Raw genomic sequence first — 142,272 nt, 5'->3', positions numbered from 1 at the left:
GACAGCTTTTTACCTGACCATGGAACGGACTACAAGGTTTCGGATATGAATGTTTTTTGATGGTCGTCCATATGAGATACCATATTGATCCCATCCACTCTTAATAGCAATAGCATCATCCCCCACACTTATATATGAGTCCTCAATTAACATATCTTCACATGAATCTGTTCTGACCATCACAAAAGGAAGAACTAGCATTCAATAACAACAAAATAGAAATATGATATTGAAGCATAAAATATTATGGAAGGCTTTCACAAAACTTTTGCTTTCAAAAGATAGTCAGCACTTTGTGATGCTGTATATGCAGAGATTGACAACAATATTTACTGAAGCTTAACCCATTTTAGCATTGAAGAATGATTTCTAGACTTCTACAGCTATTTTACCACTTGTAAGTAATAAGCTGCATAAGCTTCAATAAGTATTATATGACATGAGGAGTTGCATACACAATTTGGAAGAAATTGCAATTCTGAACATAGCACATATTTATCTTTTAGACACAAACTTAGATTATCATAAGCCACTACTAAACAAGAAAAGTGAGCAGTGAACTTCACTACAAAGTGAGCTAATTAGGCATAAGAGGTCATGGTAGCTAATCAACAAGATAAAATTAACGGAACAAGTGAACAACATAAAGCACTTACCAGGATCTATACCATCAGTATTTGGAGCTCCATAGATTGGGGCCAGGATTGTCATATTTCTGACTGTTATATTCTTGCAGTCATACAGATGGAGAGTCCAAAATGGAGAATCACGCAAAGTTATGTTAGAAATTAGAATGCCACTTGACCACATAATTTGCACAAGCGGGCCTCTAGTGTAATTTAAAAGTTTTCGTCGATATTTTATCCACCATGATTGACCCTGCCCATTAATAGTACCATTATGCCCTGTCATCAGAAGTAAAATACACATAATCAGAAGTTCAAAAACCAACAATCACAATCATCTGATCAATGTAGTGCATGCTCATCTGATATTTACCAACAATGTTCATCTTATAGAAGCCAGACATAGTTAAATGTCCACGTGTATATGCATGCATACTAATACTATTAAGCGTGTCTCAGAAATGACTTTTATTTAAGCAGGTTCTGATATGCAAATTTAACCTAAACGCCCAGTGGCACTATGAGAAATCCCATTGCGAGTTCCTAGGAGTTCATCCTGATTATCCAAATGACTTAAAAAGTATTGCACACCAAAGTAGACATCTACAAGATAAGTGCTTGTGCGGCACATTGAACTTTTATTCCCTTTTGCAAACTGGTTTGAAAATCTGATTTCTTGATCAAATATAATTTACTGATTTACTTCATTGCAGATCAGAGATCAGTAATAAAGAAGATAAACAGATACAACTGCTTGCTTACCATAAACCTCCTATTGCAAGGATATGTATCAATAAACACAACTGGAATGATTGATGACTTTAAAGGTGAGTACATTCTTGAGGCCAAATTCTAATGCTTATTTGGTAGGAAGGAGTGGACTGGTACTTAAACTATTAGGTAGACTTACATGTATAATTCTGTAGCACAGTCCAAAGAGCAATTTAAAATAACAAAAATTCATTTTTCCATCCACTAATACCCTTCACATATCACAAATCTTAATGTATAGTGTTAGAATACAATATGATCTTGGTAAGCTCTCCTCCCAACACCTTGAGGTTTCAGGAGAACTTGTAACTTAACATATAGAATTAACATCTATCCATTCGCACACCCTTCCTCTAACATCCTTCTTATATTTGTTCCAGCCCCGCCTCTACCCTATCCTTCTAATTAACTGTGTGTGTGTGTGTGTGTGTGTGGGGGGGGGGGGGGGGGTGTTTATGTTTGAAAAAAAAACATGTCAATATTCTTGGTTATCTTTTGTGCCAACTGCCAAGACACTTGCTGCAACTCGTAGTACAAACACTAAAGCATTTGCGAAGAGTGATGGTTACAATGCTAACCTGTAATTACAACATCTCTAAGATTTTGACCATGTATTAGACTGCCATATCGGGGACCAGGATGCTCACGCCCATATCCATACGAGGGTAGTGGAGGCATTAGAGGCCAGTATTTCTCATCCTATTGAAGATAGAGATAAGAAAGCCACATTAAGAACTATTATAGCAGTTCATTCATACTTGTATCAGAACACATACATATTCCAACACAAAAAAATGCATGTAGTGACAAATAAAGCATAAACATATATCTCTTCATAAAATTAATTATCATCTAATCAGAGCAAAGGATACATATAAAATATTCTATCATCACGTAATGATGACTTTAAATTTCTCTGACTGGCTGTAGGTAAAAACATCACCAAAGCAACTTGGTTAGGCTTAATTCTCTCACCTGTTATTATGTTTTAGCACAACAAGACAGCTAGACTTAGAATAGGTGAAATGACAATTTGTTAGATAAGCTTACTAAATTTGATATTGATCGGTCAAAACGAAGAACTTACCACAAAAACAGTCATCTTATAGATATTAGATGATGCGATTGATATGAAGATGGAGGGAAAAGTAGGAGAGAAACTAAAAAATTAAATCATGGTTTCCCTTTAAGATTGAACACGCCTTGAATTTATAGTTGAGCTGATGTCGAAGAACTAATCAGCGGTGTCATAGATAAGTTGCATAATATATTCACAGATGCAAAATGTAGTCATGATTGCAAGTAAAACTGAACACACATAATATTCTCAATTAAACTATTAACTAGCTCCAAACTTTCGTTCATTAGTATCTGTAAAATGACAATAAAAGCTAAGTTAATTGACGGAGGCAGTAAGCCTGACATGGAAGGAGGGACAAAGAATAATAGCTTTACCTAGATGAACCGATACCTGCATTAAAGTACACAGTAAGTTTAGTTAGGTGATTGACACAGCTATAAAATTAATTTATGCTGTTGAATATTAACCCCCTATTATTTACGCTAATATTATATGCTTCCAAAACCTGACCTATTGATAACATTATAAATATCAACTTCCTTTTTAATGCAGCTTGCTTTAAAATCCTAATTCAAGTTAGAAAATCTCTAGTCACAGGAGAATAATTCTAAACCAGTTACAATCAAAAAATTCCTGAAATGCAACATGACTCTACTAAACAGATGCCAAGCTTTTCCCGAACTTTCACAGCAGAAAAAACATTAAGTTGCGTGCATCATAATGCACTATGAGAACTCTGCATTAGAACCCTATCCCATAGATGCTAAGCTTCAAAGCAGTACGATTGCATATCCAACACAAGTACACTAGTTAAAAATAGAAGTACAAATTCGGCGATCCTGTAAGAAACAAAAGGGTGACTCACATCAATGCCAAGTATAACAGCATTTTCAGCGAGAAACAAAGTCATATGACTCGTAAGATTAAACGGTGCCGTAAGCCATTTCCCGGCAGGCACATTAAGCTGACCCCCACCCTTCTCCGCAAGCTTCGATATCGCAAACACACCCCTCTCAAAAGCCTCTGTATTCAAACTAACTCCATCACCAACCCCACCAAAATCCACCAAATTAAACACAAATGGCCGGAATTCCGGATTATCCGGCCACTTTTCCGGTGACCGGGAAACTAAAAACCGATCAACAACATTCTGTCGCCAGAAAAACACGGAGGAGAATGCGAGAATCCATAGGATAGTGAAGAGAGTTGCGTGAGGTGAAAAAAAGGTGGTGACCCGTTTGAGAATACCGGGTCGGGTCGGGTTTTCCATTTCTGCCATTGTTCAAGAAATAGAGTATAGAATGAGAGAGTATGGTTGAATTGGAATTGATATGAGTGCATGACTATAATGATAAAGATGATGAAAATGATATTGGGGAATGTGAAATTAGGGTTTGGTGAAAGAGGAGAGGGTGGAGTGGCCATGTCAGTCAGTTCAGGCGGGATTTTGGAGTACAGTGGAAGGGAAGAAAGAGAATGAAAAAGACCTCGGGGGCGTTTAATAAGGAAATGAAAATGGATTTTACGATCTCTCAAAAAATATTTTTGGAAGAGAATTTATATCAAAAATTGCAGTTCATTAAAAGGAGAGAAAATAGAAAGATATTGTTACTCCTATCAAATGAAAATCAGACTTAATAATACGGATTATTTTTTGATTGATTGGATTGATTGAAAATTAATAAGATGATTAATAAAATAATAAAAAATTTAATCTTTTGACAAGTTATGAATATGGATCGATTAATCATCGATTTTTAAAATGAAGATATCAATTTAAAATCAAAATTTTGTTGAAATTTTTATGGTCGAATTGACGAACCTCAATAAATAATTAGTATTTATTTTCTATAAATTTTTGAAAAATTGAAATATAAATTTTACATTGGAATAAATGTGCTAATAATATATCAAAAATATTAGACTGGGCTTGGATAATATATACTCAAAGTCCAAAAATTAAAAATAAATTCATAAATAAGTCTGCACACTCTGATTCTATGAATGAATCCATACCATACATCAGTCCACAACTTATAATCAAAATCAATCCAACGTCATGGGTTACATTTAGGATAATTCGATCTTTTTCCTGCAGCCAGGGACTGCAAAATGACAACATGGCTAGAACAAAAGTGCTTAAGCAGGTTAAGCTCATCATTGGGTACTGGCAGATCTGCTTTCATAATACTTACTTAGTATTAAAGTGCAGGTTTTAAAAGCTAGCAGTTAAGTTTGTATCTGTTTCAGGACTGCTTTAAAAGTTAGCCAAGTGATATCCAGAGTAGTTCAATTTCCTGTTCTATAAACATTAAACTCATTATGTGGAAAGGGAGGATACTAGTAGAAGTTCTCTGATAATTAATTTAATGGCTGAAAAATTAACACTCTAGCTCGTTATCTGCTTGTAAAGCTGAGATAGAGTCTGGAGCCTTGAGTGTGCTGATATGCATGAGCTAAATATAACTCAAAGCTAACAAAAACAAAACAAGTTTTCAAAATATATAAGATTACTCGAAATGTAAAGTTTCTCATACCTATACCTGTTCAACACTGTTCAAATATATTTATTTTTTTGACATGGTTCTCCCCATTCTATACCTGAATATAGGAAAGAACTAATCATAAATGTCTCAGCCAGTGTTGTGAAAAGCGCAAATCGGTTCTAAGCGGCAGGAGGACCTTCTAGCGCTTAAGCGGTAAAGCGGACGCTTAAGCGGAATTTTAAGCGGGTCAATAAGCGGATTAATTAAATATAATTAAATATTTAGTTATAATATTAATATATTTAAAAATAATATTATGTTGTGTTAAGAATATGCATTTTTAATATTTTTGATAAAATATTTTTTTTTAAATTTTATAATATAATTATAGTTATATTATTAAAAAAATTAATATTTCAAACAAAAAATTTAAAAAAAATTAGCAAGTCAACATCATTTTGACCGCTTAATTACCGCTTAATCCGCTTAACGACCGCTTAATCCGCTTAATTGTCCGCTTAATTTTCAAAAACGCTTAATTTTCCGCTTAATACAAAATCGAAGCGCTTTAGGGCCGATTCCGCTTAGGCGGCCGCTTAATCGGCCGCTTAATGCGCTTTTTACAACACTGGTCTCAGCAGACGCATTAACAGAACAAAGTTTATAATGTACATCCACATACCAGACGTGTAATACAAGAATCTTCCGATTCAATATCATTATCTGTAGTTGTGTATCCTTCAAATGCCTCACCTGAAATCATTAAAATTTTAGATTCAAGAGCAGAAAAGTTAATAGACTGCTAAACAAAATTTATTTAATTGCAGAAAAAAATAACAACATGCAGCTACTTTGCATTTCAGCAGCAATGCAGCATACAACCAACTCCAAGCACACATTAAGACTTCTATTATTTTAGGACGAAGCCTATTGCCATGTGGACTTACCAACATACCGCTAGAGCTAAATGTAGATTCAGATGCCACTGTCGACGCTGGAATAGCTAAGAATTTAAGAGCCATGCGTTTCAAATTCGGATATTTAAGCTCATTTACTCTTTTGCACGACATCCTCACTAAGTAAATGATACAACTCCGACTTTGCAGTGTCACTCTTTTCCTCTTTTCTGCACTCCTAAATAAATCATATTCCAGAGTAGATTTTTGGATCGGGTATTTGTCGGGTCGAATTATTTTGCTATGTCTAGCTGAACCGTGATTAAAAAATAACTAGGTTAGTAATTATGTTATTTTTTTTCAAAAAATAAATGACTTAATCTTGAAAATTAAGATAAGTCCAGGAATATAACAGGATCCTGGTATTATCAATTTTGTAGTTTGGTTTTTTATCTGCGAGTCACAGCTAATTAACTGGATTTTTATTACAGATGGACAAATAAAGAAATTTACTTTTTGAAAGGCAAATAAGTAAATTTGTATTGATATAATTTGCTCAGCAAATCTTGTGTCATATTAAATATAGAATAGAATGGATCGATCTATCATAAAGTACGTACATTTTTTAAGAAATTCTGCAAAGCATACATCTTGACTGCAAGAAAATCGAGCTGAGATGTTGTGAATAAGATTATTACAGTATTGTACTGTGTTGTTGTGCATTTGCTCAGTGAAAGAAATACAAAAAGGTGGAGGAAATGAGGTCCAAGTGAGTATATCCTAAAGCGTGTGACATTTAAATACCATTGGCTCATCAGATACATCCAATAACTTTACCTCTCAAGTCCCACCACAAAATACATGCTATCAAGTCTATTAGTTTGAGTGTAGTTTCTGTGGATATCAACCTCATAATCTGCAACAAAATGGCCTTAGCAATTCTTTCCAGTACTGCATTTTCGAGTCTTCGAGTCAGGTTAAAAATTCTTTCTAATGTTGTACATGTGAATTAGTTGTGAACTTGAGTAAGGTGATGCCTAATGTATACACCCTGTTAATTCTTGTTAAGGTCTTTATGTTTGTTGAATAAACAGGGAAGTACCGAGACAGAGTATTACAGGAAATGTTGGAAGATTTTCAGTGGAAGCAAGAGGAGGAGGAAGTCGTCTGAATGCCGCGAAAGGAGTTTCAAGTGTTTGTGAGCCACTTCCTCCGGATAGGCCTGTTTGGTTCCCTGGCACCACCCCTCCCGAGTGGCTTGATGGCAGGTAAATAAGATCTTTTGCAACTACGTTGTTTATTTCAATAATAAACATCTCTTGTAATTTAAATACAGTCCAATAGTATTTTCTCCTTGGCCTCGTTCTTCGTTGTAAATTGATTGGTATGCAGAACATAGATTTATGCCAGCCTACAATTTTCTAGACATTCTTGTCACTTGCTAGTTGCTACATTTTGAAATATATCACAAGCTGTGATCAGTCTATATCAAAATTGTTAAGGTAAAGAGGTGTATCCCCCAGTTCACAAAACAGAAAAAATAAAGCTGTACCATTAGACATTGAGTTTTGTTACATTCGTGGAACTCTGATATTGATATATCAGTAGCTTGAAATTATTGTATCATTCTGACAGCATTGTTCAATAATTTTGCTTTTGTAGTCTACCTGGAGATTTTGGCTTCGACCCTCTGGGATTAGGTAAGCAATTTCCTGCAGTTAGTTAATGCAATGAATTCAGTTATGGACTTGTGTGTGTAATTCATAAGCATCTTCAAAAATTTGCTTTTGCCTTTTGGAGCCTCGAAGAATTCTACATATACCAAATCGAAAATGTCTGTAGTTAGAACTTTAAAGCTGAAATTTTTGTCAAGGGTATTACAAATTTTCTGGTTTATGAAACAACCCAATTCTTCAGCCCTTTCTATTGCTTGCTGGCACAGCTTTAGCGACTTCAGATTATGCAATGTCTTTGCATTACTGAGAAAGTATAATATTCTCTTCAAGGTTCGGATCCTGACCTGCTAAAATGGTTCGCACAAGCTGAGCTAATTCATGGCAGATGGGCAATGCTAGCAGTTGCTGGCATTCTCATACCAGAATGGCTTCAAAGCCTAGGCTTCATCGACAAGTTCTCTTGGTATGAAGCTGGTTCTGTTAAGTACTTTGCAGACCCAACTACTTTATTTGTGGTTCAACTAGCACTGATGGGATGGGTGGAAGGACGAAGATGGGCAGATATAATTAATCCAGGGTGTGTTGATATTGAGCCCAAATTACCACACAAGAAAAATCCAAAGGCTGATGTTGGTTACCCTGGTGGCTTATTTTTCGATCCTTGGATGTGGGGAAGAGGCTCTCCAGTGCCTGTGATGGTTTTGAGGACAAAAGAGATAAAAAATGGGAGACTGGCTATGCTTGCTTTTCTTGGGTTTTGTTTTCAAGCCATTTACACAGGACAAAGTCCCCTTGAAAATTTGGCAGCACATATTGCAGACCCTGGCCATGTCAATGTCTTTTCGGTAAGCTAGTTCCAATTCCTTGTACCTTTATAATTAGAATTAGGTTTTCTGCGCTTAGTATATACTCTAATATATAAACAGATTGTAGAAGAACTTCAGCAGGTGCATGATGATATCAGTTCTTATTCTCTAGGATAGATAAGAGTTTAGACTGACACAAATACATTTTTCTTCTGCAGGCTTTTACATCACAGTACTGATTTATTGGTGATGGCAAAAGACTGAAGTATCTGCTCAGATTTATACTAGTATCAAGAAATTGTACATACATGATATAACATTGAATTTTTTAGAGATTTCATCTCCTCAAATTTTCATAGCAACAGAAACCATGAATCCGAATCAGTGAGGTCTGTGTACACCATTTGGAAACCGTGTTGTGACTATGTAGTTCTGCAAAAAAGACACACAGTAGAGACGGTAAGGTATTCTATTTTCCTGAACCTGCATTTTTCAGCAGTCCTGCGAAATGTAACTAGAACCATTCTTCTTATGAATCGAGTAACCACTGTAACTAAATTAGAAAAGCATATAAAATCAATAGAAATTGTTTTTATTGGCTGTCAAGGGGAAATGAAAATTTGCTAAACATAGTAAAGCTAATGGATTTTTCATAATAGAAGATGCTTTCCGAGAAGATCTCTGGTGAAGTTGACATAGTCAATCTAAAATTCTTCTCTTTCACTATTATCCTCAAAAAAATCTGGAGCTATTCTTAGATTCGTCTGAATTGGATTTTGCCAGGTAGCCCCATCACCAATCCTTCCCTCAACCAAATTCCATTACAATGTTACACCACCTAAGAATAAACAAAATAGAGGAAGACAACTCTCAGAGAGAGGAAATTCTGAGAGGTCCATTATAACTCTTTAGGGAAGAACAGCGGCTCAGGTGTTTTAGTAACACATGGCCGCTGTTCGTTATACCCATCTTTGCCTCTTTCTCATGCTTTTATCATTGGCTCCTTCCTCTCATTCAATATCGGAAGCAGACGCGCTTTTACAATTTAAGGAATCAATCACCAATGCAAGGGCTCTTGATTCTTGGAGACCGGGTACAACTCCTTGCCCTCTTCAAGGAACCAGTTGGGTTGGCCTCAATTGTGCAAAGGAACAAGTCAGAGCTATTTCTCTTTATAACATGGGGCTTGCTGGAAAAATTGATACTAGGCCACTGGAACAGCTACAAGGGCTTAAATTTATTAGCATGGCCAACAATTCATTTACTGGTCCAATTCCTGAATTTAATCGTCTTGCTGGTCTAAAGGGTGTCTACCTTACAGGTAACAAATTTTCGGGGGAGATTCCTTCTGATTACTTTGCGAATATGAAATCTTTGAAGAAACTTTGGTTGTCAAATAATGAATTTTCCGGGAAAATTCCTGAGTCTATTACACAGCTTCCTATTCTCAAGGAACTCCGCCTTGAAAACAACCAATTCTCGGGGCCAATCCCTCAATTAAAACAACAAGCATTATCTGATGTTGACATGTCTAACAACAAGCTTGAAGGTGAAATTCCCGAGCCTTTGCTGAAATTCAATGCAACTGCTTTCAAGAACAATACTGGTGTATGCAGTAAAAAACTAGGAATTAAATGCAGCGCTGCTCCTCCTCCTGCAAACTCCGGTGACGCAGCTGCCCCTAGTAATGTAATGAATCCAGCAGGTACACCAGGCAGTCAATCTTCACCACCCGACGAAGGCAGCATAGTACAAGCAAAATGGGTTGTTCTTGCAATTGTGATCATCCTCTTGTCACTAACCATCCTCTTTAAGTCCAGGCGAAATAGCGAGAAATTTGCACGGCCAGCCAAGGAGAATCCTGATGACCTTGTGCAAGTACATATTCCAAGCACCAACAGGGAAAACCTGAGCTCAACATCAAGAAACAGTTCAATGAGCCATTCAAGGCGAGGAGGCCAGGGAGGCAAACCAGTGAATGATCTTGTGGTGGTGAATGATGAAAAAGGAGTGTTTGGATTGTCTGACTTGATGAAGGCTGGGGCTGAGGTGCTGGGAAATGGAGGGCTGGGATCAGCCTACAAGGCAATGATGGAAAATGGATTGTGTGTGGTCGTGAAGAGGCTGAGAGAAATGAATCAAATTAAAAGAAACGCGTTTGATACAGAAATGAGGAGGCTTGGTGCACTAAAACACAACAACATATTGACACCATTGGCATATCATTTCAGGAAAGACGAGAAGCTATTTGTATCTGAATTTGTTTCTAGAGGCAGCTTGTTGTATCTTCTGCACGGTACAATCTACTAATCCATTCATTATCCTAATATCAAGACCAATTTATTAGTATTATGTGCAGTGTATGATATTCATAAAAGGACACTGATTTGTTTCAGGTGACCGCGGGGCTGCACATTCAGAACTAAATTGGCCAACACGACTAAAGATCATCCAAGGAATCGCGAGAGGAATGGGCTACCTTCATTCTGAATTTCCATCTGCTGAACTTCCTCACGGGAATCTCAAGTCCAGCAATGTTCTTCTCGACTCAAACTACGAACCCCTGCTATCTGACTACGCGATGTATCCCTTACTCAACAAGACCCCAACTGCTCAAAGCATGTTTGCTCTCAGGGCTCCCGAATCAGTTTCACTCCAACAAGTCTCTCCAAAATGTGACGTCTACAGTGTCGGAATCCTCATTCTAGAAGTCCTCACTGGGAAATTCCCCTCCCAGTATCTTAGCCACCAAAAGGGCGGAACCGATGTGGTTGAATGGGTCCGAACAGCAGCGTCTGAATCACGAATATCCGAATTGATAGACCCTGAAATAGCCGGAGCCTCGGCTGCTTCACTTGAACAAATGGAGAAATTGTTGCACATTGGAGCTGCTTGTACCGAAAGTGATCAAAATAAAAGGCCAGACATGAAAGAAGCAATCAGGAGAATAGAAGAGATACAAGTGTAAAAAGTTATTGGCTGCAAGCTGAAGATTCATAGAAGGGTAGGGGACAAAACACATGTATTTCAACAATCTTTGGAATTTCGACTTCCATTAATCAAATTTTTGAGAAGCCAGAGCTTTCGAGAGAATTCCGTATAGCTTATAATCCATATTCTTTGTTTGTATAGACATTGATAAATACATCAATCTCTACCCACATTGAATGAGAATGGCATTCCATCATGAAGAAAATGATCACTACATTCTTCAAACTTGCTTCACCAAACAAAATGGATGATTTTTTTAATTATTTTAATTAACTGACTAAAAGTAACTTAAATAAACGAGTCTTGCAATGTCATCGAAATTATATATATCAGTTTATATTAATGGTCGTATTCGATTGACATTTTAAAAAGTAAATATGTGAACTATGAAGTTAAGGGATTAAATTATTTCGAAGAGAAGTAGAAATCTCGAAACAAATCAACTTTTTATAAGTGTTTCTGGATTTTTTACGTAAACAAGTCAAGGAAGGTAGAAGCGGATTTTTTTTTGAAAGAAGCCATAAGCTTGGTTCGCCAAACAGGCTTCCTGTAATGTCCAAAATGTACAAACCAGGTATAAGAAAAAAAAAAAAGAGAGAAATAATAGGACTTCCACAAAATAATTATATATACAAAATTCGTGTGCGAAAAAGAGACAGCGAGGAGCGGATACTGAATATACATACAATTATATATGTATCGATCGGCAGCGAAGCGATTGCTCCGACTAGCGGCGGGACACCATACCCCCGGTAGCGAGATTATCGGAAGAAGTCGAGCCCTAGGTCCGGCAATATTTAAATGGCCTTCTCCCGGCCTGTGCACTAGCGCTGAGCCACCTCGGGCGACTGAAAACCCTAACATTCCAATCGCTAAAAGTAATGGTAGCAGATCGCAACAGCCTAGGGCGCAGTACCAGGACGAACAAGCTCGCGTTCTCAACGCCTCTCTTCGTCACGTGGTCCGTAATTTCTCTTCCTTACTCTTTTCATTTTGCTTATATCTTCAATTTCAATTCTATTTATATATTTATTTAGTTAATCAGATGCATTTTGTATCGGAATTTGTATGATAATGTCACTGATAGTCATAGAGTTTGATTTGCAAATAACAGCTTTGCTATTACTATTTACTACTCCAAGTCGCTTACTATGGTTTTGCTTGCTTTTTGTGTTTGTTTTATTATTACAGCCCAGGTTGGGATGGACAGAAGCTGCAATGGTTGCAGGTGCAAGGGATGTTGGCGTGTCTCCTTCTATTGTTGGAGCTTTTCCTCGGAAAGAAGCTGCACTTGTTGAGGTCCGTACTAAAATACAATGACCCCTGTAGATTGTTGATTGTGGTTGCTGCTAAATTTGTGTGATATATTATTTTCTTTTTTATGGCTACTTCATATATTCATTCTATATAAAGGTACATAAGGTATCAAATCTCGATGGAGTGATGATAAACCTACCCTTAGATGCCTGCCAACTAAATCCCAAATAACAAACTGAAGCTACTTAATGCAAAACATAGTTGACTCCATCTATACAAGAAACCAAATCTGATAAATATGTAGTCACTGCATAGAGCAAGATGGTAAATCGTAGGGTACCATGTTCTACCATATAACTAATAAACAAAACAATAATATTAATGATTGTTAAACTTGGAGGATGTTAATGATTAATTATAAGTGATGTTTAAGATTACTTATAAATTATATATTATATATAAATTTTAGTAATCAAAGGTATTATTTATGATTAAATTAAAATAGTTTTGAATGGTATTGGGGACCCCATAGAATGTAACTCGAAACCACCCTTAGATGACGTGGTCTACCCACTATAAGATATCACCCACCCTTAATGTGTTATCACTCACCCCGAGCATCAGCCCTACCCTACTCAATCCACCCGGGCCCATTAAAAACTCACTAGGGCTCCAACGGGTCCCAGGTAGGCCGAAGAGCCTAGACCCACCTCAAGGTCCATCCTCGAATCCCAAAACCCTTCTCCTTCTCCTTTATTACATTGGTTTGTATTTGATTTTTATTTTAATGGTTTGTAATGGAGTAAGATTTATATATACACACACTTTGTAAAATCAATCTAATAAGGTCACCACCTAATGTATAAGAACGAGAATTATATCATTGAAATCTAGTTATTGTAAATTTGTCTATCCGTAAACAATTAATTTTGTAGCCAATGAAAAGAATTACTTATATAATTTATTTTAGAATTTTGTCACCATGTACAGAGAACAATACAAATACAAATTTCATAATGTAATATTGACTTAATTGCATCGTGATGGTCTAACCTATAATTTTTTTGCACAAAAATGAATCATTTAAAAAACTTGACATATTATGACCTAAACTATTACTCCTTCTGTCCCGTTCGTTTTTATACAATTTCTATTTTGGGATGTCCCTCTCATTTCTATACATTCCAAAAATAGTACTCCTTCCGTCCCACTCATTTTTATATGTTTTTCCACTGTTCGAAAAGCACTTTAATGTTTATGTAAAGTATAGTTCTATAACTTAATTTTAAAATTTTCTTTTTCTGAATAAAAAATTAAATATTAAATTATTATTTAGAAAAAAGAAGTTTTTAAAATTAAGTTATAGAACTATACTTTACAGCATTAAAGTGTGTCGCGCGTCCCCGTCCCCTAATATATATAATTTAGGGGAACTGAGGGAGTAACCTTTAATAATATAAAACACTATTTCACTCACTACTTTTTCCTACCATCTCTATTCTATGATAATATAAAGCACTGTTCCACCCACAATTTTCTTCCACTATCTCAAATCTATTATTAAATATAAACTGGTCTCACCGCTTTACTCACTTTTCATCCAACTTTATTCATTTTTTACACCGATTCTTGGTCTTCTTGTCCAAACCCAATGTATATAATTTAATGGGACGGAGGGAGTAATTTTTTAGCACGTGATTGCATTTCGATAAATTTGACTAACAGATTTTAACTGGTTGGTGGTAAATTTGTCTAATTTATTTACAATCATTATTATTTCAAAAATATAAAAAGTTTCTTTCAAAAAAATAAAAAATTAAAACTTACATCACACCATTACTCATATAGTCATATGCAGAGTAACACACACTGACCCATGTATATACTGTTTGACACCAGAGGCTACACTAGTTCCTTGGCATCTGGCTGCCACCCATTTCTCTACCAAAACTTCCACCCATACATACACATGCTGCCTGTTACACACACAATAACACTCACACACCAACACACACACACACATGTTATATACACACACGTTGCCACACTGGAGCACACCGTTATACCGCAGATGATGCCTACTGATTGACGAGATAGGAAAGGAATCATGCATATGTAGCTCCACATGCTGCTTGTGCTCCGACAGTAAACAAAATCATTAAAGTGACGAATGTAGAAAACCTCTCCTTAGGTTTGTAGGATCCAGAGAGTCCACAGCCTCCCCCAGTCCACCCCATGCCGAACCTCCGAGCTGTAAAATCTGAAACATACCCACCAAAAGGGCGAGCCACAAAACCAGCCATGCCCCATTTAGGTTATCTGTGGGACTCGAACCCAAACTCCATTTACGATTCATTTTTTCTATCTCATCGGCTTTTCTTATTTCCTATTTCATCATATCGATTTATGTCATGTAGCAGCAATGATGCCAGCAGTTTGGAGCTAGATCAAATCTGTCACAATTTTTCAAATCTATATGGTTACTTCTTGTTCGGGCTTTTCACAACTTAATATACTGGCTAAAGAGAATGGAAGTAACTACTACCTGTCAAAGAAGTATTAAGCAATGACATTGTCAGTGGACAGTTCCACACCTTTATAGTATCCATACATCAAGACAAATATCCATGTCCAGTAGTTGGTGACAGCGTACCAGAACACCTGAACCTACAACACAAGTTTTTTTGGCATGTACAAGCTTATGTTAGCAATGTCTAATAGAGTCTAAAAAAAACATCACTCTTTTACTTGTGAGTGAACAAAGAGACAACAATAGAAATTACCGGGTCTTAAGATTTCTATGATTCTCCAAGCTTGAATTTGCCGTGTTTATGTCCATAGAACCCGCCTAATCCGTTGTGTGCATAGCCGCCATGACTGACCGTGTTCTTACAATGAACACCATATGATGTAGTATTCCTACTACACCAGATTCCATGTCCTGGAGAAAAAGGTTTGATTTCCGTCAAAATTGATTTCAATAGTTACGAATTAATATGCCACGATAACTGATGATAATTAATCTAAAACTATATTAATTCCAGCAGAGATCTTAGGATTTGAAATAACATATATAGACAATATGTCAATTGAACCAAAAAGATTACAAATTTGCCCCCAAACAGTTGGACAACGTTTGATCAAGTTAACTGAATGCAATCAAATGTCAAAAAAAAAAAAAAAAAAGGTTTATAAATTGTTAAACTTTATATAGGAAAGCCATATTTTTGTAAAAACAAAATAGTTGAGGCCAACAAAGTGCAATTAAGTATAAAAATGTATGCTAAATTATGATTCAATACAAATTTGTACAAATTTTAAAATAGCCTAAGTGATTGGCTCAGGACATTGATATATAACCTTTTCTTTATTATTGCGCGAGAGAACGATTTCTGCTAGCTTAAGGAGATGCATGATTTAAGGGAGATGTTGCAAAATAAGTTGGATAAAAGGAAAAAAAGTTGAGTATTGGGAATATCTTTTTGTCAATTGTGACGAATGATGATCACTTGTGTGTTTGTTCTTGTTTACTTCATGATGAAAAACGGAAATTTTTCTTGTTTAAGTCTATTAGTTTATATGCAATGAACTATATAATGATTAGCTGTATGTTGGTTTGGTCTATCCTTTCTGTTTATTGTGGTGCAGCATTTTATGGACGAGTGTTTGCAAAAGCTTATGGACATAATAGACTTGAATGAAGAGTTAAACAACTTGATACCTAGTGACCGCATCGCAAAGCTTGTCAGAAATCGCTTGGAGTTGCAGGCTCCATATATATCAAAATGGCCTCAAGCCCTCAGCATCCAGGTAGATATTTGTCTGTATTCCTCCTTCCTCTTAGTTATTTAAAGTTTGGTCTAATTTTTTTGTATATTATCGTAGGCACAACCAGTTAATGTCCCTAATAGTTTTAAGCAACGGGCAATGCTGGTTGATGAGATCTGGCATGCTGCTGGTGATGAAGCCAATGATATTGACTGGTATGTGAAACGTACCATTCTTGGTGGGATATACTCAACAACTGAGATATACATGCTGACTGATAGCTCTCCAGGTTTGTTTACACTGTTCGTTAGCAATGTTTTTGCTTTATGAGCTCTTCATCTCACATGTTTTTTATTTCGTACAGTAACAATAGATTTACTATAAAAACTCCATGATTGTTTCTTTTCCCAACAACTTCTCAATATTAAATGTTTCCTGTTGCCTTCTAAAATTTTAGTTAATGCAACAAATGCTGCAACGAGATTGTCACTTTGTATTGATTTTAATTGACATTTAGTTCTGTGATTAAACCCATGACTGGATGTTGTGCAAGTTAGAATCTAGGGATAAAATTGTGTTAAGAAGCCAATCTTGAAAACTTTTGACAGATTTCCGTGATACATGGGCCTTCTTGAATGGAAGAGTTAGAGATGCTTTTGATTTCAAAAAGTCTGTCCAGGAGGTAATATATATTTTCAAAATGAGTAGAGATTAGTGCTATACCAATTTAGATAGGGTATCAGATATTTTGATGATTTTGCAGGCACAGTATTTGGCTGAAGCAATTGGTGCAGGTATGGGAAATTCTGTACAAGGTTTTATGAACTCAGTCTTCAAGAAATGAAATGCAGGGATGACTTGACTGATGTCTCCACCAGTAGCCTTCCTCTTCCTCTTTTTTCGGAAAATAATTCTACCATGGCCTTAATTTTTAAATACTTATTAAGTACTGAACATTGTTGTGCAATGAGTTGAGAATTACAGTAGATGTTTCTTGTTACTCTATTTGTTAGCAGCATAATTGATGGCCCCACAAGTTTGGTCAGTGATGTGTGTAAATATTTTATGGTGATAAGCTGTTATATTAATAAACCTTGCAGATATTTACCACTGTTTGATATTCTCTTATAACTCAATATTTCCCTATTCGTTAAATAACACCCTCATTTATTGGGTGCTGGCCATTATAGCTGTGATGTAAAGGAGTTGAGCCTTTGTTGAGTTTTGACATTTTTTCTAAAACAAATGTCAGCAGTAAAGGTTAAATGTCTGAAAAAAATTCGGAGACAATCATAGGTAGTACGACATCTATATGAAGCTGCTTTTCTGTAGAATAGGTTTGTGGAAACCTGTTTTTGATGTGTAAAATAATTAAGAGTAACTCCAACCCAACACCATTACCAAAGTACCAAAATGGTGTCAATTTTGGTGTAAAAGTTACTCTAATGCAACACCAAAATAGTGTTAAAATTACACCAAATGAATTGGTTGACACCAAATTTGGTGTCAAGTGTTCATTTGGTGTAATTTTTACACCAAATTTGGAGTTTTTAAAAATGCCTACTATACCCTCACACTTATGAGACAAAACAAATTTATTCCTTTTATGTCTCATTAAACTTATTTTATCTTATGTTTTTTATTTTTCAATCATAATCATTATAAATTTTCTTTCTTTACCATTTAATTCACATTTTTTATTTATTCCAAAACTTCAATAAATTTATATTCTTGTATAAAAAATTAAATAATTAAGTTGTTCTCTTGAATTGGTTGATGAATATATAATTATTTGAGATCCTTGTTTAGTTAACTTGTTAAAATTCTGTGTTAAGCATTGATATTGATAAATATTGATATAAATAACTTAAAAAGTGAAGAATATTCTATTTTATGTGTAAAAAAATTCTTTTTGATGTAGGATATGGTGTTGATGTGTTGGAGTGAAATCTATATATCTATATAAAGGAAAATCCAGGGCGGCTGACGTGGCGTACTCAGCATTCCTCTAACTCATTTTCCTGCTTTTTAAGCCCCTCTATTGTATTACCAAACAATTGCTCGCACACTGATTAAAAGCTTCAGTTAAAACGTTATGAGGATTCCAAGAGGTCGTCATTAAGTTCAATAATTAACCTCAGTTATGATCTCCTGATAACTAGGACTCATATTGCAGTTGATGGCACGTTTTAGTTGGCCCGATCAATGAAAACGTAACATTCATTGTGCCATTATAAATACCTAGGCCTCTGCATGGTTGTTGCCATGACAAGATCGAAAGATTACATTCATAGAAATTTAAATTCTTCAAAGATGACGGCCTGGGTTTATACCGGATATGGTCCATTCGGAAGTGTGTAGAAACTCGAAACAGATTACAGTGTTCCAGAGATCAGTGATGATCAAGTTCTTCTCAAAGTTGAGGCTGCTGCTCTTAACCCTGTTCATTATAAGCGCATGCTTGGATATTTCAAAGACATCGACTCTGCTATACCCTGTTTGTGAAATGGCAGGGACTACTGTGGATTCCAAAATCTGTCACTCCAACGAGTTCGACTTCTCTCTTTGCAGTCATGCTGGCATCCAAGTAAATGATTCATGTTGATTGTTAAGTGGTTTATGGACAAGATGAAGGGGATTCAAGGACAATTTTCTGATCTAATTATTCTTTTGTGCGACAGGGAAATAGACGTCCAGCACATTACCGTGTTCTTTGGGCTGAGAACAAGTTCTCTGCAGATTCTATTTCAGTTTGCTCGTGAATAGCATGTTAAATTAAAGTTAATATATATAAAGTTGCTGCACTTTACTGGCTTCATTTTTGTGGCTTGCAGTTATGCCAGATGCACAACATCTGCTTCAATAGGTGAGTAGTAATATTTCCTGGTTCTATTTTCAAAAATTATATATCATTGTTGTCATTCTACTCGACTCCAGCCCACTAGAAACAGAAATCGAAGTAAAAGCCACAATTAAGTAACCCCTCTTTCTTCTCCTCAACTTGCAGTACAATTCTAGGGCTCGGTAAGAAATATTTGTCACTATATAATTAAATCATGCATGGTTGCAGCATGCATGTTCCAGGATATGATGTTGCTGGAGTTGTAGAGATTTGGTTGCCAAGAAGCTGCTTAATAAAATATACTAAGGTGACGAGTCAACTCCTGGAGTACTGCAGTTACTAATGGAGAAGGAATATACTGTTGATGACAGGAAGAATTATGGGTCTCTACAGTATCTACATCATGTTTGGTTACTCGATTTTTCTTAAAAAAATGAATGGATTAGGCACTCTGTCCTTTGTGAGCTTCTGTGCAAATAGCTATGTTGTGTCTTGTGTGCAACATACAGATAAATTTGATATTAGGGAAATATTAGGAAATTAGTTTATATAGTAGGTATATAGATATTATACAAGTGGTAAAGGATAGATTTATTAAATAAATTTTGAATTTAAAAATTTAGAAAAATGTAAAAGGGTCAAAAAATTTTGTTATTGATAAAAAATGTGTTGGTCCAAAACGATTTAGCCAAAAAAAAAATATTATTAGTGAAAAATTATGTTGGTCAAAATGATTTGATAACTCAAAAAATAATAAACCTATGGAATGTTAAAAAAAAAAAAAAGGGAAAGAAGGGGATACATTGAGAATGCAAGTGATGTGATAAAGAATATATGTTTTTAAATATAACTTGGTTCTTTTTATTACAAAATGTTTTCAATAACCGCGCGAAGCGCGGGTTTTACACCTAGTTTTAAAATAATGTAACTTTCACACCAAAATGGTGTTAAAATTACACCATTTTGGTGTTATGGGTTGGAGATGGTCTGAGCACCAATACAAGCACCTCGAATAATAGAGGGAAAATCAACTTAGAATCTCAAGGTGTGTCCACTCTCTAAGGATGTATCTTAATGGCAGTTGCAGTCTTGCAATACTCTATGTTCCGATGTACCTGTAAGAGTGTAAGGTATCTGACGATGTCCAGGTCTTTACTAGAAACAAGTAGAAGACAGGAGTTTCACCTCTTTTTATTTTTTTGTTGAACAGCATTCTTACCTATTTCAGATCAATTACAAAAAATATTCTAGGCCATGACGGTGACGGCAATACCACCATCAGTGGTTGTCACCGATTTCAATTTTCAAGAGCGAGTTAAATTACACTTCTAATTGGTTAGAATTCTTCCGAGGGTTAATTATCAAGTTGATCACTGAAGTAAACTTAATGTATCAAGTTGGTCACTGAACTGAAAATGGTATCAAGATGATCACTGAAGTCACCGTAAATATCAAATAAGTACCTCGAAATATGAGTTCAAGCATTAAGAATATGATTTATATAGTTTTACACATTATTTTTAAATATTACCACAACCAACTAAAAGGTTATTACTTCTAGTATTTATGATAATATATTTAGATTTTATCAAGTTTATTTATTATTTATTTTTATTATATAATTATTTTTTTTGTTTTAATTAAAAATAAATAATAGATAAACTTGATAAAATCTAAATATATTAGCATAAATACTAGAAATCATAACCTTTTAGTTGGTTGTGGTAACATTCAATAATAATGTGTAAAACTCTATAAATAATATTTCTATTGCTTGACTCATATTTCGGGGTACTTGTTTGATATTTATAGTGACTTTAGTGACCATTTTGATACCGTTTTCAGTTCAGTGACTAACTTGATACATTAAACCCACTTCAGTGACCAACTAGATAATTAACCAATTGTTCTGATAGTTGGGTTATTATTTTCGGGGAGTTCAAATATTATCTCAATGGTTAAGTTATTATTTTTTGAATATAAATCAATTATCAATCTATATAAAAGATTGAGGGTAAGCTACTTAGTCACATATTAAATCACTAAGATTGCGTTTATTAGGATGGAATGGAAGGAGGGGAGAATGAAATGAAAATATATAGAGAAACTTCATAGAGAAAGAAGAAAATATGAGACAATAATGATTCATGAAGAAGATGATAGGGAAACATGATGAACAAATGGAATGAACATTTCTTCCGAAACATGTGGAATAGGCAAAAAGATCACTGAACTCATGGTCAACTTGTAATTGGGTCACTGAACTCAAAAAGCTTGCAAATGGATCACAATACTAGATTTAACTTGCAGTCAACTCACTGAACCAATTAAGGCTTGCAATTAGGTCATTTAACGGAATCCGTTAAAATGAATAAAAAATAAAAAAAACTTTGAAAAAAATGTAAAAATTCGATTTTTTTTAAAAATTCTGAAAACTTTGAAATTGAAAAAAAGAAGTAAAAACTTCGAAAAAAATCTAAAAAATTTAAGAAATCGAAAAAATCTGGAAATTCAAAAAATATACCTAAATTTTTGAAATTAAAAAAATTTCAGATTTTTTTCTAAATTTTCAGAATTTTTTCGTAGTTTTAAATTTTTAAAATTTTCAGATTTTTTCGAAGTGTTTACATTTTTTTTCTTCATATTTTTAGAAAAATTACATATTTTTAAAAGTTTTTTTCAAAATTTTCAGATTTTTTTAAGTTTTCAGATTTATTTAAGAAAATCGAATTTTTATTTTTTTCCCGAAGTTTTTAAATTTTTTTAACGGATTCCGTTAAAGTCAACTAACACTTAACAGCACAGTGACCTAAATGCAAATTTTTATTAGTTCAGTGAATTGACTACAAGTTAAATCTACTGCTGTGATCCATTTGCAAACTTTTTGAGTTCAGTGACCCAAATGCAAGTTGGTCATGAGTTCAGTGATCTTTTTGCCTATTAGCCCGTTAGATATGTATTCAAATAGTTGGAATGAACATTTCTTCCGAAACATGTGGGTTAAATATGTAGTTCAAATAGTTAAAATGAAATGATTGAATTAATAAATATTTTATACGATTTCTCTAATCACTCTTAATTTATACTACAAATTCCATTTCATTCTCCATTCATTTTATTCCATCCAAGTAAACACGGTCTAAGGTTGTGTTCACTTGATGGAACGGAACAAAGGAACAATGTAATGAATTTATACTCTAATATGGAGTTGGTTAGAGAATATCTATAATTTTCATTATTTCAATCATTCCATTGGTACTATATTAACCAGAATTCTAACCCGTATATTTTGAAAGGAACTTTTATTCCATTTCCACATTAAGTTTCTTATAATTTTTATCTAAAGAAATTTAAACACGTTCATATTTAATACTATTATTCTATGCTTTCATCTTTTTTCCATAAAACTTCTATATGTTTTTTCATTACATTCTTTTTTCATTCTCATCGTATCCAAGTGAACATGGTCCAAGAGGGTCGTTGGATTATTGATATGGCCCTGGGTAAATGGAAATGAAAATTGTATCTAATCAAGCCTATTCCTATAACAATGTAAATAATTTATGTGGATAGGTACGGGATAAATGTGATAAATAATTTTATATACTCGTGGTTTTTTCTCAACTAGGTAGCATCTACTACTCCATCCATTTCAATTTACATGTCCACTTTTGAGGAAAAAAATTATTTCAATTTAGACATCCCTTCAACTTTCAATGTAAAATTATATTTACAAAGTCAATATTACTTCACATATCTCTTTTGTATATTTCATAGATTGACCTCATTTCACATATTATATCATTTAATATATTTAATTTATAAGAATTCATTATTCTTAAGCTATTTGAATTTTTGAAAGTAGACATCTAACTTGAAAGTTGAAACAGAGGGTGTATCTCTCTAAATAACAAATCAACCAACCATTTTTTTAATACAGAACAAATAAATATTATTGACTTTTATGAGTAAGATAAGATTCTTGGATTTTTTATTTAAAAAAAAAAATTCTTGGATTTAGCGCAAAGTTTTTTTTAACATTCTTGTAAAACAAGTCACAATTTAATTTTTCTTAACATTCTTGTAAAACAAGTCACAATTTTTTTATAAACATTCTTGTAAAACAAGTCACAAAATATGTAAGGTAAAAAACTATATATGTAGGGTACTCCCAAATCAGAACAAACTAGGGTTGAAGAATCAGAAAAAACAGAGAGATGGGAATAATTACGAGAAGCTTTACCTTCATGATGGGGACAGCGTGTGGAGTGTATATAGCTCAGAATTACGATGTTCCTGATATCAAGAAACTCTTTGTTACCAATTTTGAGAAGCTCAAGCGTACTGAAGAGATTCATCGCAAACCAAACAAGGAAAAAGATGATCTTTGACTCTACATCCATGTAGAGAGATGTGGGGGAGAGAGAGAGCATATAATTGTAAAGTTATTTGGGCAATGTTATGATTCAATTGTTATGAATTCATCTCTTCAGCCTTCTGCTTCTTTTGTTTAATCTCTTGTTTCACGATGCCTGTTGAGGGCTCGAATTGAAATCTCTTATCTCTCTCTCTCTCTCTCTCTCTCTCTCTCTCTCTCTCTTTTTTTATATTGAAGTTTCCAGAATCTGTCTTTGGTGAAAAGGTAATTCAAAGGAAAAATGAGCAGTGTGGATTCTTCTATCTTCAAAATATCGATTTTAAATAATTTTTTAATGTACCTCGTCCTGCCTGAACATTCTGTGGAAATGGATGATAACACAGTTCTAAACAAATTTTACCAAAGAACAAACTGTACTATCAATTCGCTGATAAAAATGACTACTTATTTGTCGTTTACCAAGAGAATGAAAAAAAAATCTAGGTCAATTATACATTGGCGAAAACACTCAACTCATTTTTCAATAGGCATCCCGAATGACTAGTAAAGCCCGAGCCTCTAATGTGAATTAATGAGGTAGCTCACAAGAAACCCTAGCAAACCGATCAGCACCACCAATAGAATGTATGATCCCCCAATATTACTTTTGCCCGTTTCTTTCTGCAGCAGTTCCTGTCAAACAAAAATTTGATTATGTTTATGATCCACGCATTGGAGTTTTTTTTAATGAAACACTAAATTATTCATCAACTCCTGCATAGCATGTTTCCCCCAAAAATTGGGGTATGCTTATCATGAACCACAGTATCTACAAGAGGCAGAAAATGGCTAATTGATGCCTATTATATCTCATTTTAAGTCACAACAAGTATGTATGTAAACAACCAGAATTATCATAGCAGTTCTTAATTATCATCGCAGTTCTTAATCAGAAGTAAAAAAATAATTTCAAGGTGCAAGATGGACAAAGTTTAGACCAGGTAGCTAATTCAACATTCGGAAGTTGGATGGAGAAAGAAAACTGTTTTATGTTCATCATGTTCGCTCGCAAGTCATTTAATACTAACAAAGTTTTGATATATAAATCCTCCCATTACTCATGAATGGAATGTTCCTTGCATTATATATGACTACAGAGCAAAACTTATTTAAATAACCCTACATGCAATTAACTTTTTTCAGTGACATGACATCAAGCAGCATAATAAGATTATTAAGTGCCCACCATGTACAAAAGTACTGCCATCCTGACCCGTGCAAATTCGTGTATGGATATGAGATCCCCTGTCCGACCTGTTTCACCTATAATCTTCCCAATCGATTTTAGCCCACGTGAATACTCTACTTGAGTTACTAGGCTATTAGTGAAGCTCTAGTACACATTATCACTGGCAGTTTGCAAATTTAATAGGAAAGAGCATCATGCATGACATTTAAAAGAATATTATAATATAACATGATAGTTCATTACTACTGAAAGTAGAACAGCAACATACAAAGTCATCATAAGATAAGGGAAGCATACCAACTCCTGATTAAGCTCCTGATTTTGTTCAATAGCAGAAGCTTTTTCATCAGTCAGCCTGGAAACCATGGACCATACCTGTACATAAGATTTTTATTGTTTAGCTACCATAGTTGACAAGGCAGATTGGGTTATCAAACTCAGAATACCATTCTCCAAAAAAATTTAGACTAATACGAATTTATCTTCTAAAACGGATAAACTCTAAGTGAGTCTACAGAAACCCCATATGTATAAAGCAAGTCTAATTCCAGCAGTAGTCCTCAAAGGAAGAAGTAAAAGAAGTCAAAAGTTGTGGCAAATGCATACTCATGATATCTGATTGTAAGTTACTTTTATCTTGTTAGAAACGTAATATAGTCTGTGCCAAGATTTAGAACTTTGCCTTCAAGACCCAACCCAAGGATATTCATTTACTTGGTAGTACTAGGCTACTAGCTCATTCTTAGTTCCTAATTGAACTTCTAAACACTGTATCATTGTAGGGTACCAACAATGCACAAGAATGATAAGTGACTCACGTATGTAGTACTTAACTTCTCAGAAATCACACCGAAGTAAATATAGACTACATTAGTCAACATATCAGGAAATTTTAAGGGACGCTAATTTCGTAAGTCGGACAATGTATAGAGATCTTATGCTCACAAGTGCATGCTTGCATATGTGTACAAGAGGGAGATTGCTCACCTCTGCAGATGCAGGCTTCTCTTTCAGTTCTTCTAGAGAGCCTGTCAACTGATATTTTAAAGTAAATGAGCATATCTTTGAAAGAAAAAAACTTCCAAAACAACTCAGTATAAGCAAAATAGTTGCATCAATCACTTACCCCATCAAACAAAGTAGCATTTTGATTTCCACCCTCGACATGATTTGCCATGGGTGAAGAATCTTCTTCTGATCCTTCAGGAACAGGTGATGGTGGATTAGCAAGAATATACACAACTCTCAATCTAAACTCCTCAACAACCTTCCCATCTGCCTTACTAAACTGCAAATTAAGTTGGCATCACAATTATGACCTAGATAGCAATAGAACTGCCAAAATCTTAATAAAACAGAGGTGCAGATAAACAACCAGTTCTGGGCTTGTATCTTTATTAGTGGCACCATTAGGCGCAATAACACTTTGGAGGAGAAACTTGTCCTTGCACTGCATACTTGGTGGTGCCTTTTCCGAGGCTTGCATTGTGACTACATGTAAATAGAACTGCAATTACCAATTTCTTTTTTCCAAGCCAAACTTACAAAGAAAAAAGGAAACAAGACAACTGATATATCTCAATTATCTCAGTTGTAACTTGTACCTATAAAGCAGGAAGATGACCCTGGCGAAATGATACCACTAACGGGACGGACACAATACTTCTTAGGGTTTGTTGTCTTAACCTGATCAGTTGTAATTCACTTTATCAAACACCAACCTATATAAGATTGATGGCCCAAAATAGCAAACCACAACACCTTAGTTCACACTACAAAATGCCTCTTTAAACAGTGACACACACATCTACGAGAAGGTGACCATTTCTTTTAATTACAAAAATTACTTCAAAACCCACAATCATATCATACATCAGATTATCAAGGCAAAGTTTACACTTGTTCAATGTTGGATGCATTAAATTATATAATTACGCAAAACCATGCATTTTCTCGAATAACCTACATAGAATGACTTACAAAACACACAATACACTTGTTAAAAACAAGTAAACCTTAAAAGCAACATAATCATTAGTCTTGTTGGTCAATTGCACAGTACAAGAACTCTGCTTCGTCAATTCAACTGTTTCAACACATAAACAAACAAACCCATTAATCAATTATTCAAGAAATTCAATCTTTTCCCTTAATTTTCTTGAAAATGATACAAATATTGCATATACATATAAACAAATAAATGTGTATTTAAGCACTAAATTAGGCTTACATGGGAATTTGAGCTCAGAAGGATGAACGCTGAGCAACTCGCCTGTGCTCATGGCTTCAAATCAAGCTAAACAAGTTTCCAAAATGGGGGAAGATCACAATGCACAAATTTATAGACTTCTGCAGGGCTCATTTGAAATCAGATTCTTTACTACTCACGCTTACGCCATTTCGAGGCTGTAGTTATAATTTCATAACAATTTTTTTAATTTTTATTTGAATAAAAATTTCATGTTTAAATTTTTATTTAAAATAAATAAATCAAAAATGTTGTAATACTATATTTTATCAGTGCTTGTTTGGTTGCATATCAGAATTAACTTGTTATGGGAACTGGGAAGTAGTAGTTTCCTAGTAATTAAAATTTGTGGGAAGTGAAAAAAATTGTTTGGTGTTACATAAAAATTTAAAATCACATGAATTCCAATGATAAGGGTGGAATGGGTTAGTAACTTCTTACAAATTATGAGTATTCATGAAGTTGCTCTTCCTACTTTTATCAACCAAACAACTTCATCTATAATTACTTCCCAGAAGTTAAATTCCGGTATATTAGAGAGGAAACCAAATGAGCACCAAAAATCTTAAAATGTATGCAAATAGTGAACGAAAATATTTACTTGGACGGAGAGAGTATCTCATATTGATCCATCCCCAGAATTCTTTTTCCAGTGTTCTACACACATTTTCTCTTTTTTTTTTGAAAAAACCCTGATCTTTATGAATACACAATCAAGCGATTCATTCAAATTGATATATTTACATATGTCGCCTTCACCAAAAAACTAGTTTGAGCTATCAATCGTAATTTCATATAAATCTTTAATACTTAAAAGCCAGCAACATTCCTCACATCAAAATACACCATACAACATACCAAGCTCTCACAAAGAGAACTTTCCTTTAGTCGAGATCATGAAGTCAAGTCCTTCTTCGCGCACAGCCAGACCAACAAAGCCTAAATAAATTAAGAACAAAACTCGCTCAAAAAAGATTTTATCCAAATACAATATTGAAAGATAGAAAAACGTATATGGGAAAGAGTATTATTGAAAAATAATTTATTTGAGGTTTTCTACCGATTTTCGGTTTGGGGCTTTCCAGTATTGATTTGGGGCTTTCCACCGGTTTTTGATTTGATGCTTTCCACCAGTGAAAATCGATAGAAGCCCCTCACAGCAGTTAGGAAAAAAGAGGTTGAGGGTGATTACAATTGAAGTTGCTATAAACAAGAACCAATTTTTGGATACATAATTTAAATTTTTCAGCAACAGACTATCATGTTTTTTTATGAGAACTCACACCATCGAATCCCTAAAAAGATAAAACTTCTTTTTCTTATGTACATTACTCCCCTCGACTACATGGATTGATAAGTAGAACAATAAGTAACAGTTGCATGCAAAATGTTTTTCAGTTCAAATTTGATCATGATGATAATCATATACAGAGAAGTCTGGATACAGCAAGGACTCGTTGGCATAGTGAAGCATGTAATAGCAAGTATCACAGAAATAGCAAGAATTCTCTTCAGCCCATTTGTCGTCCACTGTCACCAATTTGGCTCTAAATATCTGGCATACAGAACACTTTCGGATCCGTGGTTTAATTTGAAATGTTACAACTGGATAAGCAAATCGATCTTGTATGTCTTCGGGATGGATCAGCCTCATATCTCTGATAACAATAGTGTGCTTGCAGTCACCCTAGACAAAAAGACAAACCAGGAAAAACATGACGTCTTCTTAGTTTATTATTGAGGAAAAAAGGGCAATTGACAAGGAAAAAGAGAACACTAATCTTATAAAAACTTTATTGATTAGATGAAGAATTTTACAACGAAGAATGGAAGAATGCACTTAAATTTCATAAAATTGGCGGAGGGCAAGAAGTTAGATGAGATCAAACAAGGTCTAACAAAATGCAAGCAAATTCAGATCACAGAACACTTTCTTAATTACAAAATCTTCCCAAATTTAATCATAGCAAAAGATTTATCTTTTATACTAATATCTTGTACTTGCTAAACTTCGCAGACTTTAATACTTCATAGGGTTTATTTAAACGATGCAACAAAACATTTTGCACTTACACATGCAAAGACAATACTGCAGATATCCGCTAGATAGCAATGACATGCAAGAAAAAGTACCTCATAACCTAAAAGGCATCAAACAAAAGTATCAAAGAACCATACCTGATGACAATATAGATATCCAGCCCCGAGTCGGAAGTTTAATTCACAAAATTGCGTCTCTTGCATCCGGACAGCTTTAAACCCAGGCAAAATTTCTTTCTTTTTATTATTTACAAGGGCCTTCTGCCTTGGCTGTAATCTTCCAGATAAAATATATTCCCATTTTTCAAGTGCTTCCTTCTTTGAGTCTTTAAGCCAGTCCAGAATAGGTTTGCTATAGTCTATTGCAGAGGTATCTCTCAGATCGTTGCAAAAGACATTCTGCACAATGGAGAGGGGCGAAGGAACCATGTGATCCAATTGTTATATATGTACAGGTCAACAATTTCAGCATTTAAACAATTTTTAATCACAGCAATGCTGCAGAAGGCCAATTTCGTTAGGCCAGTGTGATATAATTAACTGTCACCTGATTGACCTATTAATAATTTCCTAGGCAACAGTTCTTAACTATTACTCAAACAGCATGACGGCATGAGACGCGGTAGAACTTCATTACAAATTTTAAAAAGAATACTAGAGACAATGTGGCTAAATTTCGCGACGTGATGAAAACATTTTGTGTTTGTTTTTTGAGATGCAAAACCCAATTCATGTCCTTATATCTGTGATCTTTTAAACTTTCACGTAGAGATGATATTTTAACAAGGAAAAGTGTTATAATAACATAGACAAAAAAAATAATTTCAAAACACAGTCAAGAGAGCCTGAGCAAAATTAACATTACTTTTCTGGTTATAGATAGCCCAGTTTATTTAATGATATCTAATAGAATATGGTATGGCAAAATAGTTGAATGGGGCCTTTAATATTTAAAGAAGAAATAAAATAGTTTATTGGACACTTGCTATTCTGAAAATGTGTACAAACTATAGAGCATAGCACAAAAACATGTACGCTCACTTGCGGAAATTATATAAATAATTGTGGAAAGATCACTCCAATATAAACTTAGGATCAAATTATAGACTCTGACAGTTTATAGACTGCAGGAATTTATACAGTTTCCGTGTGCACTCATTCGCTATATAAAAGTCTTTGTAGGATGATAAAATGCTAATTACTCTGTCTTTAGGATGATAGAATTTTAATTTACTCGTGTCATTTTCAAGTCGGTTGATTTTATTATGTACTCCTCTAAAATAGATGCAAGACAAATTCACCCAACATAACACACCCATATATATATATATATATATATATATATATATATATATATATATATATATATATATATATATATATGTGTGTATATGTATATGTATATGTATATATATATAGAGAGAGAGAGAAGATTAAAAGACTAACTTCAATAAGGAAATATCCAGAAGTGTCATGCTGCCCTGCTCTTTCCATGAGCTGATCTGTCAAGCAATATATCTTATCCCTCAACTCGGTCAAAAGCTGCCGCCCCAGAACTAAAAACTCTTGAGTCTACAGAGGATTTCACAAAATTGTTGATACTAATATGGGTGAAGAAAGGAGAAATTAATTCTGAGATGGATGAGAGCACTTTCTATTTCCTAATTACAAAAAAATAATTTCATGAATACTTTTTTACATGTAAGAAGCATTCATTACACTCCATATACCATTACCAAACAGAAATAGTACGATGGGTAAAATATGGTATATAGACTAGATGGAGAACAGAAATTAGCATGCAGCATCCAAACAAGTTTAATGTCACGCAGAAGACTCTGACAAATCATTCCCTGAAGCACCGGTGGGGAGGCATAGTTGCTTTTTAAGGACACAGTTTGCAAAACTGGGATCGGATTCTACAGCATACGTCACAAAAAGGTTCTTCCTTTCTTTGTACAGTACATAATTTGGATGATATATAATGTGTGTGTGTGTATTTGATGGTTATGATTTACTTATAAGTTGTTTTACATATTAATTTAATGTAATTTAGGATTATATACATACCAGCATCTATATAATTGTACAAACATTTTGGTGTATATATGTTATTCTGTTTTTATTGATCACTCTGTTTAGAGCCTGTTTGGCTGAGCTTATGAATTAACGTGACTTGTGACTTAACGTGACTTATGTGATAAAATGAGAGCTTAAAATGTCTCTTTGGGTAATTTTGACTTATTAATGACTTAAGAATTTATAAAAATATAATAACAAAAATAAAAGTGATTTATGTTTTATGGGTAATTTTTATCAAAAAACTGTTAAAAAAATTAAGTCACCAAAAAAAGTACCTCAAACTAACTTCTGGCTTTAAGTTAGTTTCTGGCTTGGTTCTAAGTTTTGGTTTTAAGTAAATTCCTGGCTTATTTCTAACTTTAAGCCGACTTCTGGCTTATACACAAAAACATTTTTCAGCTTAAAGTCGAAAATGGCAACAGCTCATATATAGGGGATGCTGGTGAGGAATAGAGAAGGCTGTCTAGCACTTGCGTATATTAAAAAACAAGCCACACTACAACAACTATTACCAGATGTCATCCTTTAATTGAAATATATTCAAGTTCCTATTTAGTAGAATATATACTTCTAAATAACTTCAACACTTTCTTATGAAGGTTTGTATTATGGTCTTCAACATATTAATTTGGAAATTAGGATATTGTCAGGAACTGCTTGTTCCCGAATGTATGTTTGTGAGTTTTTATGTATATTTTGGTCTTTTCAGAGATGATAAGTAAGAAAATACAGATGACAGTTAGATAGAGTGATACAGAACACTGAAGGCAGAAATAGAGAGATTGATAAGAGAATTCAGAGAAATAGTAGTAGAAATGTAGAGAGAGATCAAATCAATAGAGATAAGAGCAATAGAACAGGAGATACAGAGATAGATATGGATAACTTGGGGAGTAAATAGTAGTTTCTATAGAAAGAAACTTGGAGAGGAGGGAGAGAGGAAATGGTGGAACCAAGTCCCATTTCATATCATTCAGATCATAAAACTGAAATTTACATTTCTTAGCCCTATTTATAGACACTATCTCTTAACTGACTTTGAAACGACTCAGAAACCCTTACTATAGTACTACTACGACACAATCCTGACAGATACTGTACATGGTTTCAAATTCATGCATATATCAAATACTGTTAAAATCAAGATGCAAGATATGTCGCAGCTACAAGCCTGCTTAAAGGTCCAAAATATTAAAGAGTATTAAAAATTCACAAATGAATTCATTAAGAGGTCAAGAATTATTATTTACCTTTTGCCAAGTCCTTTTGTTATGGTAAACCTCCACACAGAGAATAACTTCTTTTCCTGGCTGGAGTACTTGCCCTTCTTGAATACTTGATATCCTTGCCTGTTAAGCATCCAAAAAATATAATGTGGTTAGCAATTTAAAAGATACGGTGAAAAAACATATACGAAGTAATATGACAATTTAATTCAAAATTTTAGGAATCCAAGACAAAACATGAGTTTAATTTCTGATGTTAGAGTTTTAGAGCACGTTTGGCTGAGCTTATGACTTAGGACTTAACGTGACTTTTGACTTAATGTGACTTATTTGATAAGCTAGGAGCTTAAAAATGTCTGTTTGGATAATTTTGACTTATTAATGATTTATGGGTTATTAAAAATATAATAATAAAAATAAAAATATTTTATGAGTAATTTATGACTTATGGTTAAGTTTTATTAAAAAAAATCAAATAAATTAAGTCATGAAAAAAAGTACCTCAAACTAACTTATGGCTTTAAGTCAGCTTCTGGCTTAATCCCGACTTTAAGCTGACTTCTGTCTTATTACACAAACAGACATTTTTCAGCTTAAAGTTAGAAACAGCTTTAAGCCCCAGCTTAAAGTTTAAACAAACAGGCTCTTAGTGTGATAACTCAAATTAGTTCATTCATGATTGCATCTTTTGAGTGTTTGGGATGTTCAAAATTAAACTACTAAATCAGATACTGACCCTTTTACTGAACTTGTTTCAGATGTGCACGGCAGCAGAAAACATAATTGTAGAATTCAGGGACTTGCCTAATGATAACAAATATGAAGACAACAAACAAGCTCATGCACTTAATGCAACAACACCAAAGCTTTTATCTAGTGTGCAATGTATGTGGCACTGCACTGTAAACAATGCAAGTCCAAATGCATCGACCAGATTTATATATCAGTATAAATACCTTTGCTGTGGAATTGTTACTTTTAAGAGATGTCTTTCTGTCAGGTTTCTCTGAAGAAGTCGTTGCATTGTCGTTAATCCTACCACTGCAAAGATGAAATTAAAGAAACAAAATTGAAAATTATTTTGGGCAACTCATATAATAATTAACATACTCAAAGATGTACAAGAGTTCCACCAACTATTAGTTAATAAATCAGTGTATACATACTTGAAAGAATGCAGCTTTACAGCTGCTTTGTCTTCAAGTTGTTTCTCCTTGATTCTTACAAGTTCTTTCACCTTTGCGATATAGCTTTCCTAATATACAATAGAAAGAACAACACCAAATTAAGAAACTAGCTAGTATAATAGTAAATTTATCAACATCAATGACCCATTAGGTAGCACAAACTTCCCCAATTCTCATCTATTAAATATGCCAGAAGAAGAAAAGCACAAGTACTGGAGGATATTTATCCTGAATTAACAACTTTTTCCTTGCTTGTAAGCTTGTGAATTACAACGGAAAAAAAGATAGAATGTCAACGTTCAAAATGGAAACTTAAAATTCTGTGCCAAAGAGACTCTCAGTCCAAATGGCCATGTTTTACTAAATATGATTAAGGGTGGGAATACCAACACAAGTAACTAACAGAACGCAGGGCATTTTAAGTGATCATAAATGATTGTAAGGAGTAACATACCTCAACAGTTAATTTTTTTTGTCTCTTTTTCCTCTTCTTATCTATGGTCTGATCGTCATCCCTCTTTCTCTTTTTCTTCTTATCATTGTTTTGTCTCTTTTTCCTTCCCTGTCTCTTGTTTGAGTTGTCGCACAATCTCTCATTAGAGTCACTTAAGCCAGTTTCATCTAAACATGCACCATCAGTTCCACTTTTCGAGCTTTCTGCAATAGCATTGTCTCGTGACCCTGATATTTTGCCAATATCGGTTCTGCTGACAAATAATACGGGAGATTGCAAGTATATCAGCTACTTTACATGAAACAATATTTACTTCTCTGAGAAAAAAATATCAGCCAAGAGCCAACCCATTGATAATAGAAGATATGAGATATCATTACAAATAACCATTGTCACTAGGCACTGAAATATTGGAAACCCTAACAGCAAATGTAAGTTATCTTTCGTCAATGCAACACGCTTGATAAGCTAAATATTCATCCAAAAGAACACGCTAAAAAAGAGATGAATGTTTAATTGAAAGCTAAAGAAAACTTCTACAGTTGAAACACAGATGAAAAATGACTAGTGTGTACAACTAGGCTTGTACAGATGATTACAAAGACATGCCATCGTAGCTTTAGTTTGTACAGAACATCAAAAATTAAATCAAATGCAGAGATATATACTAACCTTTCGCCCAAACTCTTCTCTGACACTTCTGAAACTGTTTCAGTTACTTCATCCTGCATGCATTTTAAGTAAAATGTCATTACATATAACACCTATGTTTCATTAATTATACGTGAAAAGTAAATAAGCAAGATGTTTCTATCAGAAAAGTAGCCATACTTTGAATGCGATGTCAAATGCCTTATCTACTAACTCTTCTTCTGTAACTATCTTAAGCTCATCCACCCTGTGGAAGACGTGAATATGATAACTCAATACATATTTGTGGAAGACATGAATATGAAAACTTAATACACATTAGAAAAACAGAATAGAGGCCTATTGCCTACTAGAAAAAAAAAGCACTGGATTACATATCCTGTAAATGACTATTAGCGCAGCACACAAGCAATAAGTATGTAGTTAAATTCAATCCTTTTATTACAGGTACAATGCAACTTAACTCATATATCTTTTGCAAGAGACAAAACCTGAGAAGATTGCATCTTACTTGGGGGAAAAGATAATTACGGCTAAATAAAGAGATAAAAATCTTGAAACCCATCTATCAATGATCAAAAGATCAAAGAATGATATTCACAGTTACGGCTAAATAAAGAGAGAAAAATCTAGAAACCCATCTATCAATGATCAAAAGATCAAAGAATGATATTCACAGTTAGTGGTATAAGAAAGAAATTAAGTGAGCTAAAGATTAGTATGTTTGCATATACAGATAATCGTGAAAGCCCCACTAATATTAAGAAGTACATACAGAAAAACCTGCAAACCAATGAAGTACTGTCATCAAGAAGGGAATAAATGATAGTGCGCCAGGGTATAGGCGTATAGTATAGCTTTGAACAGCGGGGAGGGGGTTGATTTAAGATATTGTTCCCCAGATTTGAAATTTTTCTAATTGTATAAAATCGGGAACTGAAGTCCGAAAGAGGAGAACGTATTCTAATAATATGCTAAACTCAAAATTCTAATGAAAGCTAGTCAAATCACCATGTAAGTAAAACCATTTGGCTCATCTCATGTGGATCTTTTGACCAGCTTAATCTCCTCATTCTAACTAAATTCATCATCATGATGGAAGGAACTAACAGCAGAAACAAAAAATAAGAGATAACAAAAAAAAATTGACTAGGAATTCCTTACGATAAATCATCTTCTTCACCAGTATCATTGAAATCTTGACCTAACTCTTCCCGAAGATCCTATTTCAGCAAAAACAAAACAGACAAAGACATAAATAAAAAATTAATCAAAAAATGCATTGGTGAAAAACTAAGGAAGCTCATAATCAAAAAGACTGGCATATCGATAATTAAATATTTTACAAACAAAAAATGTGTATTAATAAAAAAAACTACTGGTCCTCATGTTTGACGCCTGTATGTACCCCTAATGCCCAAAACTAATGTGGTGAAGTCCTAAAACCCTAACGATCAGTTCAGTCTGAAAGAATGCAAATACACAGTGAAGGAGTTATTGTCCAATTGTGTAGGTAATTATTGTAAATTTCATAGCCAATTATTTGCTTCGACATATACCAATATATAATGTGTCTCAATGTAAGCAGCCAATAGGTCATTCTTAAAAGCGCAAGTTAAGCGCGCTTTTGTCAAGATGAGTCATTTTTAAAGGACTTGCGTAAAAACAAAATCTACGGACCTTATACCAACTGACACTAATAATACAAACCAAATATACTTACACGAATGAGAGATATCGAACTGGGGAAAGAGATTAAACTCATCTTTTTATATGATTCTTGCATATAGATACATACATATATAAGATACACATATCTTGAGAACACTTATTTATTTATACATACAATTATTGTATATACACAGATGACTTGAGGATGATGAAGAAGACTTTCTTTAGGATGCTAATCATATTAGTGAAGATGATGATTTTGTGAATATTGATGACGAAGAAGAAGAAGAATGGATTAATTTTGGTGTTCTTTATTACTCTAACTTTAATTTGTTCTACCTTATATCTAAATGATGATAAACTTTGTTGCTTTATCGATTAAATGTCTTTGTATCTATAAATTAATAATATTCTTCTTCAATATGTATATTTATTTGTCTTCGATGAATCTGTGCATTCATTGCGCTTATGCTCAGGGGAGGCTTTGCGCTTTTGTGCGCATATCGCGTTTAATAACACTGAGCAGCCAATAGGTTACCATTAATTCATTCAATAAACATATGGGTTCATAATTTGGAAGTAAGATTAGTTAAATAGAACAATGTTGTTGTTCACTTGGCTAATCCACAAATGATGTCCTCTGAAGGGAGGAATATTTAGCCAATACCTAAAGGACACCTAGCGAGGGAGTTAACTACATATAAGAGGAATGGCAGAAATCTATTGTGTTTAATCTTTTCTCCGTGCTTTTCTTTTCCTGGATATCTATTTCAATTCAAATTAATTTTACTCGCATCTTTTAATTTCTATTTGGCATACTGTTGGTCCATCAATCTCTCTTTTAATTATATGGTTACTCTCAGCACAGAAATTGAGCATCAAAATCTCATTCCCCTATTCCCTCCCTCATCTTAAAAAATTCGAAGCCATTTAAATTTCTCCCTGTATTCCGCATATCAAAACATACCTAATACAGGATTTTCATAACACTACAAGATCCCATGTAATGACCAATACTCTGAACAATAAAGAATTGCATAACATACACACATCTATACAATACATGCTGATTGATAATAGATAGAAAAGTGAAAAATAGTACCTGGAGTTGAGAGAGAAGGTGATTTCTGAAGGATGGAGGGTTAGTGAGAGAGCCGACGAGATCAGAGAGATAGAGGGGCCCACCGCGTGGAATTGAATGGTACAACTCACTGCTACCATCACCGCCCACCTCCGCCATGATTGCCAGACCCTAATTTCTTGGTATCTGTGTATGTATGATGGTATTTTTTCAAATATTGTTCTTTCTGCAGTTCAGAATTGATTAAACGAATTTTTTATGGTGTGCCCATGGGCATACAATAGTCACCAACTCTCATAAAAATACTAACTTTTAATTGGTGGATGAATAATAAATGTTAATGGACCCCTGCATTCACACCAATTCCAGCAATCAAAATAAACCATTTTCATGAGAGTTGGTGCATTAGAAAGACCGTTGATTAAAATATCGTGAGAATCCTTCAGAATTGATTTCTACTGTTGGATAGTCCAAGAATTGGGTTTATTCTCTCTTATCCCTGACTTGGAAACTGTTTGGGATTGCTGTTGCAGACAGCAACAACAGCTTTTTGCTGAAGAGCTGGTGAAAAACTGTTTGGTAAATCTAAAAGCAGCTTTTCCGAACAGCAGCTTTTAGCTGAAAAGCTGCTTTTAGAAAAAGCAGGTCATCTCATGCTTTTGGAAAAAGCTGCTTTTCAGCTTTTGCTGAAAGTTGTTACAGATTTCATTATCAAACCTCACCAAAAACCTTATTTTTTTAATATCATAACTCAAAATAAGCAAATATCAGAAAATTCCAAACAGTTATCTGACATCTGTAACAGCACTTTTAACAGCACTCCCAAACAGAACCTTAAAGTTGTATATGTGGTTGCAATTTTGACCAAAAATAGTTGATTTTCAGAGTGCAAAAGTTACAATTGAGATTCCATATATAACAATAACATATTTTTGAAAAATAATAATTAAACACGGGTTTTCTCTGAAAGAACTCCTAAAATATACTCATGTCTCAAAAATGAATAAAATATACTCCTCTAGTCCTCCCATGTCTAGATTTAATATTTATTAAATTATGTTTATAAATAAAAAGTTTAAGATTTATATATTTGTTTAGAAAGAAATCAAACAATAACAATCAAAAATATTCTTATACATTTTAAATTATGCACAAAAAGTTAAAAGTCGCAGGCTGAAGAATCGCAGGGGGTGCACACAATGTGTAATTTCACATGATTTTAAACACAAAAGAGATCGGGTTTAGAGTTTTACCAATTGTAAAAGCCCCAACTGAAGAGAGATAGTTTGGAGCCCTAATTGAAGCCGCAATATATGAACGCCGACCACCTCTCTTCTTCTTTCCGGCGGCTCCTTCTGCCGGTAAGTCCAACTCTCCTGCTTCTCTACTGCTTTCTTTCCTTCTTTACTGCTTTTGTAGCTTTCACTGATTTCTTTGATGGTTTGATTTCACTGCTTGTTTGATGGTGCATCTGCTTTGCGTGGTGCATCTTTATACAGGGAGAGGGTGGTTTATGTATTGTATTGGGCCTGGGCCTTTTTCATAAATAAATAAGCCGCTTCTCTTTTAATTTTATTACTTTTTGTTTGCTGAGACTTCAGTATGATGAATTTATCAATTTGATGTCTATTTGAGTTTTTTTTTTTTTTTTAATAAAACAGAGCTTGCATTCCTTAAATCATATCAGCATTTAATACAGACTTAATAAAAGCAGGAGGGGTATCAAAATATTCTCCTCCGTCTAACATAGAATAAGCAGCATTTGCTAATTCATGCGCCACATTATTCGCAAACCTATACACAAATCTAACTAGCACCAGATTTATGTGTTTCAACAACCGAATACAATCTTTAACAATTGTACCAAAATAAGCTTCTCCCGGACCTCCCTCACACGCATCAACAAAGATAGGGGTGATCAGAAAACCGCCCAAACCGCATAAACCGCCCGCACCGCACCACAAAACGCGGTTTTTAATTTTCGTGATGCGGTTGCGGTTTGAATTTTTTACAAACCACGCGGTGCGGTGCGGGTTGCGGTTTGACATATTAGTTGTGCGGTTCAAACCGCACCGCACCGCGATATTATAATATATATATATATATATATATATATATATATATATATTAGTGATTGTCAAATAAAATTATATTATATACATATATATATTTTTTATAATTATGTATGTATATTTATTAAATCTCTTCAAATAATAGTTAACTATTATTTTATCAATCTCGCATTACTATTATACCAAATTTGATGAAATGATTATATTATTATAATATGTCTCTTTGTAGTTAGTACTCATATTTATTATCATATTTACACTTTTGTTTGTGTTTTTTAGTAGTTGTTGTAGTTTTGAAATGATAAATATCATATAAATTCATTACAAGAAAAGATTTTAATTATTATATATTTAAATTTTGTTTCGAACTTCAACTAAACATATTTATTCTTAAGCATACAAACCGCACAAACCGCACCGCACCACACCGCATTTTTGTGGTGCGGTTTGCCGGTTTACGTGGTTTTTATGCTGGCGTGGTGCGGTTGCGGTTTGAGTTTTATTTATTAAATCTCTTCAAATAATAGTTAACTATTATTTTATCAATCTCGCATTACTATTATACCAAATTTGATGAAATGATTATATTATTATAATATGTCTCTTTGTAGTTAGTACTCATATTTATTATCATATTTACACTTTTGTTTGTGTTTTTTAGTAGTTGTTGTAGTTTTGAAATGATAAATATCATATAAATTCATTACAAGAAAAGATTTTAATTATTATATATTTAAATTTTGTTTCGAACTTCAACTAAACATATTTATTCTTAAGCATACAAACCGCACAAACCGCACCGCACCACACCGCATTTTTGTGGTGCGGTTTGCCGGTTTACGTGGTTTTTATGCTGGCGTGGTGCGGTTGCGGTTTGAGTTTTATTTATTAAATCTCTTCAAATAATAGTTAACTATTATTTTATCAATCTCGCATTACTATTATACCAAATTTGATGAAATGATTATATTATTATAATATGTCTCTTTGTAGTTAGTACTCATATTTATTATCATATTTACACTTTTGTTTGTGTTTTTTAGTAGTTGTTGTAGTTTTGAAATGATAAATATCATATAAATTCATTACAAGAAAAGATTTTAATTATTATATATTTAAATTTTGTTTCGAACTTCAACTAAACATATTTATTCTTAAGCATACAAACCGCACAAACCGCACCGCACCACACCGCATTTTTGTGGTGCGGTTTGCCGGTTTACGTGGTTTTTATGCTGGCGTGGTGCGGTTGCGGTTTGAGTTTTATTTATTAAATCTCTTCAAATAATAGTTAACTATTATTTTATCAATCTCGCATTACTATTATACCAAATTTGATGAAATGATTATATTATTATAATATGTCTCTTTGTAGTTAGTACTCATATTTATTATCATATTTACACTTTTGTTTGTGTTTTTTAGTAGTTGTTGTAGTTTTGAAATGATAAATATCATATAAATTCATTACAAGAAAAGATTTTAATTATTATATATTTAAATTTTGTTTCGAACTTCAACTAAACATATTTATTCTTAAGCATACAAACCGCACAAACCGCACCACACCACACCGCATTTTTGTGGTGCGGTTTGCCGGTTTACGTGGTTTTTATGCTGGCGTGGTGCGGTTGCGGTTTGGTTCGCGATTTTAGCGAAAAACCGCACCGCCCACACCGCGATCACCCCTAAACAAAGATTTAAGAGTCAGTCTCAATAATACAATAATTCGGCCTTCGAGACAACACCCACAAGAGGGCTTCCTTTATTTTAACTGGAATGCTAATGATTAAATATTTGATAATTTTATTATTTTTATCAATTATTTTATATATATAATATATATAATATTTTATTTTATGTCCTTACAAAAAAATATTTTATTTAATGTCGTATATCTAGTGCCCGAATTTTCGTTTTTTAAAATTTATCTCGTATTCCCGTACCGATACCAAGCTTTCAGGTATACATCTTGACATCACCTGTTTAGGGTTGATTTAGCTCAGGTCTTTGGTTTGAAATGTGATTAATTGTATGCGCTGGTGTTGCTTGGAGTCTGCTTTATCCATCTGACCCTTCCCAGTGTTGGTCTTATGTGTTCTGGCCCGTCTGGGGCTGTTTGTCTTGTGCTATGTCGACCTTTTTAGTCCCAGCTGGTTAGCTAAAATCTTTTAAGGTTTTACAGGGTTTTATTGGACAGTCTCAGTTGTTTTTTCTGGTAGTGGTATATCAGAAACTTTCATCTTGCACAAGTCCTCAACCTAGTCTCAATGAATCTGCCCTTGCACAAGTCTATTGCAACATGCAGTACTTCTTAAATTTGAAACCACAATGTAGCCTCTAAGTAATGGAATATATCGCATTAATATCAAACCCAGTTGCTATTTTTTTTTTTTAAATGATTACATTACATGTACAACATCAACACACTAAGTACACAACATATAATTAGCGACCCATAATGTTGTCCTGTAAATCTAACCTTCTGAGCCACAGCATGCGTCACAGCAGTAAGAACAGCCTAGACAAGACAGTGCACCGCAAAGCTGTGTGAACACAATTGCGCATTGGTCATTTACCCGAGAACACATCTGAATGCAACACAAGCAGCAGCACTGGCCACAGCACTTGCCGCAACAGTTTGAGGCAGCCTTTGCAAACTTTTCTCCAGGTTCTTGGAATTTGGCTACATAAGATCCTGGAGGGATGTGTTCTATTGTTGCTGGCAAGTTTCCGAAACCAGGTTTAAAGTTATGAAGTACTGCTATCTTTTGACAATCAGGCTCAGTTGGAACCTGCTTTTGCTGTCATTTATTATAAAAACTAATCAGAATAAAGCATAAACAAACACACATACCCCTGGTCAGAGGGGAACCATGTCTCCTCACATTGCATTACTAAAATGTAAACCAATTTCCTTGTCAGGAAAAACAACCCTTATGCTGTACAATCGTACGAATATATATGAAGCTTTATGCATCTTTAAGTTTTGAGAATCAAACACTTATAACGACTAAGTGTTTGCTGATCTTACTGAAGATTCCAACATAAGACAAAATGTGCATGCTAGAATGCTGAACGTATGCTTATAACAATGTGCATATTATAAACTACATACCTCTTTCTTTTCAGATGAGTGTGATGTGCCTTTTCTTCCCTTGCCTTTCTCTACCGAGTCTGCCTTGCGTTTCGTACCCTTGTCTTTCTCAAGTAAGATCATACAGGTGTACTCAGAAATCACCGAGCTCTGCATGCTAACCTTGGCTATCTATCAGCAGAAAATAATAAAACATGTAATAAGAAAAAAAGCAACTTCCTACATAGAAATAAGACTATTTAGCTGAATAATAGTGCACATTAATCATGTAAATTTCTCTTGCAAATCATCTACTTACAAAGTTAGATGCCATAAACTGCTTTACATCAATTAATTGCCAAGTAAAGAGCTAATAAACATGATACTATTCTAAGACTTTAAGACGGTTATATATGTTGTAAACCAATACCTCTTCCTCTAGGGCTTTATCTTCTGAAAACCATGCTTGAGCTGTGCACAATTCAATTTGTTGTATCGCAAGTATCTGTCATATGTAGGGAGAGAGAGAGAGATCAGGTTTTAATGAGGTGAAGATCTTGCATTAAAGAAAACTTGTCTGAATTACTAAACTGAACAAGTGGTATAGATGCTGTTACTGCACACAGAATTTACATGTTGCAAAGTTGTACATGGAATTCACCTTGTCAAGAGGAATCTCCTTCACTTCTTGAACTTGTAAGTCTACTGAGAATTTGCTCATATCTGCAAGGAGGCCTTTAACTTGAACTGTACCCGGGAAATCTCCACTGTATCTTCCGGTAATTATCAATGGACGTTCTGATAGAAGGTCAGGTATACATGAAGGATACATCTACAATTATGATTAAAATTTGAGTCCAAATAAGATCATCCAGAATCAGTCTAAAACGAATGCAACTAGATGGTACTAAGATGCACAAAAAGAACACATTTGGTGCTCGGTTCACTACATGAACTCAAGTTACTTGACCTTTGGAGAAGGAAGACAAAAAAGAATGTGTGAAATACCCCTGAAATATACTGTACTTACAAGCAGGAGACAATATATGGACTGGATTATGTTATAAAGATCAAAATCAATCCCTTCTAATGTTATTTTCCAATTTGTAAGAATGCGGAACTATGAGCCTGTTTGTGTGTGGCCTTAAAGTAGAGCTTAAAGTTGTTTCTGACTAAAAGCTGGAAAATGTTTGTTTGTGTAAGAAGATATAAACTGACTTAAAAGTAGAAATAATCCAGAAACTAAAGCTATAAGTTAGTTTCAAGTATTCTTTTCAGTTTTCTGTGACTTAATTTTTTATACTTTTCTTTTATAAAAGTTACGCATAAGTTATAAGTTACTCATAAATCACTTTAATTTTTATTATTAGATTATAATAATCCATAAATCATTAATAAGTCAATATTACACAAACAAGCATTTCATGTTAAGTCATCATAAATCACAATTTTAAACTCAGTCAAACGGGCTTTACATAAATGCATCCCTAAAATGACCGTTTCACTTAACCGACGAGGATTCAGTAATGAACAAAATGCAACCATATAATAAGAATGACAACCCTATTAAGAATTGAACATGGATGAACCAACAAGTTGGTAAAATAGAATTTCAGTGGAGGAAACATACCTCAAGATCATCAAGATTTTCTAAACCATCGATGGTGATATTTTCAATAATGGTGGAGAAAGCCCTGTTAAAAAAACCTTTCATACGAACTTCAATCGAATCTGAAAAAACACCAAAAAAAACTGTCATTCTTAAATAACCTAGGTACTAGTACTTTGATCAAGTATCAACAGACTACAAGTTAAACAATTTAGAGAAAGAAACAAATAAAATTTCAAATCTCAGAAGGAACCTTCATCATAAGCAGCGTCATAATTTCCCCTGCCCATTGTTGCAAGCATTCGCAGAAAATAGTGGTTACAGAAGGAGCCTGAAATGGTTTGTGTTGTGAAATTTAAAAAATTACAAGTCAGCTGAAGGTTTTAGTTGAGCTTAATACAGGGACAACGGGAATGTGCTACTTAAATATATGTTTGTAATGTGCATTAGCAATAAATATGTACCTATTCCAAAAGTGTGAAGACGAGGGCTTGTTAATTTCTCATCTGTTAAATGATTCATTATAACATCACAGATGTGCCTCTCATCTTCGACAGTTCCATCAGTAATGAGGAAGATGAAGGGAGTGCAATTGTGGGTATCTGAGATCATCTTTAAAGCCTAGAGGCGCAGAAAAAACTTCGATTAGACTAAAACTTTGAAATGATGTCTGTATACATAAGCGGGAGTAGGAAACAAAAAGGTAAACAGTAAGCATATAATTCTATTATCAACTGAAAACAGAACAAAACCTGATTCATGGGAAGCAACATATTTGTACCACCCTGAGCAACTAAATTCTCACTAAGCCATGCAGTTACTTTCTCAAGATTTTTCTCAGTGGCCAATTCTAGAGATGATGAGAACAGGTGAATCTCATCATTAAACGCTATGACATTAAACGAGTCTCCTTTATCAAGCTTTAAGAGTGCTGCAACAAGAGCATTTTTTGTATCCTCAAGAGGCTTCCCTCGCATGCTTTCGCTTATGTCAACCAGAAATAGCACTTCCTTTCTAAAAACCTATCAAGTACAGAAGAATTAATATAGTTTAATTTGCTAGTCGCAGCACATACTGTGAACTGATAACTCACAGAAGATTCTGACTGGCAGAATTTATATATAAGATAAGAACATGATGCCGTCAAAATCATCAACATAACCAATCTACCATCAAGAGAACATCTTTGAAAATATAAAAGAAGTGAAGAACCCAACCTTTCTATTCTGTTCGTTTCCTGGGAAAAGAGAGAGGCAAAACATCTCCCTCTGGTCTGTGTCATTCATTGATGGTGATTGCAAGATTACACCACCAGAAGGACTAACTGATACCTGAAAAGAGATGCATGCATCAAAGGGTTAATCAAATGAAAAGCTACACTGTGTGAGATTGGACATGTAGGAGGACTATAAACATACACCATAAGTGATGACGAAATCACACGTTGACCATGAGAGGACATCTGCATCGTATAAAAAGCCCTGTTGTCCCCCTTGCCGTTTCAGTTCCTGAAACCATAATTCAAAACACTAATCTTCCGTCTACTCAGCAATTTTAATTTAAAAAAAAACTGCATACAAAAGAACCTTCAATGGATGGCTAATTGTCTTGCACGAAACTTGAGTACCAGGACCAGCGTTCACAGTGAGTTGTATTTTCTCTTTTTTGGGCATTTTTTTCCCAGCAGGCGTGACAAACTCTGGAAAACTATATGGTATAGTTAACGTATATTGGCCATCTTGATACAACAGTTTCTGAGACCATCTGACTTTTATAGATATATTGGAACCCCCGTCTATCTGTGACAAACATACAACAATGGAGAAAAAGGTACATGTTTACAACAAAGGCGACAAAGAAAGAACGACATTTGAAACATACCTCTGGTATTGTAAAAGTAAAAATATGGGGCTTGAGAAAGCCTCCATCTTCAATCTTGGGCACTTCCTCGACGTCCTTGTCATTCAAAGTAAGCAGCTTAGTAGAATACGATTTTCTTGGCGCCTCAACTTCAACACCTAGAATTGAACCCTGTTAGCCAAATAATAATAATGTATTACAACACGAGAAACAAAAGGCAAGAAGATTAATCACAAGGAAAATACTCAATGCACAAAATTGAGTACAAAATCATTCACAAAACGAGGAATGGGCCCCTGTATATAAATTAATAGCTCTAATTAAAACATTCCACCTCAATTGTCACACCTGCTGACCCATGGGAATAGCCACACGACAATGACAAGTCCGCGTCCCCATAACACAATGAACTCTCCAGGACCCCGAGACGGTAACAAAGGCCGTATCGAGAAGACATTGTGCTTCGATAGCAATTGCGTTCATCTGCAGCGGAATGAGCGCGGGAGGATCGCACCTGCCATGCACGTGCGGCTGATAACTCGGAATATCGGGATTATCAACAACGCCAGGATCAGGAATGACGGCGTAAACCATAGGAGCCGACGGCAGCAACGAATGCGAAGCCGATTTGTCCATGGCTGCCATAGGCTTGGGCGGCGCCACAGACCGGTCTTTGCCGAAATAAACGCGCTTGGAGAGCCTGACTCCATCTTCCACCGCTTTTACAAACTCCTCCGCCATGTGGAATGAATGTCAGGGTTTGTAAAATTGGAAGAGAGGGAGAGAGGGAGAGAGGAGGGGGAGAGAGAAATGGTTGTTGTTTGTTTGGTGGAGAAGGGCGTCATTGTGGCGTTGGGATTTGTCGTTACTATACATAGAGATTTTGTTCTTGTCGTTTTGGGATGGTTTGCTGGACGGACCATCTCTTTACGAGGTAAATTTAAATTTTCAGCTCTTGCGTTTGTCGTTGGACACGTATTCTGCCGGCTAGGCTAGCTTTTCCCAGCCTGGCTTCCTGCAACAAGTACAACTTTATACCGGGAATCGGAATCAGATCGAACTGCGCGTCGAAATTAATACTCCCTCCATCACATCCGACTGCAGGTATCTCAAGACTTCTAAGAATGATAGTTTCGTGACGTTTATTTAAATTATTTTTTTCTAAATAAAAATTTAGATATCAAATTTTTATTCAGAAAAAAATTAAAAAACATCATGGACCTATACTTTAAAAAAAACATTAAAAAGCGTGTCGAAAAGTAACGTATACAGTTGAATGAGACGGAGGGAGTAAAGTTTGTTTAAATTTGGACACAAAAAATGATATTTATTTAAATGGTTAGACAAATATTTTGATCATATGATAATACATATTGTTATTTTAATAGTATGTTTTTAACAAAAGTATTTAATTAAAAATTATAGAGAACTTTGTAATGATATCCATATTTTCAAATTTATTTTGAAAATACGATAAAAATTATAGCTGAAGTTGCAACATAACTGATTTTCGGTTACTAGCATTGTAAATGAGGTTACACCGTATTTTTGAAAATAAATAATTTGAATATTTAAAGAAAATTCAAAAAATTAATTTATCACAATTTTTTTTTAAATTGATCACGAAATCTACTAGTTTGCTGGTAATAGGTTTTAGTATATGTAGCGAGGTTGACGGGCTTGACGCTGCATATGATGAAGTTCTTGAACAGGGATATCGATCTTTGGTTATTTCGTAGCAATCTCCTGTTTTGTTTTGGGTGTTGCTAAATGCAGTAATATTTTACTTCGTGCAATAATCAGTAATTACTTTCTTATCCTTCTATTGTTTTAATTGTCATTAAATGTAAATCACCTAACTTTAAGTGCTGCGTGAATTTAATACACTCTCTTTAACTGGGTCTGTGCCCAATGTTAAAAGCTCCAATGCCCATGAATGAGAAAAAGTAAACTGGATCATTATTTTTCACGTTTATATTATTTATTTTATATTTTATAAAGTCTGGAAAAGCACACAAAAATCTCTGGACCACTGCACCTTTGGCTTTAAACCTTGTATATGCATTTCTTTGTTCTGTGCGTTGATTATAAATTTTATAAAAATTAATATTAAATAAAATGTTGAAATTAAAGTTTTAATTTATTATCTAATGCCTAATAATTTAATATCATATGGATACATAAAAGTATTTCATAATATTAGTTTGTATTATAAATTCTTGTTAAATAATTAAAATATTATATTATTCAAAATTTAATAACTCTGAAATTATATTCTTACAAAAATTTAGCCATCAAGATAATCGATTTTAAATTTGAAAAATGAACCACAATTATTCAGAATATTATTCATCCGGAATTCTCATTCATTCAAATATGATTCCAGTTTGACAAATAATTCATTAAATTTAAATCTCATACACATTTTAAAATTTTTAATTTTTGTGTTAGTTAAATTTTATATTCATATACTATTTCAATGCAACATAACGTAAAATTTCTTATACTCACACATAACAATTTCAATACAAAACTTCTTGGCATACTATTAAAACAAATATTTTATATATTATAATAATCAAATATATTTATAATTTAAATTCTGTTCATCAAAATATTTGTTTTTTTAATTAGAATATGAGATTTTCCTAATCAAAAATATGAAAATCGCTAAAAACAATACTAAACTTTTGTTCATGCAATAGTCTAAATTTTGATTTCAACCAACAATTTTTACAATTAACTCTATAATATTATTAAAACATATAAATAAATGTAAAAAAATTATTTTTTACTTTGAAATTATTAATTCAAAATTAAAAATAATAACAATAAAGATAGTTGTAGGTTTCATATTTTTTAATATACTTTTTTAACCGGCAAACTAGGTGAACCAAGCTAAACCGCACATAAGCGGCTCTGATTCACAGTAGGCATAATCACACATTCTCCTCTTTCTTGAGTCGAACATGTGATAAAAAGATACAAGTCTCATGAACCAATCCTAACAGGCTATATTTTTCAATATTACCTTCCAAGCAAATTAGAAACTTCTTTAAAAAAATTCGAAATTAAAAATAATAATTTCTTCCTATCCGTTATAATCATTTTACGACTAATTCGATGCTTATTTATTAATTTTTAATTATCTTATATTGAATTTAAATATTGCTATAGATTTGTTAAATATTTATTATAATCATTTTCATTATACTGAACGTAAATTCTTGACTTATCATTTATTGTCAAAAATAAAAATTATTAAAAGTAATTAAATAATTTTTTAAAGAATATATAAAATTAAAATCTTGAAAGTAAAAACAATACTGTGAAAGAATAAAAGTTGTGTAACTTAAAATTATGTTCATATAGAAAATTATTTCTACTATATCGCTTATTTTTATAATTTATAAGATATTCACATTATCTATAAAATACTCCTAAATTTAATAAACAAAATTTGATACTTTTAGTGTGAATAAAATGTAAATGAATGTTCAATTATGATTGCATAAAAGATTAGGTGACTTGCATGGGTTGACTCGCTGCACAAAAAATTAAGCATACGCAGAAAACAAAAAGAACGGATGAAGGACATAGTAGTAATTTCTGATTACTGCGTAAAGTAAAAATTTACTGCATTTAGCAATCATGTTTGTTTTCTTTGTTCTGTTTTGTTTTCGTAGTATGACATTAGTTTGTTTTAAACAGATGCGTCAAAGAACATATGACAACCGTCTATAAAAAAGAGTAATTTCCAATACCATGCTATAAATACATCAATGAAAATTCACAATTTTGATGTCACGTAGAAGTTGATATTTGATATAAGCTTATCCTTGGCCTATATATAATCAGACCGTCATTATTATATGGTTGGTTATGAGTGTTGGTCATTGAGAAAGGCTCAGGAACGTAGGCTAGAGACAGCGGAAATGCGTATGTTGCGTTGGATCTGTGGTAACACCATGACAGATCATATACCGAATGATACATTTCGACGTCTTTTAAGTGTTGAGTTTATCTCTAAGAAGATAAGGCACTACTAGAAAAAGTGGAATAGACATCGCACTTCAGACATCAGTTAGAATTGCCACTGATGTTAAAAATGCTTTTAACATCATTTTCACTTAAACTGATGTGTTAAAGTGCTTTAGACATCAGTTATTTATGCAACTGATGTGTAAGGTGCGTGTTTAAAAAAAAAATCCACCATTCTCACCCCCATTTTCCCCCTTATCAAAAATCTCCCTCCCTTATAAAATTTCAACTTCCCTCTCTTAAACAAATTTCATCTCCCTCCAATATTCATAACATAAAACTTACTGCATGTATGTTATATTTCCAGTGGGCTGCTAGGAGTCGCAAGACTTACTCTAAGTCGGACCTCGACATCGTTCGGCTCGAGACACTGGATTATATCCAATCAATTATGTAGTTTGTATTCTCATAATTAGATCATGTTATCGGATATTATAGGATCTGCACTTTAAATTTATGTTTGGATATATGGTGTATTGGTTGAATGGGTTATATTGGTTTATTAATGCAAATCAGATTTGGAGGTTGATTTTGATAGTTTTGCATTTGATTTTGGTAGTGTTGCAATTGGTTTTGGTAGTTTTGCAATTTATTTTGGTAGTTTTGCTTTTGATTTTGGTATGCTGCAATTGGTTTGGTATTTGGTAGTTTTGCAGATTTGGTTTTGTAAACAGGTTGGTTAGACATCATTTATACAGCAAAATGATGTCAAATTATATTAATGCATAACATCGGTTAGAAAAGATAACTGATGTTAATATACCATTATAACATCAGGCACTATAATTAGAACTAATGTTATTGATTGTTAAAACATCAGTTCATTTAAAGTTGAATCGATGTTAAAAGATATAGACATCAGTTAGTAGCTGATGTAACCAATAAACTCGAACGATGTCTTTGTGGGTGATGTTAAAGGCATAGAGCTTTTACATCGGTTAATAACCGATGTTAATGACAACAATAGACATCGTCTACCTTAACAGAAACCGTTGTTAATGATAACAAAGAAATCGGTTCCCCAATGTTTAGACATCGAATCTAGAAATAAACCGATGTAAAAAGAGCAATAGACATCGGTGTTTTTGAGCAATCGATGTAAAAGGTTACAACAACATCGTTTTTTGGGGAAAAACTAATAAATTGGCATGTCTAGAGTATGTTAGATTAGATTAGAATATCATATTATGATCATATTCAGAAGATAAAAGTGTGTTAAAATTGGAAAATTGATTTATTATATCGGTTTTTTAAGTGGAAATGATGTAATAAGTGGTCTTTTACATCAGTTACTAACTGATGTTAAAGACAGGGACCTTTAACATTGCCCACAGTAACATCAGTTGAACTTATACGGGACATCAGTTTTTAACTGATGTATATTAGCATAATTCTAGTAGTGAGGAGTGGACGTTTACGTTGGTATGGACATGTTCGGCGTAAATGTAACTCAGCACCGGTTCGGAGGGTAGAACACATATCGGTTCGGGGCAAGAGAAAGAGGGGTCGGTGTTATTTTACACCAACTATGAGAAAGATTGTAGAAGGGGGGGTTGAATACAATCTTTTACAAATTTAAAAGATTCAAGAATAATACACTAAGAACACAGTAAACAGAAAAACACCAAGTATTAAAAATACGGGTGGATTGAATGATCCACCCGTGAGATTTTATATAGAAGAATCTGTGGATTGTTTACAATTCGCACAGCTGCTGGTTCATCACTCAAACAAGTTCTAACTCTCAGATTTTTCTCTCAAGTAATTTGAACAAGTTCAACTGATGCTACTAACTTGGTTATATACTCCAAGTTTTACAAAGCATTTAGCTAGATTACAAAATGCACTCTAATCTAAAAACAATGCTGCACAACTTTGTCTTATGCATGCTTTCTGAGATGTCTTCATCTTTGACCATCACCTTGATTTGATCCAGATTGCACTGCATGAGATAAGTATGTTTCTGCTTCTTCTTTATTTTCCTAATTAGGCTTCCATGTCTATTTTAGTGTAATTCGATCCATGTGATTTGTCAGACTTAAGCTCTAGTCACTTTCAACTGCTCTTTGCTTCATCAGTTGAAAGTTCTGGTTGCTTTCAACTGCTTTTGACTTTATCAGTTGAATGCCTGGCTCATCAGTTGAATGAATTACAAACTCCATCAGTTGAATGCTGTTCCAGTCTCATCAGTTGAATTCCTCAGCATCATCCGTCGAACACTTTGTCTTCAGTTGGATGCTTGATTTTCATCAGTTGAACATCATCCAGTCTTCATCAGTTGAACAGTTACATCTCATCAGTTGAATATCCTTCACTTAGATAAAATTACATGGCATTGGATATTTACAATTAGCCATCCTATTCTACCCATCCGTTGATACTTCCCAAAGACAAGAAATGTAACAATTACAACTGAAATTTGATAAAGATTCTAAGTAAGACATGTTACAAAATGTTTATGTTATCATCAAAAATTATTGATTCCTAACAATCTCCCCCAATTTATGACTGGAGAAGATGCAGACATAAATTCTACACTTGATGATAACAAAACATTAATAAAATAAAATGCAGAATTTAAATACAAGAGTTATAAAAGATTACAGATGATTATGCTCCTCTAGACTGAGCAGTTACTTGTTTCTAGAAGATCTTCTTCTTCTGGACTTAAGTTTTTCTTCAAGAATATTAATCTGCTTCTGAAAGATCCTGTAGAACCATTCTTCATCACTATCTTGTCTGTTGAGCTTGGATTGGAGAGTCTTCAGAGTATTCATGCTAGCAACCTTGAGTTGATCTTTAGGTCTGAAAAATCTCCTAACACCTTGATTGTCCCTAAATTCCATGACTGGAGTAGGTTCATGATGAATTTTCTTTCCAGTGTAGGGAATTTTCAGCCTTCTTTGTAGACTAGCATCTGAGTTCCATCCCTTCCTGATCTCAAGGATTCTCTTTAGTACCATTTGCTTTGCAGGTGGTGTAAATCCTCCAGTCCTCTTCATAGATCCATATATTTTTGTTAGAGAACTGAATCCCTCAGAGTTCAGAACTCTGTGAAGAGGCCAGATGACATCACCCTTGTTTTTGTAAGAGAATACCAATCTTTCAGGTAACTTTGAAGTTGCTTCTATTCCTCTTACTTCTTGAAGATCATCCAGCTCCAGCCCCAACTCAGAAATTTCTTCAATGTTAGCAATGATCAGATAGTCATCAGGATTTTCAGGTTCTTTTGGAGGTTTAGGAGGGTTAGCCATCCTCTTAGCCACAGACTTGACTTTCTTCTTTGGCTTGGAAGATTCTTGAACAAGAAAAGCTGGAATTGGGATGTCTTCCAAGTCAATTGGCTCCTCCTTTGGCATTATTGGCTCATCATGGAAGTTGACATCTGGATGTACTACTGTGGTATCCTTGATTGGAGAAGAAGGCTTTGAGATAGGCTTTTCTGGCACTTCTTCTCTTCTCTTGGCTGCCTCAGGCATCTTAGTCTTAGATTTGACTCTCCTTTTCTTTGGAGAAGATTCAAGAGGCAATCCTTTCTCATTTAAAAGCTCAGCTGCCAACTCCTCTTCCAGCTCAATAGCATACCTTTCATCCACCTCTATTTGGTTCAAAGAGAGTTGGAATTCAAACTCCTCTTTTTCACATTCTCTGGCCACCTCTTCAGCTTTTGCAAATGAGTAGTGAAGATGGCCAGTTCCAATAAACAGCTTCTGGCCTTCTCTGTAGATGATGGCAAAATGAGCCTTTAAGGCCACATCTGCACAATCTTTATAACTTTTGATTTCTTGGCCCAAAAGTTTGTATTCATTTTTGTCAGGCCTGGCTAGTGGAAAGTAGATTGAGCTTGAGTCTTTTCCAGGCCTGGAGTAACCACAATTGTTTGGAAACAGAATTGGCTTGAACTCATTCAGAAATGATGGCTCACCCTTTTCTGTCTTGGAGGGAATAACAATCTCAGGTGTAATTACCCTGAGAATTGTGGTTGTGGTTGGAAAAGAGATTTGAGCTGTGGTGGCAGTAGAAGATGTAGATGATTTCTTGCCCAATTGAGCCACTCTCTTTGCAATGGAGTCCAATTCTTTCATCCTTGCAATCTTCTGCTTTTCCCTTTCAGTGTGGAAAGGGGGAGGAATTTGACTGATCAATTCTGCAGGAGTTGGTAATTCTTTCTCCCCCTTTTTGTTAGCAGCAAGTGTAGGGGATGGACTGGGAAGTGAAACACCAGAGGCAAGAAGAAGATGTTGAAGCAGTCCAGTCTGAATTCTTTGATGCTGCAACATCTCATCCATTCTAGAGTTTAAGGTGTAGACATTTCCTTCCAGAGCTTCCACTTGCTTCTCCAATTGTAGTTGTTTTTGCTCAGATGCACAAAGAGCTGATTTGACCTGAGCTGGAAGCTTTTCATCAATTTGCTTGGTCAGATCAGTCTTAACAGAGGCAATAAGAGAATTGAGATGCTCTATCTCATGCTGAAAATGAAGAGATTGAAACTTGTGAAGCTTGAGGTGTTCTAGAGCTTGACTGGCAATGGTGGCAGAGATGGCTGGAGAGGAGGATGAGCTTCCAGGTTGGGATTGAAGAATGGTGGAGGCTTGCCTTTCCAGCTCCATGCTAACAACAATTGCATTGGCAGACTGCATGGAGAGCCATGAAGGTAGAGAAGTTGTAGGTTGTTCAACAAGGGATTCCTCAAGAGCATCATTGAGGTCTTCATCACTATCATCATAATGAAAATCATCTCCAGCATTGGCAGGCAGAGCTGTTAATGCCTCCTTTGCTCTAAGCATTGAAGATGTAGTGTGAATCAGATTGAGGTGCCTCTCAGCTGCTTGATTGTCCAATCTGGCAAAGTCTTGAATGGAGGACATCCCATGAGTAAAAGTCTCAGGGTCTAGTGAAACACCATCCAATATGGATCTGTATTCAGCTTGAAACTCTTGTTCACTAAACCCTTCATTGACACCTGCATTTCTCTCAATTTCTCTCTGTTCTTGCATCAAGGGCTCCCCTTGGCTCACCACACCACTCACCTCTCCCTCACTTACCCTTACTAAAGGGTCACTCTTATCCTCTCCTTTTTCCTGGCTAGAAGAAAATGCCAGACTCTCCACACCCTCTCCTTTTGCCAGCTCACTAGGCTGCCTCTCCACTCCATAGCTCACTCCACTCAATCCTAGAAGTGTTTGTGCTACCATGTGATCAACTGCTGTAGAAAGAGGTAAATTAATTGAAGTAGCAGCAGTTGTCAACTGATGAGAGACATCAGTTGAGACATGAGTAGAATAGGCATTCAACTGATGAGAGCTGTTAAGCAGATCAGTTGAAGGAAAAACACTTGTCAACTGATGAGGGAGATCAGTTGAAGAAAATGAAGAAATAGGTTTAGAGGCTGTGACAGTTGAGTCTGTGGTGATTGATTTTAAAGGAAAATCCACAGAACACATTGTCACAGAAGAAGGAAATGGAAGAGAAAGATCCAACAAATCATCAAAATGATGATGATCAATCTCAGATGGGGGCTTCTCCATGAAATCCAAAGATGGAGAATTTACAAGTGTGGTGTGAATTAATTCCACATCCACAGAAGAGGTTGGGGATTGTGTTTGAGGAGTAGAAATGGTAAGATCACAAATATGGGTGATTTGTTGAGATGAAGAAGGGGGCTGTGACTCCACATTTATTGGAGTCACATCAATCTGACTTTGAGAAGTTAAAGGCATAAAATCCAGAATGGATGCCTGTGTGTGTGCAGAGTGCTTCAGTTTGTCACTTCTTAGCTTCTTTCTCCCATAGGCTTTTATTGGTGAAGAAGTGGTGTCCCTCCCCCTTTTTAACTGTGTCCCTGGTTGAGGACTATTTTCAATAGCAACATCCTTTTGGGAGGATGCTGCTAGGGATGAGTTTAATTCCATATTAACATCTACAGTCTTTTGGGAGACTGCAGAGTGGCCAGGCTGGTCAGCACACACCTTTCCTTCCTTATTCTTAGGGCTTCTTTTATGTTCACCCTTTCCCTCCCCCTCACAACCTCCAATCACACTCCCCTCAGGTTTGTGTTTCTTGGATTTTACAACAGATGTCTTTTGGGAGGCATCTGAGGTTGGTTTAGAAGACTTGTTTTTAGAAGGTTTTGCCACTTGTGTGGACTGTTGATGGGCCTCTTCAACAGCCCTGATGGCAGAGAGCAAAGAAGGTGAGGGTTGAGAAAGAGTAGTAGGAAAGCCATGTACCTCTTTGTGCTTTCCAGCCTCCATTGTTGGCAGGAACACCACCTCCAAGGAGGGGTATAAATTCATCCTAAAGAGGTCTTTAAAGACTCTCTTTTCCTGCACAAAACTGGGAAGCTTGGCTTCCTTGTTAGTAATAACTAACTTTTTGTTGAGATGATTAGCTAGCATCATAAGAAATCTGACATAATAAATATTCCTAGGTCTACCAGTTTTATCACCTAGTTTCTCCCCAATTTCTTGGATCATCAAACCACCAAAGTTGAAATATTCATTAGTCAGGTACATGTAAAGCATTTGTAGAATCTGGGAAGTGAGAGCATTGAAATTACTAATTTTACCAGAAAATGCCTTAATAAAAGCATCACATAAATAACTCCATTCTCTCCTAAGACCCCTTCTTTCTATTTTACCTAAGGCATCAGTTGGCAAAACATAATTCATGGCATAAAGTAAATTAACCAACTGATTATCACTGGGCAAAGATAAAACAGTATCTTCAGGAATCTTAAAACATGCTTTCATAACATCAGCATTGACAGAATGAATTTCATTATTAACAGAGAAGGTTAGAGTTTCATGCTCACTATTAAACTCTGCAGAGGTCCACATTTCCTCCACTATTTCATGGAAGATGGTAGGAGCTTCAGTCATAGCATAAGAGAGCTGGCTTGACTTGATGAACTCCATCATCCTGTGATACTCCTTCTCCTCCACAGCCTTGGTATCCACAAATGACGCGAAGTTGTTCTTCTCATAAATAAACCCACTTGGTGCAGTATACTTCTTCATTGGTGCCATTGTAGTTACAGAGAAAGCTTGAGGAAAAATTAGAGTTTGCTTTTGCACAGAGAGAGAAGAGAACTTGAAGAATTCGAAAGAGTGAGATGAAAGGAAGTGAAAATAAATTAAAACACTTAAATACTTTCTCAGAAAATTGCTGTGATTGGCTGAGAAATTACCGTTGAGAAGAAATTACTCTTATTGAACTCTACAAAAATTACACACACGATCGTGTGTATAAAGTAGGTGAGAGACAAAAGAAATTTCAACGGCTCAGATCTGATAATACTTTCAACGGATGAAATAAGCGCCTCTTTAAACTTCCTATTCAACTGATGAAGATCAGTTGAAGGCGTCTTCAACTGGTGTCATCAGTTGAATGAAAAACAACGCAAGAGGATATTGTTTCAAGCATCAGTTGAAACAATTTCACTAGTTCATCAGTTGAAATATTATAGACTTCATCCAGAATTATAATTAATTCAATTTTGATAAATCAAAATTAATCAAATTCTGGCTGCCAAATTACAGAAAAATTCACTCTAAATTAGGAGAAATTTAACATACCTAATTTACTTACCAACCTTGTGAATGTGGATTCATCAAGAGGCTTTGTAAAAATATCTGCAATCTGTTCTTCACTTGGAACAAAATGCATTTCAACAGTACCAGCCATCACATGTTCCCTTATGAAGTGGTATTTGATGTCAATGTGCTTGGTTCTTGAGTGTTGTACTGGATTTTCAGTTATAGCAATAGCACTGGTGTTGTCACAAAATATTGGGATTTTTGAGAGATTTAATCCATAATCAAGTAATTGATTTCTCATCCACAATAATTGTGCACAACAGCTTCCAGCTGCAATGTACTCAGCCTCAGCTGTAGAGGTTGATACAGAATTTTGCTTTTTGCTAAACCAAGAAATCAATCTGTCACCAAGAAATTGACAGGTGCCTGTTGTACTTTTTCTATCAATTTTGCATCCTGCAAAATCAGCATCTGAATATCCAATTAGATCAAATCCAGAGTCTTTAGGGTACCAAATACCAAGATTTGGTGTTCCCTTAAGATATCTGAATATTCTTTTTATAGCAATAAGATGTGATTCTTTAGGATCAGATTGAAATCTAGCACAGAGGCATGTAGAAAACATAATATCTGGTCTACTAGCTGTCAAATATAAAAGAGAACCAACCATGCCTCTATAATTAGAGATGTCCACAGATTTCTCATTAGGACTTAATTCTAATTTAGTGGCTGTTGGCATGGGAGTCTTAGCTTCTTTGCAATCCAATAAATCAAACTTTTTAAGTAGATCATAAATGTACTTAGTTTGATTTATGAATATACCTTCCTTTACTTGTTTAACTTGTAAACCAAGAAAGTAGGTGAGCTCTCCCATCATGCTCATCTCATACTGACTTTTCATAAGATTAGCAAACTTTTTGCAAAGTTTCTCATCTGTAGAACCAAAAATTATATCATCTACATAAATTTGAACCAGAATAAAGGCACCATTTACATTTCTGTAAAATAGTGTTTTATCCACAGTTCCTCTGGAAAAATGATTATCTAACAAGAATTGAGACAGAGTGTCATACCATGCCCTAGGTGCTTGCTTTAGTCCATAGAGAGCTTTTAATAAAAAGTAAACATACTCTGGAAATTCTGGATCTTCAAAACCAGGAGGCTGACTGACATATACCTCCTCTTCCAGTTCACCATTTAGAAAAGCACTCTTGACATCCATTTGATAAACTTTAAAGTTTGCATGAGCAGCATAGGCCAGGAAGATTCTTATTGCTTCCAGTCTTGCAACTGGTGCAAAGGTCTCATCAAAATCAATTCCTTCAGATTGAGAGTATCCTTTAGCAACAAGCCTTGCCTTGTTTCTGGTGACAACTCCATTCTCATCCACCTTGTTTCTGAATACCCACCTTGTTCCTACAATTGTTCTGTTTTTAGGTTTGGGTACCAGCTTCCATACATTGTTTCTCTCAAATTGATTTAATTCTTCTTGCATAGCAAGAACCCAATCAGCATCTTTGAGAGCATCTTCTATGACTTTAGGTTCATCCTGTGAAAGGAATGCACTATACAAACACTCATCTTGAGTTGCTCTTCTTGTTTGTACAGATGCATTTGCATCTCCAATAATTAGCTCAAAAGGATGATCCCTTGTCCACTTTCTTTGTGGTGGAAGTGATTGTCTTGATGATGTGGCTTCATTATTGAAGTTCAGGTTTCCATGTTGGAAAGCTCCCCCTAAATTTGACATCTCATTATTTCTAGACTGATTGAAACTTTGAGACATTCTTTCAACTGATGATCCCTGAGATGTTTCAACTGATCCTTCCAATGTAGTTTCAACTGATGCTTCAGTTGAATTTCCAATTGCAGTTGTTTCTTGCACCTGAGAGTCATCAGTTGGAATATTAATTCCAGGATTAATTCCAACATTTTGAATAATGTCATCATCATCATCACTGTCATACAGATCACCTTCACCTTCATTTTCAAATCTGAGATTATCATGAAATCCTTCATCTGAGAATCCTTGAATCTTCTTATCATCAAAAACCACATGGATTGATTCCATAACAATGTTGGTTCTCAGATTATATACTCTAAATGATTTTCCATCAGAGTATCCAACAAAAATAGCTTCATCTGCCTTGGCCTCAAATTTTCCAAGATTTTCACCTTGATTTCTTAGAACATAACACTTGCATCCAAATACATGAAGAAAGCTAATTGTTGGCTTCTTTCCTTTGAAGAGTTGAAAGGGAGTTAGATTATGAGGTTTGGTAATTAGTGAAATGTTTTGAGTGAAGCAAGCAGTGTTCACAGCTTCAGCCCAAAAATAGGTTGGAAGTTGAGCTTCATTAATCATGGTTCTTGCAGCCTCAATGAGAGTTCTATTCTTCCTTTCAACAACACCATTTTGTTGTGGAGTTCTTGGTGCAGAGAACTCATGAATAATTCCCTCTTCTTCACAAAATTCTTTCATCACAGAGTTCTTGAATTCTGTTCCATTGTCACTTCTTATCCTTCCAACTTTGACATCTGGATTGTTGTTTAATGCCTTGATATGATTGATGATGATTTTCCCAGCTTCATCCTTAGAATGTAGGAAGAAAGTCCAAGTAAATTTTGAAAAATCATCAACAATCACTAAGCAATATTTCTTCTTTGAAATGGACATTATGTTGACTGGTCCAAATAAATCCATATGCAAGAGCTGAAGGGGCTTCACAATTGATGAAAGAGTCTTGCTTTTGCAAGAGCTTCTCTTTTGCTTTCCTAGCTGACAGGCTCCACAAAGTCCATCTTTTGAGAATTCCAGCTTTGGTAGACCTCTTACCAAGTCCTTCTTTACTAACTCATTCAAGGTTTTGAAATTTAGATGAGACAATCTCTTATGCCATAGCCAACTGTCATCTGAGCTTGCTTTGCTGAGAAGGCAAGTGATAGATTCAGACTTGACAGAATTGAAGTCAGCTACATACACATTTCCTTTTCTTTGTCCAATCAGAACCACATTGTTGTCATCTCCTTTGGTGACAACACAGGCTGCAGGAGTGAAATTGACTTTGTAACCTTTGTCACAGAGCTGACTGATGCTAAGCAAGTTGTGCTTAAGACCAGACACCAATGCAACTTCATCAATGATGACATTCTCTTTTGCAATCAAGCCATATCCCATAGTATATCCTTTGCTGTCATCTCCAAAGGCAATGCTAGGGCCAGCTTTCTCCACAAACTTTGTGAGCAGGGAGGAATCACCAGTCATGTGCCTGGAGCATCCACTATCCAAGTACCACAAATTCTTCTTGTGGTTTCCCTGCACACATTTTACAAACAGATCAAGTTGATTTTGGTACCCAAATTGCTTTGGGTCCAGATTTGTTAGTCTTAGCAGCCTTTTCCACTTTCTCAACCTTTTCCTTGGATTGGATTGGTTCAATCTTTGGTTTTGGTTGAGAAATTGGAACATCAACTCTGTTTTCAAACACAGGCCTTTGAGACATGCATAAATTGTTCATTCCATGCAAGTTTGAATGAAATTGAGGCATGTTAAAGGCATTGAAATAAGGATTGAACATATATGACATGTTAGGATGAGAATAAGGATTGTGAGGCAATAAACCAGGCATCATATTCATAGCAGATAAATTCATGTGAGGAACAGATGTCATAGGAATAGGCAAAGACAAATTAGGAGCAATCACAGTTTTACAATTAGCAGATAAATGATTTACACTACCACACTTACTGCAGGTTTTCCTAAGAGCACTAGCATTGGGAGTGTAATTGGTGTGCTTGTTAACTCCTATTTTGCCATTTCTATTTCCTTTCTTCTTTTTAGTCTCCTCAGATTTATGCTCACTAGTATCCAACTTCTTCTTGTTCTTGTTACTGGAATTAAGAGTGTTATTAACACTATCACTGGTCTCAGAAGAACTATTCTCACCTTTAACAAAATTCTTTTTAACAGGACCATATTTCTTGTTAAGCTTCTTGAGAACACTCTTGTCAACTGATGAGTTTTTGTTCAACTGATGACTCTCATCAGTTGAGACTTTGCCTTTCAACTGATGATCATCATCAGTATTCTCATCACCTGAACTGTTCTCAGATATCTCAAGCACTTTCTTATTCCTCTTCCATTCATTCTCTACAAAGGTCTCTCTACCTTGCATGTTGATGATATTGGTGGAAACATCCCTACCAGATTTCCATTTGGCAATAATCTCTTGTTCCTTATCAAGCTGCTTTCTTATGATCTCTTCTCTTTTCAGAACAACCAAGAGATCATCCTTGGCTGTCTGACACTCAATTTTCAGCTTCTCAAACTCAATAAATTGAGCTTCTAAAACACTGTTTCTATCACTAAGAAAGGTGTTAGTTTCCTTAATTCTACTATTCTCCTTAGTGAGGGATTTTAAAGAAACATGCAAATGATACAATTCTGTAGACATTTCATTAATGGTAGCATTGCATTCATCTTTAGTTAACTCAACTAGGTTTGTAGTGAATACCTGACTACTGCTTCCAGTGTTTTCCTCTTGATCTGTGGAGTTGGCCATTAGAGCTAGATTGACAAACTCCTCCTCTTCATCAGAATCATCTCCAGCTGCCCAATCATCCTTTGTGATGAATGCTCTTTCCTTTTGTTTGAGAAGTTCATAATATTTCTTTTTGTAGTCAATGTTTTCACTTGACTTTTTCTCAACTTTAGGCTTTCTGCACTCATTTGCAAAGTGACCTGCATTCCCACAGTTGAAGCACTTGAATTTTGATCTGTCTACCATGCTTCTATCAGACTTGGGATTGCCTTTAAAAGATTTTGCAGAATTAAAATTCTTTTTGAATTTCAGTTTGGAGAATCTTCTTGACAGGAAGGCTAGATGTTCATCAATTCCATCACTTTCTTCACCAGAATCAGCTACTTCTTTCTCCTTTCTTCTTCCTTTGCTTGACTCTGAGCTCTCCTCTTTGACCAACTTCTCAGTTTCTTCAACTTGAGACTTTCCCTTGTCCTTGACAGTATCCTCCAGAGATGCAACTAGAGCCACAGATGAATGCCCTTTCTTTTGGCTTTTCTCAATTTCTTCATCTTGCTCCATTTCAAGCTCATAAGTTTTTAAGGTTCCATACAGTCTCTCTAGAGTGTAGTCTTTAAACTCTTGTGTATTTCTGAGAGAGACTGTCATGGGCTTCCATTCTTTAGGAAGAGCTCTTAAGAATTTCAAGTTTGAATCCTTAACTTGATATACTCTTCCAAAGAGCTTTAGACCATTTAACAGCTTTTGAAATCTGTTAAATGTATCACTCAAACTTTCACCAGCCTTGAAATGGAATGACTCATATTGTTGAATCAGAAGCTGCATCTTGTTCTCTCTCACTTGCTCATTCCCTTCACAGATGGTCCTGATGGTGTCCCAAACTTCTTTGGCACTTGTGCAGCTAATAACACTATCAATCATTTCTTGATCCAAACCATTGAACAGAAGATTCATGGTTTTCTTGTCCTTGTGCACTTCTTCAGTATCTTCTTGAGAATATTCATGGATAGGTTTTGGAATCATCTTACCTACCATGTCTTCACCATCAGCTCCCATACTTGTGCAGACCTTCATGGGGACATGAGGTCCTTTTTCAATACAGTTCACATAGCTTTCATCAATGGACAACAGATGCAGATGCATTCTCACTTTCCAGTGAAAATAGTTGTCTTTGTCAAGAACAGGAATCTTCACTCCAGCATCCTTCTTTCCCATCTTTCTCTAGCAGTGTTGATCTTTTTCCCTGTTTGTTGGGAACCTGGCTCTGATACCAATTGTTATTTTACACCAACTATGAGAAAGATTGTAGAAGGGGGGGTTGAATACAATCTTTTACAAATTTAAAAGATTCAAGAATAATACACTAAGAACACAGTAAACAGAAAAACACCAAGTATTAAAAATACGGGTGGATTGAATGATCCACCCGTGAGATTTTATATAGAAGAATCTGTGGATTGTTTACAATTCGCACAGCTGCTGGTTCATCACTCAAACAAGTTCTAACTCTCAGATTTTTCTCTCAAGTAATTTGAACAAGTTCAACTGATGCTACTAACTTGGTTATATACTCCAAGTTTTACAAAGCATTTAGCTAGATTACAAAATGCACTCTAATCTAAAAACAATGCTGCACAACTTTGTCTTATGCATGCTTTCTGAGATGTCTTCATCTTTGACCATCACCTTGATTTGATCCAGATTGCACTGCATGAGATAAGTATGTTTCTGCTTCTTCTTTATTTTCCTAATTAGGCTTCCATGTCTATTTTAGTGTAATTCGATCCATGTGATTTGTCAGACTTAAGCTCTAGTCACTTTCAACTGCTCTTTGCTTCATCAGTTGAAAGTTCTGGTTGCTTTCAACTGCTTTTGACTTTATCAGTTGAATGCCTGGCTCATCAGTTGAATGAATTACAAACTCCATCAGTTGAATGCTGTTCCAGTCTCATCAGTTGAATTCCTCAGCATCATCCGTCGAACACTTTGTCTTCAGTTGGATGCTTGATTTTCATCAGTTGAACATCATCCAGTCTTCATCAGTTGAACAGTTACATCTCATCAGTTGAATATCCTTCACTTAGATAAAATTACATGGCATTGGATATTTACAATTAGCCATCCTATTCTACCCATCCGTTGATACTTCCCAAAGACAAGAAATGTAACAATTACAACTGAAATTTGATAAAGATTCTAAGTAAGACATGTTACAAAATGTTTATGTTATCATCAAAAATTATTGATTCCTAACAGTCGGCCTCGTCGGACATGGACTGATCAATTAAGTTTGGACATGAGAGCCTTAAATCTCACGGGTGATATAACATTAGATAAGAATGATTGGAGAAGGCGTATTAGAGTAGTTGAGACTAGGTCTCGTGGCTCACAGAGAGTATGAGGGTTATGATGTTATGTTTTAAGGGAAGGGTTCAGCTCAGTCATTATTGGATGCATTCGTGCCAATCAAAACTGTTTGGGTAAGTCCCATGTGAAGAAGGCCATGGGCTAAGGTATTATATTCTTATTATAGCACACACTGTTTTATTTGTTGTGCACTAAGCCGGGGGTCTTCACGGAAACAGCCTCTCTATTTTAAGGGTGGGGGCATGGCTGCGTACATCTTACCCTCCTCAAACCCTGCTCTAAGCGGGATATACTGAGTATGTTTGGTTTGGTTTGGTTTTATCCTTGGCCTATTATCAAAATCACAAGCCTTATTTTAATATATATCATAGGGCTAGTCTATATAGTTGACTCAAGGAATGTCCACATGACCTGGATCGGGTCAGCCCATCTAATATCATGCTCCTCGAAGGAGGTTGGGCTTCAACAGCCCATATTTGCTTGATCTATGGCGGTGGTCCATCACTGGAATTAAAGAAAGAGAAACCTATTGTGATTAGGTTACTCGTTCCCAAAAACTACATCTGGTTTTGATCCCTATAAATAGGGTACAGAGACACATTATTTGCGGATAAGACACAACCCTTATAATAGCGAATACTCCTTCGTGTTATGAGAAAACCCTAATTCCCCCAAAAAAATCTAAGTCAAATCCAAAGTCACCAGCCTATGCCATCGTAAACCGTCATCAACCGCTACTAATTTCAGCAAACCTTCCTGAATCTTGTTATCACCATATTCCTCTCTTAACATATTGCAAAAAGTTTTCCATGATGTGTTGTTGATATATTGTAGCGGATACTAAAATAAGAATTAGTTACAGCCTCCATCCCAATTTAGATGATCATTTTACTCATTTTACACATATTAAGAAGTATTAAAGATTGTTTATTGTGTCCTGACAAAAAAAGATTGTTTATTGTGTTGACTTTCCTTCGCTACCCATATTTATTGTGTTGACTTTTTATATTTGCTACTTCCTCCGTACGTTTTTAGTTGTCACATTTGGTTTTGTGCCGGTAAAATTGACCAAAGTTTGGCTGAAATTTATTAATATTTGATCATTTGAAAAAACAGAAAAAATTATGTCACTGGAAATAAATTTTAATCTACTCTAAGATGTAATTTTCAGTTTATTAAAATAATGAAGGAGTTACTTATAATCTTTGCTCAAAACTTAGTCAATTTAACCAACAAAAATAGAAATATGTAGATGATACATTGAAATTTATAAATAAGAAAGGGTAATAATGAAAACTTGTTAATAAATGTGTATTAAAAAAAGAGAGGACAGTTGATACCCTAGCAACAGTTAATACCCTGGCAGAGGTAGATAACCGAATAAGAAGGACTAACAATTTTGGGACAAATGTTTTACCTCAAAAAGGTAATCTAAATTGGGATGGAGGGAGTATCATGTTTAGTTAATGCCACACTTCTTAGTTGTATACTCCTCCTGCTGTGATATATTTGTTATGTTAGTGTTTTTGTTTTTTGCCAGAAAAGAAAAGCACTTTTATTGGTCAAAATAAAATACAATTGGATACACCCTCAACTGTCAATACAATCATGTTGGAAAACAAATAACATATTAAAAACAATTAGTTGTTTTGTTACGTGATCGTTTAACACATAGAATTTTAAAATTCTTAAAGATAAAAATGAAATCAAAGATATTTCAAGCGATCCAAATTACACCATCCCGCAAAGCAAGTGTAATTAATTGAGTCATTAATTTGACAATATAATTTGATTAATTGTTAAATTTAATATAAATTTAGGATATTTTGACTTTATATCAGATTCATATTTCAATTTTATCTTCAAACTACTCGTATTCTTATTTTATTTAAACTTTAGTTGATTGATTTTGTAGATGATGATCTTATTTTCTTTTTAGAATTTTTGTAATAAACAAATATATTTAGAATTTTAATAAAAAAACCTCGATTGGGTATTAGTAAGAGAATTATTAAATTAGGTTAGTTGTATTATTACACAAAACTAGCACTGTAGCCTGTGCGAGGCACGGGCCTGTGCCTATATGCGTGATGATTTTTATTGTTCCGACATTGGAGCTGTATGGACGCGTTTCCTGTTCAAAGTAATGCATTATCAATAACTAATTTATGTATTTTTCGTAATTATCATTTCAAATTAAAACTTAAAATCACCACTGTGTGCCTTGTGGAGAAGTTTTGGCATCCAGTCCAAACTTATTTTGTTTTATTGAAATTTTTTAGCGTAGTTGTGACGGTCCGAGAATCCGGGGGCCTGGATTCTGACGTCACCACACAAAAACCATTTTTAAAACACCTTAAAAAAAACCTGCAATATTTTTTTTTATAAAGATAATGAAAATCCAAAAGAATTTTAAAACTTGAAATTCAAAACTTGAAAGCCATCATAAAATATTTGAAAGAGCACATTTCAACCCCCTAAAACAACAGGATCGCATCCAGGTTACAGTATTGAAATTAGAATCCACCACTAATATTACACAGCATTTCTTACCAAATCAGATCATCTTCGATAAGAGGAATCACTGTCAACTATTCCAGCTATGACTTACACTTGAAACCCTATAGCACAGCTCTAGCTTGCACCAACCTCATCAACTTTCCTGAACACTCCTCAACCACTGGATCCTCAACTCTGTCTCCTCGCCTAGCATTAGCCTTATCCACAATCTCAATCAATCATCTCAACTTTAAGCCTTTCTGAAATGGTTAGAAAGGAATAGCAAGGGTGAGCAACAATGCTCAGCAAGTAATAATAACAATGATAATTCTGAAATGATATAACAGAAGTTCACGAGTTCAAGATATAAAAGGATTCAACCTGAGTTCACGAGTTTAGGTATTGTATAAGAATATCACAATACCTTGTAGCAATTGAACACTGAGGAATTCAATCTTTCCAAAAGAATTATTGAATTGGACTATCACATTTTAATTAAAACCAAGGTTAGGATGCTGATCAGACATACCTAACCCCGAGCAGGCCCCGCCATGCTCTATCACTGGATCCAAGGCACTCATTGGCCTAACATGACCACGAATCTGGTCCACAGGTTTATATAAAAACAATAATCCAATTCTCTAATTCAATTCAAGAAGCCAATGTAAATCAACAGAACATCATCATAAATATCATCAACAACAGAATAATTCCAAATCAAACTTTGATAATAATCTATTCATAAATTATGATCCGTCATTTCATAAATCATAGTTCAGGAAATCCTTAACTATTCAGTATCCTCCATTATCGGCTAAGCAACTGAATTTAGCCTGCTAAACCAGCATGACAATGGCGGGTTGAATAATCAAGAAGATCCCAATTCATTCAAAGCTCTAACTATCACTGAGCAACACATGCTTCAATGACAATCTGAACTTCGAATTAATTTGTAAAACGGAAATTCTTTAGAAACTTGAAGATTAGAAAGAATAGGTCAGAATACTCGCACTTTCGAACATTGAAAAGAAAGGTATGAATACTTGAAACATATACCAAAGGAATGGATCAGAATATTTGCAATATATCCAAGAGAAAGGTTTAGGATACTTGCCTTAAATCTGACTCCAGTTTCATAGCTCAACCTCATCTTTCAACTTTCACAATCTATGCATCTCGTAATCTCTAGACCATCTCTAGCTATACTCTATTCGCCACTTCGCTTCGCTTACTCAATCATCCCTTATTCGCTTTGCAATACCATTCCGACTTTCTGACGTCTTCGAGCGTACACGTCTCGTCCAAATCCTTTACGAGAATAAGATAATGCTATAGTCACTAAGCAATATATCGCATATACATATCACGTATATCGATACCCACTTATATACCCCTTTAAACCTATCACATACCACGTAACACATAAGCATGCTTTGACTCTTACATATAGTCAATCATATTCCACATAACATATCACCAATCAATTATCATATGAATCCTATCGAAAATCCGACATCGTCTCGTCTATTTATTAGACTATCCACCTGTTATCCTATCTCAATCAACAATCAACCAACAAGATCCAATCACTATAATCCATATATTCTTATCCAATATCAATCAACTCACGACACTATGTCATCCAAATCATTTATCACACGCATATACTATCATGAATAAACATGTATATCACGTAGTCATTAGTTAATAGCAACCAAATAACATATAATCACATTTTGCACATTTAACAAAAATTATTCAGATTCTCGACTCCATCATAATATTATGTCATATTAAACTAGACTTTATAAGCTTCTGTCTCTCTTTCGTTTCACTTGATTCCGACTTACGGATCAAAAGTTATGATCAAAACCGTTTTCTAACTCCTCTATCGGCACATAACACATCAAACAGATAGCAGACAACACATTACACATAAGGTTTCCCACCCCAATTGATATCAAATCAACTCTTGGGTTAAAAATGATTTTTCGGGAATTTTCTGGAATTTTTTAAACATTTTTCGAAATTAAAATCGATAAAAGAATCACTTTTTGAATAAATAATCAAGTCCCAAATACTTGAAATTGGACTTGAAATCATTCATAAACAATTATCGAGCCTTGAAAATAATTTGGAAAAATATTTTAAAGCTCGAAACTATTTTTCAGAATTTTTAAATCAAAAAGGATAATTAAATCCAAATAATTAATCAATTAAAATCAATTAATAATTAATTAAATTAATTAATCAATTAATATTTAAATTAATTGACCAATTAAAATAATTAATTACTAATTAAAATTAATTAATAAACTAATTTAGATTTATTTTTGAATAAAGAAATAATTAAAAACTATTTTTGAAAATTAAAAACATTTTTAAAATGAAAAGGTTTTTATTGTAAAGTTTGAAAACTTTTGTATGCTGGTGTAAACTGCAAAATTTCAAAGTTTCAGGGGCTGAAACGCAAACTTTGAAACCACAGTACTGAGACTTCACCACCTTCATAACTTTGGGTACTAAACTGTAAATATCACCGCCGGCCACCTCTGACTTGCCGGAAACGGTGCTACGGTGGTCGGGAAGCCACCAAACTCTCCAGATTCATAGCACACACAACCAGGAACTCGTTTCAACAATTATAATCATCAAACAACGCGAGGATAGGCCGGATTTCGGATAAGAAACTCGCCGGCGACGGCGAGCTTCAACCTTTCGATCCGGCCACTTCCGTGCTTCTCCACACTCAAAAATCACCCCTACAGATTCCTCTCCCCATACTCTACACAACTACATCATCTGATTATACCCAGATTCATCAGATCAATTTGCCGGCGAAAAAAACTCAAATATTCCGGCGAACTCCTCAAGAACACCAAGAACATGAATTCCGAAACTTAAACCTCCTTTTCAACATGTTATTGAACTCAGTTTTTGACATATAATATACCAAAACGACGAGAAAAACATGCTCTGCATCATAGAATCATCAAAACAATTAAACAATCACGTTTACGAAAATTCATCATTTAAATCATATAAATTCGAATTTTGAAAAATAAATATAAAATCACCTGACAAATCTGCACATAAACGGATGATTGTACTAGATTCTACGCGTCGAGAGCTTCGTTTTGACTATTCATACGCCTCCATCGGATTCCAATAACACCTCCAAATCCTCGTTTGATTACGAAGAACACGAAGAACACACTTCGGTTTCTCTCAGTATTCGTGCAGAGAAACTGGTGAAATGATTTTTACGGTAAAAATAAGCTCTAGAAAGGTCTATTTATATTTACGAATAATTGGTACCCCTTTGGATCGTTTATGACATGAAAATACGTATTTAATAGCTTTATATTAATAAAGCAGGGTCCAATCGGTACTGGTTTTCAAGATAATCATCAAAACGGGGCTTTTTAATCAGTCATTAGTATGCGGGTCCCACTGCAATTATTACAAGATAAGGATGAATCAAAATATCTAGTTTCACGTTTATCGAGACAACCAGATAATTATCAACAATTAAAATACCCGAAAAACTCCGCCGGACCGACTACGGGGAAAACCGTACTCCGGATCGAAAAAGTCAAAACACGAAAAATGTCCGGAATATTGAAATTAGGCTAAAGGTGAGTTTTCTCGAAACTTCCGGAAATAAAATCGTTGCTCCGTCACGAGTGGACGGTTTCCAAAAAGATCAAATAATTAATAAATAAATACAAATATACGCAATTAAATCTGTAAATCGATTATAAAATCATCTAACATTCCATAAATCGATACAAAATATCCAAATAAACTACATTTTATCCTGATCATATAGAAATTGAAATATCTCACATCCGAGCACATATGAGCAGTCAATTAAATAAACCAGATAGTACAATATTCACAAAAATTCATGTATTAATCATATAATATCCGTTATTAACCACAATTAATTAACAATCAATTCCACCAACACCACTTAATCACATAACACGTATATTCACAGAATATTCATACAGAATTTTCAAAACAATATTTGAAAATAAGTTTTGAAAATACCATTATTTATAAATAACACAATAACCCGGGTTTAAATATAAAACTTTGAAAACTCATTAAACTGGAATAAAATATTAAATCGTATTCCCTTCTTTGAAGAAAATCACTTTTAATACTAATAAAAATATTTTTAAAAATCCGGGTCATTACAGTAGTTCCATTCCAACTATTTGTTACTGTTCGAAGGTACAAATATGATGATTTCAAACACGTAAGCTAAACAACCAATAATATCATAATTATCTTGTACATATCACTGCCAACCAAATTATTTTAACCAATAATTTTGATCCCACTTCAACTATACCCCCTTTCTAACTGATGGTTTGAAATTGCGCCTGGGCATTATTCATCCTGTTTGTAAAGCATAATGTAACCTGTAAATGTAATTACGATAACTCAACACAACAAAAGGACAGGAAACAATACGTAAGTATAATACATGAATTTACAGGTTGGAGATCCGATACGAACAGACAAAGACAATCAAGATATCTGAGACGAACATCCGTCCACTGGAAGAAGTTCATTTATATGTTCAAGCCTCAGTGATGAATAAAACTCAATCAATTTCTGCTATCAAAGATTGGCTGACGATCAAGTTTCAAAGACCAGAAGATTCCAGTATATCCATTTTGATTATTCATAATCACATTTATCGAAGCAACATCAAACCCGGAATGACTGATCAAGTATATTATCAAGCAAAAGGATTCAAGGAATTATTTCAGTTCGAGTCGTTCGTGAACCAGACCAGTGCATAGGACGTCAGGACGTACGAAATTACTCAGTGGATTCAATCAACGAATTACTGATCAAGACAATCGAGATGTTCCAGAAAGCGTCTTCATAGAATTGGAATTAAATATATATATATATATATATATATATATATTTATATGTGTTATTAATTGATAATTACTTGAATAGAAATTAATTCAAGTAATTAATAAATCAATTAACAACACATATACATATACATATATACTACTGGCGCAAGTTTGGGTGACTTAGGATGTTTTCTAAGTCATGAACATAGATCCAATGCTCACTGTGGCGCAAGTTAAAGTCAAGCGCAACCTTTGACTATTCATACTTGTCGGTATATAGGTACCTTCTTATTAAATATTCATATTTTAGTCATATAATGTGTTTTTGAACATTATTAAAAATTTATATTTTGACTGTAAATTAATTATTCAATTGTAAATGTTTGATGATATAATTAATTAAATAGCCATTAATAATCAACATATTATTTAGAAATCTGGGTCATGTTCAGATTATGACCCTTAGCCAAAAAACTCTTGGAACCCTTGACCTTATTTCTAGTATTATTAGGGTTCTGCAGCGGAACTGCACATGCAAAAACGTCGTGTTTATGTATTATATTTTGAAATTATTTTTGAGCACACAACGATGCAAAAAAACATATATTCAGATTAAGGTTCTGAAAATTTATTTAAAATTTAGGGTTCTGCAACAGAATTTTAATGGTTCTAAGGTTCTATTGGTTCTCTGTTGAGCGCGACTCTAATATATTATTCCCTCTGTTTTTTATTATTTGACGCTTTGACTTTTGACACACACTTTTAAATCCTTTGACCAGGTAATTAAAACTATTATTTTTATTTTATTTTTTCTGATTAAAAATCTTTAATCAAAATTTTAATTAACAAAAAAAATCAGTCAAAGATAATATTTTTAACTACCCAGTCAAAATACTTTGTATGAGTTAAAAGTCAAAGCGTCAAATAAACAAAAAAGAGAGAGCAGATATAATTATATATACTAATCATAAGCTATTAATTATATGTGTTAAGTATATATATTAATAATGCATATTAATTAAATCATTAAGTGCAAGCTATTAAATATTTGTTTTAATGAAATAGAGGGTTAAGGAGTAATTTCATATGAGGATTAAAATGTTGATGGGCTATTATATATAAAATAAATTGATTATCGGCCCCCTTTTATATATTCGGTTAAAATTGAATAATATTATAATTTGCTCAGAGTATAGAATCAAAAATAGAAATAATAATAATTTTCACCCCACCAAAAAATCAAAATTGTGAGGTCGTTAATGTAAATTTATTTGGAAAAATTAAATTTTGAGTAAAGTGATAATTAAATATATGTTTTTGTTTAAGGAATACCATAAGTTACTCCCTGCGTCCCAGCCAATTCTTTACGTTTGGTTTGGGCAATTTTTAATGAATAAAAGAGAGATAGTGGAGTAAAAGTAGTGTGAAAAGGGAGTAAAAGTAGTGTGAAAAGGGATGAAAAGTTGGGAAGTGATGGGACCCATTGACTATTTTTGGTAAGTTTTGGAATGTAAAGAATTGGATGAAACATCCAAAAAGGAAACTGTAAAGAACCTGGTGGGACGGAGGGAGTATTTGTCAGAAGAAAAATTATGATGAGACCGGATAAAGATGGGACTCGGAATAAGAATAAAGAAAAAGCAAAAAGAAAAGAGGCAACACGGCGGCGCGTAACAATTACGTGTTGTCGGCGACGAGACCCAATAGCACTCGATTCTATCCCTCCGCGCGTAGATAAATTGTAGTGTGTTCTCAATCCGAAATACTAGAAACGAAAATGGAAGCAGAATCCTCCAATTCTCTGCAGTCTATTCGTTACAAACGTGGGCGTCTTCAGTTACTTGATCAGGTAAGTCTTGTTACTCTCTGTTCTGTTGTGCTTGTGCATGTATGTGTTTTGCTCCTCTTGCTTTCTCTAACATTCTGTATGTATCTCATCTCTTTCTTATTTACCAGAGAAGACTTCCACTTGAAACTCTTTATTTGGATATTCATGGTGCCACTGATGGATGGTAATTTTTCAATAAGCTTTGTCACTTGTGCTTATACTTTTTAAATTTGCAGTCTTATTACACTATAATGGAAACATCCCACAAAGCACGAGCAAATAACTAATGTATACCGATTTGCTACCACTTTTGGGCGTGGCTTGTTGAGTCCGGTATGCTTGTTGAGTCCGGTATGCATCTAGTTGTGGCCTGTGGGTTTGGGATGTTATAATAATCATATGTTTGTTCTTTAATGGACAATTTGTATTTTGTACAATATTTAATATTCTGTATTAAATCAGGGAAGCAATAAGAGATATGGTGGTTCGTGGAGCACCTGCAATTGCTATTGCTGCTGCCCTATCTTTAGCAGTAGAAGTATCTGCTTTGGATTCTTTTAATGGCTCTGCTGCTGATGCAGCATCTTTTCTGTCTAACAAGCTGGACTATCTGGTCTCGAGGTAATAAACTTGGACACGCATTATCGTTTAGCCCATAGGTAGCGGGTTTTAGTTCTAGTGAAGCATTCTAGTCTGTAGACAATGGTGCAGAGATAGAGTTTTTCGGACTAGACCTGAAATTTAACGTGTTTTTTTTAGCCGACCAACAGCAGTGAATCTATCAGATGCAGCGACTAAGCTTAAAGAGATCGTAATGAAGGCTGCTTCCTCTGCTTCAGAAGCCAAAGCCGTTTTTCAGGTATTTCTTCTTCTGATGAATGTTATGAAATATAAATAATCTACTTTATTCTTTATACATATAGTTTAAGGTCTACTGAGAGATTGGATAAGAATAAGATCCTGTTTCTCTCAAATACAAACTTCTGTCTGCATAGGCGTACATTGAAGCTTCTGAGGTTATGCTGGAGGATGATGTTGCTTCCAATAAAGCAATTGGATCATATGGAGCTAGTTTTATTGTTCAGCACCTCAAAGATTCTAAGAAGGTCTCTGTTCTTACTCATTGCAACACTGGAAGGTATCCCTCCTCTATCTCTCTTCATCATGTATCGCAGTCATCTATATCATGATAACTTATATTTTAGATAGCCAATGTGCAGGAATTATTTTACAGGGTTTAAGCATCTAGTATTTATCTATTCTAATTGCTAATTGCGTTTACAGTCTTGCAACAGCTGGCTATGGGACTGCCTTAGGCGTGATTCGATCACTTCATGCAGATGGATTATTAGAAAGTGCATATTGTACAGAAACCCGCCCCTTTAATCAAGTAAGTCCAGAGCACGTATAAACTTGATCATCTGCATTGTGGAGGAATAATGTGGAAATCCATTTCCCCACTCGACTATGTTACTCCAACTCTTTTGTTTTAGTTTCCGTACCCGTGTCAGACACTTGGACATCCGGACACAACACTTATTCTCATGTCGGATCCTTTGACTGAAATGTGTACACTTTGTCCAACTTTTAAAAATAGATATGACTTAAATTAATGATTCAAAATATAAATATGAGAAGAAAAGAAGAAGAATGTGATATAAGTAGACAAGATGCCTCATTTGCATAGCACTTTACAGAACGATGTTTAATCTTAGTTCTAATGTTTTTTTGTTAAGATGTATTATTCACCATACTTGTTTATTAGTATATTGCATCGTATCCCCATATCCGTGTCCAAAAATTGGACAGCGTCCCTGTGCCCCCAAATTTAAGATTTTTTGAGTCTGACACCCGGATGTGTGTTGTGTTTGATACTCTGTACCCAAGTCATGTACCCAAGTCAGAGTAACACACTCTTACTGTTAGTCGTTAGAATATTCTATGTAATTATTTTATTCTGGTGTTGCTATTCCAGAACTTATCCCTTATGCAAATTGGTATACATGTGCAACCTCTTTTCTCCTTTTAAAATTTCTTCTTGAATATTAGAGAACATTCTGTGTAAGTTTTTATCATTATCACAATCTAAGCAGCTGCATGGTTCAGTTAAGCATATAAACGACGTCTCCCTGCTCCTAGTTATCTGATAGCAGCAATGAGATACCAGTTATAATAACTTAAGAGTGCCAGTGCAACTGAAAATATAAGCCTTTTCATAAAAATGCTTGCTTCTTTTATAATTAGTTCCGTGTGAATTCAGAATGTGTATATTCTGTTATATTATTATCACATTCCTAGCAGCTGTATTGACTAAGCAAATGTGTGTCAAGTGTCTCCCCTTCATTTTTCATTTTATAAGAGAAATCGTGTATCATTATGCATGAGAAAGAAATGAACAGTAACATTATCATCAAGTTATAATATGTGCGAAAAGTAAAACGATAATATCTCGAGAGATAAATAAATATATCCAACCATCACGATAGTATGCAGTAACAATACATCAAAATGAGCTAAAGTATTATCAAGTGGGTACATAATCATCATCATCCTACTATAATCATATCTAGTGAAATCAACATATCTAGAGTCAAATAAGCTCGAGATCGCAACAAAATAAAGTAAAATATGCAATCTCATTGGTCGTCACGTAGTCATCTCCCACTATACATACGTCAGTGACGGTGCAGTCAAATATACTCCCAAAAGATAGAGATGCGCAGTCGTGGATATATGCCATCTCTCAGAAGCAAAAGTACCATGCACAGTCTGTCGATCAATGTGGACGGAACATCTCATCCACCCGGCTCATAAACTGTAGTCTAGTCTGCTCAACCAAAGTGGCAACAACTCCCTGATCTACAGTCCCAGTACTGCTCGAAGGTAACTCGGCAATGGCAGTGTGTAATCCTATAATCACGGAGGTAGTGGTCTAACGTACCACCTCAATAATCTCACTCCCTCCTCAGAAATAGTAGCAACAGGCCTAGAGTTCACAATTATCCTCAGCAATGTATCCCGAGTCTCAAAGATCTCTCTATATCTAGCATATAGCTCATCATACATTAACCTCGGCTCCTCAAACAGAAAAGCGAGTATAGTGGCAATCGGGTCCTCCATCTGTCCCATTGTAGTCACAGGGAAGGGTGCGAACAATTCTCCCAAATCGGAGGTAGCAAAAGATACCGGTATAGTGGGGACTGGCGGAGCGGTGTCACATACAGGGGTCTCAGTACCCGATGACCCTAACATGGGTGAGATGGCAGCTAAAGGTACATGGGTCTCTGGCTCAATGGTGGCATAGATGGGTGATGGCATCTGCTCAGTGGTGGCCCCTATCACAGCAGGAGTCAATGTCTTGTAGTCTGTCAAGGCAACATTTGACACACTAGGGATCAAGGCAGTGATCTTAGGTAATGTAGGGTGGAAGTGCCTATCTAAATCAACCATAATATAGTCATCCTCTCTCACAGTAGTATGTACCGGCAAAGGAGTAGTCAAAGGTGCCGAAAGTGTGGGCACTTGGGTCAGCTCAGGAAGGGTAGCATATACTGAAGTCACGGGCTCCTCCATACCCAAAGTAGTGTCAACAGGATCCACAGCCTCAGTCCTAACTCGAGATGGAACAGTCAAATCAATCATAACAGGTGGTGATCAATGCGGTGGTGGAAGAACCTGGATGGACGAGTCCTCTCCATGTACTCCTCAGTATGATCAGTGTCAGAATTAGAATCCACGACCTCCCAAGGATGGTGTGTAGTGGATCGGTCTCGTGTAGAGTTGGTTACAGAACCAGGTTATTATTACTAGGAACGAAAGCCCTAGGAATATAACCTGGCTCTGATACCAACTCTACACGAGACCGATCCCCTACACCCTATCCTCGGGAGGTCGTGGATTTTAGTTCTAACACTGATCCTACTGAGGAGTACATGGAGAGTAAGGACTCTTCAATCCAGGTTCTTCCACCACCGCCTAGATCACCACCAGTTATGATTGATTTGATTGTTTCATCTCCAGTTAGGACTAAGACTGTGGACCCTGTTGACACTACTTTGGTTATGGAGGAGCCCGTGACTTCAGTATATGATACCCTTCCTGAGCTGACCCAGGTGCCCACACCTTCGGCACCGTTGACTACTCCTATGCCGAAACTTACTACTGTGGGAGAGGATGACTATATTATGATTGATTTGGATAGGCACTTCCACCCTACATTACCTGAGATCACTGCCTTGATCCCTAGTGTGCCAGATTTTGCCTTGCTAGAGTACGAGACAGTGACTCCTGCTGTGATAGGGGCCACCATTGAGCAGATGCCATCACCTATCCATGCCACCATTGTGCCAGAGAACCATGTACCTTTGGCTGCCATCTCATCCATGTTGGGGTCATCGGGTACTGAGACCCCTATATGTGACACGCTCCGTCAGTGCCCACTATACCGGTATCTTTTGCTACCTCGGGTTTGGGAGAATTGTTCGCACCCTTTCCTGTGACTACAATGGGATAGATGGAGGACCCGATTGCCACTATATCTGCTTTTCTGTTCCAGGAGCCGAGGTTGATGTATCATGGGCTATATGCTAGATAAAGAGAGATCTTTGAGACCCGGGATGCATTGCTGAGGATGATTGTGACCTCGAGGCCTGTTGCTACCGTTTCTGAGGAGGGTCTTGTTAGGAGGAGTGATATTATTGAGGTGGTGTATCAGACCGCTACCTTCGTGATTACAGACTGCTATTGTCGAGTTACCTTCGAGCAGCAGCGGGGCTGTAGATCAGGGAGCTGTTGCTACTTTGGTTGAGCAGACCAGACTACAGTTTATGAGCCGGGTGGATGAGATGTTTCGTCCACATTGATCGACAGACTGTAGATAGTACTTTTGCTTTTGAGAGATGGCATATATCCACGACTGCGCATCTCTATCTTTTGGGAGTATATATGACTGCATCGTGATTGAGTATGTATAGTGGGGGATGACTACGTGACGACCGATGAGATTGCATATTTTACTTTTTTTTGTTGCGATCTCGAGCTTATTTGACTCTAGATAGGTTGATTTCACTAGATATGATTGTAGTAGTATGATTATGTACCCACTTGATAATACTTTGGGTCATTTTGATGTATTCGTGATGGTTGGATATATTTTTCAGTAATATATATATATATATATATATGTATGTATATCTGTACTTACGGTGACACTAAAGTAATGATTTCCGACCATAAAAGAGTTTTAGAAACGTTTATATATATATATATATATATATATATTTCCAGAAAAGAGTATGTATCTTCTATTATATATATTATATACTTATATATAATAAGCGTAAGGAGAATAATTTGGTTGTATGGTAGTGTTACTATCAAAAGCTTTTATCTGTTGGATCATATACATGACAAATAAGTACCGTTAGATTAAAAAAAATAGTTCTTTTCCTGTAAGGCAACTGATATCTGCTTGCAAATTAATAATTCTTTTTCTTAGTCTAAAACAAATTCTTGTTTTTACATGTTTATGATTTCTTTTATAATTCAAAATAAATTTATTACTACCAATTTTAATTTTAAAACATATAAATCCCACAGTTACAAAATCACTTTTATCTAATTTTTTTCCTAAACAAAATAATATTTTGTACAATAATAAATTTAATAAACCGGATTTAATCCCCACATAACAAATAGTTAATATCATAAATCTTTTTAATTCAAAAAATTCGAAAATAAAATAATAAATAGTTAATATCACAAAATTATTTTAATAAAAAAATTTCTAAACATAATCAAATTTGGTAAAAAAAAATTATTACTTGACTGACACATATGGGAAAATGCCTAGCTTGGCTAAGCTGGAAAATATAAAAGGATATTGACCTTAAAGATGGAAGTTCGGATTAACAAATGTAATAACGGATGTGGGATACGAACACAACCACTTTTTCTTAGTCTAGAACAAATTTTGTATTTTGCTTGCATGTTTACGATTCATTTTCTCAATACAAACAAATTATGAATAGCAATTTTATTTTTAAAACCATATAAACTTTTTGAAAATAAATAAATTAAATTAAATATCATAGTTCTAATTTAAAACTCATTCATAAATATAATCTATTTGGAATTGATGTCACAAATATAGAACCATGCCATACAAATACATACCAACAAAAAACATTAAGAGAAAGAAGTGAAAATACCGTAACTAGAGTTGATACTATATATACTAAATTATCTCATACAAATACAAATCAACCAATCAACCAAAAATATTATATAGCAAAATTTTCAACATCTATTGCTAGACCAAAATCTTCCAAACATAAAACTGACCAACATCTTGAACATAAATCACTCGACATCAGGCTCACCAACTTTCCTCCTCATCTTTGTAAAAATCATTATGTAGAATTTTGTTAATATCAAAATATGAATGTGTCAAAGAGATAAAAAACAAGCATACGATATTTCATGAAGAATATATCAAAGATATACAAGATGATCAATCATAATGCTATTATACAAGCACGAAGTCAAAAATCAAAAATAAGGCGTGGCCTTGTGCATTCTAAATACATTAAAAATAAAATCTTATAAAATAATAAAAAAGGTCTTGTGCATTGCACGAGTTATAAGCTAATATATATATATATATATATATATATATATATATATATATATATATATATATATATATATATATATATATAGGCTCATGATCAAATAGAAACCACTCTTAAAATAAAAACTAGAAACCAGTTTCCTACCACTATTTATAACTATGGGTATCACTAATTTATACTGCACTAATCACTGTTTTTTATACAGCATGTAAAATGCGATTTTTATTATCAAAATTGAGAAAATCTACTTATCTAAATTAGTGATAATCGATTATAGATGATTAATTTCATCCGTAGGAAGGTTCTTGGTGGTAAGAATCCGCAAGAGAAATTGTATGATGATGGTAAGTAGTCGTTAGTTTTGTAAGTTATGATGGAAAGTGTATGTGACTATTGGTGATGATAGACAATGGTGGCAAGTCATAGAATCGTTTGGTAATGGTGGTAAGAGGTCCATTATTACGATTTGGGTGAAGATGATGGGCATATACATTGCATATATGTGTATATATATATTTATATTCGCGAGATATGCTATATATAAATTAGTGATATGTTATGTACAAATTAGTGATTTTTGTAGTTAAAAATAGTGATACAAAACTCTCCAGAAACTGGTTCTTAGTTTTTAGGCTAATTTGGTTTCTATTGGAGTAGGACTATATATATATATATATATTCACAAACACCAAAATAATTATTTTGAGTATAAAAGAAGGAAGCTTTGGTTTCAAAACATATATTTTCTATTATATAAATATGTGTGTGTGTGTGTAACTATATATTGTCATGTATTATGTTCCATGCTTATTAAGTCGACAAGTCGAGCCTCGGCGCCCGGACACCTTGGAATCGACTAGTTGACAAGTCGCCCGACTAGTCGAAATAAGTCGACAAGTCGTGATATACATATACATATATATATATATATATATATATATATATATATATATATATATAGTAAAGATTATATAATATAGATAAAAACACATCATTCAATATTTCAAATAGGAAAGAGACAATAAGTTCAAATACCAAAAGTTAAGCATCCCTAAGCAAATAAAAACATAATTGATGAGTGAAATAAACTAATCAAGCATGAAATCTTCATCTCCCTCTTGAGTATTCCTCAAGGATGGATCGGGAGGAACACCATAGTCATCTTCCACCTCCATATCATCAATAGGAGTATGGTCTTCATCTTCCCCCCATCCATCATCATCATCATCATCATCATGTAGTGTCAAACTAGTGCCACGTCGAGTGTAGGTACGCATATCACTAGTTGAACCACCTTTAGCTTTTATTGGTAAAGTGCGTCCCTCAAGTCCTTGTGAGGCACCCGAAGCTATATCCACTGCACTCCAAAACCTATCCTCAATATCATTCATCCAATCATTAGTCCACTCCAAGTCTTCAAATATTAGTGGATTATATTTTTCTCCAAGTTCACGCATCTTTTTGAATCGGAAATCAATCTTCTAGTTGTATTGAACATACACCAAATCATTTAAACGTTGATGTTCCAACCTATTCCTCTTCTTTGTATGTATCTAAGTTGATCAAATATAAAAATTAATTAGATAACAATAATAACAATAACAATAATAATAATAATAATAATAATAATAATAATAATAATAATAATAATAAAAGTGTAGGCATGTACGAATTCAAATGTACTCCAATTCCGTTCACAACCGGAAGATGAACAACATAAACCAACAATACGCTTTGCAAATGATTGAAGCTCAACTGCACGACCTCCATAAGCATCCCACCAATCAACTAATATAAAAATAAAAATAATACTAATAAGTCAACTAATATAAAAATAAAAATAATACTAATAAGTAATAAGAATATATAAATAGCTAATACGGAAGTAAGACTAACACAAGTGAGCTTACTAGGACTTTTTTCCTTTCGGTGCTCAATTGCCATCTCTCTAGCGAATCCTCTGATTGTATTTTTGTAGTCATCCGCGGAGTTACTTATAAGGTTCCTTGTAGTCCGATCCTTAACCATCTTCTCAAGTACATCATTAAAGTCTTCTCTTATCCGGGAGGCACATGAAGGAGTCCTTTCAACTATGTCAAAGTACTTCCCGGGATTAAGAAACAAGGCCGCCCCATACAAAGGTTTCCCCATTTGTGTATTCTAACGGTCATCAATAATTTTCAATACTTTGTTTCGAAGTTGCGTTTTTGGACCAACAAATGCTTTTGTAAATTGGACTCTTGCATAATCCATAGCAGCTGCAACCTCTGCGAGAGCAGGCCTTTTGATCACCATCTGCAATTCGCAAAACTTGAAGTGGCTGTGATGCATTCAAGCAATCCTCTAAACCTTCCCAAAAGGCTATTGAGAATACAATCTCATAAACTCTCCCATTTTCTGTTTTTGATAGCTTTGACACAATCCAATATTCTGACCCAAACAATTTGCGCAAGGCCGGCCTAAGCTTGTGCAAGCGTTGTAATGTAGGAAAAGCAGTGGCAAACCTTGTAGCTCCAGTTCTCACTAAATCCATCCCATTAGTGTGCTCCCTCATTGCGATAACTTTTTTTCATTAAATATGAATAAAAAATAATTAAATTGGACTTACGAAATAAATAAAATGTTATAAGTAAAATAAAATTAGAATTTAATTTTTCAAAATAAAGATGAAAAAAATATGAATAAAAATTAATTAATATTAAATAAAAAATAATTATTAAAACGTTTTTTTAATATAATACTAATTAATAAAACTGGATAAAAAATATATACCTTTTTCACGAAAAAAAAATTAAAAAATAAATATTAAAACGTTTTAAGTAAAAATGAAATTTAGAATTAATTTTGTAAGATAAAAGATAAAATAAAATCAAGAAAACAATCACATGTACTACTTGTACAGTACAACTGTACTGCACACGTTATACACACATACGGTCGCGTGTGTATATACAACGCTAACACTAAGAATGAAAAACAGACAGAAGAGAGAGAGGAGAAGACGAGAAGAGAGGAGGGGAGAGAGAGAGGAGAGAGAGAGAGAAGAAAGAGAGGAGAGAGATGATGGCTTACCAGATTCGCGGCGCCGCTGATGAGCTCCCAGGTAATTCCCAACTGATTTTTTCAAACAACAGGAGGCGTGCTTCAAGTCTCAACGTAAGTAGGTTAAAAATGGGTCGGGTTAACTCTTATTGGGCCGGGTCAGTACTGGTCGGGTCGGGTTTGACCCACGACCGACTTTTCTTCTCAGTCGCCCAACGTGTAATACAAAACGACTCCCCGACTAGTCGACGACTAGTCGTCGACTCAATAAGCATGTTATGTTCTGATCAATATAAGAAAAAGGGATTTAATCTATTTAACTTTATATAATTGATGTATATAGAAACACTTATACACTTGCCTTTATATGTCAATGTAAGCATGTATGTGCGTGATTTTATGGATAAATACACGCACCTTTTACACAGAGTCTTGAGTATTTTGGACTTGATTGGAATTCTCTTGTATATATATAGTTGATGTGATATTAACTGCCTGTCTAAATTGTTTGAATTCTAGAAAGAGTGGACAAAGAAAGTTGCCACCAAGGAGACTACGATCCCGAATTAACCGTGTCCCAACCCCCGAGGAAGAACAAAGTGAGAATGTGCGGACCCAACAACCAAGCCAAGAAAAAAACCCTGAAGGAGAACCTCATAGAAATGATAATGACCCGACAGCAATTCTACTTTAGTTTCTACAACAACACATTCAAAACCCTACACCTGAGCCCGGAGGACCCCAGAAGGACGGCCCAACCCTACTGTTACATTTAAATCTTTCAAGACGCTGAATCCCCCTTAATTTAAGGGAAATACCGACCCTGTAGAAGCTCGACTGTGGCTTAGGGAAATCGAGAAGTACTTTGAAACATGGTTGTCACGTCGGTAAGTCGAAGCGAGTCGATGGACCTTCGACTAGTTGACTAGTCGATTAGTCGTAGACTAGTCGCAGACTAGTCGGCAAAAAATAATATATTATTATATATTGAATATAATATATATACATTATGTAATTCAGGTTTCCCAAGTTCTGACACCTTCACAATATTATATTCCAGAATCTAAGGAATTAAAGATCGAACACGTGAAGAGAATGACGGAAAAGTGGAAAGAGTTAACAAATAACAACAAAGCAAAGTACTTCTGATCATGTAAAATATGTAACAATTAACAAATTAACAATTGTGTGATACTGTGATGTGTTGTAATTTGTAATTAAGTATGGTACTGGTAGTGCAGTGCACAACAAAATTATACAGAAATAATATATACAGAATTATTTATGCACAATGCAGATTACAAATAAACAGAGCAAAAGCAATAATCTGTAGAATAAAGAGCAGAAATCTGCATAAGTGCAGAACAAACAGTAACAGAAATCAAACTGCGGAGTGCAGAAATTAGAAATACAGAATGCAAGAAACACATAACCAGAAACCATTAACATATCAGTAAACACATTCTGCTGGAAAGTGGAAACAATAAGAAGTCGGCAATAAAAAAAGTCAAAATGCTCAATCTGTAGCTGAAATAGTCGACTAGTCGACCGCTTAGTCGACTAGTCGACTGACTAGTCGACCAGGCGACCGAAATATCGACATTCAGCTAATCGAAATGTTGAGTCGACATCCCTTCATCGCTTAATCGACTAGTCGCCGACTAGTCGCGACTAGTCGACCGACATGACAACCATGCTTTGAAATACTAGGAGTGGAAGAAGATAAGAAGACGATATTTGCGGTTTTATGCTCAAGGGTGAAGCCAACTACCGGTGGGAAGCTAAGAGAGGAATGGAGATTGGAGGGCACCACAACAATACCATGGGCACGATTCACTCATTTATTCCTTGAAAAGTATTACCTGAAGCACTTGGAGAAACAGATGGAGATGAAGTTTTTGGAAGTTAAGCTAGGAAATATGACGGTGGCAGAATATGAGAATAAGTTTTTTCGGAGCTATCTCGGTTTGTACCCATCATGTAGACACAGAAGAGAAAAGAGCATGGCGATTCCAGCAAGCGTTGAAACCCTGGATTCAGAATAGAGTGTCTATACTGGAGATCACAAGTTATGCGACTATGGTACAAAAGGCAACAATTGTGGAAAATGGAACTGAGCTGTACTCTAAGGATAAAGGTGGAACAAAGAGAAAGTTTTCAGGAGAAGGTAGTGGAAGGAGGTTTGATGGTAACAAAGGGAAGAAAGTGTTTGTGAAGAGAGACGGTCAAAAGGGCAATAACCAAAGGTTTGTGAACCGGAATAATCGTGATGGAGGAGCTAGATACCGATCCCTTCAGACAGCCAACATAATCCAAAGAAGGCCCACATTATCCGAATGTAAGACTTGTGGACGGAAACACGGAGGTCAGTGTAGTTTGAGAATGTTGTTTGCTTTGTGTGGGGAAAGTAGGGGCATTATGCATCTGGATGTAAGGAGAATGGACTTGCGTGTTTCTCATGTGGAAGAAGGGGCATTACATGAAAGATTGCCGACAAGCAAGTAAGGAAAGCGCAACCCCAAGACTCATGGCACCCCCACCAAAGAACAACAACGAGAATAACAACACCACTGCTGGTAGCAAGCCCACTGGCCGTACTTTCAATATGTCCATCAAGGATGCTATCGTGGACAATGATGTGATTTCAGGTACGCTCTTAGTAAATTTTGTGAATGCTTGTGTATTAGTTGATTCGGGACTATGAGGTTGTGTATTGATTATCGAGAGCTGAACAAGTTGACCATTGAGAATAAGTACCCCTTACCCCATATTGACGATTTATTTGATCAATTGAAGGGAGATTCTTGCTTTTCAAAGATTGATTTGAGGTCAGGTTATCACCAGTTGAAAATTAGGGAGGAGGATGTTCCCAAGACAACATTTAGAACCAGATACGGACACTACGAGTCATTTTACATAAAAAACTTATTCAACACACCCAATAAAAATTTATTAATCCTACGCTTTATCAAGGTCTATCTTAATTGAAAAATACATATTATTCTAATATAGTTTTATTTTCACAATAAAATTAAATATTAAAATAAACATTATAAAATAACAAATATTTTAAGTTACTCGTGCATGGCACGGGTTACAAGCTAGTTCTAATATATATATATATATATATATATATATATATATATATATAGGCAAGTGCTCAAATACAAACTTCTAATAGCACAAACGTACAAACAATCACTGAATGTTGTGAACAGAATCACTAAACTCCTTATTGGTCGGTGATTATCTTCCATTCACATCTATCCAACCCATCTACTATCTACTACTACCAGACCACTGCCACCCAAGGTTGCCTCACCTACCCCGTCACCGCCAATCCTCGACGACGCCCCCGTCGCCACACCCACCCCAACACCATCACCGCTCCACCTTATACAGTTCTGAATAAATTAATTATTGCCCCCTCTACTGTATTTTATCGGTAAAATCGGTGGTGTTCAGAACCAGTGACGATGGCCGGAATGAATGGTCTTGGTGATTGGAGGTGATAGTGGTGGCGGTGGTGATCGGATGTGTGTATGTATTTGTTGAATTAAACACTAATAATCACTAAATATTATTGTCATAATCACTGGTTTGTATGTTTGTACCTTAAGGAGTTTGTACAGGAGCATATGTGTGTGTGTGTGTGTGTGTATTTATAGAGTGTTACTCTAGTGAGAACCCTTAAATTGAGAACTAAATGAGAATCATGTCGAAACATAGCACATATGGTAGGTATGCAAACTGATCGTCAAGAAATGAAGAAAAATACAGTGAAATCAGATTTCAAAAAAAAGTCGCGGATTGACGGGAAAAATCAAATTAAAAACAGCAGGGATTAGGTGGGGTTGTGTGTGTGAGGGTGTATTGTATTTGTGTGTGTTGCCCCTGGCGGGGCCGTTAGATTAGATTGAATATATGGCTAAGATTGGATCTCATATCTCACATTAGTGTATAGTTCTCATTCGAGCACTTGCACACACACACACACACACACATATATATAGACACACACACACACATACATACATATATATATAGGAATTGGGTTAGTCATTAATGGGAAGAATAATGATATGAAATCTGAAGGGGTATAGAGGAAATGATTTACGTGCTGATAGGAAATGAAGTTCCCGGTCTAAACAACCAAATCTGTGATCAAACAGTGACACATGGATTGAGGCTCGGTCACTTTGATTCCTGTTGTTAACCCGGCTTATTAGTGATGAACCATATTCCCCCTTGGTGCATATGGATGCAAGTAATCAACCACGTAAAATCCGTTTCTACTTGTCATACACTCACACACACGCTCGGATTGAGGCACTGTACTTTCATTGTAGACATGGAAATTTGTATATACATCTTTCTGCACCTTTTATATTAATGATCTATATTCTATACACTATATAAGGGATGCTACCTTCCACATTAAAGTTTCCCCTCCATTGGAAACTATCATATGGTAAATATAATAATAAGAATTCTGCTAATACCTAGAAATTCTGATGGAAAGTCTAATATTAGTACAAATTTGCACCTCTTTGTAGAATCTCCTTCTTTACAAAGAGTTTCACATTTAAAGATCATTTATCATGCACATTAATGATGTCTTGCAGATTATAACTAGAGTAACCCTATATGGTGTCTAAAAGCTGCATTATTGCATGGTAGTACTTGGTTAAGTATAACAGTCAGCACTCAGCATCTTTGTGATTGTAACCTGCACAATCTTTTGAATTGATTTTGAATTTGAAATCAGAGTTGAGATTTTTGAAAATTATGGCAGGGATCCAGATTAACAGCATTTGAATTGGTGCACGATAATATTCCTGCTACTCTTATAGCAGATTCTGCTGCAGCTGCTTTAATGAAAGCGGGACGAGTCAACGCTGTCATAGTTGGAGCTGATCGAGTGGCTGCCAATGGTACATGAAGCTGCAGATTTTGATGTTTACTCTTTCAATTTTTTAGGATGGTTGAAACTTAAATTATTGTAGGACCTAAAAGTTTGACTTGATTTTCAGGTGACACGGCTAATAAGATTGGGACCTATAGCCTTGCCCTAGGTGCGATGCACCACAACATTCCTTTTTATGTGGCCGCACCCTTGACTTCTATTGATCTTTCACTTGCTTCTGGACAAGACATAGTTATAGAAGAAAGATCTTCCAAAGAATTACTTAATTCGCGTGGTGGACTTGGTGAGCAAGTTGCTGCTTCTGGAATCTCTGTTTGGAACCCTGCTTTTGACATCACCCCAGCTAACCTGATTAGCGGCATCATTACAGAAAAGGTCCTCTCTTCATTTCTTTCTCTCTTGTCCATACAAGGTTAGGGCGGTGGACATGCAATATCAGCATGTCACAGACAGATCATTACTTCTATTACAAAATAAGAGTGAAAGGGTTAATTTCTTTCCAAAGTACTACCAAAGGTCCAGGGTTCTAATCCTATCAAAAATAGCATAATATTAGAAACATTATAGTTAGAAAAAGCTTTATGTATGTACATTATTTGTACTAATAATAATATATAATATTTCAAGCGTTTGATAAACTTATAACTACTTATATTATAATAATTAATTTTTTAAAGAATACAATTTTAGTACATTTTACATTAATATATTAGTGTGTGTGTGTGTGTGTATGTGTGTGTGTGCGCGCGCGCATGTATGTCCGTACATTGTATAGGTTATGAACTTGTATTTACCAAGAGCATCTCCAACCAAACACCAAAATTCTAAATGGTGTAACTTTTGGCGTAATTTAATGAATAGTGTGACACCAAATTTTGGTGTCAAATGTTCATTTGGTGTGATTTTTACCCCATTATAGAGTTTTTCTGAATAACAAGTATACTCACCTTTGTTAACAAAGCAACTATATATCCTATCATAACCCATCAAAACAAATACTTTTGAGAAGTTAAGAGAGAATATATCTTTTTAATACACAGATTTTTTTTGGTTTGGAGTTGATTTTGTGAATGGTGTAATTTCTATAGCACATAGTTTAAACTCTATACCAAAATGGTGTAATTGGTTAGTGATGGTCTAAACACACAAGTTGCTTTAGTTTTCGTTTGTCTCTTGGACAGGGTGTCATAACAAAGACAAAGCTAGATGCTTTTGATATCAAGGGTTACGTGGAGAAGATATGTGGTGGGCACTAAGCATGAAGGCGTGCTTTGTATTGATTTGCAGTGCTGTCTGAACTCAGTCATTTCAGAAGAAATTTTAATTTTGATTCGCAAAGTTGATGTGATTTTCAAATTAACTCTCTTCTTTTTTCTACGACTTGACTGAATTGTTGCAGCGTGATTCTGAGTTTTTTTTATTTATAAAAATTCAAAATATTATACTTTTCAAGTTGAGAGTGGAATGGGTGATATTCAATTTTTATACGTATAAAAACAGTTATTTCTTTTATTGTGAAAGTTTTGATAGAATTTTGTATGTAAAATTGCTGTTCCAAATGGTAATCCCGATTTCTTTTGAACTCAAGGAGATGGTAACTGCACCCCATGTTGCTTTCAAGTTTAACATTACTAAATTGCAAAATGTCATTTTTAATAGTCTTGAGAGTTGAGAGTAAGAGACATAACTCTAATTTTCAGGTGTCTTGAGTACATCCATTGAGCAATTTTATTAATGTGAGGCATGTATATGTCAATAACGTTGTCAGTTAATTTTTTGAGCCACTGTTTCTTAGCTTTATTCATGGTTATAGAGAAGGGAATTGGAACTAATCGGTTGATTGATTAAGATTTATTGGAGATTTTTTCGATTTTCGATGAATCGGGAATTTTTAGTTAAATCAGGTATAATCGTTGAATCTATAATATATTTTCTAAGGATTTATCGATAATTATCCGGGGTTGTTTTTCATGATACCTCTAGCCAATTATGCACACTAAAAAGATTTAGGAAATTTGTGACTCTGGTCATCCCAATAGGCATCTATATCGCCTAAATAGACAAGATTATGGTCCCAAACAGAGGACAAAGATCCATGTTACCATGACACATGTGCCACGAGTCCTCCATCTTCTGGGAATGAAAGTCACTGCTGCATTTCTCTATCTCATTGTGCCCTCTCTACATATTTATCTATGTCCTCTTCGGCCGTTTGGTTTAGTTTAAAATAAATGCTTCCCGATTAAAATAAAGAAGTGAGAACCAAACGATTAAAATAAAGAAGTGAAGTATCTCACCTTTTAATACTTCTGGACTTTTTACACAAACGATACGAATAAATATTTCTATGTTATAAATCAAGAAGCCGGGTTTAAAAGCCTGGCCAGACACCCCTGTATATCTCACGTCTTCCACATGCTTCCCATTTCTCACAGTCGAACCCATGACCACCCTGCTCGCATGCATGACGTCGGCTTTAATACAATGCAATTAAGAAAGAAAAATACATTACACGGTGTGCTGCTATTTGCTTGAAGAAATAATTAGCATTCCAACTAATTCACTCAATCTTGCTGTTTTCTAATCAGCATTAGTGTGAGGTCCACGACAATCCCATTCCCATTGATAGCTACATCACTCTCATGTATGTCATGTTTATATACCACAATGAAACATTTTAAACGACCTTTGAGTTGTTAGTTTCGGATTATATACTAATTTACCTCTTATATCCGAGCATCGCTGTATGGTAAAACCATAGAGTGCCGTGTGACTTTGGTTTTCATTATACACATATTCCAACCATTATGTCATTATCATGTGTTCTTTATACCGCAAGATGTTAAATTAGCAAAGCACCAGGTCCGACGTAGGTGTCGAGAGTTCAAGTTTCGGTGCTAACACAAATAAGGGATTATGAATAAATAACATAATTGTGAAAATTAAGATAATCACTTAGAACCTCCGCGGGATGTTCTGCATTGAACATGAAAAACAAATGAAGGAGAAAGGAGAGTTGATTGAGCTAGCTCTCGCTAGGAATAAGATGTGAAATACCCTCTAGGCCTCTCTACATGCAATATTTATCACATGCAACAACCCCCAACAACTATAGTCATAGTCATATCCCCTTCAGCCCCTCTCCAATCACTAATTATTGGTCATCTAGCCTAGCATAGTATTAAAATCAAAAATATCATCAAATTCAATGTAATCATACCAAAAAAGTTGACATGCACCACAATTTAAGAAATGGAGATTAATAGGTGGATGTGCTGATTTAGAGCATCTCCAACCATGAAGACCTCTTAGCTAAAAGGTGAGTTGTCATGCCAAAAATAAAAAATTTAGCCAACCACTTCAAAAATTCACACTCCAACCATAGTGACCTGTTGTCTATAAATTTAGCCAACTTCCTATGGATGGCTAAATTTGTCGAACCTCTACAGGTCTGTAAGAAATCTGTAGGAAGATTGCACATCATTTATTACCATATTGAACTGATATATTCTATTTTAACAATCTAAAATATTAATAACATGTTATTTTTAAATTATAGCCAACCAATATAGCCAATACCATTGAAGATAAATGTCTTACAGGTTCAACAAATTTTACATAACGTCTTACAGGTCCAATTTAGCCAACGATTATAGCCAACACCGTTGGAGATGCTCTTAGGATTAATCAGATTATTAATCATAATGATTAAGCACATTAAAATTCGAATATTTATAATATAATAATATTTGATAGATTAGTTTAATTTGTTATCAAACATTTCATCAAAAAAAATTTATAGTGATTAATCAGATCTTAAAAATTGAATTAAAAAATACTCCCTCCATCCTATTTTAAGTGTCCTGTTTGACTTTTGAATGGTCAAATTGACCAAATTGTGACTGAGATTTACACATATAATATAATTTTGAAAAATAAAAAAAATTATGTTATTATAAAGTACATATAATACTATAAAATATAATTTTAGTTTTTCAAAATAATAACGATTTTATTCTTTATGCTTTGTCAAAATTTGATCAATTTGACCGTTGAAAATCAAAACAGGACACTTAGAATGAATAAGATGTTGAGGATAACTTTGTAAGGAATTAATCCGGAATTAATCATTACGGTGATTTCTATGAAGTGGCATAGGATATATATCTCCTTTAGCTAATAATCCGCGACCCCGAAAATAATGGTAATCAACACCAGAGTCCAGAGTCCAGAAGCATGTGCAAACATCGCGGTCTTCTCATTCTCTGTACTAAGAAATAGCCGCGCGTTTTCTTAAAATTCACACACATATCGAAGAAAAATAGTTAAGGTTTCTTCATTTCTTTCGCGTACACAGTCAAATAAATCTTCGAAAAATGAAGAGTATATCATCGGCAACTGAAAAACCAAAAGAGGTGGTAGATTTTTTACGCGGTGTCCAACCAAGCAATCCTGCTCAATCTGAAGTGGAGATGGTGAAATGTGATTCTTGTGGATTTACAGAGGACTGCACTCCAGAGTACATAATTCAAATCCGCGAAAAATATGACGGAAGATGGATTTGTGGCTTGTGTGCGGAGGCTGTGAAAGATCAGGTCTTGAGATCAGATGGAAATATGAGCACTGAAGAAGCTCTGGAAAGGCACATGGCTTTCTGTCTTAACTTCCAATCTTCAAGCCCCCCTTCAAGTACTTTAGAGCACCCGATATTCGCCATGGGAAGAATTCTCAGGAGAAGTTTGGATTCTCCGAAAGGTCTTCAATCGACTCCTAATAGTCCGGTTCAAGGGGATCGTCGTTCTTCGTTGCTTCGTTCCCAGAGTTGTTTCTCTTCTCTGTCTTCATGACCACGAAGATTGAGAAGTGAGATTGGAAGAGAACAATCGTCTTTCAAACACTAGTCAACTGTGGCAAAGAATTATGGAAACTGGTTATGGATGGTGGAAGTTGCATGAATGCGGTTTTATCCTCTACGGTTGAGATATAAAAGCTTCCTGCCGAGACACATCCACGACCATATCATATCGCATGGATCAACAAAACTATATTGGTGTATTACTTAGAACTAGACCAAACACTTTTCTAATCTATTGAATCATGATTACCATGTATCTTACTGGCCTTTTAACCCAGGTAATATTAGAATATGAATTTCAGTTTTTCATATTTTGATCTCGCGGTAAAAGTGGTGGTGTGCAAAAAATCCGAAAAAGCAAAATCCTTTGGCAGTATTTTGGATCTCAAGTATAAAGTTTTCTATTACTAACATTCAGACAATTGTGTTGGCTATTCTCGGCAACTCAAATATCTGTATGACTTCCAACATATACGGTTATAGGTCATGAAATCCAATTCATACATTGCTGTAAGATCATTTCCCATGATTGACACCGTTTATGGATGACAATTTTGACACATAACTAAAAATATTATTTTTTATATTCACACTCTTCCAAATCATTTTTAACATTTTTCTTTCAAAATGCACGTACTCCAATGGTTGACACTCCAAGATGTCAACTTTATCAATAGGAAAATAATATTTTATATATTATTGGGACCACAAATTTATATTTTATGTATTATTGGGACCACAAATCAAGTTGACACCTTGTTATATGGGTTGCCAACTTTTGGCACCCCAAAGCAACTCATTTGGCACCCCAATAGCACTCCAACATCTCCAATGGGGGTGCAAACGAGTGCCGGTCCATGTCATGTCACATGACATTGGCACCCCTCTTGGCACCTCCCATTGGAGATGCTCCAAGAGCAAGTCCAAGAGTGTCCTAGTTCAAGCCCCAAATATAATATAAAATATCATGTCTTAGTGATTTAAGACATACGAAACTAACTTGAACTCCAACAATGTGTCTTATTCTCATAATATGTCTAATATTATATTATTAAAAACTCTCTTTCATCATTAAAGTATAATATAATAGTGGAGAGAGAAAGAGAGTGTTGATGAGAATTTATAATAAAATATAGAATAGGGCGATGAGAGAGGTGCCCAAAAATAAGGCTTGAGGAGATTGTCCTAGTGATATAAGGCATCACTAGGACATTGTTGCATCAAATTTTTTCATAAATTGACTTAAATTATAACTTAGAACATGATATAGAGTATCTCTGAGACTTGCTTTAAGTGAGCAATACTGTAGCACACAAGTCATTCTGAAACACCTCCAACCCGGAAAATCACTCGTTACTAGTGAGTAGCAGTGTTCTAAAAATCCACGATTTAACCGATAAATCCCCGATTAATCCCCTGCAAGGTCGGTCATCGATCCGATTTTTGAAATCCGATTAATCCTTATATATATTTCATAATCGAAGTATATGTGATATATTATTAAAATTAAAATACTATATTACTTTAAATATGAATAATTATAGAGTTTATAAATATAGTAAATATATTAGTTACTAAATAGCTAATATAATAATAACTAAATATTAAATAATATTTTAAAATTAAAATAAATCCGATTTTAATTCCAATTAATCCTTCCGATTAATCCTTGAATCGGTAGCTCAACCGATTAGATCCGATTCCCGATTCCTGTAACACTGGTGAGTAGTGACAAACAAATGCACAAGTACATAATGCCTGAAAAACTAGGTATTATACTCGGTATAAAAATTTATAACCTAGGAGTTAGGGGATGCTGAATCTGAATGATCACTTCTTCCCCAGATACATGAGCAAATAACGGTAACTGCTCCCAAATACATACCTGCTTCGCGTATACATGTCGGAAACTTTAAGCCCCAGTTTCAACAGTTCTTTGATGAAATTTATGATAACTAATAATTGGAGCTTATTCCTCATGAGGGCTTAAAATTTCATATTTGGATCTATGATCAGTTCAATTGGCCAAATTTCAAATGAAATTTATTAATATTTTATCAATTGCTAAACTAAAAAAAATATTTTATTGGAAATGATTTTTAATCTATATTTTAATATGTAATTTTTCAGTTTTTTAAAATAATACATTCATGATTATTATTTTTAGTAAAAAATTAGTCAAAAATACTTTATTATCTACTCTATAACTTTCCTAAAATTCTATATTATATTAATTTACAAGATACTTTCCCAGGTCAACTTACTACCCAAAATAAGTGTGCCCATCTACTGCTTTCTTTTCCATTTTTCACCGAGACTCTCCTTTACTTGACGCAGACCAGTCTTTGGCATCTTTCAAAAGACTTGTCACCACTCACCACTGTGCTCATCAATAATTAACTCCCTTTTCAGCCACATTTAATTATTTACCCACCCTTTCTTTGTATTTGAATAAAAGCAGCACCAATTTTTGTGTACTGCATAAGCCCATTGTTATCTTTAATCTTCTGATTTATTTTTTCAAATTAGATTAGCCCCGAATATATTATATTTATATTTTATTAATATATAAAGATTTGTTTAATAATTAAATATATGATGTATATCAATTCTGAAATAATAATTTTAATCGATATTATATTACCAAAAAGTTTTAAAAAAAAGTTGCTTAATTAGTTACTTTGTGCAAGTACTAAACAAGTGTGTGACCATGTAATTAAATATAAATAAATTTAGTTGAGGGTGTAGATTAAGGATGAGAGAATCACTTAGAAAAGATTAAACATATGTACAAAATAAGAAATTGAAATAAGATATCATTTATTTTATAAGAGATTACAGATAAATTTAGATGACGAGAGCAATGTGAGTTATTTGGAAGAAATAATGATTTTTTAAATACATAAAAAATAATTTAATTTATAGAAAACTAGCTATTTATATCAAATGACAACTCTAAAAAATTTCCTATTAATCATTGATTATTTATTTTTGAGAAATAAAAAGTAGATCCTTAAAATTCTAATGGATTTTCGTAACATATTTATCATGTTTAGGTCATATATATATAACTAATCTAGTGAACGATGTTTTCAAAATCTGCATGATATCCTAAATTATTAGGATAAGAACTTTTATATATACTTATAGAGGATAATTATATTATTGGATTTACTCACGGGTACTTACTTTCTCTCGGTTTGCTGCATCATTTTCAAGAATCTGGTTATTTAATTAACCATCTTTTTTTTATTAGGCGCGAGTTGAAATGGAATTATAAATATTGATTTTCCCATTCTCTCAGCTCTGAGTAAGCGAGTATCCCTAGAAAAGATTCAGTGATTAACTGATTCCTCCGGTACTAGTTTATATCTTGCTTGTTTTGTGCTGCCCATTTCCTTACCTAATCTCACTAGTCATGTTCTGCATTTTTTCTCTACCTACCTCTGCTTCCTCACACTAGTCTTTGCTTAGCTCAACTTCAAAATTCAGATGCAGTTCTGTTCGGCAATTAGTGATAAGAAGTTAATTGTTAACGGATTATAGCTGTTTTGACTAACTGATTCAAATAATTGATCGGAATAATTTATTGAATTAGCTTTTTTGTGACTAATGTTTAGTGAATAACTATTTGATTAATTTTTTCATTTTCAATCTTGTTATCCCAAAAACTCCTCCAGAGTTCAGATGACTTTTTAAAAATTAGTTTTTTGAATTGAGAAAATTATTTCAATCTTCGAATTACCAAACATTAAGATTACCTTATTCACGTAATCAAAATTCTAATATGGCTCAAACCTGACGGGGCCGGCACCTTTTCTTTTTATACAGGTCGCTTGATACTCCTTTTGCTGCAACTCCATAGATTCTGTTTACTTCTTTCGGTACTAAGGATATATATATACATATACATATATATATATATATATATATATATATACATATAATATACATACATATAAATGAACTCCCAGTCTGTCACTAACACATGCATACTTATATGTTAGTAGTGGCTTCAGACATTATTTTGTGAAACAAAATGGATGGTTCCGAGGAAGTAAGTTCCACATTTGCATCACTCCCACCACCACTTCCGAAGTCTCCTCCAGATTTGTTTGGAAAGAGGCGTGAGTTGGCTATGCTTCAAATGCTCGACACACAAATGGCTTCTCTTCAGGTTCTTCACACTCTCATATTTTATTTTACTCATTATTTTACCTTTTATGGCTCCCTGTTTTTCTGATTTAACTTGGGCTAAATTTTACTCATTCTTTGTTTGCTTCATTCTGCTAGTTTTTCTTTTCTCCATGAATGTGTCACAGACTGCCATATTTGAACTCTGGTAACATGGTTTTTACCACATATGGTGCAGAGAAAATGCCCAATTGGAACAAGCAATAATAATGGTTATGTATAAATTAATTATACCTCAGTTTTCTAAGATTTCAATTTTTTACATGTATTCATAAGGAAGGCAGCCTTCTACTTTTGATTTTAGTTCCATTGTTCCTTATCCTTCATCATTACTATTCACATCATTTATTTTCATGCTCTGTTCATTCCAAATGGATGTGTCTGTAAACGAACACTGCATTATAAAAGTCGATCTATGCGTTGGTTTATTTGACGGATCAACTATTTTGATTTGTGATAGTTCTTGCTGCATAAACATTAGCAAATGATTTTTTAAAAGAATTCGTAGTAACAAACTCTATCACTAAATTTGAATTAACAGATCGATAAGGTTCCATATGTGGAGATGCTCTTTATACGTGGTTGGATTCTTTTATTATACTCCCTAGCTACCAGAAAAAGGTCCCATCTTTATTTACTGCTAAGTCTGCTATGCACGTAATACTTTCACCATCCGTTTTAATTCCAGGGCAATTTACACAATAATGCAATTGTGGCATGATAAATAGTAACCACTGAAATTGTTACCTGCATAAGGTTATACCAATAAACTGCCAATAGGGTGGTTGGAAACAAAATCTCTAGTCTTTTGAAATCGACTGTTATCTTGTTGGAGTACTGATTTTGCAACAAATATTTATCCAGGAAGAATTAGAGTCTGTTGGACGCATTCAAACTGCTTCGCTTTCCTGTAAAGAGTATGTATTACTCTTTGGCCACTGGTTCATTTTCCAAGAACTTGTCTTTTTGCACTATAGCCTTCAGATTTAAAGACTAGCAACATATCCAGAATTTTAGTTGCAAGCTAATATACTGTTAACTGGGCTTGGCAATTGGACAGGGTTGCTGATTTTGTGATAGCAAATGCCGATCCTTTAGTAACTGTGTAAGGCGATAATAATTGACTTTATTAATTGAGTATATGGTATAAGTGTTTGATCTTCACCAGTAATTTTTTATTCATGTGCGCAGAAGCCATAAAGTTCGCAGGCCTCACTGGATCTGGAGATGGCTCTGGTACTCTATCATTTCTGAATTTTATTTTGTTTTTTTAAAAATTGTTTTTTCTAGTTCTTGATTGTTTGATGCTCAATCAACATCTTACATGCACAAGTAGGTGTATCCGAGAAAATACCCTTTTTTGTCACTGCATTGAAGTTTCTTTTACTGGTAAAAACTGAGAATCATCTGAGAGAGTAAGAATAAGTAAGAATCTTGCTCATACACCATGTTGATATAACCAACTAGCTATGTATTCACATGTCCTGGACTCTGGTTACTTGAATCTTGGACTTCTAGTCCATCTGATTCTTATTGTAAAGCGGCAGTTGTCGAATATTAGTACTGTAACTTCTCAATATCTTTCCTTGTTTACCTCATGTATGATCTGAGGACTATTGCAGCAATTACCCTTATCAATACACCTTATTTTTCCACATAAGGTTCATAAATTAATCACTTATAATAGCATTAGGCATGATAATTTTAGTTTATAATTCGATTTTTTGATAAATGAATATATTCTTATTATTAGAAATTGAAATCCATTTTAAGTATCTTTATATCTTTCTTTTCTTGTATGAATAGAGGAGGTCTCATGAACTACTACTAAAAACAAACTTTTTGTTGAATTTTTAACTGTTGCATTGTTATACTTAAAATCCTTAAAAATGCAGCGGAAAGTACTCTTGCTTCAACCTATCACGAATATGTTGCTGTTGTGGATGCTTTCTTCATTATAGACAATCAGATTGTTCAACACCGAAGTCTCAGAGTTGCATGAATACCTGTTGGCCATGTTGTGGAAAGAGCTATTGTTGTGATTGCGGATCTCCTTCTTGCCCAGACTGCCCCTGCTCTGGTACTTGTTCTTGCAGCAAGTGCACATGCTGTGGCCTACCTATATGCCCGAAAGTACCACGATGTTCTTGTATTAAAAACTGTTGTTCATCTTGTAGTGTGTCTAGATGAACAATTATATATGTGTATATATGAGGACCAGAAAAACAAATTTCCAATACATTTTCTTTAGCGATTAATAGTAAACCCTTCACCTGTTTAATGACAAGTCCCAGCAGAAAAACATGCTGATCGACCCAATGAGCTCCTTTTTCTTCCTTTTGGGAACTGTAAGGCCTTACGAAATAGAATACAAATTTTATTGTTCAATGTTTGTATTCTTCTTGTGCTTAAACAGGAGTTTGGTCTATGCTCTGAAGCTTTGCCATAATATTGTTTTTCTAGAACAACTGTTGACGTGTATACTCTTCAAAGAGTGGGAGGCTCTGACTCATTGTAAGAGTACATCAACGGCACCATCCTTGCAAGATTCAGAGACCCTTTTATAAACCTTTTTGAATACTGATTTGGCGAAAGGCACTCTTTGTTCAGGCATTTCCATGTCTCTGATATCAACTTACTGACATGTTCTCGGGCATTTTCAATGGTAGCTTCTTTATGTTCTTTCATATAGCAAGCCACATACGATCCGTCTTTGCCATCTTGATTCTCATCCTATAATTTTGTAATTTGAATTCATAAGCCTATATTCTTCACTATATAAAAGTGAGGAAAGTAGATATGTTTTCACCTTGGCACTTCCCAAATCATCCCAAAGACGTAGAATAGCTGCCACATTATAAGATATTAAGCATCTGTCGAATTTCACTGACTCAACCAGTTCTTTGGTTGAACCATCTCCTATGAGAAAGAACATGTGGACGAGGGCGACATGCACCCCTGAACTAGCTATCCCATTCTTCAAGTATTCATCTGCTTCTGGCAAGTGCCTGGAAGCAAACCATTTTGCTTCTTCTAGGAATGCAGTGCATAATCTCGCCCACTACACAATGTCATAATGAGTTATCTGTGTCAATATATATTTGTGGCATCATATTCAGCAGTTAGGAAAACGCTTCATGCACAAAATTGGGTATAAAATCTTTCACAAAATGATTTAATTTAAGTTTTGATTGAAATGAGCCACCTGTATTCACATAAATAACACCAATTAAAACATCCATCTCAATTGTCATGTCATTTTGTACAAAATTTTGTACCCAATTTTGTGCATGTAGCACTATAGTTATTTTACGTGGAAGAATATATACAGTAATGAAGTTTTTGCCAAGTAGTCTCTGGGGTTAAATCCATGTTTCTTGCAGACCTTGTACCCGATTTCATTTGTGATTTCATGCAGCGTTCTAAAACACTTCTTCATATAATCTGGAAGATGCTCACTAGCTGCAATATCCCACCTGTATAAGTTATATTTGAGTATTTTGCTGTCATTAATTTCAATTATGTCTGGGAAGTACCTATTTACAGCTTCAGTGAACAAAGTGAGGTCATCAATCGTTCCATAAACATCAAAAATGTCATCTATCACATAGATAAAAGAAATAGCTTTTGTCAGCTCAATTCTCTCTTCAGATAAACTCGGATCTGTCAGCATGGCCATAGACCATGTAAACCACTTTAATGGTTGGTTCCTGGCATATTTCAATTCGTCTGCCAATCTTAGAGCATTCCACCACCTATTTACATGAATATGAAATCAATAAGTACATAATTAAACTGCATATGAAGTATATATGTCATTCTATCCAAATAAAATCAGTAGCTCAATGATACCTTGAGAATTCACTCAGTTCTCTTGTATATATAGCTTGCATAAAAGCTCGATCCAGATAGGCTAGCTCTTGTAAGGCCTTTCCACACCGGGCTTTGCCACGAATTACATCCTTGATGTAGTGATTCTTTGTGAACCCTGCCAAACTCCTGTGGTGGGGATGAGCTATCGTATTCCTGACAGCGTGTGCTTCATGATGATTCAGAAACTTGATTCTTTCGTTAAGAAGTTGGCAGCTGAAAAATTCGGCTTCATCAAGAACATCTTCATCTTCTATCCTTAGCTGTGAGGCTTCATACAGACTCATCAATGCCTCTGTGCTTTCTCCACTTAGTAGTTTTCTCACTAGCTTCTTCTCCTTGTTCATAAACTTGTCAAAAGCATCTGCATAAATTTTTATCATGCGACCAGTCCGGCAGTGAGGCAAATTAATGGAAGAACACAGTTATCTGTACAATGTAGGTAGCCAATTTGCTTAACCCAATTGTTATAAAGTTATAGCAGTAGGAAATTGGGTTAATTTATCAACTGAGTCACCGATTACAATGACTCAAATATAAGGGGTTAATAATCTATTTGGGCATTCATTTCACACCAATATATCATTCGGGACACTCTCGAATTTTCAGTCTAAACACCGTTTTTCAGAAATTGTATCAGTCTTCAAAATAAATGTTAAATTCAAAAACAAATCGACAGTTTAAGAAGAGTTACTCATAGGGCTTTAACACAGTAGGCTATAGAGATTATGTAGGTACGATTAATTGAATTTCCGCGTCCAAAAAATGGGTAAAATTGATGATGGAAGAGATAGAGTTATGAAGGACCCTAATAATCCATATATAGCCATTTTTTGGATGCAGAAATTCAATTAATCGTACCTACACAATCTCTATAGCCTACTGTATTAAATCTCATGAGTAACGCTTCTCAAACTGTCGATATGTTGTTGAATTAAAATTTTTACTTTTAAGACTGATACAATTTCTGAAAACAGTGTTTCAAATGAGATCGAAATTTCGAGAGCGCCCCGGATGATATATTGATGTGAAGTGAGTGCCCAATCAAATTATTAACCCTTCAAATAAGTCATTCGTTTGAAAATTTGGTCAAAAATATTAATGTATCTTAAGTCAAAATTCGTAAAGTATTATATATTGAGTTCTGCACAATTTTTATGAATGGTATTACTATTACATCCAAATGAAAGATTTCGAGTTCTAATATTTTAATTAATATTTTAGATTTTTAAAAATTTGTCTACTATTTATTTTTATTTAAATCAAATAAAACAATCAAAAAATTAAAAATAAATAGTTGGTAAAAATCTAAAAATCTAATTAACAATATTATCTAAAATAGTAGAATTCGGAACCTTTTATTTGGATGTAATATTTTTCATAAAAAATATGTGAAACTTAATATATAATATTTTTAAGAATTTTGACTAACGATAAAATGATATCTTTCATACAAATTTTCAAATGAGCAACTCATTTAAGTAGTTTTGTAATCAATAACTCACCTAATACATTTGTATGCAGGATTTGATAATTAACCCGTAGAAAATTAGACAAATCAACTTGAATAATTATTGATTCCCGATCAGGAAATGGAAGTAATATTGTCGGAACGACCACATATGTAAAATTCACCAAAATTTCTGGAAAAAACACACACCTGCATGCACATGGTAGTGTTGTTGCCTCAACAGTCGAAAACACAGTGAAGCAAAACAAAGATTCTTGTTGAAAAAACAAGGAGAAATCGCCATATACAGCCTCTCCAGAACTTGTTCGATCTCATCTTTGAAATGATAATCGATCCCTAGCCTTTGAAGAGCATCTATTATTATCAAACTTTGATATGTATCGATTCCAGCTACCTTGTTAGTGGCCTTGAGTTCTTGCCTAACAATGGCCATATTATGCGATTGTTTCAGGTAATGTTCGCTCTGCACCAAAGAGCAGCATTGTAAATATTTGCTTCGTTAATTTTACATTATTATGTTAACAGTACTGCACAACAGGTAATAATATTAACCACAATATTATAATATATCTTACAGTTGTAATCTTTGGCTGTCGGCTGAAATTTGGAGATTGATTCTTGCATACTAAATTGAGGTCTTTGCTGATGCACCAAGTATCTGCTGTGGAGCTAGGCATGGATAGGAATTTCATATTGATGGGCCTTCTTAGATGACTACATTTTCTTTGCAATGGACTAATATAGCAAAAAGTTTTACCAGATTTTAAATCGGCATTTCACAATTGGTGGCCGTGTTAAGTTGCATACTACACAAGTACTTAATTTTGAAATATCCTTAACTTTCCTAAGCCACAAATATTCTTTTGGCAAGCTCTGTTCTAAAAGTCGGTGATTATTCACGATTAATCACTGATTAATCCCTGTTCCGTAGCTCGCTGAACTGATTAAATATCCGATTAATCACCGATCAACCCGATTAATCCCCGATCAATTTAATTAATCTCCGATTAATCCTTGTTCCGTGACTTCACCGATTAAATCTGATTCCCTCTTTTTACAACACTGTTGGCAAGTCGAATCAATAAAAACGTGCTCCCTTGGCTAGTTATGATATCCTAGACCTGGGTATGATATGTAGGGGTGAGAAAAAAAACCGAAAAACCGAAACCGAACCGAAAAACCGAAAAACCACACCGAAAAAAACCGAAACCGACAAAAACTGAAAAAAACCGTAGCTTAACCGAACCGACGGTTAACCGAACCGACGGTTACGGTTTTACCCCTATAACCGAACCGAAAAACCGAACCGCTAATATTATTTTAAAATATTTAATATATATATATATATATATATATTTATTCTATACAGATTTATGTGCTACTGACTATATACATTTATATTTTATTTGATAGATGATCAGTGCATTAGTGATTACTGGTTATGAAGTTTTACAAGAAAATTTTTGTTCAATCTTGCCATCCTTTTAATGCTCTAATATCAATATGTCCACTGCCTTTAATTAATTTTTGCATTGTTAATATGATTTTAATAATTTTTATCGCAATGTTAATATGATTTTTATAATTTTTTATTAGCACGATATTAAAGAGAATAAATTATTAAATTCGAAAACCGAAAAAACCCGAAACCGACAAACGGTTAACCGAACCGAGAAAAACCGTTCCGAACAGTTCGGTTACGGTTACTACCTAAAAATCGAACCGAACCGACATACACGGTTTGGTAACGGTTTTTGGTAAAAACCGAACCGAACCGACTCGTGCACACCCCTAATGATATGTGGTCATGTGGATACAATGTAGCTTCCTAGGATATGACCACAAAAGGAAAAATCTAGCTTCCCAGAAATATTTAGTTTTCTTTTAGAAATGTTTGGGGTCCTGACAACGGTGAGCACGGTTTGGTTTAAACGGTTTTTGAGGTCCAAACTGAACAAAATGATTTTTTCAGTTTTGAAAATTTATAAAACGTATAAACCGAATGTTATAGAAACCAATCCAAATCAAACCGATTCCTAACGGATTGGTTTAGTTTGATTTCGGTATAATAAAAAATATCAAAAAAATTGTATACTTTTTATTAAATTTATAATAATTCTATGTGCTCCCTTTTTTGTCACTTAACAAAATATTTAATAAAAGATAAAGGTGAAACTTTTATAACTCTTCGATATAAATAATTTTAGATGCTACCGTTATACATTGTTATGAAAACAAATAATTATTTTATAAACTGAATAAAATATTTTATTTAAAAAAGAAAAAGAAGAAAATTTGATTTTTTTTTTTTGCCAGCAGAAAATTTGATTATTAATTTAAAGTAGATAAAATAAGGATGATAAAAAGGAGAAGAATAATTTTAAAAATAAGAAATATTTAAATATTTAAATATTTGTAAGAAAATATTTAAATTTTTAATTCAAAATAAAATTTTGATATTTAAATATTTATAAGAAAATAATTTTGAAAAATAATTTTATGCTTGATATAAACTTTAAAATACGGGTGAATAAAAGGGATGAAGAGATTATCAATTTCGGTTCGAGAAATACTTCTAATACTTCACCAGGTATCCCGGGCCCGGGGTAACAGAGATCCTGGATTATCCAATTACGCACGCCATTTAATCATTTATGATTCTAAAGTGAGTATACTACGTAAATATGCATAAATATCATCAGAATTTTATTTTTATTTTTATTTTAAAATTCGTGCCTGAATTATTTTAGGGTGCTGATTTATGCACACGATGAACTTATTTATGCACACCCTTTATCTTTTTTGGACCAAGTTGCCCTTAATTCTTTTAACGGTGTTTTGTGTTTTTTTATTTACTTAATTTATCTTCTACACGAGTTGAACATAGATCTTCATAGAAGAGTACGCAAACGCATCTCACTGTACCTGAAACTTATTTTACTTATCCTATTATCTAGTACTTAGTAGTGAAGGGGGTTTAACTAGTGGAAGATGTTACCAGTTTGATAATACATAAACCTAACTCACAAGTATATATTCGTGCATGTATTAAGTAGTTGGAAGAAGGAAAACAACAAGCAGAAGGATTGCAATCCAAGCACAAATGTGCCTAATACTCATGAAATTGTAGGTGCCAAGCTGAGAAATGTCTGCAATGCCTTCTGGTCCAGCTGTGAATAACCAAATGCAAATTTGGTGAAACATCGAAGGATGAGGACGTGAAGAAGTGCTGATTGAACAGAACATAGTCTTTTTTTACATCAGGCCAGCCACAAAAAGGTTGCCACAAAGGAACCGACGACTCAAATTTAAAATAGTAAAGAAAAGCATGGTTGCTAGAAGACCTCCTCGCAATAGTCAGAACTGGAAAAGTTTCTACCTTGTTATATACTGTTTTATATTTTAATCCTTCAAGTGTCCTACAGCCTCAGTTTGAATCCCCTGGAGAGGAAATCATCCCTGCAAGAGATAAAATCTAGAGTTACTAAATATATTAGTAGGAACATTAGCTGCAGAAAGAAATGTTCATTGCAGAAAGATGGAGTAATAAATTAAGTAAATAAAAAAAAAACACTGCTAAAAGAATTAAGGGCAGCTTGGTCCAAAAAAGACAGAGGGTGTGCATAAATAAGTTTAGGGTGTCATAAATTAGCATCCTTATTTTATTATAATTATTTACAGCAAGGGAATAGTGTCACTAAAATCTTTCGGTTTGTAATTGATCTAGAAATTTAGCCGAACCGCTGGGAGGATAAATGATTAATAATGGGTTATATATCAAGCAGGCCACCCATTACGTCAAAATATCTCACTTTAACCACTCATCTCATCGTGGACTCGTTTAAGCCACTATAAACCAAATATATATCATTTTACCCACATCACTATTCATACTTCTTTAATTAATCATTTATCAAAAATCAATCGTTTATTTTTTTGCTACAAAACCACTTCGAGTACCTTCATAATTGTCTCTAATATTTATCAAAATAATTTAGGAATTTCTAAAGCAACATAGGTAGGGTGATCACATAAATATATATTTATAACTAAATATTTTTTTTTAAATAGATAGCTATGTTACTTTATTAATTCCCAATTTATTTTAATAAATACTAGAGACAATTATGAAGGTACTCGAAGTGGTTTTGTAGTAAAAAAACAAACGGTTAATTTTAATAAATGATTAAGTAAAAAGGTTTGAATAGTAACGTGGGTAAAATGATACTCCCTCCGTTTCAATTTACATGTCCACTTTGAAAAAAAAAATATGTTTCAAATTACTTGTCCACTTCAATTTTCAATGCAAAATCATATTTCCAAAGTCAATTCTATTCCACATATCTCATATTTATATTTCCTATATCAATCTCACTCCACATGTTGTGGTCATTTAATACAATTAATTTATAAACAACTACTTTTCTTAAACTGTGTGATTTTTTGAAAGTGGACATCTATTTTGAAACGGAGAGAGTATATATTTTGTTTATAGTGGCTTAAACGAGTCTCCGATGAGATAGGTGGGTAAAGTGAGATATTTTTACACAATGAGTGGCCAGTTTGATATATAACCCGATTAATAATTGTCTCTGTCTGAACTCCTCCCTCTGGTCCCACCAGATTCTTTACAGTTTGGCTGGGATGGAGGGAGTATCTCTTTCCACTCTCTGGGCTAAGTTCGTTTCTGGATATTGACCCATTCATCGTCGCTGTCCACCGTTCACCCCTCGGGTAACGGCTGTGCAGCAACGGTGCATCGTGCATGCGGATGGACGGCGAAAGACGGCGACGATGAGATGCGAAGGATTGATCTCAAACAGAAGTCATAGCAGTCAGTGGCGGAATCAGAGGGGGGCTAGGGGATGCTGAAGCCCCCCTAACCTCAAAAATACAGTGTATATTTTTTTTTCCAGCCCCCGCTGAATTTGTCATGTCAATATAATTTTAATAGTTCCGCTGAATTATAAATGTCATTAGGGCTGTCAAAAAAATTCGAAAGATCCGATATCCATTTGAAAAATCCGCAACCGTATCCGAGAAAAAGCGGATATTATTCGTATTCGAAATAAAACGGATATTATCCGTATCCGAATCCGTGATATTTGAATCCAAAACTAAATACATATATGATATTTAAATTATATAATATATAAATATATGTAATTAAAATTTTATTTTATTTAGCTTTTAGTGTGTGTTTATGCATTAAATAATACATTTACATAAATTTTATATAATTGTAAAAATACTCAAACACTTTATACATATATAAAAATATTATTTGAGCTTAGTCATAAAAAAATTGTTCGAAAATCATCGTTAATACGGTAGAATCATAAAAAATATCCGACATCCGTCCGAAATATCTGCATTCATATCCGAGAAAAAGCGGATATTATCCGTATCCGAAATAAAGCGGATATTATCCGTATCTGAATCCGGCCATTGCGGATACGGATATAGGCATATCCGTATCCGAATTATCCGTTTGACAGCCCTAAATATCATAGAGAGGGACTTAATATAAAAGAAGAAAAGAGAAGGCACTTAGAGCAAGTCCAAGAGTGCCTCAAATTGATGTCCTAAGTTAAAATTTAGGGCATTTATTCAAAAAGACTGCTCCAACAATGTCCTAGTAATGCCTTATATCACTAGGACAAATCTTTCAAGCCCTATTTTTGAGGCACTCTCTCTCCTTGCCCTATCCCATATTTTATAATAAATTCCAATCAACACACTCTTTCTCTCTCTACTTTATATTATATTTTAATGATGAAAATAAACTTTTAATAATAAAATATGAAACATATAGAGAAAATAAGGCACATTGTTGGAGTTGAAGTTAGTTGAATATGTCCTAAACTACTAGGACATAATTTTTTATATTATATTTAGGGCTTCAGCAAGGACACTGTTGGACTTGCTCTTAGTCTAAAGAGAGAGTCTAATTAACAAATACATTCAAACTGATACACTCAGAACAACTAGATCATGCAAACTGTATTAGCAGTCACGCGGTCAGACTCTCAAATCTAGGCCTCACCGGGTTCTGTTGTCACCGGCGATAAAAAAAGAAGGGCAATGATCATTTGAAACCCATTATGCTATTCTAATTGCGAAACTGTGACATGCAAGAATGGATTCGTGTATATTAATTTATTAAACTCCAACATCAACGGTTAGTGCATTGGTACTTATATATGACTTTTTTGATAAAAGTTTCGATTCTACTTTTTTTCATCCGTTTATAAGTTGAGAATGCTAACTTTCGTTGGAGGTTGTTACTTCTTTTCCAGAGATAATTTAATCATTTATAAGTATTAATTTATTTTTTACCCCTGATGCATTTCTTTACTTTAATCAATAAGCACTTTTTTTTTAAGTTTACCAAAACGGCACTTTAATGACCCGTCCCCAGGCCCGGCCCAGAGGGAGGGCAACCAGGGCGACCGCCCAGGGCCCAAAAAATTTAGGGGCCCAAAATTTTTATAATTTATGTATTGTTATTAGTATATATCAGTCCTGTAAGCCTATTCTATCCTAAGTGACTACGTCCTATTCTATCCTAAGTGACTACGTCCGTATCTAAACTAATGGTACTATCAATCATGCACTAACAGATAAATGTCATCAAACATTTGTTTAATCTTCTTTTTTTACATCCTGTACACTTTATCGTGAAACTTGATTATTTTATAGTTATTTTCTTACGGAAGTTGACTAAAATTTGAGTTTACATTGCTACAAGGTCATATTTTATCAAATTTAGTGAAGTAAAAAAAATAGGGTCCATTTTCTTCTTTCGCCCCTGGGCCCTCAAAAGGTATGGAACGGCCCTGCCCGTCCCAGCAAAAAAAACATGCTGATCGACCTAATAAGCTCCTTTTTTACTTTTTGGGAACTGTCGAGGCCTTACGGAACAGAATAAAAATTTTATTGTTTTCAATATATGTTTTCTTCTTGTGCTTAAACAGCATTTTGGTCTCTGCATAATATTGTTTTTCTAGAACAATTGTTCCCGTGTATACTCTTCAAGGAGTGGGAGGCTCTGACTGTGATCGTAAGTGTACATCAATGGCACCATCCTTGCAAGATTCAGAGACCCTTCTATAAACGTTTTTGAATATTGATTTGGCGAAAGGCACTCTTTGTTCAGGCATTTCCATGTCTCTGATATCAATTCACTGACTTTTTCTCGGGCATTTTCAATGGAAGCTTCTTTATGTTCTTTCATGTAGCAAGCTACATACGATCCGTCTTTGCCATCTTGATTCTCATCCTATAATTGTGTAATTAGAATTCATAAGCCTATATTCTTATACATCTAGCATTTGCCAGATAAAAGTTAGGAGAGTAAATATGTTATCACCTTGGCACTTCCCAGATCATCCCAAAGACGTAGAATAGCTGCCACATTATAGGATATTAAGCATCTGTCGAACTTGACTGACTCAGCCAGTTCTTTGGTTGAGCCATCTCCTATGAGAAAGAACATGTGGACTAGAGCGACATGCACCCCTGAACTAGCTATCCCATTCTTCAAGTATTCATCTGCTTCTGGCAAGTGCCCCGAGGCAAACCATTTTGCTTCTTCTAAGAATGCAGTGCATAATTTTGCCCACTGCAAATTGTCCATATAGTTTGTGGCATCATATTCAAGTTATTTTACTTCTGTATAGTTATTTTACACGGAAGAATATATAATACCGTTTTTGCCAAGTAGTCTACGGGGTTAAATCCATGTTTCTTGCAGACCTTGTACCCGATTTCATTTGTGATTTCATGCAGCATTCTAAAACACTTCTTCATATAATCTGGAAGATGCTCAATGGCTGCAATATCCCACCTGTATTAGTTATATGTGAGTATTTTGCTGTCATTAATTTCAATTACTTGAGCTGTCTAGAACATTTACTGCTTAGTTAGAAAGTACCTATTAACAGCTTCAGTGAACAAAGTGAGGTCATCAATCGTTCCATAAACATCAAAAATGTCATCTATCACATAGATAAAAGAAATAGCTTTGGTCAGCTCAATTCTCTCTTCTGATAAACTCGGATCTGTCAGCATGGCCATAGACCATGTAAACCACTTTAATGGTTGGTTCCTGACATATTTCAATTCGTCTGCCAATCTTAGAGCATTCCACCAGCTATTTACATGAATATGAAATCAATTAGTACAAAATTGTACTGCATATGAAGTATTCGTGTTATTGAATCCAAGTAAAATCAGTAGCTCACTGAATACCTTGAGAATTCACTTAGTTCTCTTCTCTGTATAGCTTGCATAAAAGCTCGATCCAGATAGGCTAGCTCTTGTAAGGCCTTTCCACACCGGGCTTTACCACGAATTACATCCTTGATGTAGTGATTCTTTGTGAACCCTGCCAAACTCCTGTGGTGGGGATGAGCTATCGTATTCCTGACAGTGTGTGCTTCATGATGATTCAGAAACTTGATTCTTTCGTTAAGAAGCTGGCAGCTGAAAAATTCGGCTTCATCAAGAACATCTTCATCTTCTATCCTCAGCTGTGAGGCTTCATATAGACTCATCAATGCCTCTGTGCTTTCTCCTCTTAGTAGTTTTCTCACTAGCTTCTTCTCCTTGTCCATAAACTTGTCAAAAGCATCTGCATAAATTTTCTGTCTAGCGATCAGTCCGGCAGTGAGGCAATTTAGTGGAAGAACACAATTATCTGTACAATGTAGGTATCCCATTGTTAATTGTTATAACCTCTACTTGAACTTTTAGTAGTAGAAAATTAGATAAGATGGTGTTTGAAAACATGCATTTCATTTCAAATGATGGTTTTCAAATGACAGGATTTGGGTTGTCATTTCAAATTCTCAGGTTTAAACTAATATTTGAATGTCTAGGATTTCAAATAAAATCCAAATCCATATTCCCAAGCAGGTTATTTGTTCAAATTCAGAATTTCAAATGAAATCCAGGTTCCCAAACGTACCATTAAACTTCAGAAATTGCAGACTCTCAGAGATGAGGCAATGAAAGATATTATTATGGGAACGAACACATATGCAAAATTCACTAAAATAGCCAAGTTTTATTATGGTAAGTAAAATTTCAGGAAAAAACACACATACCTGCATGCACATGGTAGTGTTGTTGCCTCAACAGTCGAAAACAGAGTGAAGCAAAACAAAGATCCTTGTTCTTGAAAAAATAAGGCGAAATCACCATATACTGCCTCTCCAGAACTTGTTCGATCTCATCTTTGAAATGATAATCGATCCCTAGCCTTTGAAGAGCGTCTATTACTGTCAAACTTTGATATGGATCGATTCCTACCTTGTTATTAGCCTTGAGTTCTTGCCTAACAATCGCCATATTCTGCGACTGTTTCTGGTAATCTTCAGACTGCACCAAAAGAGCAGACTTTGGGGCCTTTTGTGTTAGTTTAAAAGAAGTTACTTCTTACATAAAGTAAGGAAGTGGAGTAGAATTGCGAAATGAATTAAAACTTATAAGTTATAAAAATGTTTGAAAAAGAAGCAGAATATCCGGGAAAAAACTAGCATTCTCAACTTCTAACTTTTTCCTTCAAATATTTTTACTTATTTACACAAACGATTCAAAAAAAGTAGAAACCAACTTATTGGGAACGGAAGTGCTTATTTGGAGTTGCCAAACAAGCACACAAACTTTACATGATTATGTTAAGTGTTAACAGTACTGCACAACTGTTCATAATATTAGCCACAATATTATAACATATCTTACAGTTGTATTTTTTGGCGGTTGGCTGAAGATTTGAGATTGATTCTTGGATACTAAATGCCAATGGAGGTCTTTGCTGATGCACCAAGTATCTGCTGTGGAGCTAGGCATGGATAGGAATTGCATACTGATGTGCCTTCTTCGATGACTACCTGCAATGGACTTATATAGCAAAAATTTTACCAGATTTTAAATCGGCATTGCAAAATTCGTGGCGGTGTCAAGTTGCGTACTACACAAGTACTTAATTCTGCCGGAAAATGTAAATTTTTTAATACGTGTTTTAAAATCCTGAAATATCCTTAACTTTCCTAAGCCACAAATATTTCTTCTGCATCTCGCGAGTCGAATCAATATAAACGTGCTCCTTGGATAGTTATGAAATCCTAGACCTAAGTATTGATATGTGGATACAATGTGGCTTCCTAGGATATCCCCATCAAAAGAATCTTGCTTCCTAGGAATATTTTGTTTTCTTTTAGAAATGTTTGCGTCCCCGTCCTTCGTCCAACAGAGAAGACGCATTTCTGTCCTAATAAACGTCTGATTTCACCAGAAATCTTAATTTTTTTTATAAATATCTAAATATTAAATTTCTATTTTAGAAAAAAAATTAAAATAATTTATATAATTATATTTTATAAAAATCTTAAAATATATGTTGAGCCCCGTTCACCGAATACAACTACCAAGAAGACAAATGGAGTATATATCAAGTCCCGTACAAAATCTCGACCATCTATCTAACACTAAATCTAAATAGGATCAATTAGCGTTTTGGTCACTCAACTGACCAAAAACTTGCAATTGGATCATCTAACTCAAAAACCTTTCATTCACATCATTATACTTTTAAAAATTAGAAAATTTCATTCAGTTGACTAACCATTACACTCCATTAAAAATTTGACAGAAAGCTGACTTAATTTCGTGACTTAACTTAAAAAAATCCACCGTGGTATGTACAATCAGCTAAAGCGCCATTTTGATCACTTAATTGACTATAAACTTGCAATCTGGGATAAGTGACCTAAATGAATTGATTCTTTTTTATCAGAAAAATATAAATGATTAAATTTTCGAAATTTTCATTCGTTAACCTATTTCATTCCTAATCATCTCAATAATAATTGCTAATTTGAGATGGAATATTCTGTTCCTTACCGATTCCTTCACAATTTTTCAATAACAATTTTGTATATCTAGTTTTTTTCAAATCTTTCCTCTATCTTTCATTTATTTTCTTTAATTTCATTAATTTCGGGGCCGTTTAGGTGAGCTTAAAATAAGTGCTTCTTGCTTAAAATAAATAAGTTGAGTAGAAGTTAGGAGTAAGATAAGACTTATAAGTGATTAAAGTGTTTGGGAAATAAGCAGAAGCTCTGAAACAAAAGCTAGCATTCCTAGCTTTTTATAAGTGCTTCTTGACTTATTACACAAACGGTACGAATAAGTGCTCATAACTTATAATCCAGAAGCTGGACTTATAAGTGCCAGCCAAACACCCACTTCATTATATTCCATTCATCCCACTCAACCACAACCGAACCGGACTTTTGCCAAACAGTTGATGAAAGCATAAGTTAACTTATTAACCAAAATAAGCTCTTGGCCTCAATGTCCAAACGCCGCTATTTTTTACATCAATTTTGGTTCTTGTTAAAATAGGAGTCCTTCATCTCATCTAGACTGTGCTGCCATATTATCTCATTCATCCGGCGGAAGGTATTTTAGGTTTACGTCTCAAGATTACTACACATTAAACTTGCATTTCTTTGGCCGGTTTGGATATGACTATATACCAGAATAGTTGAGCAAAAGCGAGAAAGAACCACTACAATATTTTGTTTTTGTCAGGAGGTCATAAAACTTTTTTCTCAGAACAACTTTGAATCTCCTTCCTGCACGCTAATAATCAGGTACACATTTTTACTGAGTTTCATTGCCAGTTAAAACAAATTAGAGTCCGCGATTAAAATTACACGTCACCTGTTCTAAACAAATTTACAGAGGAGATGTAAAAAAGTTATCCGTCGGTCATTTCACTTGGAAAAAGATTTTGTCAATCTATTTTTATCCGTTATATTTGATCTCTCTTCAAAAATATATAATGATGTGAGGTGAATCATCTATTATTATACTAAAATAATATATTTTATTAAAAATTAAATATAATAATAATATAATATTTTGAAAAAATAGCCAACTATTATAAGATCATCTACGATCTATTCAAACCGTTAGCTAAATGTGTATACAACATATTTATCATTTATTTTAATATTAATATATAATTATTTTACTTATATATAAAGTCGGAAACTTCTGAGCTGGCGGAAGGAGCGGTGAAACACTAATCCCCGAATCCAGGCATGAAACACTAATCCCCGAATCTTCTCACATACCGAAATTTTTTTGAAACTTTTCTCAATCCCATTCCGTATCCGAAAAATCTCCTATCACCCTCCATGAACGGGACTAAGATCGAATTAGGCACTGAACGGAGAAATTGTCCATCCCGATGTACACTGTGCATGAAAATATAGTGCTTCGTAAAAGTTGTATAAATGGCCAACGACCCAACCATAATCAAACTCACATCAGGACTTCAATCAACACATACATGATACAACACAAACATGGATTATTCTCCCACACTTGTTTTACTCATATCACTCCTTGCAACATTAGCCATTTGTTCGAAACTCTTAACCTCTCTTACCAAAAGAAACCTTCCACCAGGTCCAACCCCATGGCCGATCATCGGCAATCTAAACCTCATCGGTCCTCTTCCGCACCAATCCTTCAACAAATTGTCCCAGAAATATGGTCACTTGATGCAACTCAAATTCGGCTCACGTCCAGTTGTAGTTGCCTCTTCAGCTGAAATGGCTAAGCATTTCTTAAAAACATACGATCACATTTTCGCATCACGACCACCCACAGCAGCCGGCAAGTACACCACCTACAATAACAACAATTTGCTCTGGGCTCCGTATGGATCTCACTGGCAACAAGGCCGCAAAATTTATCAGTCTCAGCTTTTTAGTCCAAAGCGCTTGGACGCGTTTCAATATATCCGTGTCGAAGAAATTAAGGCTTTGATTTCGCGGTTATATGCGTCTTGTGGCACCAAAGTTTTACTGAGACATGAACTATTACAAACGACTCTTACTAGTATAAGTAGAATTACTCTGGGCAGGAATTTTTTTAGTGAAAATGGAAGTGTGACAGTTCAATTGCACACAACGTTTATATAATTTTATTTATTATATTAGATTGCAATTCTGAAGTCATAATTGGGTTCATAAACGTCGAATTGTGTATTACACTATCTTGACATTCTAAATTTATTTCGAATATATGATGTATTTTTTTTTAATTAGGGGAGAATATATCAGAATTTTAAGATTCGTGCCTGAATTATTTTATTCTAATTGCTCTAGAGTAAGGGAATAGTGTCAGCAGAAAAACTGACCCAATGAGCTCCTTTTTCCCCTTTTGGGCACACATTTTATTGTTTTCAATATTTGTATTCTTCTTGTGCTTAAACAGGATTTTGGTCTATGCTCTGGCGCTTTGCCATAATATTGTTTTCCTAGAACAATTGTTCCCGTGTATACTCTTCAAGGAGTGGGAGGCTCTGACTGTCATCGTAAGTGTACATCAATGGTACCATCCTTGCAAGATTCAGAGACCCTTTTATAAACGTTTTTGAATACTGATTTGGCGAAAGGCACTCTTTGTTCAGGCATTTCCATGTCTCTGATATCATTTTACTGACTTGTTCTCGGGCATTTTCAATGGAAGCTTCTTTATGTTCTTTCATGTAGCAAGCTACATACGATCCGTCTTTGCCATCTTGATTCTCATCCTATAAATGTGTAATTTGAATTCATAAGCCTATATTCTTTGCCACATACATGCATCTAGCATTTACAAGAGGATAGAAATAAATATGTTATCACCTTGGCACTTCCCAAATCATCCCAGAGACGTAGAATAGCTGCCACATTATAAGATATTAAGCATGTGTCCAACTTCACTGACTCAGCCAGGTCTTTGGTTGAACCATGATCTCCTATGAGAAAGAACATGTGGACTAGTGCTACATGCACCCCTGAACTAGTTATCCCATTCTTCAAGTATTCTTCTGCTTCTGGCAAGTGCCCCGAAGCAAACCATTTTGCTTCTTCTAAGAATGCAGTGCATAATTTCGCCCACTGCAAATTGTCCATATAGTTTGTGGCATCATATTCCAGTTATTTTACTTCTGTATAGTTATTTTACACGGAAGAATATATAATACCGTTTTTGCCAAGTAGTCTATGGGGTTAAATCCATGTTTCTTGCAGACCTTGTACCCGATTTCATTTGTGATTTCATGCAGCATTCTGAAACACTTCTTCATGTAATCGGGAAGATGCTCAATAGCTGCAATATCCCACCTGTATTAGTTATATGTGAGTATTTTGCTGTCATTCATTTCAATTACTTGAGCTGTCTAGCACATTTATAGCTTAGTTAGGAAGTACCTATTAACAGCTTCAGTGAACAAAGTGAGGTCATCAATCGTTCCATAAACATCAAAAATGTCATCTATGACATAGATAAAAGAAATAGCTTTACTCAGCTCAATTCTCTCTTCAGATAAACTCGGATCTGTCAGCATGGCCATAGACCATGTAAACCACTTTAATGGTTGGTTCCTGGCATATTTCAATTCGTCTGCCAATCTTAGACCATTCCACCACCTTTTTACATGAACATGAAATCAGTAAGTACACAATTAAACTGCATATGGAGTATATATGTTATTCTGTCCAAATAAAATCAGTAGCTCAATGGTACCTTGAGAATTCACTTAGTTCTCTTGTATATATAGCTTGCATAAAAGCTCGATCCAGATAGGCTAGCTCTTCTAAGGCTTTTCCGCATCCGGCTTGACCACAAATGATATCCTTGATGAAGTGATTCTTTGTGAACCCTGCCAAACTCCTGTGGAGGGGATGAGCTATCGTATTCCTGACACTCCATGCTTCATGATGATTCAGAAACTTGATTCTTTCGTTAAGAAGTTGGCAGCTGAAAAATTCGGCTTCATCAAGTATATCTTCATCTTCTATCCTCAGCTGTGAGGCTTCATATAGACTCGTCAATGCCTCTGTGCTTTCTCCTCTTAGTAGTTTTCTCACTAGCTTCTTGTCCTCGTTCATAAACTTGTCAAAAGCATCTGCATAATTTTCTATCTAGCGATTAGTGAAAGAACACAATTATCTGTACAATGTAGGTAGCCAATATTTATAACCAAATCAACTTGAGTAATATTTGTAGATTTTCTATCAGGCAGAGGAAGACATTATTGCTGCATATGGAAAAATTCACTAAAATTCAGGAAAACACACACAGTTGACACACACCTGCATGCACATGGTAGTGTTGTTGCCTCAACAGTCGAAAACAGAGTGAGGCCAAACAAAGATCCTTGTTTTTGAAAAAACCAGGAGAAATCGCCATATACTGCCTCTCCAGAACTTGTTCGATCTCATCTTTGAAATGATGATCGATCCCTAGCCTTTGAACCGCATCTATTATTGTCAGGCTCTGATATGTATCGATTCCGACCTTGTTACTGGCCTTGAGTTCTTGCCTAACAATCGCCATATTCTGCGACTGTTTCTGGTAATCTTCAGACTGCACCAAAAGAGCAGACTGTAACTTTACATTATTATGACAGCACTGCATAACTGTTCATAATATTAGCCACAATATAATAAATTACTCCCTCCGTCCCATATTGAGTGAGCTGGTTTGACTTTCACGGAGATTAAGAAAAAAGTAGTAAGTTTAGTTGAAAAGTGGATAAAGTGGTGGGACCTATCAATATTTAATAATTAATTTGAGATAGTGGAGGAAAGTAGTGGGTGCAATAGTGTTTATATTATTATAGAAGGGAGATGGTGGAAGAAAGTAGTGGGTGTAATAGTGAAAAGTAGTGTTCAAAAATAGTAAGTATGATAGATTCATTTTTTTAGGACGTTCCAAAAAGGAATAAGTCTCACATAAAATGGGATGGAGGGAGTATCTTACAGTTGTAATTTTTGGCGGTCTGCTGAAAATTTGAGCTCTATTTTTGGATACTAAACTGAGGTCTTTTCTGATGCACCAAGTATCTGCTATGGAGCTAGGCATGGATAGGAATTCCATATTGATGGGTGACTACATTTCCCCTGCAATGGACTAATATATAGCAAAAGTTGTAGATTTGAAATCGGCATTGCAAAATCGGGGGCCGTGTCAACTTGTGTACACACCGTACACAAGTACTTAATTCTGCCGGAAAATGTAGGTTTGAAATTATGTTTTTAAAATCTTGAAATATCCTCAACTTTCCTCAGCCCCAAATATTTCTTTGTGCATCTCGGAGTCGAATATAAAAAAAACGTGCTCCTTGGCTAGTTATGACATCGACCTAACTACCTAAGTATGATATGTGGATACAATGTAGCTTCCTAGGATATGCCCATAAAATAAATCTAGCTTCCCAGGAATATTTAGTTTTCTTCTAGAAATGTTTATGTCCCCGTAACTTCGTCCAACAACGAAGACAGCATATTTAGCAAAAACAAAGAAGTGTTGAAATCAATATACTTATATAAAGGAGAAACATGAGGCGTTTAGGTGGCGCCTCTTAGAGATCTTTGTTCTATTTTTCTAATTTTCTGAAATTTTTGGATGAAAAAATATCACCTCTTAGAGAGCTTGTTCTATTTTTCTAATTTTCTGGAATTTTTGGATGAAAAAATATCAAAAATAAAAATTATCTTTTTTAGTTTTGGATATATTGAAAGAAAGTTTCAGAACTACTTTTTTCAAAATATCAAAATCAAATCAGAATATGAAACTATCATCATATTTTTGGAAAATGTGTATATCAAAAATAGAGTTGGATGAAAAAATATCAAAAATAAAAACTGTTTTTTTTAGTTTCGGATATATTGGAAGAAAGTTTGAGAACTACTTTTTTCAAAATATCAAAATCAAATCAGAATCTGAAACTATCATTATATTTTTGGAAAAGGTCTATATCAAAAATAGAAAGTATTTTTGTCTTTTTTTAGTTTCGGATATATTGGAAGAAATTTTCAGAACTACTTTTTTCAAATATCAAAATCAAATCAGAATCTGAAACTATCATCATATTTTTGGAAAAGGTGTATATCAAAAATAGAGTTGGATGAAAAAATATCAAAAATAAAAACTGTCTTTTTTAATTTCGGATATATTGGAAGAAAGTTTCAGAACTACCTTTTTCAAAATATCAAAATCAAATCAGAATCTGAAACTATCATCATATTTTTGGAAAAGGTGTATATCAAAAACAGAAAGTATTTTTAGTAAGCCGCTTTTTTCTCAAATCAACTCCTATAAATTAAGGCCAGACTTCATAAAACTTAACACACGCAATTTTTCTTGAGCTTATTTGTCTTCTCCATCTAATACAATAATGAGTTACACTCGGGATGTTTTGAATGATGATAGAGATGATTTGCCGATAAGAGTAAGAGTTTGTCATATGTAGTAGCCGACAAATACAAACACGAGAGAACCATATAGTCTTAGCATGATATTGATGGATGAAAAAGTTAATAGATTAACTGTTAGGAATATATGTTTGTTCTTTATTTTTTATAATATTTGTTTTGTTCATCGGATATGTTTGTTATTGTTAATTTTTATATGGTTTACTTTGTATACAAGAAAAGATTTTCATGCAACACTTCTATAATATCTGTTTGCTCAGTTCAAGCACTTTTTAAGTGAAGGCCGGTAGTTATAAACCGAGATCTCATATATATAAGTTGATGTTTTTACGGTCAATCAATCCAAAAAAAAGAAGGAATCACTGATACATCCGTGCATGGATTGGAGTTCATACGTCCGAGATGATAAATGTTCGTACAACTAAAATATAATGTTTATCCCTATTAAAATTAGGGATGGTTTCAGAGTTGTATCTCAATATCTTTAGACTTTTACACACTTATGTTAAACAGAACCAAAATTAAGATTTGTCATGTTTTGAATCGTTAATTACATGTAGATTTTTATTTTTATTTTTTCACTCATGAATTATAGTTCAATTTTGCAATTTTATATATTAATATTGATATTGCATCGATATGTTTATAATATGAAATTATTTTATTCTATAAATATTAATGTTGAATTATTAATATAATTTTTATAGGTTGTCGCAAATTTATTTTATTTTATAAATTTTAATATTGAATCATTAACATAATTTTTATAGTTCACCGCAACGCGCGGCTTCTCAACTACTATAAGTATAAGATCCATAAAAGGGCCTCCTCTAACGGGGTCGTTTGGTTCGCCGAGTGGTATGGGGTTACAATGAGTAATCGAGTTAAGGTGGTATGGGTTTAAGGTATCATATCTGATATCAGGTGTTTGGTTGGAACCTGAAATCAATATATTTCAAAATTTAAAAAAAATATATTATTAATTTATATTAATTAAAAAAAATAGAAAATATTATTATTATATATTTTTGCATCATTGATTATTGTTGTATTAAAAATTAATATCTAATTACTGTAATAGCGACAAAAAATCATAAATGAAATTGATTCCCAAACCCTCCATCTCATACCCACCTCCTCCTTTGGGTATCAAAAATCTATACCTTGGAGGTTTGAGGTATGAGTTTGAAGTTTTTATTTTTGCAACCAAACAACAGGTATGAGTTTCGAATGAACAAAACCCATACCTGATTCCAGATACCCTTCAACCAAACGAAAGGTTTTAGAGGGAATGGTTCTCTACATGGTATCAGAGCTCAGGTTTGCGGGAGGTCTCGGGTTCGAGCCTCTGCAACCCCTCAATATTCTCACAATTTAAAATGGACACGAATGCAATTTATGCCCCAAAGATGGGCGCCCGTGATCTAGTCTTCAACCCAAATGATGGGATTTGGAGTGAGGGGGAGTGTTGAAATATAAGTATAAGATCCATAAAAGGGTCTCCTCTAACACCTTAAAATGGTTCTCTGCATGAAGACAACATTTATGTTTTCAACATATGTCTGAACCCAAATTTTTATATTTTTTTAATAAATATTTAAATATTTACTATTTTTTATTCAAAAAAGGTTTAAAAAAATTATAAAATATATTTTATTAAAATCTTAAAATACATGTCAAGTTTCCGTCTCGAACGTAAACTAGCAGGAGACAGATGGAACACATATATCAAGTCCGGTACAAAATCTCGGCCATCTATGTGATGTATATATAAACATAGTACACTCCTTCAGTTTTATTTTTTGATACATATTTTGAGACTTTTATAAAATATAATTTCATAATATCTTTTAAACTTTTTCTCCGAATAAAAGTGTGACATTTAAATTTTTGTTCAAAAAATAATAATTAAAAAACATTATGAAAACATAAACAATCAGCGAGGGAGCAACTTATTTTATCCACGTGCATATATATGGTTTGTTGTTTGTAATATACAGAGAAGTTCTGCCCGGAGAGATTTTTGAATAAAAATATAGATGTGAAAGGTGAGCATTTTGAACTGTTGCCATTTGGCTCAGGAAGGAGGATGTGCCCTGGTTATAATCTTGGACTAAAAGTTGTTAGCTCTATATTGGGCAATTTACTGCATGGATTTAACTGGAAGTTGCCTGATAATATGAAGAATGAAGAGATATGTATGGATGAAGTTTTTGGACTTGGCAAGATTCGGAAGTATCCACTTGTTGCAGTCATGGAACCTCGACTACCACTTCATCTTTACTAATCAGATGTCTATTTGATTCTATGTTTTTCTTCTGTTTCTGTTTTGTATTTTTCGCCTTCCACGTTTTCATCTTACACTGGTCTTCTGTGTATCTAGATTTGGTTTTAATCTGAATCATACAAAAAATTAATAATAAGCATAATCCTGTGGTGGCTTTGCACTTTTACCAAACATTGATGGAAAGACTAACTGATATATACCTAAAATCTGAACTTTGATTCATTGATAAATATAGAATAAAACAATGTATGCCTCATAGCAATTCTTACACTTCTCAAACCATGAACATCATGGGTTATATTTCTATTTACAATACATAAGTAGCCTTTTAATTATTTTAGTCCATGTCTCAATGGACTGGTGAACCCAGGATTCAGACTTTTGTCATGAGTTCTTTCCTTTTGAATGGTCGGAGAATTTGGCGACTTAGTCCACTTTCTATGTCCCTGATGAAGATGATGATCTTGATGCTTCTGCCTTGGGCTGCTCAGTGGGCTTTTCACTCCTTTCTGTTCTTTACTCTCCTTGTGTAAAGTAATATCCTTAGGCACAGTATACACAAATGGAACCACATCACAATTCTGTAATTGCTCAAAGGTTTCCACCACTGCCCTCATTGTTGGTCTCAGCTTTGCCTTGTAGCTTAGACACTGATAAGCTAATGCAGCCGCCTTCTGGGCACCCTGTTCTGAGTATTGCCCTTCGAGCTTTGGGTCTATTATCCGACTAAGCCTCCTCGGTTCTTTCAACGAAGATTTTGCCCAATCTACTAAGCTTTGTTCTCTACTAGGCCGGCTCTTGTCCACTGCCCTCCGCCCTGTTAGCAATTCCAGTAGTACCACTCCAAAGCTATAGACATCGCTCGCTGCTGTCAAGTGACCTGAAATAACACAAATTTGAATACCACCTCTACAAGTACTAATTAAAGCAAATGCAAAGTAGATACTCACCAGTCATAATGTACTCAGGAGCAGCATAACCATGTGTCCCCATAATTCGTGTCGAAACATGTGTCTCATCTCCCTGAGGACCATCCTTCGCTAACCCGAAATCAGAGAGCTTGGCTGTGTAGTCCTGCATCCACAATACATTCAATAAAGGCCACAACAGAAAGAAAAACAGAAAACTAAATATAAGAAAGCCTAATTACCGAGTCCAGCAAAATATTGGAAGCCTTAAAATCGCGGTAGATGACAGGATTTTCGGCTTCATGGAGGAAAGCAAGGCCTCTGGCGGCTCCCAGAAGTATCTTCATTCTTGTTGACCATGGAAGCGACACCGCGTATCCTGCACAAGTAAAGATATTAAAAATAATAATGGTGCAATTATTTTTGAAATGTCAACTATCGAAATAACGACATTCTGACTTTGTCTTGGCCCCTTTTCTCATCAGAAACGGCAGTGTGTTATTTCACACAGAAACGTGTTCACGATTAATTCATGACCTCTTCTTCTCGCAAATAGTGTATGCGCAACCGTGATACTGAAATACCAAACCCCACGTCTATTATGACTTGACATATCTTCTCCATAAAGTTGACAAAAACACATTGAAAAAGTACACATGCACATGTAACTGAGAAAATTTTTTTTTGAAATAAAATACCGATCAGATTTTAAACTTAAGACGCCAGCAAGAACGACGGTCGTCGTAAATACGAGAATTAGGTAGCTTACTTCTGAAAAGTTGGTTTTCCAGGCTCCCTCTAGGCATGTATTCATAAATCAGCACCCTGTGTTCATCTTCACAGCAATACCCGATGAGTTTCACTAAATGTGGATGCCTCAGTTGTCCCAGAAATATCACTTCAGTCTACAAAACAATATTCAACAAATTAATTAACTCAAACCTCAGTTGCAAAAATATTTCACACAAGAAAGTGATATTTACGTCTACTCAACAATATGTCACACGTACGTACCAGCCACTCCTTATGGCCTTGTGAGCCATCTAAATCAAGAAGCTTAACCGCAACAGGCTGAGCCTTCAAACCCGGTCTCAGCTTATCATCCACAAACCCTTTATAAACCGGCCCGAACCCCCCTTCCCCAATAAAACTCGACGACGAGTACCCGTGCGTGATCACCTTCAGCTCCACAAGCGTGAACGCATAGAGATTCGACCCGACTATCGAATTCGAGAGGTCTTCGGACGAAAGAGTGGTGGAAGAGCTTATATCCGACATGAAAAACCTCTGAAACGAATTCTCCTTCACCATAACCTTCTTCTTATTGCTACCGCCCTTATTATCATCATCATCATCATCACGCTTCGACGATGATTTGGAAGCGTCGTCAATCTTTCCACAGCTCGGGAACAAAGACTGCCATCTTATCTTATTCCTCTTCTTCATTACTGTCATTTGTTTTCCTTGAGTCGGCGAAGTTCAACTACTAGGTTTGATTAGCGGAGGCTTAATCGAGAAAATTATATATAATGGAATGGTTAGGTAGGTAGGTTTGTAATAATGTGATAGAAGAAACTGAATACAAGTATATAAATGGTTAAGAGAAATGGCTCACAAGCCAGGTTCTCTAGAAGACTACGATGTGGTGATTAATAGTAATAGATATTTGCAAGTCATTAATATATATACTACTAGTATACCATTGAAATGTAGGGTTGTTTCTCCGTGTTTGCTTTTGCGCATATCTTTCGTATATATTTTTAGGGCTGTTCACGAACCGAGCCGAGCCGAGTTTTGACCGAACCGAGCCGAGCTTTAATTTTTTTTCTGACGAGTCGAGCCGAGCCGAGCTTTTTTATCGAACAAAAATTGTGTTCAAGCTCGGCTCGTTAACTAACGAGCCGAACACGAGCTTGTTCGCGAACAAATACAAGCCGAGCCGAGTCGAGTCGAGTCGAGCCGAGCCAGAAAAAAAATAAAGACAAACCGCTAGTTGACTCTTAAAATAGCTAACCAAATAATTTTAATTTTTTTGAAACTTTGTTTATATCACTAAAATGTATATATGTTAACATCCATACGGTTGGATCGGTAAGAAATATTTTTTAAAAAATTGAAACACTAATTTAGGATTAAACACTAGTTAGCGGTACTAGTTAACCTTCTACTTGACTCTTAAAATAGCAAACCATATAAAATTATTATTTTCCGAAATTTTGGTTACATCACTAAAATATATATATATAAATTATATGTTGAATTCTGAGTTTAATAACATATATAAATTATAAAAAAACCCCAAAAATATTACATTTTTTCGAGCTTTAACGAGCCGAGCTCGAGCTGAGCGAGCTCGAGTCGAGCTCGAGCCGAGCTCGAGCCGAACATACTAAAAGCTCGGCTCGAGCTCGTTTACTTAACGAACAATTTTTTGTGTTCGAGCTCGAGCTCGTTAACTTAACGAGCCGAGCCGAACGAGCTCTTAACGAGCCGAGCTCGAGCTTGTTCGCGAACAGCTCGGTTCGTTAAACAGCCCTATATATTTTTGCATGAGGAATTGACATTGTCCATTGACAAAGACAAAGACATTAAGCTATATACATATAAACAGTGGTAGAGAGATATACGACTAGCTAGGTTGTTTGTGTTTTTTTACGAGGATTTTACGTGCGTGGGTTTATTATACAGTAGGAAGAACCGGAGGTTGAGGTTGAGGTAGACCGTTTAGCATTATTCGGACTCGATCGAAAGTGTTCAAATTGAAATAAGTATGCATGTTGGATTTGGCAATATTTTGAAATTTAACTGGATATGAATATACATGTGAGACTCGATGATATTTTAAAAGTTTATAATTTTTATCTAAAAAAATATCGAAATATTTATATTTAAATTTATCTGACATGAATATTCGAGACAAAATGAAAAATTGAATAATAACGAGGAGGGAATAGGAATACCAGTAATACATGCAAGTTGTGGGGATATGAGGTTTTGCAAGTCTACGAGTTTTGGTGGGAATCAATTAAATTTTATATGACTTTGGCTACCCAACTTGACTTTGGTTTCACATACATGAAAAAACTGACCACCTTTTGTTTAATGTTTATAAACTTGTTAATTAAATCTACTAAACAATATCGCCCGCAGATAATTCCATGGAAATCATGAATATTTCGTGTGTGGAATTCCTTCTCGATCTTTTTTACCAATATAATTGACTAGTTTAAAGATGCGATTGATATTTAGTCCTGAGCAATGGGCACGAAAATTCTCACCACGAAAATTTGAAGCTTAGCCTTTGATGAAAAATGATGGCAGTAGGGACGTTAATTTTGGTCCGTAGTCTTCATGGTGGTGTTTTCTGTTTTTCGTGTATGGTACTTAACCTTTTTCAGTGTGCGCATCTTTCTATTTATACTGGAGGAGGTGGCAGCTTGGAGGGTGTGTTGGCTAGTCTACCATCTAGGGGGATGAGTGGAAGAAGCTATCTAATACACGTGGAGATCAATCCAGACTTTTAGGGGTGACAGGGTGCTGGGGTTGCCGCCACGTGTCCAGCTGGTTAGGATCAATAAGCAGGATGCTTACAAGTAGCTGGATCACCTGCTTCGGTGTAGCCTACGGTTGTTCGGGGTCTGTAGGGGGTGGATTTCGCTTGAAAGCCTACGGTCTTGCGGGCTTCAAGGGAGCATAAGCTTTAGGCCAAAAGCCTACGGTCTTGCGGGCTTCAAGGGAGCATAAGCTTTAGGCCAAAAGCCTACGGTCTTGCGGGCCATCAGATGCCCCTCGGATGTGGAAACGCCTCTTTAGGGGCTTGAAGACATCCGAAATATGTGCAAACTTAAGCGGTTTCAACTCTTTGGGGGCAGCTTTGAATTTAAATCGGGGAGTGGAAACGGCGGTTTTCCCTTGGAGTAGTGGGGGGTCCCACTAGCAGTTATGATTAGGGAAGAGTTTTAAAAAGACGTGCCTATTATTTAGGCTTTGAGTATGTTTAACATATATAGGCGTGCATATGCGTTTTGTTTCTCTACTTCTCTTCTTCAACTGCGTTTCTAGTTGGAAGATAAACAAAGAGGGATTCTATCTGCCGTCTTTTACAATCGCCATTTTCTAATCAGGTAAATTCCTTTATTTTCTTTTGTCATAATAATCTGTGGAGATGAATTTCATGGTTCTATTATTTTTTTTTTCAACCTGTTGGCGTATTATGGTAGTCTGGTTTTCCTGATATTTTTCGTTTGGAGGATTATTGTTGTTGTTCGAAATCTACTATGGCTATTACTTGTTGTTTGGGGAAATGGAGTTCGGGGTGTGTAGTCGGATGCTGTTGAGAGTGTGCTTGGTTTAAGGAGGGTTCAGGGAGAGAGAGGCCTTTTGGGGATTTTGGGGTCGCTGGGGTTCGGAGGAGGGGATTAAAAAGTTGCAGAGACTTCATAAGGGTTTGTGTAGAGAGTGTGCATTTGGAGACTTTACTTGCTTTTTGTTCTTACATATATATATATTTTTTCTTTGAGGGGGGTGAAGGGCGTCTTAGTACTAATTACCCTTTATTATTGTTTGACAGAGATGGGTAAACGGAGGGTTCAAGGCGGGTCGAGAGAAGATGAGAGTTTTTCAGATTCTCAGAATCAGTTTTTGTCTGATTCTCCAGGCTCTGAGAGTAGTTCTAGTGAGGGGGGTGAAGGAAGTGAGGAGGGGGTATTTACTTCCAGGAAAGTAACTTCACCTGTAAGGGGTTCTGGGAAAGAGGGTTCGGCCTCTAAAGGGGATTCGAACGTGTTGTTATCTGTGAGGATGGCTAGGAAGAAGGCTCCGGTTGTCCAAAAGGTCGATCCGAAGGGCAAAAAACCTGGTAAGGTCAGAGGAGAGGCGAAAGGAAAGGGGATTCAGGGGAGTAGTGGTATCAAAAAAGGTGGGAAGGGCGTAGGGGTACGACGTGGCGAGCCGCAGAGAAAGAAAGAGTTAACAATTCCAACTCGTAGTTGTTTAGGGACGGCTAAAGGGTGGTTGGACACCCCCGGAAAATTTGTGATGACGCCTCTGGACGTCCGCAGGGACGACTATTTCAGAACCTATGGTGAGACATGTTTTCATAGGTCGGAGGGGGCCGTTATATCTGATGCCATTTTAAGCAGTCAGTTAAAGGAGCTAGAGTATATCAATATGCCTTGTTCGTTTAAGCCAGAGAACTTGGATGCAGTAAGACAAGCTTTTCAAATTCCAGAAGAGTATGAGATAAGGATGCCTAGAGAAGGAGAAATGGTGTATCACATAGGGGACGATTTGTGGGTTGGGATTCCGTTGGAGCACTTTCGTGCGGGTCTTAGGCTGCCTATGCATCGATTTATGCACACTTTACTCACCGAAATGAGATTAGGCTTAGGACAGTTGGGGCCAAATTCTATTAGAAAGATCTGCGCCTTCATAGCTCGCTGTACAGATTTAGGTTTAGAGCCTACATTGAAGTTGTTCTGGGCTCTTCATCAGTTACAAGCCTCAAGGGGGCTTGAACCTCTGTTTGAGTTGCACTGGAGAGGGAGGCCTTTCGGGGGCGTTTTGGTGGAAGGCCCTTCAAGTAATAAAGGATGGCATCCTGAGTTTTTAATGTTCTGAGGAGGTGATTTAGGATATCTGCCGTGGTATCGGAAGCCCGATGGGGTCGGGGCCACGGTCGCTGTGAAGAGGCGTGAGGAAATAGGAGAGCATGAAGTGGCGAGTGCTCAGTGATTTGTGGGGAAGGAGTTAAAAGGGTTGTGGAATGAAGCTCATTTCAGGAATACCACCTTTCTATATAATCATAATTGTAAGGGTCGTCTTAGACTGGGTGTATCTATGTTGTCTTCATTGTTGTATTCGTTGTTGTGTTAATTATTCATTTTTCGATGTAAGGGGGAAAGCTTACTTATATTTTCTCTCTTTTTGCAGTGTTATTGAAGGATCTTCCTATGTCGGGTATCGACAAATTTAGGGCCTTGCAGCTGGCCAGATCTCGGGCTATCTCTAAGAAGAAGGGTGACACTGAGGCTGGAGGGACTGCCTCGGCTTCATTAAGTTCAGTAAAAGGAGGGGGAGCCGAAGGCTCTGCCCATTTGGAAGTGGTGTCAGCCCATCGGGTCCCGAAGAGGACTAAAGAGGTTTCGGGAGAGGATAAGGCCAAAAGGAAGGCTAAGATGGTGGAAGTATCTTCGGAAAGAGAGACCGGAAATCTGTTTGGGGAAAAGGAGGATGTGATTCCGGAGGAGATAGTGAGGGCGAGAGGGATCCCCACAGAGATAGGGGGTTTCGTTTCTTCCGGTTCAGGGTTGGCCCCTCAGGGCCTCATTCCTTCGGCTGCTGGTGCCGTAGGATATGCTCTTACTCAGTTTCAAGCCGGAAGAGGTTGGCTAGGGAGCCCTTCAAAGGGGGCAGCTCCGTTGGAGGCTCTGAACATTTTTACTCTGTCTCCCGATAGGGAGGTGATGGCGGCGGAGGACGATGATAGATTAATGGAAGCTACTCGAGAAGCTCTTGGTCAGGTAAGGACGAATTCATTTTATCGACATATTTCGCCAATTAAGTCTGTTTTGTAATGTTTGTCCTTGTTGTTTTTCCAGTTGGGGACCAGGGTGATGAGGTTAATCGAAAGAATGGGGTGGAATATTCGTCAGGCCAAGACTGACCGCTTGGATCGTGACAAAGAGCGAGCTGAGAAGGAGAAGGTTTCGAAGGGACTGGCTGAGATTAGGAAGGAGGTGGAAAGGTTGCAGGAAGAAGTCAAGAAGGGGAAAGAAGCCCTGCGACAACGCGATCTCGACTTGTCTAAGGCAAAAGAAGATATTGAGGTGGAGCAGGGGATCGCTGAAAGTATGCGCTTGGAACTGGATAGGATCAAGGGCTTGATGGTGGCAAAAGATGAAGAGCTTGCAAAAAAGGCCGAGGAGCTTGAGAAGGCCAATGAAGCTCTAGAGACAGTGGAGAGGGATGCGGTCATCACTTATCAGGATAGTGTTGATAAGTATAAAGAATCTCAGGAGTTTAAAGATGAAGTGGCTGCGGCCGCAGGTTCTTTCCATGCCGAAGGCTACCAGGATTGTCTAAATTTCGTGGGGGTTGGAAACATGGTTGATTTGGAACTCCATTCAGTGGAGAGGTTCCAAGCGACTTTCTTAGGAGAACCTCCGGCTAATCCTCAGAACGAGGATCTAGGAGAGGAGAATATAGAGATAGAGCAAGTGGAGATAGAAGGGGTCGTCGTTAACTTTGGAGCGCAGCAGAATCCTGAAGGTGTGATAGGCTTGGAGGGTCTTGAGAACCCCGAAGCCGAAAACCCCGTAGGCGGTGGAGGTCCGGTTGCGAACCCTGAAGCGGAGCTTATCGGGGGGAACCCAGTGGCCGGAGGAGAAGACCCTGCGGCTAACGTTGGGGCCGTGGGCGCTTTCGGCGACAGAGGGAACCCCGTAGATGCTGCTAATCAGGTCAATCCAGAGGGTGGAGCATGACCGAGAATAGGAGACCTGAAGCTGTTCTAATTTCGTTTCTTTTGTTGACTCATTTTGCTGAACTTAAACTTTTTAAGGCCGAAGTTGTTTATTCGGTGTGATTCTAAGTGTAATTTTGCCTAAGACATTTGTGGGACAATTGTTTATGTGTATTAAGTTGTTTTCAGCGATCTTTTCTTTTCGGGTTTACCTCGTTTTTCTGGAAAGATGGTGTAGGCTAGTCAAAAGTCTTCGGTTTCTTGTCTTTTGATGTGCATTAATAGACCTTATTAAATGTGGCTGTTTCCCAGGTGTTGGGAATTTGGAAAGACCAGGCTCGGGAAAGTGTAATTTTGACTTAGTTATCCAAATGAAAAAACTGTTATAAATAGGAGAAGACTAACGAGTTCTTTTCTCTTCTTCTCATCCCTTCTCTCTCAAATCTCCATTAGTCTTCATTCTTTGATCAGGTATGTTATCCCTTTCATGTCTCAATAATAGTTTCAAACTTTTTGCATGTGCCTTTCGCATTATGTATAGTCAATTTTATTCGTTATGGTTACGCTTAATTTGTCTTGGTTTCACATGTCTGTAAACGACCGAGTTTTGCACACTCATAGGTTTACTTATCTTATTTAAAATTATTTGCACAAATGTCCCAAGTTTTATCTGTCCTTTGACAATGTGTTCCAGTATGGATGATCATCGTCCCAGTATGGGTTTTTGGATTTGGGGGGACCTCATGAGTAGCTATTCGGGTATCGTTCGTTTAGTTTAGAAATCAATGTTGTTAAAATGAAATATTAGAAGGTATCACGACAATCATATTCTAAATCTTAGTTTCTCTTTTCTTCCTTTCCAGATCTTATGGCTAGTTCATCAGACAACAACAAGAAGTCGGTGGCGAAGCATCCAGACAGGGCCGAAGCCGAAGCCATAGTGTCCCAGTTGGTGTCGGAGACTCTTGAAAGCGTGTTGAAGATTGTCAAAGAGCTGCTATGTAAGGATTTAGTGGAGAAGCTGGCTATAAAAAAGGAAATAATCCGCAAGCAGCGCGAGCATCTTGTAGATCTGGAGGTGCGTTTCGAGGAGCTGGAGGAGGCCGTTCATCAGGCTTGGGAGGAAAATGACAGTATCCGAAGGGACTTAGACATGTACCCTGAGTTGGCCTAATTATTTGATGTGTTTCTTTTTTAAGACTTATTTATGCATGGTTCTGAACAAGAATTTTTATTTGGTGCGCGATAATTTCCTACGGGGTTGAATGTATTGCCCCGGTAGTTTGATATAAATAATTTTTCTTGGATAATCGCATTATATTACTCATGAATGGGTTTGTTTGTGGAATTTTCTGATTGCCCCTGGTTTGTTTGTGACTTGCTGGTTTCGACTCATATAGACAATGGTAGGAAAGTGTTTTAACTCTCTAATTATGTTCAGGTTTTAGTCATATTTAGTAAGATGTGTATCTTGAACTAGGAATTTCTCGTATCTTTTATTAGTATATTAAAATACGGTCGGGGGGAGCGGAGGTTCTGTTTCAATAATCCATAAATTGCAATAGTCAGTTGCGAAGGGTAACCCGTAGCCGTAGCCCTTGGGCTACTTATGTTGGCGTAGGATGATAGTTTGTCCGTAGCCGTAGCCCTTGGGCTACTTATGTTGGTGTAGGATGATAGTTTATCCGTAGCCGTAGCCCTTGGGCTACTTATGTTGGCGTAGGATGATAGTTTGTCCGTAGCCGTAGCCCTTGGGCTACTTATGTTGGCGTAGGATGATAGTTTGTCCGTAGCCGTAGCCCTTGGGCTACTTATGTTGGCGTAGGATGATAGTTTGTTTTACGAAAGAAAAGATTTATAGGAAAATAAAAGGTTTCATAAACATAAGAGCCAGCTAACATGTTTACAAGCTCTGAAAGAAAAGCAAAGCCATCTCGAAGTTGTCTTAAGAAGTGGTCGTCACTGAGAGGGGAGCTTTAGGGAAAGAAGCGCTTGAGGTGGATAGCATGCCAGGTATTAGGTATGGGCGCGCCATCAAGATGCGTTAAATGGTAGGAACCAGGTCGAGCGCTGTGATGCACTAGGTAGGGGCCTTCCCAGGATGGGTCAAGCTTCCTATTGTGAGTTGGGTCAGATGCGGCCGAGGATTGAAGTACTTGGTCCCCCGGTTTAAAACTCCTTGGGTTAATTTTTCCAAAGTACTTGGCTGTTTTCTGTTTATATTGAGCCATCCGGATGACTGCGTTTTCTCTGGTCTCTTCTAAGAGGTCTAGGTTGGCCCGAAGGCCTGTCTCATTAAATTTCGATTCGTAGGATTGTACTCGTAGGGAGGGTTCCCCCAATTCCACCGGGATTAATGCTTCAGTCCCATAGGTGAGTCGGAAAGGGCTTTCGCCGGTGGGTTTTCTAGTATCAGTTCTGTACGCCCAGAGTATGTTTTGTAGTTCTTCTGCCCATAGATTTTTGCTGTCTTCCAAATTCTTCTTCAGACTCCTCAAGAGACTACGATTGGTCACCTCGACTTGTCCGTTAGATTGGGGGTAAGCCACAGAGGATTTTTTATGCTGTATGTTATAAGAGGTGAGATATTCCTCGAACCCGGCATTTGTGAACTGCTTCCCGTTGTCGAAGATGAGAACCCTGGGGATCCCGAACCGAGTCAAAATCATGTCATGGAAAAACTTCTGACAGACGGGGGCTGTGATATGAGCCACTGCCTTGGCTTCCACCCACTTAGTCATATAATCCACTGCTACTATAATGAACCTAAGGGACCCTCGGGCCTTCGGAAAGGGCCCCATGATATCGATGCCCCAGGTGTCAAAGGGGATCGGGGACAATATGGAGGAAGGCAGGACCGGAGGCTGCCTTGGTATCGGAGAATAGAGTTGACATTTGAGACATCTTTTTGCGTATTCGAGGCAGTCCTGCCGCAAAGTAGGCCAATAATAACCGTATCGTTAAACTTTATGTGCCAAGGCCTCTCCAGAAGAGTGACTGCCACAAATCCCTTCATGGATCTCCAGCATGCAGTATTCGGCTTCCGGAATATCTACGCACTTAAGGAGTGGGGATGTGAAAGATCTTCGGTACAACTCTCCATCAACGAGGGTGTAGTGGGCTGCTTTGGTTCTAAGCGATCGTGCCGCACTCCGATCTTCCGGAGCGATGTCCGAAAGGAGGTAGAGACGCAATGGAGTCATCCAGTTAGGTTCATGACTGGTTATGAGGAGAGAGTCGAGTTCCCCCGAAGGAAGCTGCACTGAAGGTGCGGTTAATGTATTTCGGTAGACTGCCGTGTCAAGAGGGGTCTCGGTCCCTGTAGCCATTTTGGCTAAGGAGTCTGCCGCAAGGTTCTCGTTCCTTGGTATCCCTTCTAAAGAGGCTATCTTGAATTTTAGTAACTTCCCGCGAACTTCCTCTAAGTATCCAGCAAGGAGAGGCACTTTGGCAGAGAAGTTACCTAAGACTTGGTTCACAATCAGTTGAGAATCGCTGTATGCTTTTAGATGGACTACTTGAAGGGCTTGAGCCAATTTCAGTCCCGCCAACAGGGCTTCGTATTTTGCGCAGTTACTTGTGGTTTTGAATGTGAAACTGATAGACTGTCGCACTTGGAAGCCTTCGGGGCTTGTGAGGACTACCCCAACCCCACTATTTTCTGAAGTGGACGAGCCATCTACGAACAGGGTCCATCGCAAGGGGATGTCTTGAAGGATCGGGGAGTCATCGTCTGGATCTATTTGACCCTCGGAGGTGTAGCATTCTGTTAAGAAATCTGCCAGGGCCTGTCCTTTGATGGCTGTTCGGGGGCGAAACTGGATGTTGAATTGACTAAGCTCAATCGCCCACTTGGTCATTCGGCCTGAGAGGTCGGGTTTTCTCAAAACTGCCCGAAGGGGATAATTAGTGAGCACTTGGATATCATGGCTCTGAAAATAAGGTCGGAGCTTGCGGCTGGTTAGTAGTAGAGACTAAGCAATTTTTTCTGTAGCAGAATATCGGACTTCTGGACCTCTCAATACATGACTCACATAGTATACCGGAAGCTGTTTTCCTTGATCTTCCCTTAATAAACAAGCACTAACTGCCTCATTGGCTACGGCTAGATACAGGAGAAGAGGTTCCCCTGCGACGGGTTGAGTCAAAACTGGAGGGGAGACTAAATAGGATTTCAGCGATTCAAAGGCTTCTTGGCATTCAGGTGTCCAGTTGACGACTCCATTCTTACTTACACCCTTCAAGGCCCCAAAGAATGGAAGACTCTTTTCTGCTAATTTCGAAATGAAGCGTCGAAGAGACGTAAGCCGGCCATTCAGGGACTGGATTTGCTTGGTAGTGGTAGGGGGAGCCATGTTCAAAATAGCTTTGGCTTTGTCGGGATTGACTTCAACCCCTCTGTGGCTAACAAAGTGCCCCAGGAACTTGCCACTGGCTACTCCGAAGGTGCATTTTAAAGGATTTAACTTTAACTTGGAAGTTCTTAGGTTCTCCAACGTTTCTTTCAAATCATTCAAATGATCTTCTTTTTTCTTGGATTTTATGATCACGTCGTCTACGTATACTTCCAAGTTTCTTCCTATTTGGGGAGCGAATATTTTATTCATCGTCCTTTGGTAAGTGGCACCGGCATTCATCAATCCCATTGGAACCACTCGGTAAGCATACACAGCTCGATGTGTGATGAAAGAAGTCTTCGGCTGATCCTTCTCGGCTAATTTTATCTGATTATACCCGGAAAATGCGTCTAGAAAACTGAACAAAGTACATCCGGCCGTTGCGTCTATGAGTTGGTCTATCATTGGTAGGGGGTAGTGGTCTTTGGGGGTTGCTTTGTTAAGGTCTGTGTAATCAATACACATTCTCCATTTTCCTGTGGACTTCTTCACCAAGACTACGTTGGCTATCCATTCGGGAAATTGTATTTCATAGATGAATCGAGCTTTCAATAACTTAGCAACTTCAGCCTCAACGGCTTCCTGTCTTTCGGGAGCAAAATTCCTTCTCTTTTGGATAACGGGCTTGCACTCCGGTCGGATGTGCAGATAATGGAGAGCGACTTCTTCATCCAATCCAGGCATATCCTCGGGGACCCAAGCAAACACATCTTCGTAACTCCTCAAGAGTTTTATAACCTCAGATCTTAGGGGCTCTTCCAAAAGGGAGCCGATACAAATTACTCGGGAAGGATCTCCCTCTGTTAATTGAATGGGTTCGGTAGGCTCTCCTGGGAGGGCTCGAGCCATCTTGCTCCATTTATGGGAGTCGCTGGCTCCAAGATGGTCATCCGGGAAATCGTCGATTGCCATAACTCCTTCGGCTTCGGCCCGAAGGATTTTAGGGTTGCCCCCCGAACTGGGGTCATCTTTCACTTCATCATAATTCTTTCTTTTCTTAGGGTTAGTTTGGGCCAGGCTTATAGAGGCTGCGTAGCAGGATCTTGAGGCCCAATGATCTGAGACCAATTCTCCGGAACCATTTGCCGTAGGGAACTTGACTTTCATATGGGGGGTAGAGATAATTGCCCCAAGGTAAAACAAAGTAGGACGACCGATGATCACATTATAAGAAGAAGCAATGTCCACGATGTGGTACTTGACAAGGGCGGTTACCTCTTTGGGGCACGTCCCGAAGGTGGTGGGGAGGTCAATGGTCCCTTGAATGGGTACAGCGTTGTTACCGAAGCCATATAGGGGGCCTCTGAAGTCTTCAACACTCCTTTCCTCGACTTGGCCTCCTAGAATCATTCTTCGTAAGGTATGTCTAAAAATGATGTCTGCGGATGAGCCATTATCCACAAGTACTTTTCTGACGTCTTGTCCGGAGATATCTAACTGTACCGTAAGGGGTCCAGTGTGTTGTTCTCTACTTTCGGGATAATCTTTATCAGAGAAGGAGACGATAGCGTTAGGAAACCGATAGGCCGGAGCCTCTTGGCTTAAATGTAGCACCTGCATCATGCTCCCGGGGGGAGAGTCCCCTCCTACTATCATGTCCACCACGTGCCGTGGGGGGGCATTCAACGCCAAGTGAGGAGTAGGCGTAGGCGCTTCAATTCGCGGGTGTTGCAAGTAATCCCCCAACAAATTCTTTTTGACCAAGGATTCTAGAAAATATTTCAAAGACAGGCACTGATCGGTGTGGTGGCCTACACTGGCATGGTACTGGCAGAACCTATTCTGATCCCTTTTTTCTGCCGGGGTTCTCATGGCAGGGGGGGTTCGGAAGAAGTCCCTTCTTCGAATTTCCTCCAGAATGGCCGAAGGGCTTTTGATCAAGGGCGTAAAGTTGGGCTCTTCTCGGGTAGGCCGCAGGGTCGTCCTACGGTCTTGAGGGAAATTCCCTTGGTTCTTCTTCCGAAAATCTTCCATATCGTCTACCAACATGGCCTTCTGACTGGATCCAGAAGCTTCGCCACGGGATCTGGGATAGTAAGCTCGGATTCTCTCGTCAGTGGCGATATAAGAGGAGGCAATGCTGTAAGCTTCATATAGGTCCGCCGGCTCTCGGTTGCACAGCTCCTTGCAACATTCCTTACACTCTTCATAGCTCATGTTTCGGATGAACGAGTCTACGGCTAATGCAGGGCGCAAGTCCCGAACTTTGGAGGCGGCTGCCTTAAACCTGTCGATATAGCTGCGTAGGGTTTCCCCACGTGTCTGTTTCACGTTTTCTAAAGATATTGTATGGACCGCCTGGGGAACATTGATTCGGAACTTTGCTAAGAAAACAGTCTTAAACTCGTTCCACGAATGGATACTTCGTGGCGGTAGGCATGAGAACCACGTTCGGGCATAAGATTTAAAGGTGGAAACAAACAACCGACAACATGTGATGTCGTTATACCTATGACAAACCATCAAATTTTCATAATAACTCAAGTGATCATTGGGATCAGAGGTACCATCATAGGACTCCAGTCCTGTGATTTTAACTCCGGGATTCACCGGCTTGATTTCCAAAGTTTCGGAGAATGGAGAGACACTTCCTATGGGGGCCGCTGTAGGGGCAGCCAGTGCCCCTTCTAGCCGGGCTATTCGGGCGGCTATATCTTCTGGGACAATGATAGGCCTTTCGGGATTGTAGGGCTCATGACCTTGGGGGGGGAGCATATCTCCAACGGCCAGGAGACCGAGATCGAGGTCTGATCGCAGGGGCTCCCCTCCTCTCAGGTTCAGGTTCTCTTTGGTACGACCTTCTTCTGTTTGCGCCCCTGGAGCGCGCTGAGCCATGGGAGCTCGGGGAACGCGAAATTTCTCGCCTGAGTCTTTCTTGGCTTGAGTTAGAACTCTGACGGGAATGTCTGTCTGGCGTAGGAGGTTCTTCATGGTAGGGGGAATAGTAGGGGGGAAGTCGGGAGTAATAAGAGTCGTGAGATTCGTCGGGATAAATTGGTGGTGGGAAATCATCGTAATGATTGCCTGCGAACTGGGCAGCGAGCCGGTCCACTTGGTCTTGCATCTGCTGTTGTTGGGCATACAAATGAGAAAGTTGGCTGTGATCCCACGAAGGATAAGAGGAGGTAAAAGATGAATGAGACGAAGAGGAACTGTCTGTTCTACTATCCATTACGACAGTTTTTCTTAGAAGTCTTGGTTATTATTATCTTTCGTAAAAGACAAGAATAGGTCGTTGTGGTGCGGTGGTAAGTGAAGCAAACGGCCCCCGGCGGCGGCGCCAACTGATGGCCGTAGGGACGTTAATTTTGGTCCGTAGCCTTCATGGTGGTGTTTTCTGTTTTTCGTGTATGGTACTTAACCTTTTTCAGTGTGCGCATCTTTCTATTTATACTGGAGGAGGTGGCAGCTTGGAGGGTGTGTTGGCTAGTCTACCATCTAGGGGGATGAGTGGGAGAAGCTATCTAGTACACGTGGAGATCAATCCATACTTTTAGGGGTGACAGGGTGCTGGGGTTGCCGCCACGTGTCCAGCTGTTTAGGATCAATAAGCAGGATGCTTACAAGTAGCTGGATCACCTGCTTCGGTGTAGCCTACGGTTGTTCGGTGTCTGTAGGGGGTGGATTTCGCTTGAAAGCCTACGGTCTTGCGGGCTTGAAGGGAGCATAAGCTTTAGGCCAAAAGCCTACGGTCTTGCGGGCTTCAAGGGAGCATAAGCTTTAGGCCAAAAGCCTACGGTCTTGCGGGTCATCAAAAAATGATCAAATGGGCGGTCTTCATCAATTAATCTAGTGGAAAACATACATTCGTCCTTTTAAAGTGCAATTTGATCATTTATAACTTAAATCCACAACAATTACACCAAATTAATATGTATTCCATTTCAAATTTTGAATTTAAAATGATATGATTTGAAGTATCGTTTTGAATTTTCGATTTCATACTTATATATGTATGTATATCCTGAAATTCAAATGAAATCTATAAATCCAAACCTTTTTATATATCTAAACATTTCGATCATTTGATCAAATTCAATTCAAATTACCAAATAAGCCATTAACGAATTTGGGATTAATTAGATCTCACGGCTCAGCTTATTTTCAAGATTCATAATTTGTTTATTTTTAAGATAGTTTTAATTGTCTTCTGATGTTAATCTAAGGAATTAAAATATTTTCCGATTGTTGCTGATCCCGGTTGAATAACCGGTAGCAACATGAATAATTAAGCTACTATGCAATGGATGACGAGTTGGTTTGGTGAGATATATATTCCATCAACTTTGGAAAGTTCTAATTAACATTCCGCGTAATCCTGAAGAAAGCTAGCTATTGACCAACAAAACAAGGCCAGCCTACAAGCAAAGTTGATCACCTTGCCGCAACTGATGCCTCCTCCCTCTTCGATTCGCCAATTTCCTTCGCCTCATACTTTAAACGTGATAAAATTAATTGATAGCACATTATTAGTTTGTACAGTTTTTTCCTGACCGTTACACTCTTATTTGGGGATATCGGTTTGTAATTTATTTATTATACTAGTTGAGAATCCGCGCGTTGCGGCGGCCTATAAAAATTATATTAATGATCCAATATTAATATTTGTAGAATAAAATAATTTTGTGTCTGTCTATAAAAAGTATATTAATGTTTCAAGTTAATATTTGTAGGATAAAATAAATTTATATTATAAAAATCTTGATGTGATACAAATACTAATATATAAAATTGTAAAATTGGACTATAATTCATGGTGAAAAAATGAAAATAAATTTATACACGTAATTATCAATTTAAAGCATGACGAATCTTAATTTTATTTGTTTTTTTTTTTGGAAAAGTAATCATGTTCTTACATTGTCACTTTCCTCCAATTTTTTTAGATTGATTGTGCACAAAAACATTTAACTTAAATATAACTACCCTCTTAAAAGTTGCTTGAACGGAGCAAACAGATAATGTATGAATAATTTTTTCATATATACAAAGTAAATAATATAAAAATAACAACAACAAACATGTCCGATAAACAAAACAAATATTATAAAAGAATAACCAACAAACATACATCATTAATAGTTAATTTATTGACATCAACCATGAATATCATGTCAAGAGTATATTCTTTTACTATGTTTGGATTTGTCGACTCCAATATAACGGTCTATAACTACATTTGCTTGCAACAACCTTTACTGTAACAGGCTAACAGCCTTCACTTATCGTTGCAGAAGAACGACACCTCCGAATTAGAAATCGAGCAAGAGAAAGGTATTTCTAATTTTTGATAATTTTCATCCAAAAATTTCAGAAAATTAAAAAATAGAACGGAGCGATGTGAGAGGCGCCACCTACACGCCCCTCGCTTCACTTTTAAAAATCGAGTAAGAGAACTATCAGGTAGGTTTGTGGTATTGAGAGAGGAGGTTGTGTTTAGATGATCCAAAATCCTACGATCTATACGGGTATTTATAGGTGGAGAGAGACTTGTTTGCTACTCTTTCCCATAATTAAATAATATGAACAAAATCAGATTAAAATTTTCAAGCTACTATATTCCATAAATAATCTGTCTTTTCCATAATTGAATAATTTGAAACAAAATCAGATTAAAACTTTCAAGCTACTATATTCCATAAATAATCTGAAACAAAATCAGATTCTGAAATTTGCTTCTAATATACCCGAAACTAAAAAAGGTACTGAAACAAAATCAGATTAAAACTTTCAAGCTACTATATTCCATAAATAATCTGAAACAAAATCAGATTCTGAAACTTGCTTCTAATATACCCGAAACTAAAAAAGGTAGTTCTAATTTTTGATATTTTTCATCTACAAATTCCAGAAAATTAGAAAAATAAAACGGAGCGATGTGAGAGGCGCCACCTACACGCCCCTCGCTTCTCCTTTATATAAGTATATTGATTTTGTGGAATATAAATAATTTTAAATAATTATATTAACGATGTCTATTCATATATTATATATGTTTTCTTATTTACATTACCATAATATATCAAATTTATAATAATTATTATTATTATATTAATTAATATAATAAATTCACATAATTAATTAAACATATTAATTTTTATATTTCGTACTTATTTGAATAGGTTAAATTAAAGTATAGGGCCAACATACAAATGTAAGATATAGAAAATGGTATAACACAAAATTTAACTAATATTAATAAAAATAGTTTAATAATTTCTTATCTTTTGTTAATAAGTTCCTTTCTTGAATATATCGATGAAAGATTAGAAATTAAGAAACGAAGAGGAGAAAGATTATCGGAAGAAATTATGAAAAGAGGAATACTAGATATAATAAGTAGAAATTATGAAAAGAGAAGGAAGAGGAGGGGTGGAGAAAATAAGGGTGTGGTCCTGACCAGTGGCGGAGGCAGAAAAAAAATATGAGGGAGGGCCAAAATACACTATAATTTTTTTTTTCTCAACTACAATTAGAAAAGTTCAAAAAAAACAAATAATAAAAAAATAATATAATTACAATTACATGCTCTCATGTTGTGTTTGGTTGGAGTGAATGAAAATGGAGGATATGAAATGAGATTTGAACTATAATTTATTTAAATGTATAATAACTTCATTCCTTCCACCATTTCATTCTTATCACCCTTGACTAGAGCTCAAACCCTCCATTTTGTGAAAGTATGCTCCATTCTTTATTATACCTATTTTATACTCAAATTTTATCATACAAAATTTGCCCTCACTCATTTTTTCAAAATCCTCTCTCATACACTTTATTATTATTTATTTTTTTATACTCATTCCACTCATCCCAACCAAACACAACATCAGTGTCTCTCTCAACCTTTGTTTTCTTTCTGTTACTACTGCTCCTTACTAGAGACCTGGATAACGTGTGTTAGGTCAAAGACTCAAAGTATGTTGTGGGCTGATCGGTCTTAATTAAAAAAAAAACTGGCTTTTGGCCCAATTTCAGGGAGGGCCCAAACCTATTCTGGCCTCTTACTCCCTCCGCCACTGATCCTGACTTTCACTATATTCATCATTAATGCCTTAATTATCAAGATCTCCAAATATCATATAGTAACGTTATATTGTGTAACGCTACATTGTCTAGCGTTCTGTTAGGTTATCCCAATTTTAGACGCTACATCGTGTAGCGTCTCATTAGCTT

At 35.6% G+C, this 142,272-nt stretch overlaps 15 protein-coding genes, 1 long non-coding RNA gene and 1 pseudogene across 19 annotated transcripts in view; 8 read left to right on the top strand and 9 right to left on the bottom strand.

The window, feature by feature from the left end:
• Positions 1 to 3,982, bottom strand: part of LOC108194182 (probable polygalacturonase) — a 5,328-nt gene extending 1,346 nt beyond the window's left edge. The window contains exons 1-4 of the mRNA XM_017361099.2: positions 3,344 to 3,982; positions 1,976 to 2,096; positions 657 to 905; positions 14 to 167 (exon numbers count right to left, since the gene is read on the bottom strand). Of these exons, the coding sequence (XP_017216588.1) occupies positions 14 to 167; positions 657 to 905; positions 1,976 to 2,096; positions 3,344 to 3,757 (938 nt within the window). The 5' untranslated portion in view covers positions 3,758 to 3,982. The remainder of the gene's footprint in view (positions 1 to 13; positions 168 to 656; positions 906 to 1,975; positions 2,097 to 3,343) is intronic.
• Positions 3,983 to 6,679: 2,697 nt separating this feature from the next.
• On the top strand, positions 6,680 to 8,942 carry LOC108194095 (photosystem I chlorophyll a/b-binding protein 6, chloroplastic). Its single transcript, XM_017360995.2, has 5 exons — positions 6,680 to 6,836; positions 6,955 to 7,128; positions 7,523 to 7,560; positions 7,867 to 8,381; positions 8,561 to 8,942. Exons 1-5 carry the CDS (start codon positions 6,787 to 6,789, stop codon positions 8,579 to 8,581), a joined length of 798 nt encoding a protein of 265 aa, XP_017216484.2. The 5' UTR covers positions 6,680 to 6,786; the 3' UTR covers positions 8,582 to 8,942.
• A 196-nt stretch (positions 8,943 to 9,138) lies between these two features.
• Positions 9,139 to 11,555, top strand: LOC108195504 (pollen receptor-like kinase 3). The gene is made up of 2 exons (XM_017362469.2): positions 9,139 to 10,638; positions 10,739 to 11,555. The coding sequence occupies exons 1-2, from the start codon at positions 9,288 to 9,290 to the stop codon at positions 11,308 to 11,310; spliced, it is 1,923 nt and encodes a 640-aa protein (XP_017217958.1). The 5' UTR covers positions 9,139 to 9,287; the 3' UTR covers positions 11,311 to 11,555.
• A 388-nt stretch (positions 11,556 to 11,943) lies between these two features.
• Positions 11,944 to 17,461, top strand: LOC108196873 (uncharacterized). Its single transcript, XM_017364350.2, has 6 exons — positions 11,944 to 12,294; positions 12,525 to 12,632; positions 16,239 to 16,400; positions 16,476 to 16,647; positions 16,967 to 17,040; positions 17,122 to 17,461. Exons 1-6 carry the CDS (start codon positions 12,028 to 12,030, stop codon positions 17,200 to 17,202), a joined length of 864 nt encoding a protein of 287 aa, XP_017219839.1. The 5' UTR covers positions 11,944 to 12,027; the 3' UTR covers positions 17,203 to 17,461.
• Positions 17,462 to 23,369: 5,908 nt separating this feature from the next.
• Positions 23,370 to 23,765, top strand: LOC108193985 (uncharacterized). Its single transcript, XM_017360856.2, has one exon. The coding sequence runs from the start codon at positions 23,418 to 23,420 to the stop codon at positions 23,589 to 23,591; it is 174 nt and encodes a 57-aa protein (XP_017216345.1). The 5' UTR covers positions 23,370 to 23,417; the 3' UTR covers positions 23,592 to 23,765.
• A 181-nt stretch (positions 23,766 to 23,946) lies between these two features.
• LOC108193984 (vesicle-associated protein 1-3) lies at positions 23,947 to 27,212 on the bottom strand. Its single transcript, XM_017360854.2, has 8 exons — positions 27,037 to 27,212; positions 26,822 to 26,892; positions 26,411 to 26,492; positions 26,182 to 26,297; positions 25,933 to 26,094; positions 25,794 to 25,841; positions 25,104 to 25,181; positions 23,947 to 24,250 (listed from the first exon to the last, which is right to left on the bottom strand). The coding sequence occupies exons 1-8, from the start codon at positions 27,086 to 27,088 to the stop codon at positions 24,137 to 24,139; spliced, it is 723 nt and encodes a 240-aa protein (XP_017216343.1). The 5' UTR covers positions 27,089 to 27,212; the 3' UTR covers positions 23,947 to 24,136.
• Positions 27,213 to 28,239: 1,027 nt separating this feature from the next.
• On the bottom strand, positions 28,240 to 38,998 carry LOC108196916 (snRNA-activating protein complex subunit). Of its 2 annotated transcripts, none has more exons than XM_017364406.2 (12): positions 38,700 to 38,998; positions 37,468 to 37,632; positions 35,859 to 35,917; positions 34,875 to 34,941; positions 34,716 to 34,768; positions 34,044 to 34,293; positions 33,569 to 33,657; positions 33,359 to 33,443; positions 32,427 to 32,525; positions 30,541 to 30,666; positions 29,233 to 29,493; positions 28,240 to 28,741 (listed from the first exon to the last, which is right to left on the bottom strand). In XM_017364406.2, exons 2-12 carry the CDS (start codon positions 37,603 to 37,605, stop codon positions 28,454 to 28,456), a joined length of 1,515 nt encoding a protein of 504 aa, XP_017219895.1. In that variant the 5' UTR covers positions 37,606 to 37,632; positions 38,700 to 38,998; the 3' UTR covers positions 28,240 to 28,453. The 2 variants fall into 2 exon arrangements, with proteins under 2 accessions (XP_017219895.1, XP_017219894.1); XM_017364405.2 differs by having other exon boundaries at positions 34,044 to 34,296; positions 38,700 to 38,961.
• Positions 38,999 to 41,853: 2,855 nt separating this feature from the next.
• Positions 41,854 to 46,926, bottom strand: LOC108194760 (uncharacterized). Of its 2 annotated transcripts, none has more exons than XM_017361698.2 (13): positions 46,412 to 46,926; positions 46,085 to 46,234; positions 45,790 to 46,002; positions 45,622 to 45,711; positions 45,421 to 45,534; positions 44,956 to 45,225; positions 44,668 to 44,824; positions 44,457 to 44,534; positions 44,225 to 44,325; positions 43,256 to 43,426; positions 43,025 to 43,099; positions 42,637 to 42,786; positions 41,854 to 42,322 (listed from the first exon to the last, which is right to left on the bottom strand). In XM_017361698.2, exons 1-13 carry the CDS (start codon positions 46,802 to 46,804, stop codon positions 41,996 to 41,998), a joined length of 2,289 nt encoding a protein of 762 aa, XP_017217187.1. In that variant the 5' UTR covers positions 46,805 to 46,926; the 3' UTR covers positions 41,854 to 41,995. The 2 variants fall into 2 exon arrangements, with proteins under 2 accessions (XP_017217187.1, XP_063937028.1); XM_064080958.1 differs by having other exon boundaries at positions 41,861 to 42,322; positions 46,085 to 46,221; positions 46,412 to 46,662.
• A 20,049-nt stretch (positions 46,927 to 66,975) lies between these two features.
• On the bottom strand, positions 66,976 to 70,922 carry LOC135147638 (uncharacterized). Its single transcript, XR_010285296.1, has 2 exons — positions 70,127 to 70,922; positions 66,976 to 68,357 (listed from the first exon to the last, which is right to left on the bottom strand). It is a non-coding gene; the product is annotated as an uncharacterized LOC135147638 (long non-coding RNA).
• A 2,619-nt stretch (positions 70,923 to 73,541) lies between these two features.
• LOC108196376 (methylthioribose-1-phosphate isomerase) lies at positions 73,542 to 89,816 on the top strand. Its single transcript, XM_017363638.2, has 9 exons — positions 73,542 to 73,784; positions 73,892 to 73,947; positions 74,226 to 74,384; positions 74,523 to 74,622; positions 74,759 to 74,901; positions 75,048 to 75,153; positions 88,233 to 88,371; positions 88,471 to 88,739; positions 89,546 to 89,816. The coding sequence occupies exons 1-9, from the start codon at positions 73,713 to 73,715 to the stop codon at positions 89,618 to 89,620; spliced, it is 1,119 nt and encodes a 372-aa protein (XP_017219127.1). The 5' UTR covers positions 73,542 to 73,712; the 3' UTR covers positions 89,621 to 89,816.
• A 2,924-nt stretch (positions 89,817 to 92,740) lies between these two features.
• LOC108194759 (uncharacterized) lies at positions 92,741 to 93,211 on the top strand. The gene has a single exon (XM_017361697.1). The coding sequence runs from the start codon at positions 92,741 to 92,743 to the stop codon at positions 93,209 to 93,211; it is 471 nt and encodes a 156-aa protein (XP_017217186.1).
• A 3,684-nt stretch (positions 93,212 to 96,895) lies between these two features.
• LOC108195512 (guanine nucleotide-binding protein subunit gamma 3) lies at positions 96,896 to 99,844 on the top strand. 2 transcript variants are annotated; one of them, XM_017362478.2, is made up of 6 exons: positions 96,896 to 97,050; positions 97,230 to 97,396; positions 98,278 to 98,330; positions 98,474 to 98,518; positions 98,605 to 98,649; positions 99,309 to 99,844. In XM_017362478.2, the coding sequence occupies exons 2-6, from the start codon at positions 97,259 to 97,261 to the stop codon at positions 99,601 to 99,603; spliced, it is 576 nt and encodes a 191-aa protein (XP_017217967.1). In that variant the 5' UTR covers positions 96,896 to 97,050; positions 97,230 to 97,258; the 3' UTR covers positions 99,604 to 99,844. The 2 variants fall into 2 exon arrangements, with proteins under 2 accessions (XP_017217967.1, XP_017217966.1); XM_017362477.2 differs by having other exon boundaries at positions 97,009 to 97,103.
• On the bottom strand, positions 99,823 to 103,616 carry LOC108194758 ((3S,6E)-nerolidol synthase 1-like; annotated as a pseudogene).
• Positions 103,617 to 109,675: 6,059 nt separating this feature from the next.
• On the bottom strand, positions 109,676 to 112,150 carry LOC108194757 (probable terpene synthase 13). The gene is made up of 6 exons (XM_017361696.2): positions 111,865 to 112,150; positions 111,008 to 111,389; positions 110,691 to 110,909; positions 110,465 to 110,603; positions 110,127 to 110,378; positions 109,676 to 110,036 (listed from the first exon to the last, which is right to left on the bottom strand). Exons 1-6 carry the CDS (start codon positions 112,106 to 112,108, stop codon positions 109,761 to 109,763), a joined length of 1,512 nt encoding a protein of 503 aa, XP_017217185.1. The 5' UTR covers positions 112,109 to 112,150; the 3' UTR covers positions 109,676 to 109,760.
• A 2,847-nt stretch (positions 112,151 to 114,997) lies between these two features.
• On the top strand, positions 114,998 to 115,860 carry LOC108194756 (cytochrome P450 750A1-like). Its single transcript, XM_017361695.2, has one exon. It carries the CDS (start codon positions 115,138 to 115,140, stop codon positions 115,756 to 115,758), a length of 621 nt encoding a protein of 206 aa, XP_017217184.2. The 5' UTR covers positions 114,998 to 115,137; the 3' UTR covers positions 115,759 to 115,860.
• Positions 115,861 to 115,918: 58 nt separating this feature from the next.
• On the bottom strand, positions 115,919 to 118,705 carry LOC108195481 ((3S,6E)-nerolidol synthase 1). The gene is made up of 7 exons (XM_017362445.2): positions 118,589 to 118,705; positions 117,919 to 118,192; positions 117,350 to 117,731; positions 117,034 to 117,252; positions 116,808 to 116,946; positions 116,467 to 116,721; positions 115,919 to 116,372 (listed from the first exon to the last, which is right to left on the bottom strand). The coding sequence occupies exons 1-7, from the start codon at positions 118,703 to 118,705 to the stop codon at positions 116,097 to 116,099; spliced, it is 1,662 nt and encodes a 553-aa protein (XP_017217934.2). The 3' UTR covers positions 115,919 to 116,096.
• Positions 118,706 to 122,524: 3,819 nt separating this feature from the next.
• On the bottom strand, positions 122,525 to 124,885 carry LOC108193848 (serine/threonine-protein kinase RIPK). Its single transcript, XM_017360681.2, has 5 exons — positions 124,252 to 124,885; positions 124,007 to 124,142; positions 123,480 to 123,616; positions 123,280 to 123,403; positions 122,525 to 123,209 (listed from the first exon to the last, which is right to left on the bottom strand). Exons 1-5 carry the CDS (start codon positions 124,690 to 124,692, stop codon positions 122,662 to 122,664), a joined length of 1,386 nt encoding a protein of 461 aa, XP_017216170.1. The 5' UTR covers positions 124,693 to 124,885; the 3' UTR covers positions 122,525 to 122,661.
• Positions 124,886 to 142,272: the final 17,387 nt, after the last annotated feature.

The sequence above is a fragment of the Daucus carota genome, chromosome 7 (assembly GCF_001625215.2).
Source record: "Daucus carota subsp. sativus chromosome 7, DH1 v3.0, whole genome shotgun sequence".
In the NCBI taxonomy this organism is placed as follows: Eukaryota; Viridiplantae; Streptophyta; class Magnoliopsida; order Apiales; family Apiaceae; genus Daucus; species Daucus carota.
The sequence above is the reverse complement of the archived record's forward strand: the minus strand, read 5'-3'. Positions and strand labels throughout refer to the sequence as shown.

What these genes read in the sequence shown, in the direction of transcription:
- LOC108194095 (XM_017360995.2), top strand. Translation starts at nt 6,787, where the DNA reads ATGGCCTTAGCAATTCTTTCCAGTACTGCATTTTCGAGTCTTCGAGTC. An exon ending in CCCGAGTGGCTTGATGGCAG is followed by an intron (nt 7,129 to 7,522) that starts GTAAATAAGATC and finishes TTGCTTTTGTAG; the next exon opens with TCTACCTGGAGATTTTGGCT. An exon ending in GCCATGTCAATGTCTTTTCG is followed by an intron (nt 8,382 to 8,560) that starts GTAAGCTAGTTC and finishes TTTCTTCTGCAG; the next exon opens with GCTTTTACATCACAGTACTG.
- LOC108195504 (XM_017362469.2), top strand. Translation starts at nt 9,288, where the DNA reads ATGGCCGCTGTTCGTTATACCCATCTTTGCCTCTTTCTCATGCTTTTA. An exon ending in CTTGTTGTATCTTCTGCACG is followed by an intron (nt 10,639 to 10,738) that starts GTACAATCTACT and finishes GATTTGTTTCAG; the next exon opens with GTGACCGCGGGGCTGCACAT.
- LOC108196873 (XM_017364350.2), top strand. Translation starts at nt 12,028, where the DNA reads ATGTATCGATCGGCAGCGAAGCGATTGCTCCGACTAGCGGCGGGACAC. An exon ending in GCTGACTGATAGCTCTCCAG is followed by an intron (nt 16,648 to 16,966) that starts GTTTGTTTACAC and finishes AACTTTTGACAG; the next exon opens with ATTTCCGTGATACATGGGCC. An exon ending in TCAAAAAGTCTGTCCAGGAG is followed by an intron (nt 17,041 to 17,121) that starts GTAATATATATT and finishes ATGATTTTGCAG; the next exon opens with GCACAGTATTTGGCTGAAGC.
- LOC108193985 (XM_017360856.2), top strand. Translation starts at nt 23,418, where the DNA reads ATGGGAATAATTACGAGAAGCTTTACCTTCATGATGGGGACAGCGTGT.
- LOC108193984 (XM_017360854.2), bottom strand. Translation starts at nt 27,088, where the DNA reads ATGAGCACAGGCGAGTTGCTCAGCGTTCATCCTTCTGAGCTCAAATTC. An exon ending in TTCTGAGCTCAAATTCCCAT is followed by an intron (nt 26,893 to 27,036) that starts GTAAGCCTAATT and finishes GTGTTGAAACAG; the next exon opens with TTGAATTGACGAAGCAGAGT. An exon ending in GTCATCTTCCTGCTTTATAG is followed by an intron (nt 26,298 to 26,410) that starts GTACAAGTTACA and finishes ATTTACATGTAG; the next exon opens with TCACAATGCAAGCCTCGGAA.
- LOC108196916 (XM_017364405.2), bottom strand. Translation starts at nt 37,605, where the DNA reads ATGGCGGAGGTGGGCGGTGATGGTAGCAGTGAGTTGTACCATTCAATT. An exon ending in ACCTTCTCTCTCAACTCCAG is followed by an intron (nt 35,918 to 37,467) that starts GTACTATTTTTC and finishes TTGCTGAAATAG; the next exon opens with GATCTTCGGGAAGAGTTAGG. An exon ending in GTAACAATTCCACAGCAAAG is followed by an intron (nt 32,526 to 33,358) that starts GTATTTATACTG and finishes GATGCTTAACAG; the next exon opens with GCAAGGATATCAAGTATTCA.
- LOC108194760 (XM_017361698.2), bottom strand. Translation starts at nt 46,804, where the DNA reads ATGGCGGAGGAGTTTGTAAAAGCGGTGGAAGATGGAGTCAGGCTCTCC. An exon ending in CTATTCCCATGGGTCAGCAG is followed by an intron (nt 46,235 to 46,411) that starts GTGTGACAATTG and finishes TTTGGCTAACAG; the next exon opens with GGTTCAATTCTAGGTGTTGA. An exon ending in AAAATCTTGATGATCTTGAG is followed by an intron (nt 43,427 to 44,224) that starts GTATGTTTCCTC and finishes TCATAATTGTAG; the next exon opens with ATGTATCCTTCATGTATACC.
- LOC108196376 (XM_017363638.2), top strand. Translation starts at nt 73,713, where the DNA reads ATGGAAGCAGAATCCTCCAATTCTCTGCAGTCTATTCGTTACAAACGT. An exon ending in CTGGACTATCTGGTCTCGAG is followed by an intron (nt 74,385 to 74,522) that starts GTAATAAACTTG and finishes TGTTTTTTTTAG; the next exon opens with CCGACCAACAGCAGTGAATC. An exon ending in AAACCCGCCCCTTTAATCAA is followed by an intron (nt 75,154 to 88,232) that starts GTAAGTCCAGAG and finishes AAATTATGGCAG; the next exon opens with GGATCCAGATTAACAGCATT.
- LOC108194759 (XM_017361697.1), top strand. Translation starts at nt 92,741, where the DNA reads ATGAAGAGTATATCATCGGCAACTGAAAAACCAAAAGAGGTGGTAGAT.
- LOC108195512 (XM_017362478.2), top strand. Translation starts at nt 97,259, where the DNA reads ATGGATGGTTCCGAGGAAGTAAGTTCCACATTTGCATCACTCCCACCA. An exon ending in GCTTCGCTTTCCTGTAAAGA is followed by an intron (nt 98,331 to 98,473) that starts GTATGTATTACT and finishes GCAATTGGACAG; the next exon opens with GGTTGCTGATTTTGTGATAG. An exon ending in TGGATCTGGAGATGGCTCTG is followed by an intron (nt 98,650 to 99,308) that starts GTACTCTATCAT and finishes TTAAAAATGCAG; the next exon opens with CGGAAAGTACTCTTGCTTCA.
- LOC108194757 (XM_017361696.2), bottom strand. Translation starts at nt 112,108, where the DNA reads ATGGCGATTGTTAGGCAAGAACTCAAGGCTAATAACAAGGTAGGAATC. An exon ending in GAACTAAGTGAATTCTCAAG is followed by an intron (nt 110,910 to 111,007) that starts GTATTCAGTGAG and finishes TCATGTAAATAG; the next exon opens with CTGGTGGAATGCTCTAAGAT. An exon ending in ATGATCTGGGAAGTGCCAAG is followed by an intron (nt 110,037 to 110,126) that starts GTGATAACATAT and finishes ACACAATTATAG; the next exon opens with GATGAGAATCAAGATGGCAA.
- LOC108194756 (XM_017361695.2), top strand. Translation starts at nt 115,138, where the DNA reads ATGGATTATTCTCCCACACTTGTTTTACTCATATCACTCCTTGCAACA.
- LOC108195481 (XM_017362445.2), bottom strand. Translation starts at nt 118,705, where the DNA reads ATGGAATTCCTATCCATGCCTAGCTCCATAGCAGATACTTGGTGCATC. An exon ending in GAACTAAGTGAATTCTCAAG is followed by an intron (nt 117,253 to 117,349) that starts GTACCATTGAGC and finishes TCATGTAAAAAG; the next exon opens with GTGGTGGAATGGTCTAAGAT. An exon ending in TTCACTGAAGCTGTTAATAG is followed by an intron (nt 116,947 to 117,033) that starts GTACTTCCTAAC and finishes TAACTAATACAG; the next exon opens with GTGGGATATTGCAGCTATTG.
- LOC108193848 (XM_017360681.2), bottom strand. Translation starts at nt 124,692, where the DNA reads ATGACAGTAATGAAGAAGAGGAATAAGATAAGATGGCAGTCTTTGTTC. An exon ending in GGAAAACCAACTTTTCAGAA is followed by an intron (nt 123,617 to 124,006) that starts GTAAGCTACCTA and finishes TTACTTGTGCAG; the next exon opens with GATACGCGGTGTCGCTTCCA. An exon ending in CCAATATTTTGCTGGACTCG is followed by an intron (nt 123,404 to 123,479) that starts GTAATTAGGCTT and finishes TTGTGGATGCAG; the next exon opens with GACTACACAGCCAAGCTCTC.